General features: G+C 41.9%; 2 protein-coding genes and 2 long non-coding RNA genes across 5 annotated transcripts; 1 reads left to right on the top strand and 3 right to left on the bottom strand.

The window, feature by feature from the left end:
* Nucleotides 1-62,535: 62,535 nt before the first annotated feature.
* Nucleotides 62,536-92,224, top strand: IGFBP5 (insulin like growth factor binding protein 5). Its single transcript, XM_072617655.1, has 4 exons — nt 62,536-63,896; nt 84,791-85,020; nt 85,706-85,825; nt 86,949-92,224. Exons 1-4 carry the CDS (start codon nt 63,563-63,565, stop codon nt 87,078-87,080), a joined length of 816 nt encoding a protein of 271 aa, XP_072473756.1. The 5' UTR covers nt 62,536-63,562; the 3' UTR covers nt 87,081-92,224.
* On the bottom strand, nt 63,014-71,916 carry LOC140509769 (uncharacterized). The gene is made up of 2 exons (XR_011968910.1): nt 66,082-71,916; nt 63,014-65,590 (listed from the first exon to the last, which is right to left on the bottom strand). It is a non-coding gene; the product is annotated as an uncharacterized lncRNA (long non-coding RNA).
* A 7,138-nt stretch (nt 92,225-99,362) lies between the features above and the next one.
* Nucleotides 99,363-139,567, bottom strand: IGFBP2 (insulin like growth factor binding protein 2). Its single transcript, XM_072617654.1, has 4 exons — nt 139,017-139,567; nt 101,623-101,840; nt 100,292-100,432; nt 99,363-99,903 (listed from the first exon to the last, which is right to left on the bottom strand). Exons 1-4 carry the CDS (start codon nt 139,450-139,452, stop codon nt 99,742-99,744), a joined length of 957 nt encoding a protein of 318 aa, XP_072473755.1. The 5' UTR covers nt 139,453-139,567; the 3' UTR covers nt 99,363-99,741.
* LOC140509768 (uncharacterized) lies at nt 104,270-136,187 on the bottom strand. Of its 2 annotated transcripts, XR_011968909.1 has the most exons (3): nt 134,731-136,187; nt 134,026-134,429; nt 104,270-122,780 (listed from the first exon to the last, which is right to left on the bottom strand). It is a non-coding gene; the product is annotated as an uncharacterized lncRNA (long non-coding RNA). The 2 variants fall into 2 exon arrangements; XR_011968908.1 differs by lacking the exon at nt 104,270-122,780 and having other exon boundaries at nt 130,312-134,429.
* Nucleotides 139,568-144,179: the final 4,612 nt, after the last annotated feature.

The following is a 144,179-nucleotide window of genomic DNA, read 5'->3' as shown; positions in this document are numbered from 1 at the left end:
GTAAACATCACTTAGTCAAGGATCATAACAGGTACACACCATTAGATTTGTCAAAGGTGATAAAAAGTAGCTTCCTTTCTCATGCAGCCAGTAAAAGAGCTAAGGTCCAACAGTGGAATCAAAAAGCCTCATTTGATGATATCCACATGAACTTATTCAACAGTATGTTAAACAAATAGCTGAATCGTAGGATTTGTTTATAGCAACGGAGATATTTATGATGGCAATTCAGGACCAAGTCATTACCACCAGAAATTACAAAAGGATTATCCTTAAAGGGCCCAGGGAAAGTGGATAGAGCACTGGATTTGAAGTTAGGAAGACTGAATTCAGAAGACCTGCCTTAGAAACTTACTAGCTATGTGACCCTGGGCAAATCATTTAACTGTTCTGCGCCTCAGTTTCCTCATCTGTACAGTGGAAATAATAATAACACCTAACTCTCAGGGTTGTTGTGAGAATCAGAGAGGTAAATATACGTAAAGTGCTTTGCAAACCTTAAGGCACTATATAAATGCTAGCCATGATGATGCAAGAAATGGGGAGAAAATGCATCTTAAATTGCTGCAGTCTATAAAAATTTGGTATTTTATTGAATAGCTAGCAATATATGACTGGGTGGCTTGAATTAACACTAATAATAGCTAGTACTTTTGTAGTATTTTGAAGTTGGCAGAACACTTTACGAATATCTCATTTTATCCTCACAAGATGAGGTAAGTGCTTTTATTATCCCTGTTTTACAGGTCAAGAAAATAGAACTGATAGAGGTTAATTGACTTGCTCATCTGCTAAGTGTCTTGCCTGTAAACACCCAGCTATCAAGGACAAATACCCTTAGGGAACACAAGATCTATAAGTTTCATTCACAGTGATGTATGAATGATCAGTAAGTCTTAATGTGTTCTCATTTCCAAGGGAATTCTTACACTTTAATCCAGGTCAATGCCCCAAATCAGAAGAATGAACCACTAATGGTAGATTTCAGGTGTACTAGAGTCTAAGCGGCCTCACACCACATATTACAGCTCTCTTACAGATGAGAAAACTGAGGCATAAAGCAGTTGTCACTGGCCCAAGGTCACATAAGTATCAAGTGATAAAGGCAGAAATTAAAACCAAATCCTCTGATTCCAGGGTGAGTATTTTTGCCATTGAACCAGGTTACACATAGAGCAGGTGGAATATATATAGGGGGAAGCCTTCCTGACCCCCTAAAATCAGAGCACAGAGAACTAACTTCTCAGCCAACTCAAAAGGCCATTCCTGGGATTGTAAATTGCAAATGTGTTCCAGGAATGAAGACAGCTGAATCCTGGGAGCCTCTGGACACCCAGAGGCGTGACTAGAAGAAGGAGCCAAGAGAGAACTGGGAAGGGAGAAGGCCCCACTCCTCTTTCCCTTTCCTAACCTCTGCTCCCCCCAGACACCAAGGCAGTCTCTGAGAGGATCCAGGGAACCAGCAGAAGGAGGAGAAAGGGGCAAAGGGCAGGGCAGGAAAAGAATAGAGAAATAGGGAGGTCACTGCTGTGTGTGTGCTCTGCTGAGACAGAGCCAGTGTTGGCCTCTGCACAAACAGAGCTACCCAGAGCAAATATAATCACAGAAAAACCATGTGACAGGTTCAGTCATTTCAAGTAAACACCAAAGGAGGAATTTTTTTTTTTAAATCCAAGAGGGAGAGGGAGGGAACCATATAATTCTGTTGCTAGGGCAACATCCCAGAATCTTTTCAACTGAACATGATCCCTGGAGTACTGGGCAGGTGAAACCTCATCTTCCTTTCTTTCTGGGACAGGCTTTGGTTGGAGGTTGGAAGATCATCAGGGAGCTTTCACTGTCTCTGAGAAGAAAGGAAAGTTGCTTTCCTCTTTATCCATTGCAAATAAAACTAAAGAAACTACAGCAAGAAGGATGGAAGCTAGACTTTTAAAAGGGGCTTGCTGGATGTAGTATGAGATACAAAATGGGTCATACCCTTTAAACCAGCGATTCTACCACCAGGATTTGCTCTGGGGACACCATGAGAAGGAGAAAACAAAGACCCAGCTGTACAAAAATATAATAGCAGGAAAATTGGAAGCATCTGACCCATGATTAGGGAAAGGTTGAATAACTGGGGACATAGAGACATAATTCAATAGGATTGTATAATAACAAGGATGAAGAAGACAAAGAATTATGGAAGGACTTACATGATGCAATCAAAGTGAAGAAAGCAACACCAGAACAACACCACAAATGCTGACCCTGGAAAAAGCAACCCAAAAAGTAACTGACAAAATCTAATGAAGAAATGGGACACAGAAACAAATAACACATCACTGCTCTTATTTGCTAAAGTTAACATGGCACTTCTTAAATTTAAGGAGTTCATAGATAGGTGATTTTAATTTTTAATCTTGTTTACTGGAACGATTTTTCTGAAAGTAGTAGAGCTTTTCATGAAAATTATGGCTGGCGTCAGTCTACGGTTTATAGTTTTAAAAACATTTATTAAGCCATTAAGCAAAACAATTTTGTGTGAGATAGGCAGGTCAGACAGCATCATTCCTATTTTGTAGATAAGGAAACTGAGGCTCAGAGAAGTCAAATAGCTTCCTCTTGGTCACACAGCTAATTAATGGCAACACGAAGATGCACGCCTAAGTAACCAGCTGTTAAGGGGAACCCAACAGAGGAAGTCCCACAGGGGCTGGGGGTGGGGGTAGAGGATAGTAGGACCTTCCTGGAGGCAGGGGGATGGACTGGAGGAAGTTATCTCTGAAGCTGGCCATACTTCTTTCCAGTGGTTTTTGTTGGTAAACAAGATGCTCACTACATGGACTGGGTGTTATTTGCAAAAATGTAAGCAGAGTCATTTGCTTTCATAAATAATCCATTCTGGTTTCCATAATTTTTTTAGATATCTAGTTCTCCAGAGAATTTGGAAATAATATGCTTTCCTGGGCCAGGAAATGAACAAGTAATGACTTGAAAATCATTCTAGCTGGCCCTTCCAGCTCTGTTTCCAAATTACCTATCACCCGCAAGAAATCAAGGCCTTTCAGAAGGTTAGCAGCTGTTTCCCCTAAGGGTCCTACAGTAACAGTGCACTTCCAGTCTGAATTAGAACTCACAACCTGGAAGAACTGGAAAGAGTAGCTGCCCCCACTGCCTTTGCAAAGCCTAACAAAATTTCCTTCCTGGTTCCTGCCAGGGGTGAGAAGGGGAGGGGGAGAGGGAAGGGGAGGGTTACTTCTGTGTTTTGATTCCATGACTACCACAGTAGCTCCAAAAGGAGAGGCAAGAGCCCGTGAGAAAGTGGAATAGATCTCACATACAGAACCAAAGGCTAGAGGCTTGTGGGAACTGTTCCAGGTCTAACTGTTGAATCTGGTTAGCTTCAGGGCACATCACTGAACCTCCAGGCAGCTCAGTAGGGCACCAGGGAGACATACTGCTAGTAAGCCTGGCTATGATTGAAACAGTATTGAAAGCCAGACCAACTCAGAACAGATAGGGACAATGGGAAAGAGGGACTAAAGAAAGTTGAGAGCCTAGGGAAGGGACTGAGGGACACTGTGAGTAAAGGACAAAGACTCTGGTTTCACTGTAAAAGATGGGAAGAAGTTGGAGCCATACCCAAGGGAAAGAGTAGGGGAAAAAGGCAGGGAGCTAGTAAAGACCAGAAACAGAGGAAGGGGCTAGAGTGAGAAAGCAAGGGCTGTTGGGTCACTGAGGAAGCTAAGCAGGGAATAGGGGACACTGTGGGGAGAGGGACAGGGAAGGGGACAGTGGATACTGAAGTGATAGAGCAAGGGCTGAGGGGAACCCATGAGGGAGATGGGAGGAAGATATTGTGGGGAAACAGAGAGGTGCTAGGAGGAATAAAACAAGGTGAATGAGGTGCTAAGAACAGGTGGAGGGGAGAAAGGGAGAGAGAGGGAGAGGGAGGGAGAAGAGAGAGACAGAGAGAAAGAGAGACAGACAGAGACACAAAGAGAGAGACACAGAGAGAGAAAGCTGGGAGAATTTCTCTGTTTTTTAACAGCCAACTCAGTTCAGAGAATATTTTTTGCTTGCCATGTGCAAGGTTCTCCACTTAAGCCTTCTTCTAATACTTCACTGGGTCAAAGAGGAGCCCTAGATTGTCACAAACCATGCCAATGGAGAGCAAACTCTGGTAGGTCCATCATACTGGCAAGGCTGAGAATGCAGACCTGGCTGTGGAAGTTCTGTCATATCTGAAAGTTCATTTTTGTTTAGTTAATGGGGGTTCATCTACAGGAGGGCTTGAGAACGATAAATTTTTTGGCCATAGTCATTCTTGAAGATCAGCCATATAAATTAGGTTGGTCAGTGATGATTTGTGATCTGGGTGTGTGAAAGGATTATCCATTCCAAGGAAACTACATGTCCTTAAGGGTTTTGCCATCTCCTTTTCCGGACCCTGCTCTCCATCCATTTCCTTCCCACTGGAATCTTGGACTCCACCCCTGATAACATTTTTCCTTATTGTGTCAAGGTCCAGAATTCCACAACACTCTGGGTCTTCTCACCATGGTCCCCTGGGTAGATACACTACCTCTTCATCCTTACCCCCCCCTCTTTCACCTCCAACTTCCAACTCTATACAAATTCTAGAATCCCTTTATGTGTTTTTTTCTCCATTGAAATGTAAACTCCCCAAGAGCAAGATCTGACTTGCTTAGATTTATTATCCCTCTATCCTAGCTTTTAGTACAGTTCCTGGCACAGAAGTAAATGCTTTATCTACCTATCTATACAAGGTGAGTAAGACATTTGCTACTAACAAGAAGCTGATAGTCTAATGAGGGAAACTACAAATAATTATAAAACATGACAACATAGGATACATGCCCAGGAGAGGAACAAACTCAGTATTCTGGGGGTTCAGGGGAGTAAGACAGAGCACATCCTTGTGTAGGCGTTAGGGAAGGCTTCAGAAAGATGACATCTTAAATTTTTTAATTATTTATTTTTGCTTTTCAACATTCACTTTTATAGGTTTTTGAGTTCTAAATTTTCCCTCCCTCCTCTTCCCCGCCTCAAATGACATACAATCTGATATAGGTTATACATGTACAATCATATTAAACATAGGTCCACATTATTGTTGTGAAAGAAGAATCAGACCAAAAGGGAAAAAACAGGAGAAAGAAAAAAAAGAGAGAGAGAAAATAGTCTGCTTCGATCTGCATTCAGACTCCATAGTTCTTTCTCTGGATGTGGAGAGCATTATCCATCATGAGACTTTAGGAATTATCTTCAGTCATTGCATTGCTGGGAAGAGTAAAGTCTGTCAAAGTCAGTCATTGCATAATGTTGCTGTTACTGTGTACAATGTTCTCCTGGTTCTGCTCACTTCACTCAGCATCAGTTCATGTAAGTTTCAGAATGATGATATTTTAAATAGACCTTAAAGGACAGGTAAGATTTCAATATCTGAATCTCTAAAAAAGAATATCCTTATAAGAGGATGAACAAAGAGAGGGAGGTAGCAAAGTATGGGAATATTTAGGGAATGGAAAAAGATACTATTTGACTGGAGCATATAGGTAAGAGTGATGGGAAACTGAGGCTTAATGAGGTTAAGTGAAGTGCCCAAGGTCACAGCTAGTAAATGGAAATAAGGTGAGAAAAGACAAGTTGGGATCACCTCTTCAAGTACTTCCACACGTGTTGTTAAGTACCCTCAGTTACTTCTGCCTCTCAGATTGGAGGGAGGAAGGGAAGTAAAAAACACCTCAAATAAAAAACACCTGGCCATCTCTTCATTTGTTCTGTTTGGTTTAAGCTTATCACCAGGAAACTCCATCCCTCCAGATAAGTTCATTAGCTGGGAACTCACCATCGTGGAGATTGTTTCAGCTTCGGTACTTACCATGAGTAAGTGTACCTTTAGTCACTTCTACCCCTCTGAGTTTGGAACAAAAATCTCTTCCCATCATTCCCATGCCAGGTACCCTCTGGAGGTGCCTTCTCCATTTCAGCTTCCCTTTATGTATGATCTTCCCCAGTAGACTGTAAGCTCATTTAGGGCAAAGGCTGTCTTTTTTATTTGTATATCCAGGGTTTAACATAGTGCCTGATACATATGTATGTGCTTAATACATATTTATCATATTGTATCATATGACTATTATATCTATCACATATAATCATAGCTCCATGTATATAGAACTTTATAATTACAATTTGCTTTCCATACATCATCCCATTTAATCCTCCTAACATTCTGTGAGGTAAATGTTATTATCTTCCCCGCTTTACAGATGAGAAAACTGAGGCAAGCTGAAGTTAAATAATGTGTCCAAGATCACACAGCTAGGATCTGGGTCTGGATTTGAACTCAGGCCTTCCTGACTCTCACGTCCAGTGCTCAGTCTATACCACCTAGCTACAATCTACTGAAAGCTACTTGGGAGGATGGCTCATGTCTTCTTTCTGTTCTTTCATTCCTCCAATGTTTAGAATAGCATTCTGTGCCTGGTGGGAGCTCAGTAAACACAGCTGACTACCTGACTACCATAATCTTTCTAATTCATGATTCATGATCATCTGGAAAAGTACTGCAACTAGCTAATTTCCTAATTTAAATGTACTGCTAAATATCTTGAGGGCATAAAAATTAAGTAATATAAGTAAGAACAAGAATCCAAAGGAAATGCTTAAACTACTCAAGAAAAGAAACTTTCCTTTGCAAAGTGGGAGAACTTCAGTGATTGTTAGGTATCTGTTAAAGTCATTTCAAAAAGAATATGTATTATCCAGCAGTCAGTTTAATTCTAAGCTGTTCATTCTAACAGCAATGTCCTCAAATCATAGGTTCATTGGATCTCAGAACTGGAAAAGACCTCCAAATTCACTTAGTCCAACACATACCTAACCAGAACTCCCCCTATAATAACTGTGACAAATGGTCATCCAAGTAATGTTTGAAGACCTTCCTATCATCACCCTTCTCCTTCCCCAAGGCGGTTCATCCCACTTTGAAAACTTTGTCAAAGGTATTTTCCTTATTTTGAACCAATATTAGACTCTCTACAACTTCTGCCCACAGCTTCTATTTGTAGTCTCTGAGGCTAAGACAGAACCACTGCAATCCCTCTTCCATTTGATAGCTCCTTTAATACTTGAAGATAACTAGCCTGTGCCCCTATACCTTTTCTTTTCCAAGCCAAGCATCCCTTCAAGAATTCATTCTTGTTCCAGTCATCTAGTTTCTTCAAGCAATGCCTGTATGAAATTCCATCATGCAAATGAGGTATTTGATATGGGCTTGAATTGGCAATAGGTAGAAGTGAGGTATTGTGGTGCCATGGTAGCAATGCCAGATTTGGAACGTAGGACCTGGGTAAGAATCCAGGTTCAATTACTCTACTGTCTGTGTGACCTTTGTGGGCCTTAGTTTCTCATCTGTAAAATGAGGAGGTTAGATTAACTGATTTCCAAGTTTCCTTTAAGTTTGAAATTGATGAGCCTATGATCTCTTATTCTAAGTTACAGAATTTTGGCTCTTTGTAAGAAAAAATTTCCCAACCATTAGAATCTTTTCCAATAATGGAATGACTCCCTCAGGAGATAGGGGCTCTTCTTCATTGGAGGTCTTGGAACAGAGGCCAGATGGCCACTGGTCAGGATTGCTAGAACAGATGGAATAAGGTGACCTCTGAAGTCCCGTTCAGCTACGTGGTTCTGTTTCTCTGTGAGAGGGTTAGAGTTGGTAGCAACTAACTTAAATGTTGCTATGGCTAGAGTAGCAATGCAGCTGACTGCAGTTGTGTTGGGGCACACTAGCATTGATGGAATACATTTTTTGCTAGGAAGAAAATTTTATTAATTTTCAATAGTTTAAAAGAACAAAAATTTTTAGAAGTTTGAAATAAAGTCATCAAAGCATTCACCTAACTAGAGGAGCCAAGAGGAAAAAGAGCAGGAGGAAGAGGAAAATAGCTGCACATAGCTAAGAGATTTAAGGTGTTAGAAGAGCTGGTACTAACTGCCATTGATTAATTAGGCCAGTTCAATTTGGTGCTTTTGGAGCAAGGCTTCTTAGCCGAGTTTGTTATGGGACCCTTGGGTGGTCTGCCGAAGACTATGGACCCCTTTCTCACAATCAGCTAGTTCCTGATTAGTGTGAATAATAAATCTCCTGAAATCATCTGGTTATTGGAATTCATGCTGCATACTTGTACTAGACTGAATCCAACTACTATATTTTATATAATTATAACTTCAAATTCAAATCCATGGGACCACTTCCAGGAATTCACCTCTTGCACTTATTGGGACCTTGTATCCTGTATAAAGCTTGATTATATACAGTTATTTGCATGGTATCTCCCTTATTAGACCATGAGCTCCTCATGCGCTGAGAGTTATCTTTTACATTTCTTTGTATCCCCACCACTTAACACAGGGTCTGGTACATAATAGGAGCTCAATAGATGTTTATTGACTGACTAATCTAACTGTATTATTTCTCAGTGCACAAAATAAAATACATAGGATTACAAAGGAAACCAAAGTTTAGTGAAAAAAAAGTTGCAATTTTTTTCCCCACCCAAGTTCATGAACCTCGGGTTAAGAATCACTGTTTTAGACAGTCAGACTGTTTAAAGGGAGAAAATCCAACCCAGGTTAACTCTGTTTACCGCTGCATACTTGGGGTTTTCCAAAGAGGATTTTTCCTCCTATAGGTATCTGCCTGTGCTCTCCAATCTCTCTTCAATCTGTACATTGAAACCATGGTAGTCAGACCTGCCAAGTACGTATCTGATTTTCCTCCCCCTCGGGTACCTTGTGTTCTGTGGTGGCCCTTGGTAACTCCTATGAAGGCAAGTGGTTGGGCTCACTTTTCAGCTAATGGCTGAGTCTGTGATGATAGGGCTGTTTTGAGACATCCTCGGTTTCAATTTCTGGCGAGGCAATTATCTCAACTCCCATCTCCATCACCTTTTGTTGTGTCCAAGACCACCAATGTAGTATCATTTTCTATACCACTCATTTTACCATAGGATCTTACATTTAGAGTAGGAAGAGACTTTGGAGGTCATCTAGTCCAACTGCCTGATTTTACAAATAAGGAAACTGAGGCTCAGGGGGCTATAAAATCCATGGTTACATTGCTAATAAGAGTTAGGAGTCAGACTTTCTTATACCAAATCCAGTACTCTGCCCCCTATACACACTGCCTCTACAAAGATTGACTCATATGCTGTCATTATTATTACTGTCTTATGGATCATATTTAAATATTTCTCCTGTGATATCTTATCTCCTTAAATGAGGTTGTAAAGTTCCTGATAGTGTTTAATTTTGCACCCTGGACACTGAGGCACTTAGCACTAAATGAATCTTTGTTGAATTGAACTTAAATAAATAGTCCCTGTGCTGCTCTTATGGTACAATATTTCAAGGAAATATTAAAAATAAAATCATATTTTTTAAAAGTCTTTTATTCCAACTTTTCGAATATTAAGACAAACTTCGGAGTTGCTCCCATTCAAAGAAATCACAGGTTTTGGTGATGATGTTTAAAAATTCATATGGCTATAAAGCTTTCACTTTTTTAAAAAAATAGCCTATAGCTTAGACTTCATATTAATTCAGATATATGACTCCCCAAATAGTGTAAATTTGGGTTGGATGACATGTGCCTCAGTATGTCTAAATGTATAGCAATAAAAAGGTGAATTGTATATGGAGCAACTAGGCTCACATCCAAGGACTTTCTGTCAAGGAAAACATGGAGGAGATGAATGACAGATCATATTTTAAATGAAAATGTCCGCAATGGAGCATTCAATTACCAGTTTGGATCAGAAACAATGGGGCCTAACGCATTGTTTCCAAAGAAATGCTTATTAGTTGGAAAAATCTTCATACCAACGGTCTTTACTTATTAACACCTATAAACTTAAAAAACAAAATTCCCCCTTATCCCTTCCTTGATCTTGCTCCTTTTACCTAGAAATTTGCACTTCTCTCTAATTCCCCATCTTTGTCCTCATCTTTGTGAGTCTTCCTGACTCTAGGCCCAGAGCTCTATTGACTGTATCTCCTCGTATTTTACAAAAAATAACTATATTTTCCAAAATATAAAAAAACTAGTGACAAGAGTAGCATTGCTTTACATATTTTTGCAAATCTCTTTAATGGCTGTCTTGAGACAACTGGTTTCTCATACCTGCTTCTGCAGTCTTTTGGCAGTGATCTATTGTTTTGGTTGAATTTTGTGAAGAAAATCTTGCCTCAAGCAGATATGTAAGGAGGAGTATTTTATAGGCAAATAATATCTTAGTATTATGATGAAAATAGTTACAATCTTGTGGATCCCCCTGAATGGGTCCTCAGGACTTTCAGGGGTCTGACACTTGGAGAATCACAGCTCTAGAAACTTTCCTTCTGTGTACTATGGGTGCAACTTGGTTAAATAATCACAGCATCCAGCTCATTGGAACGCCTGGAAGTGAACAGGGACAAACAAGGAGACTTTCAGGATGACCCTCCCGGAGTGTTTGCACTATGCCAAGATCATCAGGGGTCCACAACTTGAACCTGAGCTTTACAGGTTCAGAAATCCAGTTTTGTCTGAGCAGCCAAGGATCATCCAGCTCTGGGGAACTGACTTTTGTTAACCAAATTCTAATGAGTCTGAGTAATAAATCAAAATGGCAATGTATTCACTTACAGGGAGACTCTGCCTTCTCCATGGCTAGAATATGAATGTTCATTGCTTCTGTCACCCACTGGTATGGTACTGAAGAAACAGAATGAAGTCATGAGAAGGTTGGGTGGTAAGCCTGGAATCAGAGCCACAGGAATTGGTTGGTTTGTGAGGTATTGTGAAAGACTGAAAACTTATTCCCTTTCCTCCATAGAAGACACTTTTCTAATGACCTAATACTCATGTCCTCTGTCTGTCTGTCTGTCTGCATGCCCCTCTCTCTCTGTTGCTACTCTATAAACACTAATATTCTCACTCTTTGATTTTTTCCCCAATATTCCTTAGAATTCACCAGACCTCACATCATTACAGACAGATATATGGCAATTTCCAAGATTATAGCTTATTTTACATTAAATACATTGTAAATTCATGCCTCCCATCTTAGGAAGGCACCCTAAGCCCCTAAAAAGATTTGAGTTTCACCCTAGGGTCACCGGCAACCTGTTCACAGGCCATCTCATGGGATAGTTTACAGCAGCTGGCTCATCTCACTCGCTGGATGTTGATTTGTTTCAGTTTCAGTATTAGAGGGCAACATTTTCTTATCTAATTACAAAATTCTGGAGGTTCTACAGTTGCATCCTACTTGATCCTCGAGATATACAGATCCTCTGAATCCCTGTCCAATGTGACTGTATTTGGGCTATTGTGATATTTCCTGTGTCTTCCCAAAGAAGTGGTTAACAGAGAAACAGAGAATAATAGCATGTTTTCTCACTTAATTGTGTTTTTATCGGAAATGCATTTATTAAAATAGATTTAAATGATGGCTTATTATTTCTAAAAGGATATTACATAATTTAAAGCAAGATTGAAAGAAATGTAGAGGATTAGGGACTTCACTCACAGATTTCTACTTGGTTTCAATTACTGCTTAATCTAACTCTGAATTTCTCCCAGTCTTGAACACATACAACACCCTAAGTCTCCTAACTCAGGGACAGAACCTCCCCAGGGCTTAGGTCATCTTAAATATGCTTTGGGCCCTTCAGGCAGCTTTTTGTCAAAACTCTTTATGTGCATCTGCTCTGTTTAGTCTCTGACCTCTCTGTAGTAGGAGAGATCTTCAGCTATCTGCTTACATTTTTAGCAGGGGGGAAAAATATACCTACTTACTTTTCTAAGTTTCCGTGCTCCCTTATTTCCTCTGTCATCTTGTGGAACAACTAAAAGACATTTTTTTAAAGTTTCACATTTTCTTTACTAACTCACTCTAAGTTTCTCCTTCCCATCCAGTATCTATAAATATAGGATGAGACTGTTCTGGATATACAATACTTTGTTTAAAGGCACCATGCCCCTTTCCAAAGAGGCAAAATATTAAAAGCACACTTAAGCAGAGCTTAATGATACAATGGGAGCTGAATGGTGCATGTATGAATCTAACGTTGCTTCTGTGTGCATGATTCAGCACTGAGGGGGGCGTGGTGCATTGAGGGTGACAAGCCCCTGGTTACATATTACCTTATGTGACTCAGTCCTGAATGAACTTGACACTTTGGTATGATACTGTAAATGGAGGATAGTTCTTTGTTCTTCCTCCCAGCCTGTCACAGTGTTGGGGAGAGGGGAAAGAAATGATGTCAGTTTAAAAGGAGAGATAGCTTCATGTTCATGTTCTTCCTTCAACTCTATCACATGATGAGCAGTATTCTGTCACTAAACTTTCTTTCCAGGGGCAAGGGGGTGGGCAACATTCTTTCTCCCCACTCCAACACTATTTCGATGTCAACTAGAGTAAGGGTAATTGAACTAGTTATATTTGTACACAAAAGCCAGCGGTCTGTACTGCTTCGTGTATTCTTTCATGAGTAGGTGAACAAGCATTATTCTCAAAATGTATAGGTCTAGGTCTTGTAGTCCTGTGAGCTGAAGGGGTCCTGGGTCCATTGTAGAAAGCTGACAGTAATAACAGAAGTTTTGTCTTCAAGGAAAATTAACAGTGGCAGAAGACATGGACAAATGATGAGGCTTAAGGATCAACCTCATAAGAGAACACAATAATAATTAGAAGTTACTAAATGCTGTTTTAAGTATATCAAAGAGAATTTAAAGTTTTTTGGTGTGTAGGAAATAATATCTGTCCCATACCTAACTTACTGTATACACTGAATACCTTTCTACTCCCCATGTGGCTAAGGCATTAGCCAAAACCTAAGCTTGAACTTTAGGGTGCTGGGGTACAAGACATAACAAACCAAAGAGTATGAGAAAAAGTAGTCTATACCATCCTTCATGGTGATCAATCCCCCTCAGGACTGCTAGTGATCCCATCACTCAGAACCCGGGTGGCTCACATGTGTGGATACAGAAAAGAGCCCCTCCACAGGAAGAGAAAGTAGGTGTAATGCCCCAGCTCCTTGGGCCCAATAATGGTACTTATTGTTAGAAAGACAAGATGAATTCTTCACTGTCTAACCCAAATTTCACATGCAAGGTGCTTTGAGATCTCCAGAGAAGAGCAGTAAAAAGAAAAAAATGACAAACCAGCATTGTTTTTTTAAATATCCAGGAAGAGTCACCTAATTCCTGACAGGTGGCTTCCACCCATCCTGATTCTGAATTCCAGGACAGTATTTGGTGGTGTGAATATTTGGATGCTGGAGTTCAGGGCCTCTCTCCTATCCTGGGGCTTTAAGACTTTAATCCCTCCCTTGTCAAGTGGCAGGATAAACTTACCCAGCTGTCACCGCAGGTCAGCTCTACTGGGACCCTGGGACGTGAGGACTTGACTTAACAAAGGAGAAGTTTGGAGTGAAGCACTGTGGGTGTATTGGGAGAGGGGAGGGGAAGGGACTGCAGAAAGTATATGTCTTTGGATTCTGAATCCCCAAAGACTCACTGGGTCTAAGTACTACACTGAAATGCAAGTTATTTAAAGTGAGCCATCTGTCTGTCCACTGGCACAGGAGCTCCAACATTTGCTGAGTCACTTGATATACAGGTCCCACCAAGATCAAAGCTATACCTGCCTTTACCTCCTACTATCTAATCCAATCCACCCACAGCATAAGGCACCACATTACCAACTTAGCTTGAAAAGTTCACACGAACACATTCTTCAAAGGTCCTGTCTTAGCTGTAATAGCAGTGTGACAAGAAGAGTATGACATCTTGCCTTTCTACTTAGAGAAGGCAGAAAGATTGGAGAGTCAGATTATCTCAGAAGCACTTGCCTTGTGTCTTGAGAGATAACTGGGTACATTCTGTCCTTTTGGAGGGGGTGAGGAGAAAGACAATGCAACAGAAGTGATTCACTCAACCCAGAAATTTGATCTAAATGGCTTCATGTTGCGGAGATATGAAGGCAAGACAAAGAAAATTTATTAATAATGTTCGAGTTAATAGCCAGTTTGAATTTGGGGTGGGGGAAGTTGAACAGAGTTCAATAGGAAAAGGAGAGTGAGAAGAATTGCCCTTAGGAAATTCCAAAGCTTATTAAAATCCCCAAGCTTCCCATGAAAGTCAAGGCCCATCTTGTTAATATCAACATTCTACCAGCATTGCAATGTGGCAGCAAGACATAGAATATAACAGTCTTAAAAGATGAATATCAAACAGATGGTAATGAGAAGGTGCAAGGTGGGTGAGAGTAGGCTGTAACCAATGAGGAATTCTGAAGAATAGGAAAAAAAATATCAAGGAATTACATGATGTATCAGAAGAGAAAGTGAGCTGGTCATACGTTGAGGGACTGTAGGTGGACAGCCCCAAGTCTCCATTGGTAGCCTCTAGATATAAGGCCCAATGAACTCTTTTGGGGCATATTAGAGAGGAAACTGAGTCTGAGTCTAGATGAGATTGGTCCAGCTGGCCTCTGAGCTCCTCTCTGAATATGAGTGTCTGTGTTTCTGAGTCTGACTCTTGGCAAACTGAGAGGAGTTATGGAAGAGGGAAAGGGCAGGTGGGGAACTGTGTGGGAGATGTACCTCTGCTCCAAATAGAAATAGCCTTGGCAGTCAGCAAAGGCTGAAAACGTGAAAGGTAAATGGATTCATGTTTATTGCTTGGATGGCAGCCAGTGGTATCAGGTTCAGCTTTTCTAGCTGCTGCTGTTGTTGCTCCCTGAGAACATACCTACCTGTGCTGAGAAGAGCCCACCTACCTGCTGAGTGGCTGTAGGGGACTGAGGAAGAGGGAGGGACTTTCCCATCCAACCACCTGCTTCTCTGCTGGCCATTTAGTGGTAACACACTTGCCCCACTCCCTTGAACCTGACCTGGGTGGACTTCATGGCCCATAGCATCATCCCAATGAATGCAAGAGGTGACTCATAGGTATGGGGGAGCCTGGGGGTTATGAAGGAGCTTGGGGGCCACTTTGGTCAGGAAGAGTGCATTTAAGCTGAGTCTATCTCAGGTGAAGCATTGCCCAGGCTTTGGGGATAAAAAGGAGAGGGGAGCAAATGCTAAAAGTATTGGGGGAAAGTATCAGGATTAAAAACACAGGGTTACCCCACAGGGGATTGGTAATAGAAACTTTATGGTCAAGATCTGCTCATAAGGCATAGAATTCCAAGGCTACTAAACAAATAATGTGAATCAAAGGTATTACATGATCTTAAAAATTATCTGGTCTAGGAGAACATTATACATATTAACAACCACAGTGTGTGAGGATATTTCTGATAAACTTAGCCCTTAACAACAATGCAAGGACCTAAAACATTTCCAAAGGCCTCTTGACACAAACTGCCATCTACATCCAAAGAAAGAAATATGGAATTGGAACACAGAATGAAGTAGACTATTTTCTCTTGCGTTATGTTTTGTATTGGTTTGGTTTTTCTCATAGTTTTTCCCATTTGTTTTAATTCTTCTATGCAACATGACTAATGTGAAAATGTGTTTAATAAGAATGTATGTGTAGAACTAGTATAAGATTGCATGCTGACTCAGGGAGAGAGGGGAAAGGGAAGGAAGGGAAAGAGAGGAGGAGAAAATTTAAAACTTATGGAAGTGATTTTGAAAACTGAAAACAAATAAATTAATTTTCAAAAAAAGAAAAAATAAGAAGGATAGAAATGTTATCTGATCTAAAGTCCACATTTTTATAAATGAGGACACTGAGGTCCAGAAGAACTAAGAGTTTGTCCAAGATCACATATGAAGTGACACAGTTAAGTTTGAGCCCAGGTCTTCTGAATCCCAAACATGTATTCTTCCAAGTGAAACACTAGGCAGGTGAGGAGAGGTCAAGCTCAGATGCCTCCATCCTTGGCCATCAGAACTTCAGAGGGATGGCATCCTCCAGTAGCAGGTTCTTGTCTTCTTACTTATCCAACCCCAATGCAAGAAGAGAGACTCGATCCAACCTAGACATTCTATGCAGAACCTGATTTAGTCTTGAGGAGTGTGGGGGTGAGAATGGAAAGGAAAGTTAAGAACTGATGATTGCAGTATCTTGGTCCCAAAATACAGAAGTTGAAATATACATCCCTTCTCTACTAAGAAGCAGCAGACTTTGGATATGGAATGTTATATACATTGCTAGACATAGTGGCTTTGTTTGTCAGTTCTGCTTAACTGTTAAAATATTTTTTAATGTTAAATAAAAGTTTTTTTCAAAAACCCAACCATCAAGAATCAAAATTTATAGAAAGAATACTCAGCTCTGTACCCCAAACTTAGAGTTGGTCCCACTGGCTACTGCTTGTTATCATGGGACTTATAGGGATATATGGGTTGTCACAGTCCAAGTCTTGTCCCTAGAATTATCTTCTGTCCTTTCTCTTGCTGCTTTATTTTCTCTGAGTCTAACCTGGGTCTATTGGATCATCCAATTAAAATGGGAGAATAAAAAGAAGACACCCCCAGCATTTTTGAGAAATCTGGCATTGGAGGTTGGGGAAGAGAGGGATAGAATAAGACAACCCCCCTTAAAACATATTGAACACATAATTGAAAATTGATAAGCAAATGCAAATAAAGATCAATACCTACATATAATGAGACACCTCAGGCAACCTCCCTGCTGGAGCACATCTGATCCCCTGGGAAGGTACCAAGATAAACTGTCCTAGACATTTGGTTGTTGCACTATTGTAAATATGTAAAGACAGAGCAAGCTAAAAGTCTCACCTAACTGAAGTCCTCCAAAACGTAACTTTAAAATGAATAATAGATAAGCTAATAAAAACGAATGAATGAATAAACAGATTTTAAAAATGAATGAATAAATAATTACAAGTAAGTTCAGACTAAAATTAGCTAACTGGGAAAGGCTTCAGAGAAAGATTTAATCATTTCTTTAGAACAAATGAATGTTTATTATATAAGTGACTTGTGAGGTCTGTTTACAGTAGAACGGGAAGCCCATGAACTTGAATTGCTGCAACAATTAGACACCAGCAAGACTTCATGGCCCAGGAACGTTGTCACGCCTTCTTCTTTGGAAATTTCTAAAAAAAAAAAAAAAAGAAAAGAAAGAAAAAAGTAACAAAAAGGAACCAGTGAAAATCTAATAGGACTTGAACAAATGCTCCTATGGGAACAGAGGAGCAGATGGTCTGTGCAACCATAAGTCATGGTTTCAAATTCAACTACCTAGATGACCTTGAGACATCACTGACACTCCCTAGGCCTCAGTTTCCTCACCTGTAAAGTGCGACAGTTGAACTAGATGGCCTCTGAGGAGCCTTCTTCATCTGTGATATTGTAGTTTTAAGGAAGTAAATGCTGCCTGAGCTGTTCTCTAACTTCCATTTTTAATGTTTCACCTTCTCCATGTACATCTAGAACTGCAAAATTCTAAGTGTTCTGGGGAATGGTAAATACCTTTGTGTCTAGTGGGTAATTGGTAATGTATCTGTATGTATATGTCTATATACACACATATATGTCTATATACACATAGATATGTATATATAGGGTGTACATGTGTGTGTTTATGCATGTATTATAGATGTATAAATGCATACATGTGTGTACATTTATATGTGCATGTGTGTGCACACATTCATGTATATGCATATGTGCACATATGTGTACATGCGCATATGCATTGTGCATATATATTTGTGTATACATATATGTATATGCATTGTGTGCAATGTACTTGTATGGCGTGTGCATGTCTACATGTGTACATGTACACATATGTGCTTGTGTGTGCATCCACAGATTGTAGAGGCAGAGGTCAAGATCAATATCGACATATTATGAGACACCTCAGGCAACCTGCCCTGCTGGAGCACATCGACCACCTAGGAAGGTACCAAGCTAAACTGTCCTAGACATTTGGTTATTGCATTATTGTATATTTTAATTTAGCTTTCTATACACATACAGAAAGAATCAGAATACAGCAAAAACACTGTCAAGTTCATGCTCTTTTCAATAATCCAAATAATAACCCATTAAAGCCTTCTGGTCTTATATAACTCTTATCCTTGTACCCCAGTTTAATCTGCTAAAGGATGTAACATGGTACAACAGGACAAAGCACAAGATATAGAGGCCAAAGATCTGGTTCTGAAATCCAGTTCTGCCACTTGTTACTTTTACCTTGGACAAAAATATTAAGCTCTCTGGGCCTCAGTTTTCAATCTGCAAAATAGACAATTCTCAAGGTCTCTTCTAGTTCTAAGCTTATGATGCAAGCGGGTCCACTCAACATTCTGAGGACCTTCCACTAACTCTTTGGATATTAGGTACTCCATAGAGAAAGCTTTTAAAAATCACTAAACCTTCATCTTGCTGTGGGAGTGACTCTGAGTTCTCAAATGCCAGGGAAGTACAAGTTTTGACAGGTCCTACTAAGCTGAAGAGACTTCAAGTACAGACCCAGATTGTATGTCTGCTATTGTGGAACAGCCAGGTCAAGTTCAGAGAGGTTCATTGCCAGGTTAGCTACAGGATGAGGAATTTCTTATCCACAGAAACTAATGAAAGACCCTCTCCTGAGACACAGAGGGGTCATGGTCTGTTCTAACACAGAAAGTACTCGAATCAATGAAATCAAAAATCTACTGAAGTATACAGGAATATAGAATTTTAAAACTGGCAGGGACCATACAGATTATCTAAACTCTCTGGTTTTACAGATAAGGAAATAAAGGTAAAGCACTATCTGGAGTTCTGCGCTCATTTCTGGACCATCTATTTTGGAGGGATATTCACAAAAAGAAATGCATAATAAGAACTGATAACAATAACAATGTGTCACGTTAAGGTTTGCAAAGTGCATTATAGGTAGTATCTCATTTAACTCACAAAACATTGTTGTGAGATAAATGCTATTATTATCCTCACTTTACCAGTTAGGAAACTGAGGCTGTACCCCGGGTCGTACAACTAGTAAGAATCTGATTTAAACTCAGGTCTTCCTGACCCCAAAGTTCAGGGTTGTTTTATCCATCATGCCATCTAGCTACAAAATAGTGGGTCACATAAAGATCAGTTTAAGGAATTAGGCTTATTCTGTCTGAAGAAGACAAGACTTGGGATGGGGTAGAAGAGAAAATATGTCCCATGGTATTTAAATCTAGGGTTGTTATATATAAAAGACTTTCTAACACAGGTCACTCCAACAATCTAGGTGTGAATGGAAGAACTGTTTCAGCAGAGGCAGGAGAGGTTAGAGGGCTGTTAGGGCTAAATCCTCATTCTTATCAGAACTGAGTTAAAGAGAGAATAACATTTTATATATAGATATATATGTATGTATATGTGTATGTATAAAAGTCTTCTTACCTTATAAAGAAATAGGAGGGGAAAGGGGAGAAAATAAGAGAGGGACTCTTGGAAGGGGTGTGCAGATCAAGAAATAAGAGGATAACGGGAAAGGATAAAGAGGAAACTCTTAGAAGGGTGAGTAGATTAAGGAATAGGAGGAGGTTAAGGAGGAAAGATAAGGAAGGGATTCTTGGAAGGGGTGCAGGTTAGCGGGGCAGTGGTTGGAGTAAATAAAATGTTTGAGGAGGCATGGGGAGGGGGAGAGAGGGAGAGAGAGAGAGACAGAGACAGAGACAGAGACAGAGACAGAGACAGAAGGATAAACAGTGAGAAAAAAATAGAATGATAGAATGAAAGGAAATGTTCAACTACAAATTACAACTTTGAATGTGAATGGGATGAACTCACCTATAAAATGGAAATGGATCGTAAAAAGAATTAGAAAACAGAATCCAGTAATAATATGTTGTTTACAAGAAACAGTTTAAAATGAGAGGAACACATAGAGTAAAAATAAAGGGCTGGAATAGAATTTATTATGCTTCAGCTGATGCACAAAAAAAAGGGTAGCAATGAGATCTCAGACAAAATTAAAGCTAAAATAGATTTAATTAAAAGAGATAAATGGGAAACTACATTTTGGAAAAGGTACCATAAATAATTATGTAACATCAATACTAAATCTATACACATCAAATGCTATAGCATCCAAATTTTTAAAGGAAAAGTTCAATGAATTACAAGTGGAAATAGAAAGCAAAACTATAATAGTCGGAGACTTCAATATTCCCCTCTTAGAACTGGATAAATTTAACCAAAAAATAAAAAAATAAGAAAGAAGTCAAGGAAATGAATAGAATCTTAGATAAGCCAGACATTATAGATATCTGGAAAGAATTGAATGGAAATGGAAAGGAATGACCTTTTTCTCAGTGGCACAAGACACCTTTATAAAAATTCACTATCTATTAGGGCATAAAACTTTATAGTTAAATATGGAAATGTCAAATGATGTCTTTCCAGATCATAATGCAATAAAATTAAATTTAATAAGGGACTATCAAAACAGATTAAAAGTTAGTTGGAGACTAAATAATCTAATCTTAAAGAATGAGTAAATTAAAAAACAAGTCATAGAAACAATAAATAAATTTATTCATGAGACAACATACCAAAATCTGCTGGATGCAGCAAAAGCAGTAATCAAAAGAAATTTATGTCTGTATCAATAAACTAGAGAAAGAGCAGACTAATGAACTGGGTATGCATTTTTAAAAATCTAGAAAAAATACAAATTAAAGATCCCCAATTAAACACTAAATTGGAAATCCCAAAAATCAAAGGTAAGATTAAATTGAACATAAGAAAATCATTGAACTAATAAATAAAACTAGGAGTTGGTTTTATGAAAAAAACCAATAAACTAGATAAACCATCGGTTAATATGATTTTTTAAAGAGAAAACCAAATCACTTGTATCAAAAATGAAAAGGATGAGTATACCAATAATGAAGATGAAATCAAAGCGCAATTATTAGGAGTTATTTTGCCCAATTATATGGCAATAAATTTAAGAATTTAAGTGAAATGGAAGAATTTTTATGAAAATATAAACTGCCAAGATTAACAGAAGGGGAAATAAAATATCTAAATAAACCAATTTTTAGAAAAAGAAATTGAACAGAACATTATGAGCTTCCTAAGAATAAAAGCACCAGGACCAGATAGATTTACAAATGAATTCTATCAAACATTTAAAGATCAACTGGTTCCAAAATAAAATAAATTATTTGAAATAATAGGCAAAGAAGGAGTTTTACCAAACTCCTTTTATGAAACAAATATGATGCTGTTACCTAAACAAAGAAGAACAAAAAGAAATAAAAAATTATAGAGCAATTTTATTAATATATATGGAAGCAAAACATCCTCCTAGCTAGGAAACTATAACAATATGTCACAAAGATTATGCATTGTTACTAAGTAGATTTCAGAAATGCAGGGATGGTTTAACATAAGGAAAACTATTAAAATAATTGATTATATCAATAACAAAAATATCAAAAATATTATGATTACAAGGTTTTAGACAAATGTATTGGATTTTTCCTTAACATAATAAAATCATAATTTTCCCTTAAAATAAAATACCTAAAAGTATCGCCAAGCATTATTTGTAGTGGGGATAAACCAAAAGCCTTCCCAATAAGATTGGGAGTGAAACAAGGCTATCCATTATCACCAGTATTATTCAACATTGTATTAAAAATGCTATAAATAGCAATTAGAGAAGAAAAATAAATTGAAGGAATTAGAATGGACAACAAGGCAAAAAACTCTCTTTTGCAGACAATATGATGACATACTTGGAAAATCCTAGAGATTCAACTAAAAAGTTAGTTCAAACAATAATTTTAGCAAAATAGCAGGATATAAAAATAAATCCATACACATTATCAGCATTTCTATATATGACCAACAATACCCTGCAACAAGAGATAGTGAGAGATATTCCATTTAAAATAACTGTAGATAGTATAAAGTACCTGAGAGTATATCTGCCAAGACAAACCTAGGAAGTACGTGAACATAATTATAAAACACTTTTTATAAAAAATAAAGTCAGATTTCAATAATTGGAGAAATATCAGTTGTTTATGGATAGGGGGAACTAACATAACAAAAATGACAATTCTAACTAAACTAACCTACTTATTCAATGCCATCCCAATTAAATTACCAAAATCATATATAATTGAGCTAGAAAAAATAATAACAAAATTCATTTGGAAGAACAAAATGTCAGGAATATCAAAGGAATTGATGAAAAAAATGTAAAAGAAGGAGGTTTAGCAGTACCAGATCTTAGACTTAAAGCAGTAATTAGCAGAACTATCTGATACTGGCTAAGAAACAAAAAAGTGGATCAGTGAAACACAGTCAACATACAACACACAGTTGTAAATAATTGCAGTTAACTTTATGTTTGGCAAATGTAAACATTTAAACTTTTGGGATAAGAATTTACAATTGGTAAAAAAAAAAAAAGTTGGGAAAACTGGAAAGCATTTTAGCAGAAATTAGGATAAGGTAAAAAAAAAATGGATACATGACCTAGATATAAAGGGAGATAGCATAAGAAAATTGGAAGAACATGGAGCATATCACCTATCAGACTTATGGATAGGAGAAAGATTTATAAATAATTAAGAGATAGCATTGTGAATTGTAAAATGGATAATTTTGATAGTATTAAATTAAAAAATTTTGTACAAATAAAACCAATATAGCCAAGATTATAAGGAAAGCACAAAATTGGGAAAGGGGGAGATTTTGTAGACGGCTTCTCAGATAAAGGTCTCATATCTCAAATATATAGAGAACTTTGTCAAATTTATAATAACATGAGATATTCCCCAATTGATAAATGGTCAAAAGATATAAAGACAGAGTTTTTCTATGAAAAATAAAAACTGTATATAGTCATATGAAAAAAATGCTCTAAATCATTATTGATTAGAGAGAAGTAAATTAAAACAACTTTGAGATGCCTTACCTCTATTAGATGGGCTAAAATGAAAGGAGAAAATGACAAATGTTGGAGGGGATGTAGAAAAATAGGGACACTGCTACACTGTTGGTGGAACTGTGAATTGATCCAACCATTTTAGAGAGCAATCTGGAGTTATGGCCAAACAGTTATAAAATAATGAGTAACCTTTGACCTAGCAAATACCAGTATTAGGTCTGGTTCCCAAGGTGATCAGGGAAAAAGGGAAGGAACGTATATGTTCTAAAATATTTATAGTAGCTTTCTTTGTGGTGTCAAAGAACTGAAAATTGAAGGGATCCCCATCAATGATGGAATGACTAAACAAATTGTAGTATATGATTATGATGGAATGCTACTATGTATAAAAAATGATGAGCTGTTTGATTTTAGAAAAACACAGAAAGACTTGAATGAAATAATAAAGAGCAAAATGAGCAAAACTAAGAAAATGTTGTATGTAGTAACAGTAATATTGTTCAAAGAACAACTGTGAGTGACTAAGTTATTTTAAGTATTATAGATATTCAAATCAACTACAAAGGATCTATGAAGGAAGATGCTATCTACCTCCAGAGAAAGAAGTGAAAAAATATAAATATGCATAGTATGGTATGTGCACACATGTATCATGTGTGTATATACATATATGTATGTATATATACATATAATATATATGATATGTGTGTGTTTGTGTGTGCCAAATGGTGGTCTTATCTAGTGCATTTTTTAAAATTTAATTTTTTATTTTAATTTTTAAATTAATTTTTATTTTTTAAAAATTTGAATTTCTTATTTTTAAATTAATATTTAATTTTTTAAAAAATTAAATTTTATAAAGGTTTTTTATTTTTTTTAAAAAAAGATTATTTGCTTCCCATCCTCAAATTTCCCAAATAGCAGGTACCTCTCAAAGGGATTGTAGAGCAAAGGAGAGATTTGGGATCCTCAGTCTCTGAGTTCTCCTGAGAAATCTTACTTATAGATCCCATCAGCAATATGGAAGCCATTACCATCCTACTTTACTTCCTTTCAAATGGTAGTGGGAGAGAACACAGGGGGAAAACAACAGTGAGTAAGTAAAAGGAAGCAGAGGAGATGGGGTTGCAACTTGAGCTCTTTATAGGAGAGGTGCAGTAAAAATATCACATCACAGATTTAGAGCTGGAAAGGACCTTAGAGGTCATCTGGTCCAACCCCCTCATTTTACAGAAAAGGAAACTGATGCCATCCAAATCCATCTACTTTTATTTTTAGCTTGCTACTATCCCCCTGCAGGGCTATCCTTTGGACACCTGTCCCACATTTTCAACACTTAAATGCATGGCTTGGAAAATCAGCCAACCAACAGATATGAATTAGGCAGCTGCTAAACTGAGCTGGGTCGGACAGGACGAAATGCATAAAACCGTACCTGTCCTGTAAGTCAGAAAGGCAGTAAATTGCTGAGGTCAAATCAGAACCAGGTTTTTTGTCTATAAATCCAAACCCTGCTAGGTATCATTGTTGATCAGAATCTCTCTATTAAAATTCCTTCTTCATTTTGATCTATCCTTAGGAAAAGAAAGTGCGTAGGATGGGAAGATAGGGAGAGTGGGGGAGTTCCAGTTGAGTAGTTTGTTGGGTCCTTTCAACCTCCTGGTTCTCAAATTCTTTCTTCCAAAAGTGAAATGAACTGACCAGATCCAATTCTATCTAAACAGGAAATTCCCCATCCCTGACCTGTGACCCTTTCCTCCTGGCTACCACCACACTCTACTTACTCTTTGACCTGTCCCTAATGTAAATATTTAATGTCACCTTTTTATGACCTGCATATTATCTATAATTATCCTCTGCTAATTCACTGTATCAATTGAAACTCCCCGCCCCGAAAAGACGGGGAATATTGTTTAGAGACAGTTCAGTCGTTTTCTTGATTTTCCACAGAACTAATCATTATTTTTTAACGAATTGATTTGGAGTAGAGGACTACGAGTGTGGCATATCGCATGTACTGTTAGACAAAGCTGATGTGTTGGTTAGTTTTGCTGAATTTCTTTTTCTCCTTTTTCTTTTCTATTTATTGTTACAAACATTAGTTTGCTGAGTAGAAAGGCAAAGAAGAGTGTACTCAGAAATTAAGACAATATAGAAATAAAGCATTTCAATAAAAACTACAACAATTTTGAAGAAATGAATTGATCCAATGATCCTGGGGGTTTTAACCTCAATGGTCAATATATTCTTAGGGGACAGAGTAAAAGAATGTAATGAGCACACCCCAATGGCTTGGAGTTAGAAGATCTGAGTTTATATACCTTTTACCATCTGTGTGATGCTGGGCAAATCTGTTTCTCTCAGTTGCTTCATTCATAAAAAGAAAGACTTTGAATAGATGGTATCTAAGTTCCCTTCCAACTTTAACTTATGTGGTCCAGATTGCTCCAAGTATACCTAAGCAGAGTCCTTGGGGACCACTAACAGGCAGAAGAAGAGGAAAGGGAGCTAAGGAATATGAAAGGAAAGAAAAAAATATAAGCAAAAAAAGAGATGGGGGGTTGTATTGGGTTAAAATGTATTGGGTTAAAATCCACCAACAGTGACCACAGGCCTCATTCATCCTTTGACATCCAGGTTAACATTTTCTTTACCATCCTGTCCTCTATCTCTCATTGTATCCTTCCAGATCACAGGAGCACAGACTTTAGGGCTTAAAGATCATTTGGTCTATTGCTCCTTATTTTACAAATGAGGAAACTGAGGCATAGAGAGGGAAGTAATTTGTTCAAGTTCTCATAGGAATTACATAGCAGTTTTTTGACTCCCAGTCATAAGGAATCCTTTCTGCTCTGTTCAGCTCTGGCCATCACAGACTTCTTAGACCACAAGGCCCTGGAGGGCAAGGGGACCACTCTTAGCATCAGGCCCTATTTGCTGGCGAGCAGTGAGGAAAGTGTCCACATCTGTGAATCCATCATGTGGAAATTCCTTCCTTTGATCCAGATGGACAACTCCTCTGTAACTTAGACATAGAGGGTTTTCCAGGGACATGAAAAGGTTAAGAGACTAGCCCATGGTCACACATTTAGTTTGTGTCAGGGGTCTTCCTGACTTTTCTATCCTCTCAAGAACAGGTAGGAGGAACACTCTGGTATCAGGTGTAAATAAATAAATCAATAATTAATATTAATAAATACTTTGTGGTAAGGACAATGATCTTTCCATATTTACTCCTGACTATTCCCTTCCCTTTGAACACATCACCTAAGGTTTTTATCCTGTAATTGAACTTCCGGAATGCTTCTCCTCCTTCACCTCTTCCACTTCAGGTTACTGTGGCATTTGAGTATGGTACGTTTCCAGATTGATTCCACAGTCTTTTCCCTCACACACTCTCCAAGCAGAGCTATTTGCTGTACATGACATCCCATCTCTCAGGACCATCTCATTGCATACGCTGTGTCCCGTGCATGCACTGCTCTCCTTCCTCACCCATGCCTCTTGGAACTCCTAGATCGTTTCAAAGCTCAGCTTCTTTGCTACCTCCTGCTTTTTCTATCCCCTACCTCACTTAAATCCAATTTGTGAGCAAGTCGAGACATCCTCTTCATGATATCATCAGTCCTCTTTAAGAAGGAAGGATAAGAAAAAGCAACGATTTCTTAGGGCTCTCCTCCTATGATGTAACATTACTATGCTTTATTTACATATTGTATCCCTCGGTATAATGAAAAGCCCCTGAGAGCTGGGACTGGCTAGGGTTTTTTTTCTTTTTAAACTTTGTATCTCTAGTGTCTTATACTTGGTGTTGTTGTTCAGTTGTTTCAGTCACGTCTAACTCTCCATGACCCCATGTTAGGTTTTCTTGTCAGAGATAATGGAGTGGTTTGCCATTTCCTGCTCCAGCTCACTTTACAGATGAGGAAACTGAGGCAAATAGAGTTAAGTGACTTGCCCAAGGTCACACAGCTAGCAAGTGTCTGAAACCAAATTTGAACTCAAGAAGATGAGTCTTCCCAGCATTCCATGCACTGTACAATCTAGCTACCCCTAGCTGCTTAGTAGCTGCTTAACAAATTCTTGTTGAATTAGATTGAATTGAATAAGAAAGAATGCTGGGCTGAGAGACAAGACAACCCAAGTTTGAGTCAGATACTAGCCATGTGACCATGAAGCACATACCTAAGTTCCCTGATCCTGTTTTCTCATCTGTAAAATAGGAAAGATGATGTTTATATTACTTGCCTAGCAATGTGAACAATTATGACAGAAGGGAATTTGTACTTAAAGGAGAAAGTACGAGGAAGCACCAAGTGACTTAGGAACTCTGCCTCATAGCTTAGGATCATGGAAAAGATCCACTTAGTAGAGGTGGCCTGATCCAGCCCTCACCACCTTTCTCTAGTCCTTCCTCAGTATAGACTCTGAAAAGCCCCAAGTCAAAGATATTGGACCCATCACAAGCAGAGAAATCAGATAAAGGGTGATTGATATGATGCACTCCAGGGTCCTTATCCTTAAATGTCAAATTCACAAGGGATCCCTCCATGCATTCATGGGGTTCTGTTACCCTGAAGATGACTGCCTGCTCTCTTCTCACCGCCTACCCCAAACAAATTCTGAATCTGAAAAGGAAAGGGAGCATGTGAAGGATGATTACACAACAGGGCATGCCCTTATCATTTTCTGTCTCCAGGGAGCCCAGAACAAGAGCGAAGTCATTTGCATTGTAGCAGAAGAAAATGAAGTTAAACATCAGAAGGAATTCCTGACTGGGAAGGCAGAGAGGCACTAGAACTTTGCCAGAGCGAAGCTGTCTAATCTACTTCTCTGGTGGTCCTGAAGAATCAGGTGAAAATCTCATTCATCTGAGGGGAGCTGAGGTTCAGACATGCCTGAAGGAAAAGATACAATGAGATGCTCTCTGGACCACCAGCCTAAAGAGTCAGTTCTCAGTGCTTGGATGCTCAATGCCTTTTCAGCAGCCTAATGATGCCAAAGTTAGGAATACCAATCAAAGAAATTGATCAAAACTCCCTACTGCTACCTGTTATGTCGATCCAGTTATTCTGGCGATAAAGGCAAGCATGCATCAGAATCCAGAAATCGGGTCAATTGAGCCCTTCGGGGTAGTTTTTTGCCTGTCCCCCTGCTTCTAGGAGTAAATAGCACTCTGCTTTGTGCAGCGAGGTGAGTTTTCCTTGAGAGATTCCTCAGGAAAGGAGATTCTTATAGCCTCTTATGCTTGAGTGTCTAACAGTCCTTTCTACCAAGAAATTCTTTGTGCCATCATCATCACTAACATTTCTATGGCGCCTGCTATGTGCTAAGCTAGGCATTGTACTAGGCACTTTACAATTATGTCATTTGATCCTCACAATGACCCTGAAAAGCAGATGCTATTATTATCCCCATTTTACAGATAAGGAAACTGAGGCAAGTGGAGGCTAAATGACTTGCCCAGGATCACACAGCTAATAACTATCTGAAGCTAAATTTGAACTCAGGTCTTCCTGATTTCAGATCTGGTGCTCTATCCACTGAACCACCTAGAGGCCATTTAAGACCACTTACCTAGGACAGTTCCCCTAACAAGACAAAGATGATGCCTGTCCCAATTTTGACAAGCTAAATGAATGATCCTGTAAAATCAATTAAGCAATAAACATAAACGTATTGACCATCTGTTGTCTGAAAGAAACCATGCAAAGCATTACAACAAAACAAAGGAGCATGAGAAAGCCTGTAATCTAAGTAGGTATACAAGACATTTATATATGAAAAGAAAACTAAGATAACTGCACTATCTAGCTGGAACAAGGGCAAAAATAATTGATTACCCTGCCACAGAATCACAGAAAATTGGGTTAAATGAGTAGAAAATGGCAAACGACTTCAGTATCTTTGCCAAGAAAATTCCAAATGGGATCATGAAGAGTCAGACAGGACTGAAAAACAACAATACGTGCCAAGCATTTTGCTATGCGCTAGAAATAAAAATACAAGCAGGAAGATAGCCCCTGCCCCCAAGATACTTATATTCTATTGGGGGAAGATGACATATAATAGAGAACTGAAAAGAGGGAAAGAAGGTATTCTCAGGGCATGGTAGAGAAGGCTCAGAGTATTAAGAATCAGGCTTTCATCCTGGAGAGGAATGAAGACATGGCGAACCAGGGTGTCCTCAGAATGGGGGTTCTGGGAGGGACCAGCATGATTATTCAACCTTCATTTTCTAAGATATCACAGAGTGTCAAGCCGTCAGCCTCACTCTCACTTCTAGTCACTGACAAAAGTCAAGAAGATGGGCAATGGCCCAGGATGCTGTGGATGACTCTGATGTCTTCCATGTCTGACCAAACTCCAAGTGCTCCACAGTACCTGCTTCAGCCCCTTTCATGGACGTTGGAAGAAATTGTTCTCATCAGCCCATTCCACCAAAGAAAGCCGTCGCATGCTTGTGGGGGACATCCGCCTAACTCACTGATAGGTTTCAAGCCTATCAGTTACCTTCTACCTGGTTTAGCTGGTCTGTTGAGGCAGTTTTACTGGGGCATGGCCTCAGAACATGCTCCCAATAGAAGAGATGTGTATGGTGTGTTCAAGGAAGACTAGCACCTCTGGTGTGAGGGATTGCTGAATCTTTACAGGGCTGCTCATCCACCTTTGGGGTCCACACCTGAAGGATATATAGGATTTGGGTGAAATGAAAGGAAATGGGTACTCCAGGCAAGAAGTGGCTTTAAAAATACAAAGCATGATTCAGGAGCAGCAAGTAAGCCAGTCTGACCATGACACAAAATGCACATCAAAAATCACACTTCTACAGTGCTCTAAGATTTATTCCTAACAACCTTCCAAGGTAAGGAGTACAATATTCATTTTGCATATTAGAAGTTTGAGGCTTCGAGAGAAAACTCTTGGATAGAGTTACCAAAATCAAAACTAAAAAACAGACTATATCACGAACACCATCCAAGTCCGTTATACAGCCCTAGTGGCACCAAGGGCTGGAAGTCTGGAAGGGCAGATTGAGATCCTTGGAAACCAATCGAAGGAATCTGAAATTAATGGGGGAGAGGGGAAGCGAAGGGAATAGGTATTATAAATATTTAAATAGTGAGCCAGGCACTGTGGCACTAAGCTTTTTATAAATGTTGTCTCATTTGATCCTGCAAGTGAAGTGCTGTTTTATCACCATTTTACAATTGAGGAAACTGAGGATAAGCGAATTGTCTAGGGTCACATGGCTAGTGAGTATCTGAGGACAGATATGAACTCAGATCTTTCTAACTCCAGACCCAGCACTCTATCCACTGCACCACTTAGCTGTTCTCAAAGGGAACTATTGATGTTGTTTGAGTGGAGAAATGACCTAAAAGGGTTGTTTCTGTTATTTAAAAATAAATGACTTCAGAATTCTTAGGTTCTTCTCTCCAATTATTGAGGGCCTTGACTACTGAGAGGGGAAATTGTCATCCACTTATCAAGTCCTCACTGAGACCTTGTACCCCACAAAGGAGAAACCCAAAGCTGAACCTACCCAGAGGCCTTGGATTTAAGTCTTGGCTACCTCTGGCTGACCTGGAAGAGGCTGGGGTGGCTATACCTCCCTCAAGAGGGGAAAGCCATGCCAGAAAGCATAAATCTTCCCCAGGGTGTGTCTGACTGGCTGTGGGCTGACTAGCTCCACTCCAATCCCTCCAAGTGGGGCTTATGATGAGGTGGCAGGGTGGAGAAGGGAAGGAAGGGGGGAGATTGCTCAATCTCCCACCCCCATCAGAGCCTTACACCTGCCAAAGCTGACTGTCTCCACCACTCCACCAAACGCTGGAGGATTCTGATCAAACTATGCAGAAAGAGGCCAAAGATGGCCCAAATTGGGGGTTGGGTGGGGAGGGGGGAGGAGAAGTGGGGTGGGGGAAAGTTTGTTGGTGGAGTCAGGGAGTGGTGAAAAGGGAATATAATGCTTCTGAACAACTGCCTTTCAATGTCTTGCTTTTTCAAAGAGCTGAATCTTTCAGTAAAAGGGGAGGAAAATCAGTGACTCCCAGTTATCCGTAGGGAATAGGGATAATGAGCCATTATGTGCATTATCCAAGTTCCTTTCTTATAGCTGCATGGAACAAATATTCATTGAGCAATGAAAGCAGAAGACACCATGACTGGATTCAAAGATGAACAAGATGTTGTCCTTATTCTCAAGAAGCTTCTAACCTACTAAGAGGTTAAGACCACTACACAGATATAAAGTGGAATGAGACAAGCAGGCTGGTTTGAGAATTCTCTGGGAGGATGAATATTTCACAATGGAGAAATCAAGAAAGGCTCCATGGAGGGGGTGATATCTGAGATGAACCCTGAAGAATGGCTAGCACTTGAATCAGGGGATTAAGAGCTTGAAAGAGACTCTGGAGAGATCTAGACCAATTGCTTTTTTTTCATTTTACAGATGAGATAACTGGAACTCAGAGGCCACAGATATTGTGGCATCATGATTCGAACACTTGACTTATCTGCAGTGTTCTTCCCTGTACAATCCACTAGGGGCAGAGGAAGAGAAAAGAAAGAGAGGCCAGAAATTGGGGAAAGGGAAAGGGATACACATACATAGGGTAGGTGGCAGAAAGAAACAGGGGAGAGAAAAGGAAAGGGGGGAGAAAAAGAAGAGAGGAGAGACATGCAAGTACATACATAAAAAAGATATACACATATATACATATATTAGATACATATACATACATAAGTATATATTAACACACCTATGTATATATGTATACATATACACACACAATGAAATTCTAGAGCATAAATGATTTGTTAGAATGTAAGATCCTTAAGACGAAGGATTCATTCATTTGTATTTGTATCCCTAACAACTAGTGGCAGAGTTTGGTACACAGTAGGTGCTTCATAAATGATGAAAGATAAAGTTCAATAGTATGCTGGAGACAATTGTGGAAGGCCTTGATTGCCAGGGAGCTTAGATTTCATTTGGTTGGCAGTGAAGAATTTCTAGACAGCAGAATCCTCACTCTGGTCACTTGGCATTTCTTTGCTCAATCATCCACTCCTAGAGAGGAGGTGGGAGAAGGGACAAAAAAAAAAAAAGAGGGGTGGGGGTGAGGGACCACAAACTCATGCATTTTGCTCTTGGGAGAGATGTATTCTCCTGAACCAGGGGTGGGGAACCTGTGGTCTTAAGGCCACATATGACCCTCTAGGTCCTCAAGTATGCCCCTTTGATTGTATCCAGACTTCACAGAACAAATCTCCTTAATAAGAGGATTTGTTCTATAAAACTTGAACTCATTCACAAAGCCATACCAAAGGACCTAGAAGGCCACATGCGGCCTCCAAGATGCAAGTTTCCCACACCTATTGAAACCATTGACAGACCACAGAAAACAAAGCTAATCCTATTTTTTGGTGGATGACAAGCAGCTACCCATTCATTGAAATTTAGAGAGCTTCAAATTATCTTTCTGTCAAAGTGCCTGTGAATCCCACCATTAGCATCCCTCCCATTGGATTAAAAGATTGGATCTCCAAAAGGCCCCTGTCAAAATACAAATGTGTTGATAAGAAAAATCTGGATGTGCAACACGTACACAATTGGAGAATGGTTGAACAAGTTGGGCTCTATAAATGTAATGGAACATTCCTGAGCCATAAGGAAAGAGGATTATGAAGAATTCACAGACACCCATGGGAGGCCTTTTGTGAAACCATGCAGAGGGAAAGGAGAAGAGCCAAAAGCCAATATACACAATGACTATAATGATGTAAACTAAGTCAACCCAACTCCGCTCCAATAGAAGGATTAATGACCTCCCCAGACTAAGCACCTTCAAGAACACATCCCTCCTTTGTGTTCGCAATTAGTCAACTAATCTTTTTCAGGGAATGTCCTTTGTAAAGAGGTGTCTTGATTGAGAAATACCTGTTGTATCCAAACTGTACTAATAACTTTTTAAAATAGCCAACACAAAACAGAATGCCAGCGTGTATCCAAGCAAGCAGGGCTCAAGGGGCTCTTTCTCTGTGTTGATAATAACAGGAGCATGAATGTCCAGTTCTGCCCTCTGAAAAAACAAGGCCTTGAGGAAATGGAAAAGGGCAGGCTCAGATAGGGAAAGGAGAGCAAGCAGCCTGAGATCTGGAATATGACGATGATTCTGTCAATGAGTCTATGCTCAAGGGACACTTGGGTAGGAGTTTCATTATTAGCTAGATGTATTGTATGTGTATGTATATGTATATTATATATGTATTTTTAGCTATATATATTATATGTATATGCATATATGTTATAAGGTTATGATATGCATGTGTATTATATCCATATTATATATTATATGTATATGTATTATGAGCTAGATGGCTAATTATATATTATATGAATATGTATTATTATATGTATGTGTATTATTAGCTATAAGGGCTTGAGCAATTGATTTAATCTCTTACATCCTCAGTTTCCTCTTCTAAAGCTGGAGGTAAAAATACCTGCCATTTCCTTCTCCAATGGACTGAGATAAACAGGATCAAGTGATTTCTCCAGGGTCACACAGCTAGTAAGTTTCTGAAACTGACCCTTCTGGTGCTCTATCCACTAAGCCACCCATCTGCCTCCTAAATATCTATCATACCTTCCTCAAAAACTTGTTTTGAGTTTCAAGTGAGATAGTATGAGTGAGACAACATAATATAAGTAAGCTGGAAGGAAATTATGATAGTCATCACCATTTAAGAACTACAAACCATTTTACAAATCTTATCTCATTTGATCCTCACAATAAAGCTTGGAAGGTAGGTGCTATTATTCAATCCATTTTACAGATGAGGAAACTTAGATGCACAAGGTGAATGATTTGTTACTCAGAGTCACATGGCTAGTAAATATCTGAGGCTGGATTTGAATTCAGGAAGCTAGGTGGTATGGTGGATAGAGTACCAGGCATGGAGTCAGGAAGAATCATCTTCCTGAACTCAAATTTGGCCTCAGATACTTACGAGCTATGTGATCCTGGGCAAGTCACTTAACCCCGCTTTCCTTAGATTCCTCATTTGTAAAATGAGCTAGAGAAGGAAATGACAAACCACTCCAGTATTCCTGCCAAGAAAATCCAAAATGGGATCATTAACAGTCCGACATGATGGAGGAGGAGGAGCAGGAAAAGGTGGTGGAGGAGATTTTCACAGGAGAGAAATTTGAACTCAGGTTGTCTGATTCCAAATCTATAACTCTTTCAACTATGATGTTTGTCCCAAGCTTCCACAACCCTATTAAGAATCATTAGATAAAAAAAGATCTCAGTGAGCATCCAGTCCAAGCTTCTCATGTTACAGGTAAGCAATCAAGGCAAACTGAGATGAAATGAGTTTCCCAAGACCACAGAGGTAGTTCATAGCAGAAGTGAGATAATACTCTAGCTCCTAGACCCCTCCCCCCTACTCCATCTCCCTCTATGGCTCTTTCTTTCCTCCTCTTCCTCTGGAACCTGAAAGGGAGGCATCAACTGCCAGCCAGTATCGACGAGCAAGAGCAAAGTGCCAGGTGTGGCGTTCTCTGGATGCCAGGCGGCTTCCCAGCCAGAGTGACTGGGAGATAGGCCCAGGTGGAAACAACCAGATAGAGCTTGCCTTTGCAAGGCTTTGGCCTACCCCAAGTCTATCCTCAGCATCTTTCCCACCCCCACAGCCCATTCGCCAGCCCCCATACCTACAGCCCAGGATCTGGCCCCAGGACAGCCCATGGATAGGTGCCATGTTTGGGCCAAGCCCCACACTGCATCAAGGCTGCCCCAGGGGAGAAGATTTCTTGGCGAGTAAACTAGAAAGCTTCAAACCATTTACAAGCCCCTTCCAGGCAAAGAATTAAAACAAAAAGAGAGAGAAAGCTGAGAACTGTGCTTTCTCCCTTAACCACCCTCTGCCAGTCCTATGCATCCTGTGGACTCAAAGCCCAACAAGTTTCAACTTACCGGGAGTAATTTCCCTCCAGCTGCTGCGACTAATTATAAGGAGAGAAGTTGAAAGGAAAGGTAGAAACTCAGCCTTTCATGACAGTGCGGTTTTCTCCTTCCCTTCTCCTTTCCATCCTTCTTCATACATCTTTGGTCTCATCTTCACTTCGGTTCTGTTCTCCATCTTCTTCTGATGCTACATCCCATAGGTAGAAGATACCAGGAGGCAGATTTTGACTCCATGGGAGCAAATACATCCTAATAAGTTCGAAGAAGCCCAAAACATCAGACAATGAACTGGACTGGCTTGCCTGGTAGCGGTTTTCCCATCATTGGAGGGGCCCAAGCCACAGCTAGCTGACCACTTGGGTTGGATATACTAGAGACAAACTAGTCATTAGCAGGAAATTGGGTTAGATGATGTAGGGGAATGGGGTTCCTAAATGTTTTCCCACAGATATCTGAAAACTTCCTCTCTATGTTAATCATATATTAGATTGTGATTAGCATAGGGAAGTCTTGAAAGCAGGAATTCTTTCATTTTTTCTGTTTGTACCCTCATGATTTGGCACATAGGAAGTACTCAATGAATACTCTTCATTTATCAGGACAGATCTTTCTAGTCCATCCTGCCCCCACTCAATCTCTGGACCTCATCTTCTGTGTATTAATTTGTGTTCTATGGTTTAAGGAATAGAAGGAATTTCTTCAAGGAACCATATCAATGGGTAAAACTGGAAGTTGCTAGGATATCCCTTCCAAGAGGATTCATGAGAGGACACAAAAGCCCTTCCTCCTCTGCAACTTAATCCATCAGCTTGTCTTCAGGGATAGAATGAACTACCCTGGTTGAAGATGTTGGACCTGGAATCAGGAAGACCTGAACTCAAATCTTGCCTGAGACACTTAAGACAAGTCTCTCTGTTCCTCAGTTTCCTTATCTGTAAATGAAGAGACTTAGCCTCTAAGATTCAAATTACTGATCCTGTGACTTGAGGGGCCTTTTCCAGTCAGGGAGATCATAGAATCTTACAATGGTAAAGCTGGACAAAATCATAAATGATCTGGTCTAATCTCCTCATTTTGTAACTTTTTACAAGGCTCCCCATCCTTGTTCAAGGACCTACTGCTGATGAATTTGGTGGTGGAGTGGATAGGTTCCCACCACTCCTCACTACGCTGAAACACTAAGCTCCCTGGCAGCCCTAGGGGAAAACATCACAAAGAAGTAAAACAAGACAGAGCAAAGGGAATTGGTCTTGCCCAGGCCAGACAGAGATTCAAGTAGAGCTGGCCCTAGTTGGCACATGGAAAGGAGGGAGGAAGCAGGAATCCTGCCCTGCCACTTGAGCCAATAGGCTGCCTTCAGGCTGGGGATCCCACAACCAGGAATGGGACACAAACTTATTGGGGTCCTGGGGCATACTCTACTATCTCAGTCTAAAAAGGCTAATAATGTTGCTGGAACCCAATATCACAAACTTATAGGGGAACATTGTGCTCCTAGGGGCTGGAGTTGGGCACACTGACATGAGGAACAGGCAGACAAGGAGGGTGGAAACTCATCTAACTGTGATGGCTACAGGAGGAATTGCCTTCTGAGTACAAGGTCTGCCCCCAGGGCTGAGACCTGAGACAACCTTACCCCTTCTCTATCCATAATTTCCCACTATCCCCAGCTATGACGCTCACCTGACACCATTCCAACCCTGTCAACTCAATTACAGCAAATAGAATGATTACCCAAATCTCTATATAACAAAAATATTCCCAAACCTCTGACTTAGAGCATGATCTATGTAATTAAAAATTCTATTACAACCAAAGAATTTTGGACAGCCCCTTAGAGTTGGTTGTGATGAAATGTGACCCCAGCTCTTTCCCCTCACCAACCCCAATACATACACACAGGGGATATAGCATGGTGGGAGAAGTCCACATCTGTTACACCCTCTGCATAGCCCGGGCTCAGGAGCATAGAGTAGTAAGTCTTCTTTTTCTAGACATACCATCCCTGCCAGATTCCCGTGAGCTACCATCTAGAATATATTCTCTCTGCTCATACAAAGGCCTGCCCTGGATTCCTCTCTTGCCTTGGCACTATAAGGGGAGCAAAAAAAGAGGGATAGGGGAGCAAAGGATATGGGTTAAAACCCAGTCCTCTTAAGATCAGTATGACTTTAGGCATTATTCCACCCCACTGAATCTTAGTGTCCTTGGTAAAATAAAGAGGTGGTACTATGTGATTTTTAGATCTTTTCCAGCAGAGTCCCACGATGCTAACACTGAACTTCTCTTCAGTCATGCCTTAAGTTTCTGATCTCCTTATGTCTCCTTCCTCTTACATGGGTACTAAGGAGGAAAAATATCAGAGTGTGATGAGAACAGCCCTAAATTATGATAAAAAGAAAAAGCTGTGTATTGCTCCAAGAATCCTGGGACTAGCTCATTCCCCCAAGTGACTTAACAGGGAAATTTAATTAAGAAGATAATTCATGGAGGCTTCAAGAGAGCTTTGGAAATGTTAGAGGAACAATCTTTTGGAATTATCCAAACATAGAAAAACATGTTCATTTTTCTTAAAACGAAGAGACAAACACAAATAAATGCTCATGTATTTTAGTACTTCTCATATCTGTATTTTCTTCAGGGTGGGACCATCATCCATTGCTGTAGATTAAAATCCCTCTAAAATGTAGTAAATGGTCTTTTAGAGTTGCTGTAGCTGTGAGAAAGTCATCACCCAAACACCAATCTTTGTCTCAAAACTTAACCAAGTTAGTTCTCATAGAGTCAATTGACGTATAGTCAGTTACTGTTGGGAAGGTTCATATCCCACAAAATATAAGCTTCCCCAAAGGAATGTATGTCTTGAGGTCAAGGAGTGTTTTTACTTCTGTGTATATCCCCAGTGCCTAGAACAGTGCCTGGTAGGTACTTAATAAATGCTTGCTGACTGACTGATTTTTAGCTTGGTAAAACCTACCAAGACTTGTGTCAGACACACACACACACACACACACACACACACACATGCCTTCATCAGTTAGGATGAGTTAGGATACTCTCTTGCTTTCTTCATGCATCTAATATCCAGGTATCTGAAGATAGGTGATGTGGTTACCTAGAATTATCCAGGCTCCTAAGATTTTCTCTGACCTTTCCTCCTACTTTCACCAGAGGAGTCATTTAAAAAGGAAGGGGAAATGGAAACTAATCAATGCTCATAGATACTTGGAATTATAAGGGATTTCAAGATCCCTTCAAGATCAAACGATCACAGAAGCATAGATTTAGAGCTGAAAAAGGATATTGAAGGCAATTTTGTCCAATTCCCCCATTTTACAGATGAAGAAACTGAGGCCCAGAGAAGGTTATGAGATTTGCCCAAGATCACATATGTAGTAAATAATAAAATAAAGAATCAAAGTCAGGTCCTCTGACTTCAAACCTGGTACCCTTTCCAGTATACCATGGTCATTCATTTATCCCCTCCTGCTTCCAGGGAGAGCCCTAATCCTTTCTGAAACCTCTACTAGGAGTAGGGAACCTGTGTCCTCGAAGTTACATGTGGCCTTCTAGGTTCTTAGGTGTGGCCTTTTGACTGAGTCCAAGTTTTACAGAACAAACGCTTTTATTAACAGAATTTGTTCTGTGAAGTTTGCATTCAAAGAGCCATATTTGAGGACCTAGAGGGCCACATGTGGCCTGGAGACCACAGATTCCTCACCCCTGCAGACACAAAGATTTGGTCAAGGAAGGGGCTAAAGGAATTGGTAAGGATGAAGATTAAGTGAACCCCAGATCCCAAGAATAAGTAAAGATGAAGAGTTTAAAGGGAACCCCTTCTCCCACCCTCCACCAGTACACACACACACACACACACACACACACACACACACACACACACACACACACACACACACACACACACACAGCCTAGGCTTTGCCTTTCTGGTTTCTCAGATGATGTCATTATGTCCAAGAACGGGGTCTTGGCAGGAAGGAGGAGCACCAAGTGTTTTAAGCATTCATTATTGGAGTTACAAGGTCTGCATCTTTTGCATGTTCAAGAAAGTTTTAAAAACATTAAAATATAGTCTTTTGGAATCATCTAAACACCGGAAAATACTTTTGTTTTGCTTGAAGGAACAAGACCGAAAAAACATGCAAATAAACCTTCACCTATTTCAATCCATCAATTCTTCTAGGACCTGTATTTTTATCAGTGTGGGCTCACCTTGCACTTCTGTAAATCACACCCCCTCTAAAACTTAGTAGACAGTCTTTAAGAGCTCCTAGCACTGAAAAAGTCATTACCCTGCATTCTATTGAAGAGGTTTTTGACAGAACAAGGTGGGGCAGATACTAAAAACTAAAAACTGTCCCAAGCACAGACTAGCCAGGGTCTAGGAGCTGGTAAGAATCTCCTTCTGAAAGGCAGTGAGCATCTACCTCTTTGGGAAACTTTTAGTGGAGAAAACCCTCCCTCTTCAGGTTTCCTTCACTGGGCACGTGTTGACAAGACTCCCTTGTGCCTCTGACTCACTCCCTCAGGTGAGCTTTACCCTGTAAGTGGGTCTCTAGCTATTGAGTAAGAGTTGGCAGAAGGTGGATGTGGGGGATGGAGAGGTTTCTGATATTACCTGCCTCAGACAGAAAGATCACCAATTATTACTGAGACAAACTGCAAAGTCTTGGGCCTTCTCTGTCTAATCCTTTCCTTCTATTCTACAACTATAAAAACAGATATTCTCAATGATCCAAGGTCTATATTTTCCAGAAATCTTAAAGAAGATCACAAGGATAATGTCTCTATGAAGGCACTGAGGCCTTTCAGGAGGGAAGGGATAGTAGATATTCAAGACATCAGTCTTCCTTAAGGAGTAAAATGGAATTTAAAGCTCACTACACGTTGAATGTCTCAGCCATTTTTCTCAGAGAAACTGAGGGGGAAAGGAATTGGAGAAAAAAGGATAGCTAGCATAGGCAAACAATGGAATAGAGTTTGCATGAAGCTAGCCTGGTTGAGATTAGATATGAATAAGAACTTCCCAGTGACGAGTAGTTAGGTGACATGGAAAATGGCCAAAAGTCAAGGGGAATTACATCCTACTGACAGCTTTTGGAATACGAGAAAAATGCTCTGTATACACACACACACACACACACACACACACACACACGTTTGTAAATCTCAAGAGACAAAAGGAGAGGGCCATTACTATTCTCCTGGAGATTCTAAGAAAGTTTTCAGCCTTAAAAATGAATGAGCTGGGAAAGGAAAGAGGGATCTACAGGAAAGGGAAGTCATGGACCCTTGAGAAATAACTAATATACTGCAGCCCCCCAAATAAGTGGAAGAATTTGAGATTAGTGGTCAGGTCCCAGGAAAGGAGGTTCACATTCAGCTAGGAAGCAGATCTCCCTAACCTGTCCAGGAGAGAGTCACATGCCAAGAATGTTTCTTTCCCTTTTACAAATAGAGGTCAGGACAAGCCACCCAAGAGTCACCTAAGGAAGGGAGAGCAGAAAGGGAACAAAAATAAGGAAAAAAGATCTGGATTATCTCAGGGTGACGAAAAGTATATTAGTAGAGAAGTGACCTGCAGTGAAACTGGGTCATCAGAATTTAGTCCAGTTGTGGTACTGGGGACAAGGTAGGCAATGGCAGAGAAAACGAAATCAAAGCTCAAATAAAACACTTCCTTTAAAAAAAAAATTATTTTTGTACCATAATCACCTACAAATATATATATGTGTGTATACGTATGTGTGTATATGTGTGCATACATGCATATGTATGTGTATATATGTGTGTGGGGATGTGTATACATGTATATGTGTACATATATGTATGCGTATATGTGTGTACATCTATGTATGTGTGTGTGTATTGTAAAATATGTATATGGGTATCTACTATATAATATAATAGGCTATACAATAATAATTATATATGCATGTGTATAGACATAAACATAGATACAGATATAGACATAGATCCCTGCTGCTTTTCAGACAGAGTGAGAGTCCATGGGGCTGTTACCAGGGCAAAAATTTTCCACCATTTCTCTACCCCCTCCCCATCAACGTTTCCATGACCAAAAGCAGGGTCTGAAGCCTGATGGGAAGCAAAATTCAAAATTCCTAGTCGGAGGCAACCCAGTTTTCACTTGAACTGGGAAGGTGGGAACAGCATGCCTCATTCTGGGGAGGAGGGGAAGGCTTGTGTGTGCCCAGGTAAGGAGAGGAGTTGTCAGTGCTATGAGGGCATTTCTGAAGAGAGCTGGGAGCCCAGGGAGAGCGGTAGAAGCCCACTCAGGAAGGCAAAGTTACAGAAAGGAGAAAGGAGCATAGAGACAAACTCACCAAGCTACAGGAAGATAGACGGAAAGATGGACAAAAATGAGCACACGCCAGATTCTGAAGTTGAGGCACAAACAGGGCGGCTTTCTCTTGTTTACCCCATGGAGCACATCTGGTTTACTCAGTGAAATTCAGACTTGGGTCTTCTACCCAATTTTCCATCTGAGCTGAATGAGATTCAAGGAGGTGGATGCCTGGCCTGAGACAGGAGCTGTGAGTCACAGGCAGATTTGGGCTCCTTCCCTCTGCCCCTCCGCTCGGCCCTCCACCAGACCACACAGCCTCCCCCGGTCCCTTCTGCCAAGTCTGGCTTAGCCCAGAGTCCAGGTAACCCACATCAAAGGGGCAGAGGAGAGTCAGGGCTGTCACAGGCCCAGTTTGGGAGTGGACCTCAGAAAGCCTCAGAACCAAACACTTCCCATCAATTTTCTTGATTTTTTTTCTCTTCTCACTTTACTAATACTTTGAATAACCTTTGGAAGATGGAGCTGGAAAACCTCATTCTTCACGGGGAATATTGACCTCTTCTTTAAGAAGCTCCAATAGTTTTCTTCTGATTTTTTTGCGGGAGTCCAGAATCTGGGAAGGATTTGTGATTTCTGTCAACTGTGTTAACTCCCTCCACCAAGGAGATCACAACTCATTTTACATTATAGTTACATTGTACAAGTCAGACAGGGACTACTTCATTCCTAACACCTAGAGCAATGTTTAGCAGAGTAGATGACCAGTAAACATTTGTTGATGGATCCATCTAGAAGATGGAAAATCATCCTGGCAGAGAAGCTAGCACATGTGACCTTGGGTTAGAAAGGTCTGGGTTCAAATCCCACCTCAGGCACTTACTGTCTATGTGACCATAGGGAGGTCATAACATCACTGAGTTTCCTTATTTATAAAATGGGAATAACGATAGCCGTAGAAGCTAACTCACTGTGTTTTATCAATATACACCTTAGCAGAGAAATCCTGGGGCATAAACAAATCATGGGGTGTTTGAATTGGGGCTTGAATAGACTTTTTAGCTCATCAAGGCTAACTGTTTCATTCACAAATTAAGATGATGCCCAGATATATTACTCAAGGTCAAACAGCTAGTGCACACCATAGGTGGAATCTGTACCCAGGTCCACAGTCCTGTTCACTATACCGCATGGTCCCTCATGGGTTAAATGTCTTACCAAGGTAACAAGTGAACATTAGGCCACATACCAATCAAAATGTGTTTATTATAGTTAGGAATGAGCCCAGGGATTGGCCTCCATTGGCTGGGTGTGGAATATGTTTTGGACCAAACTAATCTCTCTATATTTTCAGTGGGTATTCTAGTGCCCAGCATAACATCATAGGTACTCAATAAACGTTTGTTGAATTGAATTTTATGAAACAATAATGAGAAGCCTGGAGACAATACAGCTCTTGATTAACAATAACAAAAAAAGCAATTTGAAGAAATGAAGACTTTATGAAAGTTGGGGGAGGAGGAAGGAGACAGAGAATAAGTAATTGTTAGAAAGTCAACAAGCATTTATTAACTGCTTACTGCATGCCAGGCACCATGCTAAGCCCTGAGGAGACAAAAAGGCAGGAATTGTCTGCCTTCAAGGAACTCTCATTTCAATGGGGAAGGTAACATGTAAATAATTAGATGCATACAAAACATATCCAGAGTAGATGAGGAAAATCATCAGAGGGCAGGCACTGGCCACTGGAGGATAGAAAAGGTCTGCAGAAGGTCACATTTGAGATGAATCTTGGAAGAAGTCAGGGAAACTAAGAGGTGGAGGCTAGAGGACTCCAGGTATTTGTTATACTTATTTTATAAAACCTGGTGCTCTGCTGACAATTTTAAATTTGACAGTTTTTTAAGTGAGAGACCAACACAAAGGCATAAAGATGGGAGTATGTGAAAGTTAGCACTGGATGAGGTCATAAGAAAACAGAATTCAGGCCAGGAGGCTTCAATTATCTACCAAGGGCACCCAGATAGCAAATAGTCCAACTAAGATTGAAACTCAGGGGTGCTACTGTTCTCCGGGTGTAAAAGAAACCAGAGTAGACATAGAATAAGAAGCAACTTAAGAATCTTAGAGTCAGAAGGAATCTTAGAAACCACCCTGTTCAACTCCTTATTTTACAAAAGGAGGAACCTGAGGCTGAAAAAAGAGAAATAACTTTCACAGTTATGTGGCACTTAACAGCCCAGGAAGACTAGAATTCACATCTCCTTATTCCTAGCCCACTACGCTGAACAACAGTGGGTCCCTGCCCAAGCTCCACTCAGTGTCTGTTTTTGGATCCTCCTAGCTCAGAGTGAATTTCAGTAGCAACAGTTTCTCTTCTAAACAACAACCCTGAAACTCCTGCCTTTCCCAGTGTGATTTATTTATTTACTGATTTTTTCTTTTCATTTAAAGGGACCATCCCCCTGACTACTTTTTAAAGAGACCTATTCACTGAATGGGCATCACTTCACTTTAAATGGGTACCTGAAAAGGCCTTAGCCTGAAAGGCCAAGGTCTCCCATTGCATCCTGGGCTGTTTCCTATCCTCCTGATGAATATCTGGTCACTGGATCTAGATGGCTCAGGAGGAGAAAGTGAAGTTGGTGACTTTGTACAACCTGCCCTCACTCAAAACTAAGTCCAGTGCAAGTCATGTCATCATTTCTCTGATGTCATGGTCCTCTTGGAAAATGAAAGATGAACACAACAACAGCCCACTACAGCATAAGAGAAATCAAAGAGTTTATCTCTCCCTTTTCTTTATTTTGGAAATAAATCTGGAGAGAATTTAAGGAATGTTTGATGGAGACAGACTCAAGTTGTATGAGCCTAGCAAAAGGAGGTATTTGTCAGTGGCTAAGGCACAACTGAATAACAAAAGGCAGGAAGTAATTGGGTTGCCCAGTGGATAGCGTCAGGCCTGTTCAAATCCAACCTCAGATACTTATTAACCAGGTGACCCTAGGCAAGTCACTTACCCTCTCTGTTTGCCTCGATTTTCTCATCTGTAAAATGAGTTGGAAATAAGATGGAAATAGAAAACTACACTAGTATCTTTGCCAAGAAAACCCTATGGATAGTACTGTCAGTGTATGGGGTCAAGAAAGCTGCCTGAAAAACAAGACAGGAGGAAGAGTGAAGGAAGGGAAATAAAGATGTGGGTTAGAGAGGACAAAGCAAGGCACTTTCTTGGATCAGAAAGAATTTTTTTAACCAAATTATTTGACTTACATTTTTATAAGCACAGAAAGATCTCATTCATTCAGACTCCACTAATATGAAATCTTCTTGCTTATTTAGACTGGGACTGAGGCTACCTATCAAGAAAGGACTAGTTAGTTAATCAAATTAAAGTATAAACTGGGCTTCGGGAAGATTTTTTTACTGCTTTAGAGAACAAACTGTTTCCTAGCATCCTTCAAAAACTGAGATCCTAATTACAAACCCTTCGTATCTATTCATTAAAGCAAGCCACCTCTCTTCCCTCCCCCCCTTCTCTATGAGGCAACTCATTTAGCCAAATTCCGTTACTACATGTACTTGACATGCATTTCTTTCCAAAGATGTATTTCACAATTCAGGATTTAAACTAATCCAGCCTGGTCTTCTCAGTTAGGCAAATGTAGCGACACTTGACTCTTTCAACACTGATAGGCTTACAGTAGTCCTCAGGGAGCTGTTTACTAAAAATAATTAATATTTTTTATATTCTTTACTGGTGGTCACTGCGGGTGTGGTCACTGGTCATGGACTGTGGCCTTTTCATTTTTTTTTTTTTTTTTTGCTAATCCTAACCTGGGTCTTCAAGGACAGACACCAATGCCCACTGATCTCCCTTAAAATAAGAGACTTTTACTTCTGTCTTTTTATTCCCAGAAATTAGCAGAATGCCTGGCACTTATTAAGTGCTTAATGAATGCCTGCTAACTGAATGATATTCTGAACTTATCCTAGATAGGTAAAAGACAATCCAAAATACCTAGGCTATGAGTATGATTTACCTCCGAGGTTGGAATGTCCCCTTCTAGCTTCTTATATTTCATTTTGGATGGTGTCTCTCTATAGAAAATATCTCCTAAGGAGCTTCCTCCTGCTCACCAACTAGCCTTCTTTCCCTTGGGAAAGAAATCATAGAAAAAATTCTTTGTAAGCTCATTGGAACAGTGACCAAAGGTCAAAAGACTTCAGAAGGTGTTCAGCCTTGGGAAAGAATTGTACCTCCAAAGTTCTTAGTTTTCTCTTCTGCAAAATAAATATTTGGACAAAGGGATCTCTAAAGTTCTGTCTAGCTTTAAAACTTTTTAAATTTCCTTTAAGCGTCAACTTAATTTTGTACATATCTTAGAGTTATGTTCTGCTCAAGAAACTGCTGCTAGAGTCTACAGAATGGTTTCCACCTAGGTTATCTGATCATAAAATTCAAGCGTTAGAGTATTTGAAGACTTATCAACAGTGGTCAATAAAACAGTGGTCAATAAGATAAGTGATAGAAGATGGGTAATAATATGCTCTAGCCTCCAGCTAGGGGAAGGTTTCCAATTGATGCCCCCAGATCTAACTAGCATCTCTCTCCACTCTTCCTCGGTTTCTTTCCTATTACCCCTGATATTATTTCTTTCCCCTCTCCCTTTCTTTCTCTCTCATCCATCCTTTCTTTTCTTCCATCCTCAGCCCCATTTCTCCTCTCACCTTAACTAGGCATAAGGTGGAACTAAAGTATATTTTTTAGTATTTTTAGCATTTAGTAGATTTAGCATTTTTAGTATATAACACTTTTAGTATTTGCTATACTTATTTAAGAAGTTATGCTCTCTTGACAATTTCAGAAGGCAAAGTTCCTATTTTGCATTTCTAAGGAGAAGAAAAAACTAAATTAAAGGGTTTTTTTGTATACAGTTCTCAGTTTTTTTTCCCCATGGGCCAATGCTATTCTAAGGAGAGCAAGTGTCATACAGAGCAAAGAATATTGACTATTGGCATCCTGTGTGACCTTGGAAAAATCACCTCTCTGAGCTCCCCAGGCCTGTTGTGAGAGTTCAAATGAAATATACTGGTAAAGTGCTTAGTTCCATGTTTGGCACCTACTAGGCACGTAATAAATGTTTGCTTGCTTCCTTTCCTCAATTTTCTTATCTGTATACTGGGAGCTGAAGAGTGTGAGCTTAATTTCTAAGGCCCCTTCCAACTTTAAATCTTATGAAACCTAAATTTAGGCCTATGGCTTGTCTTTTTAAAGGCTTAGACACACTAAGCAGGGAGGCTCAGCAGGGAGGTTAAGCAGGGAGGCTCAGTGACAGGTGCTCTGCCCATCATAGCCCCCTGGGAGAGAATAAGAAATGAAGACGAAGACCAGGTGGTCCTCAAGTCTTCAAGGGTTGTTCCTCCATTCCCAGTTCCCACCTTTCCCTGAAAGCCTGGTTTGAGAGTTGGCTCTTGGAAGCATTCCTTTCTGGGAGGAGATTCCAAATCACCAGATTTTGCCTCCTCCCACCTGAGCCTCAGTCAGAGGCCAGACCCACAGGCTGGGGCAGCTCTTGTGGTGGTATTGGGAGGTGGAGGTGGGGCAGGGATCTCGGCTCCCTGCCTCCAGCTTCCAAACCACAGGTTCTCCTTTCCCACTGTGAGCTCCGGGGACTAGAGAGCTGGAAGAGGAAGAGAGGGAGAAAGGGACAGAAGGAAGAAGGGAGGATGAAGGAGGGAGAGAGAAAAGGAAGGAGGGAGGGAGGGAAGAGAACGGTGATTGAAGCAAGCAGTTTGATCTTACATGGTTTAGCTCCCCCACTACCACTGATCCCTGTTGCCCCCCCTTCCCTAACACACATGCATTTTCTGCCATGTTATTCCCCTACTGAGAAAGAAATCGAAAGGGATAGAGCTACATATGAGGCTGTATTCAGCAAACCACTCTCAGGCAACCGACTGTTTCTACCTCCTTAGCTTACAAACGATGCCAAGTGTTTCACATGTTCAGTTCTTTCCTGAAGCCCTTAATCTCTTTCCCACCCCCACTGTTGACAAGCTCGAAGTCTACTTCAGCAAAAAGAGATCAAATCCAACAGGTGCCAGCTTCCCCCACTGCCCTCCACCCCACCTTCCTCCTCCCCCATCCATCCTCTCCTCCTGCCCAACAAATGCAAAAGACTCCATGCCTCTCCCACTCTAGAAAATAAAACCTTCCACATGCAGCATGAATGTTTTTTATTTCCTCCCACTTTATGAACTCTTGCTCCTGCCTTCATCCCCTACCTCTCATTATCTCTGGATTTTAAGGAGTTTCAGGGTTTTTCAATAATGCCCCCATTCAGTGACAGTCCCATATTGTTCCCTTTGTGGTCAAACTCTTAGTATGCCTGATGCAGAACTACCAGCTCCATCCTCCCCCCTCCCCCAAGTGTCCTTGCCATTTCACTGAAAACTCTCCTGATAAGAACATGGCAGATCAATTGACCTTCTCTTAAACCAATGCAATAGTTTCTTCTCATTCCTTTGATCACCATTTTTATCATCATATCCATGCTCTTCTAGTCTTTAAAAACCCTGTCCTTACTTGATCCTTCTTTCTCATCCCTGCCAACTCCTTCTTCTTGGAAGTTCTTCCTCTTCTCATTAATTAAGATTCTCAGGTCCTCCTGACTCCTGCACTGGTGCTTTATCCACTGCACCACCCAACTGCCTCATCCAGGGTCATCTCCAGTCATCCTGATGAATATCTGGTCACTGGATTCAGATGGCTCTGGAGGAAAAGTGAGGCTGGTGACCTGCACAGCCCTTGCTCACTCAAAACAAAGTCAAGTGCAAGTCATGTCATTATTTCTCCGATGGCATGGTCTTCTTTGGCAACAAAGGACGAACGTGCACACACACACACACAATTAAGATTCAGTCCTAGGACCCCCTGCTCCACTTCTTCTGTCATTCACTTGGGGAGTTCAATTATTTCTTTGTCAGGAATACGTGAATGACTCCTAAATCTGTGTTTATTTCTGTCTATCTCTCTGTCTATCTCTATCTCTCTGACTCTCCAGTCTTCGTTTCTCTATCTCTCTCTCTATGTCTCTATGTCTCTGTCTCTCTCTGTATCTCTCTCTCTGTCTCTCTGTCTTTGTCTCTCTGTCTCTCTCTCTCTCGCTGTCTCTCTCTCTCTCACTGTCTGTCTCTGTCTCTCTGTCTCTGTCTCTCTGTCTCTCTCTCTGTGTCTCTCTCCCTTTCCCTGTGTTCTTTCTATATCTTGCCACTGAACCCAGATGACTCTGGAGGAGACAGTGAGGCTGGTGACTTTGAACAGCCCTCCCTCACTTAAATTCAATTCACTTGCAAGGCATGACATCACCTTCCTGGTGTCATTGTTCCTCTTTGAGAACAAAGGATAAACAATGTCTCTGTTTGTGCCTGTCTCTGCTTTCTTTGTCTCCATCTCTCTTTGCTTGCGCCTCATGTGAGCTACATTCCTCCAATCAACCATATCCAAAGTCTTATTTTCCCTGTACTCCTTTCTTGGATAATTTGTCCTTCCCATATTCTTTCACTCACCACCTGTATCCTCTCAGACTCCTAGACTCAAAAACCTTGAAATTACTTTTGGAATCTCTTTACCCTCCAACACCTACATCTAGTCAGACCCTTGAAGTTTATATATATACATACATACATATATATATATATATATATATATATATATACATATATACATACACATACATATATACACATATATAATGTATATATATGTATAACTTCTAGGCCATATATACATAAATGCATATATGTGTGTGTATAAAGCCCTACATATATGCCCTAGAAGTTCAATATTTTTATAACTGACAATTATTTTCATCATTGATTTGTTCTCACAGTGGTTTGGCCTGCCCCCAAACCACTTTTGGTGGTTTTTAAGACCTGTGAAATCACCAGTATAGGAAGCTCAAGACGAGGAATTTCTTCTACCAATGCAGATTGGTATCTGCCCAGCAACCTTTAGAATGTTGCCTGGGGCTCTGGGAAGTAAGAGGACACCCCAGGCTCTATGTGTCAGAAGCAGAACTAGAACTCAAGTCTTCCTGACTCCAAGGCTAGCCCTCTCTCCACTATCTGCTGCTTCTCATTTGCAGTCTATGTATTAATTTACACATATCAGGAGGGGAGGGATCATTCCCTTTTGTATCTGTGTAAGCACCTACCTCAGTCCACAGCATAATGTTTAATAAATGTGTTTAGAGTGAATACAGAAGGTTGAAACAATTATCACTCTAGATCAGAAATGCTTAATGTTTTTTGGGGGGGGGCAGTCATGAATCCCTTTGGCACACTAATGAATCCCCTTCTCAGGACAATGTTTCTGGCTGCATAAAATAAAATACAAAGGAAATTAAATTAATAAAATAAAATACAAAGGAAACCAACTATATTGAAATACAGTTATCCAAATTAAAAACACACACACACACACACACACACACACACAAATATACAGACCCTGGGTTAAGAATCCCTGCTCTAGAAAATCTCTAAGGTAGGTCCCCTCCATTCCCTAAATCCTATGAATCTATTCAGTGATCATATTGAAATACATTATTAAGCCTGAGGCTTTCTTAGTCCTAAAGTCACAGTCATCGTGGCTGAGCTTTTTAATATAACCTTAATTCCCCACTCTGGGTCCCTAGAAGAAAAGTATTGTCTTCATACCCTTCAGATTGAAACTCTGTCAGAGAACCTAAGATTCCCACACAGAATTAAGAGGCAATGACACAGAACCAGCCCTCTCCTGGTTAGGGACCACCTTCCCCATCTGGTAAGATTCCCAACTGGCTTTGTAGAGCAATGATAATGGAGAATTTAATTAATTGTAAACTAGAGAGATTACAATGGGTTGGGTTTTGTTTCTCTTGCCCCTCTCCCCTCCCCCTACTCCCTTTTGGCAACCCAGAAAAGGTAACCAGGGAGAAATCCTGGCCCCAGATTTTTTTTTAAATAGACAGATGAAAAGGAACTAAAAAGCCTGAAGTTGAAAGGGGGATAAACCAAGGCTTAGGAGACACAGAAGAGAGGGACACAGAATCCAAAGACTGGCTATAAAATGTTAAGGTGACGGGAGTGACGGGACCTTACCAGAATGGGTAGTAACTTCAGTTAATGATGACAACTGGACTCTGTAATCAGAATTCAGGGAAATTTCCCATCTGTGCCTATATGCATACATACAGGGGGATACATTTGTACATTCTCTATGTTATATAACTTACTGCTGCATCTTTGTTACTGCCCTTCTTTGGTAAGCTGTGAAATACGCTATTTGTTTGCCTAACTCTGCAAATATATCTGAGTGTGAAACCTGGTATGGTGTGGGGGGGGGGGGGGGAGAAGGGGGTGTGTGCGTGAATGCTGTTTCTTCTTCAAGAAAGTAATGTCATCTAAGAAGTCACTCAATAAGCAACACAACTTTCTGCCTCAATTTCCTTCTCCATAGGCTAGAAGGATGGCAACATGGTACATGGTAATATGTACTTGCCCTTCTGTCAGTACATAATGTTAACCATTTATTTTATACATTTGTTTTAGTCTTGTTCAATAGGCTACATCTTCTTTATCTCCAACTGTCACAGCTGAATGCCTCAGATAATAGACTCGTTTGAGCCATGGAACCAGTGGCATGCTTGTAAATGTTTAACTGACCCTCTCTAGAGAAAAAACATATACATGATACACTTCTAAATATACTCTGCACTGACATTTTATCTATGATTTTTCTCATCTAGAGAAGCAACAGAATAATAAATCTAGCCCTGATTTGTACTATTTACTGATTTCTAAGGTGTAAGTGCTCACACTGAACATCTAATAATTAGCTCTCAAGAGCCATTTCAAGTTGTCTCTGGCACATGCCTGCATGGGAAGGACAAAGAAGGAGGGAACAAGCCTGTTTCAGGTGAAGGGGATTGGAGATGGCTATGACCTTGTGAACTTCCAAAGGTCAGCAGTGTGCCACCAAAGTCTGATGGCTGAAGCCCATGTCAGGATTTAAAAAGAAATGTCTTTTATTTTAATTTACGGAATGAAACAAGCATTTCCATAACATAGTATAGTAATTTTAAAAGAGATTGCACATGAAACTGCAGATCTACTATGTACAACTTTGCTATTCTTTTTAAATATATAATAAAGTTATCATGTAATTTTTTTCCATTATTCCCTTCCCCTCCTATCCTAGAGATGTGTCTGTGCATATGTGTATGTGTGCGTGTGTGTATGTGTAAAATAATTCTATACATATTTCTATTTATCAGTTCTTTTCCTGAATGCAAATAGCATCTTTATTCATGTCCTTTGTAGTTAATTTAGATATTTATAATAGTTAAAATTACTTATTCACTCATAGTTGTTCTTAAAACCATATTGCTATTACTTTACACAAGTTTCTCTTATTTCTTCTCATTTCACTCTTGGCTATTTTGTGCAAAACTTCATTTTTTTCTAAGATCATCATTTCTTATAGCATATCATTTCTTATACCACAACTTGTTTAGTCATTTCCCAATTGACAGCCAGCCTAGAAATTTCCAATTCTTTGTCCATGTCAGGATTTGACAAAGACCAGATGATGGGGACCATAGACCTAAGTGGCCCACTGACTTGTTCATCCTAGCACAGCAGTAGCAGGATGCAGACCCATCCATTCATCAGCCATGACAAATAGGTAAGTGAATTTAGTGAGGCAAATGCCATATAGAAACTGCATTCTCTCCAGAGACTGAGGTGGTATGAGGGGGACTGTAGCCTCTAGGTCGGAGGAGAGGGAAGGATGTTTGTATTTCTGTTCTAGTTGGAGGAAAATGGTTATATTTCTGTTCTAGTATCTTCAAAGTTAATATTCCTTCATAAAAGCTAATTGAAGCTAGTTTCAATATAACTGTGGTGAATATAACAGATAGTCACTGGTTAGCAGTAGGAAGAACACTGGAATTTGGGCTTGAGCTGATAACATTAGAAAACAACACTCCCAAGTCCTCACTAGACCCCCACGGGGAAATGGAGCTGGCCTTCCTCTGGAAGAGTGGGTTCACCGTCATTACTACAACCACATATCATGGGAGGCTCGAAGGACCTTCAGAGGTTATCTAAGGCCATGCTATCATTTTAGAGATGAAGAAATGATGGCTAAAACAAGTTAAGTGATTTCTCCGAGATATACAGGAAGTAGCAGAGTCAAGGTTTGAACTAAAGCTCTCTGACTTCGAGTCATTCACTCATTACACCACACTGCTCAGAAGCATGTAAAAAGGGGAGGTGAGCATGGGTGGCAGTAACAAGAAATAAGGGTTTCCAAGTGCCAGGGAATTTGATGGGTGTCTTTGGTCTTTGTTGACAATAGCATTTCCATTCAGTAGATTTTCTTTTGCAAGTCAAGACAATCTTTGTGCTCAGGAAATGCTTGGTAAATAATTTTGGTTGGTTGCTACTGTCTATATTCATAGGAATTTCAGGTGCTCTCCTTTCCTCCAATCTTTCACTCCAAGGGATTTCCCTGTTATTCTTCTGAAAGATAGAAGTTGCAAGACCAAGGAAGAAGATGAAAATTAAAAAAAAAAAAAAAAGGAGGAGCAGCTAGGTGGCACAGTGGATAGAGCACTGGCCCTGAAGTCAGAAGGACCTGAGTTCAAATCTAGCCTTAGACACCAGCTGTGTGACCCTGGACAAGTCACTTAACCCTGATTGTCCCTCCCCCAATAATATGTCTTCTCATTTCCCAGATCAGAAAGTAAAAAAGACTCAACCTTTGAGATTAAGAAATAGAAATATGTAAACCTCAAGGGTCTTGACTCTAAGCTCATTTTTCTAAAGGGACTATTTTATCTAGGAAGTATGGGAAAGTAAAAGGAAGCTGGTTTTAGAAACAGAGAACATGGGTACAAATTCTGGCTCTGCCACTTACTCCTTGTCCAAAGCATTCAACTTCTCTGTACCTTAGTTTTCTCATTTGTAAAATGAAGGAATTGAATGAGCTGGTTTCTTGCTCTAATCTATGGTCCTTCAGAACATGGCTAATGTGGAAACATGTTTTGCCTAACTTTATAAGTATAATGGGTTTCATATTTCTTGTCTTCTCAAGGGGTGGAACAAAAGAGAGAATTTAGAACTGAAAATCAAAACTAAGTGAAGAAAGAAAGGGAGGGAGAGAGAGAGGAAACAAGGAAGGAAATGAGAAGAAAGGATGGAAGGAAGGAAAAAGGGAAGGAAGGGGGGAAAGAAGGGAGGACTATGGTCCTATGATCCTTTTCTTTTCATCATCCCACATAGCCAGCAAGTTGCCCTTGATTCAGTCTAAGAACCTCTTCTTTGATTCCAGGGATCAAAGAGTAATTGAGCACACAAGTAGCTTCTAAACCAAGAGGAAAAAAATAATCTATGGTAGAAGTTACTGGAGGCCATTGTTGGGGGTCCTCTTTCCCCAGCTAACAATAATAATAATAATAAATAGCAACAATAATAATAATTCATGGCACTTTATGCTTTAGAAAATGCTTTACATGTTATTTTATTTGATCTTCACCCATACATAAAAGGTACTTAAGGAAAGGCAGGCTGTAGTCATGAGTGTAGGATTTAATCAAGGAACCAGGTTTAAGTCCCCATTCTGCTACGCCTGTGTAGCCTTGGGTAAATGCTAGCCTCTCTAGTATACAGAGTCTGATAAAAGAGATTCCTCAGCTGTAAAATGAGGGTATTGGACCAAATAATCTTGAAGGTCTCTTTCAGCTCTAAGTACAATTAACAACTAATCTTGTACAGTAGGTGATAAAGGTAAATGTATGCATACATGTATACATACATGTGTGAAGGAATGTATATACATTGTGTATGTGTGTGTAATGGTAAGGGAATTTGAACATCTCCCCTGCTCCTTAATAGGCCCATGTGACCTACTTTGAGCTTTGGCCCAGCCCACAGCCTGAGTCACATGGAGCAGATGGTGGGAGGAGACTGCCAAACATGCAAGAAGGGCAGAGCTCAGAGTGAGGCAGAGCTGAGAGTGAGGCAGAGTGGAGCAGCTAGCATGAGTGAGAAAGGGAGTGATTTTGCCTAAGGGAGCTTGTTTGTGGAGAAGCCTGATAGAGAAAAGGTTTCGGGATGGCTGTGCTTCCCTCATTGATAATGTGTATAGATTCTTTGTTACTATGATGAATTTGGCCTTCTGGTGTTTGAATAAATGTCTTGGTTTTGTCTTTGAGGAAGAGAGTTTATATTTTGTGAATTTACCCTGGAAATACACATGCATATCCATAGAGGCTGCTGTGGGTATCACATTGGTGTTACAAGGGTGTGCTACCAAGGTTGTGCTAAGAGCCAGCTCCCAAGTACATAGCTATATTTTTAGTATGAATACTTACACTTCAGAAATCACCAAACCCTACAAATAATTGCTAAATTTATTGTTTTGTTGATTGTCAAAACTTCAGAAAGTCATGGGAAAAATGTTAATGCAGATTAAAATTAAAAGTATGCTAGTGTGGTACTTTTTTTCCCTCTAGAGATCCTGTTATTAAACATTTATCACCACACCACTGTATAACTAACTATATCTTTTTGCCTCCTGCCATTTTCCTCCCCTCCTTTCTTCTCTCTTTCTTCCTGCACTTGCCTATGCTATGCCTACAAATAATCCCATTAGTTCACACGTATACAGAGCTTGACAGATTACACAGTGGTTTCATAAGCATCCTTGTGAGATAAGTCATGTGAGTATGACTATCTCCATTTTACAGATGAGAAAACTGAGACAAATAACTTGTCCATACTCACACTACTAGTAAGTGATACGAGTATACTTGAGCCTTGAAGATCTTTCTGAATTCATGCCCATCCAATTGTTTCTACCTCACTATGTGTGGACTTGGGGAGCCACAGTCATTGTCACTGTCCCTCTGGTGCACTTGAAGCTGCTAATGAAGGTGTTCATCTCTAGCACTGGTCTGACATAGTTTGGGAATTTCCTTCCTCCCTCCAACTCCATTTGACTCCACTCTCTTTGACAATTCAGATGACCCAGAGGTGAGCATATACATGAGGGGCTAGATGAAAGGAACAAAATGAGAAAGAAAGAAGAGTCGTAACTACCAATTTTGACACTCAAGTCAGATAAAGGAGCATGAAAGATGCTTGGGGCAAGCAACAGAAAATGTTCCCTTAATTCAATTTGATATGAATACATACACAATAACTAGTGTTTATATAATGCTGTTAGGTTTACAAAGCTTTTAAAAAATATATCGCATTTGATCCTTACAACAACCCTAGGAGACAGGTGCTATTATAATTCCCACTTTACAGTTGAGGAAACCAAGGCAAAAAGGTGTTAAATGACTTGCTCAAGTATAACATAGCTAGAAAAAATCTGAGGTTGAATTTGAACTTCCAGATTTGATGTTATCTTCCTGATTCCATGACCAGCGATGAAGCCACCAGCCTGCCACACATATACAACCTTAGAGGAAAGAGGAAAAGAGGTCTGTTGGTGAAGAAATGCCTTCTACATTAGCAAATTGGCAGTTCATAGCCCTGGAAAATTGCCTGGGGCACTTCAAGGTTGAATAACTTGCTACTGGTCATATAGATTTTATTTTCAGAGATCCCACTTGAACCCAGGGCATTCTGACTCCAAAGTGAGGACTCTACTACATGATGCTGCCAAGTAGTAATTCAATTCATTTAAAGTTTATTATTCCTGCTATGTGAATGGCTGGGCACATGCCTGATAGTAGGACTACAAAAACAATATGAGAAAGTATCTGCCCTCAGTAAGCTTATATTCCAGCAAGAGGAAACAATGTATGTGCGAGTAAATAAATAGGAAATATACAAAAGCACTAAGAAAGAGACAGACAAACAGAGAAAGACAGAGACAGATAAAGACAGAGGCACACACAGAGAGAGACAGAGAAACAGAGACAGAGACAGAGAAAGCCAGAGACACACACACACAGAGACAGAGACAGAGAGACAGAGAGAGGGACAGAGAGAGAGAGAGACCAAAAAGGGGTAGGGGAAGAGGGCAGGAGAGGCTTTATTAAGCTGTTGAATGAGCTGTGTTTTGAAAGAAGCTAAGCGAAGAGGTGAAGAGCGACATTCATACAAGTGCATGGAGGCCTTCAAAAGAATTTGTTTACAGGAAACAAGAAGAAGTCCAGAGGAATTTCAGCTTAGAATGCTTGGTGAGGAATAATATGAATTAAGAACCAGAAAGCCAGACTGTGGGAGGCTTTGAATGACAGGTTGAGAGTTTTGCATTTTACTCTAGAGGTCATAGGGAGCCACTGAAGATTTTTGAGTGGAGGGTGATCTGATCAGATTTGTGTTTTAGGAATATCAATGTGTCAGCAGTTAGGAACAACTACAATCAGCCAAGTAAAAGGTGATTTAGTTCTGATCTAGGCTATGTGGAGTGTATAAGTGGAAAAAGGGGAATTCATGAGTGAGATATTAAGGAGGTGTGTTCCATAAGCCTTGGGAACTAATTCAACATGTAGAGTTATGGCAGAAGGAAAAGTCAAGTCACTTCTAAGATTATGAACCTCTACGATGGGATGATGATGGATATTATCAATAGACTCTGGAAGAAGAATTAGTTGGAGGAAAAAGAATATTTCCATTTTGAAATAGTGAGTTTGAGATGCCTAAGGGATATCCAGGTAAAAATGTCCAGGAGTTGGTAATATGGGACTACAGTTCAGGGAAAGATTGGGGCTTGACATATAGATATGGAGGTCATTTGGATAGAGATGATAATTAATCCACGAGAGCTTATGAAATCATGAAAAGAAACCGTGTGGAGAGAGGAGATGCCTCCCTTCTTAAGAGAACTGAGCAACAAACTTAAGTAGAAGAGATAATTAATTGACATAGTGTCATCTGTTCTGCTGAAGAAGCACATGTATTAAATTTCCACATCTTTGAGCAAAGCTCCATTGACCCTACCCTCGTTACAATTCTGTCAAGAAATGACAACTTTTAGAGAAAACAGTGTCACATGTTAACTTGCAAACATTCTAAGAATAGAATGCTCAGTCTGTGTAAGCCTAAACAAAGCACTGACAAACGTGCAAACTAGCACGAGAATTCTATAGGTTTTCTTCCTTTTTTATGGACCTGTGTACAACACCAGGAAAAATCCAAGTGAAGATCTCACCACCTCTAAGGTCAGCAGGGTCATTGCTTTCTAAAGGGTCATCCTGCCCACAATTTCATCAAACTGGCCTCCAAGAGATACTGCTTTCAGGGTTGACCCTTTCTTCTGGGCTAGTGCCCAACCTTTTCTTGCCCTGCCTGCCCCTCCCTGCCACACCCTTTCTTGACCTAAGAGGACTGGAACCATGATATCTCACTTCTTGGTCCCAGCAGATCACGGTTTTTTCATGCTCATAAAAGCCTTTAAAGCAATCTTTTTCCAGACCATCCCAGAGCCATGATTATAAAGCAGATAGGATCCTCTTAGCCCTGCAGGGCACCTTATTTGTGGTGCCTCTGAACTAGAAACTTTCCTCTGTCTTTTAACTCTTTCTTTTATATCTGAAACCATTCCAGAATCATCTTTTGGGTGAATCTAACTAGTAGTCAGTCACTCCAGAATAATAACAGACAAAATGACTTGCTGTCAGCCATATCCTTAACTCTTAGTGACTCTCTTTTTGGACATGAGAGCTTAGAAATATGAGCCAAGGTTATTTTAGACGCTGTCATTAAATCCACACTGAGATATATTGCTTTGATGGGTCTCTTTGTGAAACTAACTGAAATATTGTCACAGGAGGAAACCCATTCTATCTACATTTGGACTCACAATATACCTGTCCTTTGTTCTAACTTTGCCTGGGCCTTAGGCCAAAAACAACTAAATTCTGACCTGACCTAGCTTCTCTTTGGTTTTTGCAACCCCTTGCTTCACTGTCTATATAGCTATACCATACTATTAATGAGCAATGGTGCCAAATGGCCAAGTCCTATCCATGAATGGGATTAAATCCACTGGGCTTACTGGTATTCATTAATGCCATTATAACTCATTTCAAATGGACCAGACTCTACAAGGCCAGGGACTTGAAAAATGGAATACAGAATATTTGAATCTAGTCCTGTCCCCTAGCTTTCCAATGAGGAAATTGAAGCCAGGACAGGTGAGATGATTTGTTCTAGGTCATACAGCCAGAAAACAAGCACTAGAACTTAAGAAACCATGAAGATGAGAAGGGCAGGGAATAGACATTTAATTATACACCTTCCATGTATATAAGCACTTTATAAATATTCCCATTTGGTGTTCCTTGGTCCTACTGCCAAGGTGACCAAAGGCCATTATTGATCCATTGATGAAACAAAATGCCCAAGAAACATTTCAGGGCTCATCTGTAAGTAAGAGAGCTGATTCTAGTGAACTCCAAAGAGTCTACCTTCTAGTCTTGAAGACCAGTATCGAAGTCCTATCTAGTGATGACTGGGTGACTCTGGGCAAGTTCTTTAACTTATATTAAGCTTTCTAAGAACAGTTGTTGATACGCTCTGTGTTGGTGAAAGGAATTTCCTCACTGGGAGTTTTCCATGTGTGCGCGCACGCACACACACACACACACACACACACACACAAATAAAAGCTGATTTGGGTCCATATGAATTCCTACATTGATAGTATTGATATGGGTTTGGGGCAAGGGGAGATTTCAATTCACTTCTCAGTGGCATATATCCATAATATTTCAGTTTTCATCTGCAAGTAGAGATAAGGGCCAAAGAGTTCAATTCCTTCTTCTCATTCCCAGGAAGCCTGTGTTGAATAATGTATTCATTCTGCCACCTAGCCTCCAGTGACTTCACTACAGCCAGGCTGTGTTGAAAGGCTAAACAGAAAAGTTCAAGCTGTTCCGAATTTCTTTCTCAGTTTCTTTTAGAGCCTTGATGACTGCCACCTTATACATAATATTTCTTTTTTTTTAAAACAATCTTTTATCGATATTATGGACAAGCATGAGGCAAAAGAAGCAGAGTGTATTTCCTGTGTCCTGGCTTAGGGGAAAGTGCTCAATCTCCCTCTTCTGAGCTCTTTAGCAAGACCAAAGACTGAGTTATTTGGTGTGGTTTGGAAACAATCCTGTCTCAGAGAAAGGTGAAGGGGTTTGTAGAGAGAAGAAAGATAAGGATACATCCACAATACCATTGTAAATCACGAAATGCTGAGCCTTTCCAACTCATTTTAATGGATAGCTGCCATATTTTTTTCCAAAACCCTCACTTGGGATCATTAAGGGTTAGGGAGGGGTAACTGGGGACAGGGCCCACAGTGGATGCCTATCCCTTGAATAACTGAGTTCCACATTCTAAGAAAGGAGAGAACTTTTTCAAGGTAATCTCAAAAAAGGAATAGCTCTTGAAAGCCCATTCTTGTCCTAGAAGTCAGGATGAAAAAGAATTTATTTGCCCCACTGCTTCCCCCTAGCTTGAGAAGTTGGTGGATACAGATCAGACCTCTTCCCTCATCTCACTCTCTCTTTGGACCCTGTCTTCTCATCTGTTTCTCTAATTTCCTTCCTTTAGTTCAAGAAGACAGTGGCAGATACAATGGGGTTCAAGTGCTACTGACATTTTAAAAGATTAATCCACAAAGATCAATCTTTATATAATTACATTTGCTGAAATCTCCTTTCAATCTGCAGCTAAACTCTTAAGAACCCCAAAAGGAGGGACCCTGAACAAGAGAGCAGCATTTAATCTCTTTCCTCTATAGAGAAACTCTTGATTAAAGTATCTCAAAACTGTCTTATCCCAATCTGAAGGGAATTGAATGAAGAAAACCTCCATGGTGAATCTGACCCCTGAAATTATAATCGGTGAGGATAAAGTGAGCTCCTTCCAACCAAACTTGCTAAAATAGATGATTTTTTTTTCCTGAGGCTAGCATGATACACTCTTAAGAGAGGCTATGCCTGTACTTTATAGTGGTGGTAGAATGAAAAACCAAAGAACCTGAAAGATCAGTGAGGGGAGGAGAGAGAGGGAGTATAAACCTTTAAGTTGGGAGGAAGCCAAAAGTAGAACAGTTTGCTCCCCAGAATCATAGAATCTTAGGGTCAGAGATTGTCTAATCCATCCACTGACCTTTGGAGAAATCCATATCAGACCTAATCAAGAGAAATGATCTATTTTTCAAATACTTTGGGGAAGATGATTCTAGTTTTTATTGGGCAGCCTTTCCTTTGTCTTTAAAACTCCCAGAAAGCTGCCCTTCCTTGTAACCAACCTCAATTTCTCACTCCACCACAGTCCATTTCCCCTTACCTTCCCACCCTAGAGGTAGAGAACAGTGGTTTGCTAGATCTTATTTGTAGATCAGTACTCAAAATCCGAACCCCACACCCTCAGCATCTACCCCCCACCACCAAGTCTTCTCTCCTCCCGAGTGAATCATCCCCTCTTCTTTTCACCTTTCCTCAGAGGTGTTATTTTCCCTCCACTGGAAGTTTGCCAGACCAAAAGATACATCATCTATGGCACTCACCCCAGGAATATAGGATGGCTGAAACTAGGTAGCTCATATTTCTTTGGAAGAAAAAGACACACAACTTCTCCCTTCTGCCCAAATTCTGCCAGGGTCCCTGGATTCTGTTGAGATGATGTGGAAGTGGTACACAACAAAGTTTTTCTACTTTTCATCGAATCTGTGGGTGACCAAAAAGAAAGTGGAAAACACCGAATAGCCCTGGGGGGGAGAGGGGGAAGAATTCCTCCAAACTTCAGTTACAGAGGAGAAACAAAGAGGAAAAAGCTTGGAACCATTTAAAACTATAGAGGTACATAGATGTCTGTATTCTTCCCCTGCTCTGTTTGGTGAGAAGAGAGAAAAGTTCAATTTTAAATTTCAATGCCTTGTTCCTTAATACTCCCTATAGCAAACAGGTGAGAAAAGAGAACAGTCGTGGGAACTTAGCAACATAAAATGGTCATCTACTCAACATGGCCAGCCAGTTAAGTATCTTAAGCAAACTCTGCTGAAGTTTTTTTTTAATCATAGATAAGAGTGCAGTCTAGTGGCAAACTCTATGAAATACAGCCCCTGGTCTCAAGGAAATTTCATAAAGAACAGAGAAGGCAGAGGGGGATAGTTCCTATCCACTCCCAAATTTAAAAAAAAAAATGTCACCTAGAAATTACTGGACATTGTTCCTTTCCTGGGCCTCAGAAGTTCATTTCCTCAGTCAATTTCAGTTCAGCTCCAATTCATTACGTCTGCTCCAGTTTGAGGTTTCTGTGTATTTTAAGAAAAGTTTGGGAGGAGGAATTGGAATAAGCCAGCATGTGTCCTGATTGTGGTGGGTTTCAGCGGGTCTCATAACATTTCTGGTCATGGAAGAGGGACCCTAATTTACACAGTATATCTATAAGATGGTTATCTTTATTCTTAAAGGCAGGTTCTTTCTCTCTCTCTCTCTCTCTCTCTCTCTCTCTCTCTCTCTCTCTCTCTCTCTCTCTCTCTCACACACACACACACACACACACACACACACACACACACACACACACACACACACACACACATTATCTAGTTGAAGATCCTTAGAAACAAAGCTGAAGGAAACCCAAAGGAGGTAGCAGTATAAATCCAACAAACCTACCCACCCAAAAGAACATCCCGAGATTATGCTTTACTTTATGAGGTAGATTTAGAAATAGCTAGATTTTCTCACCAATGATCTTAATTGTTTGGCTTTTCTAAACAGTGAATGTTAGCATTAACTCTTTCCTCACTGCTGACAATATTAAATTTTGTGCTACCCGTTGCCTCAAAAAAAAAAAAAACCTGCCGGTTCATACACACTACCCTTACACAGAGAGGTAGAGGAAAGGAGAATTGGGGCTTACATAAGCATCCCTTTTCCAATAATGTAGCCCAAAGGGAATGAATGGTCACTTAAGAGAACCAGGTGAACAGAAATTTGCAAAGTTTCCAGAAACATTTTTTTCCTTTCGCCTTTTTAAAAAAAGTCAGCCCACCACTTCCAGCCATCGCCTCACACACACACCCCCATCCCCATCTTACCCAACCTTACATGGTAACTTAAATAGACATCAGCAAATAGCCGATTTGCAAGGCTTAGAAAAGATTTTCTTCGACTTTGTATATATAGAGTTGGCTAAAACTAAACTGCTTCTCCCTCCTGCTCCCTGAGCCCCGGGTGTATGAGTCTTGGGGTGGGGGTGGAGGCGACAGAGTTACATGGCTTATTGTGACCATCCCTGCAACAGAACTGGTTCTCCTTTCTGCTTGACCCGCTTTCCAGCAGCCCAACTTCTGCGCCCCTTCCTTACTTTCCGGGGGGAGGGGTGGTGTTCAAAACTAGAGGGGGAGCCGGCTCGGTGTCTCGAAGTCCTCGCCCCACCCCCCAGGCCGTGTGAGTGTGCGCTGCAATATTGCGCGAGTCGCTGGCATCTTTTCAGACTGGGTGTCGTGTGCTCTCGGGTTGCAGCGAACGGCTGGCCGGCAGCCAGGGGGACGTCTATTTAAAAAACACAGCCTGCCCGGCAATAATCAGTCTCTTTAGAAACTTCTCCAGGGGAAAAGTGTTGGGAGAGCTACAAAGTGGTGGTGCTTTTATATTTTCCCCCTTCCTCCTCCTTCTGCAGGATTCTTATTGGTGCTTTGCAGAGAACCTGACGATTTGGAAGAGGTAGTGGGCAGGAGAAACGAGGGGTTTTTATATAGTAAAAAAAAATTCTTGCTTATACTTTTTTTTTGGTCGGGCAGCCTTCTACCTGCTCCGTGTCAACCCCGATCCACTTGATGCATTCATAGAGAGGACGGAGAGTTCACACTTGAGTGTGAGCTTCAGGTTTTTTTCAACTTCTCTTCCTCAACCTTCCAGCAAATTTTTCGGTGGTTGCTTTGGGGTGAACTGTCTTGTGGGGCTTTTTTCACTTTTAAAAAAGCAGGTGAGAGGGGATTTGGGAGGGGTTATTTTGCCATTCCTCTTTCTCCTTTCACCCGGCGATTTTTTTCTTTGCCCCAAATTGTCGCAAGCCTTGATTCTTGCACCTGAGACCAGCTCTCCTATCACCTCCATTTTTTCTCCCCAACACTTTTTTTTAAAACCCCTGGTAGGGAAAGGAAAAGTCCTTGTCTTGCTTCCAAGACAATAGGTAGCTGGGCAGATATTCAGACTCAGCCCTCCACACGCACACCCTGCCCCCACAGTCTCCCCAGCCCTGCACCGTGCCCCAAGGTAAGGGGGAACTTTAGGAAGATGGTGCTGCCCACGGTGTTCCTGCTGCTGTCCGCCTGCATCGGAGCAACCCAAGGCCTGGGCTCTTTCGTGCACTGCGAAGCGTGCGACGAGAAAGCCCTGTCCATGTGCCCCCCGAGCCCCCTGGGCTGCGAGCTGGTCAAGGAGCCCGGCTGCGGCTGCTGCATGACCTGCGCGCTGAACGAGGGGCAGTCGTGCGGGGTGTACACGGAGCGTTGCGCCCAAGGGCTCCGCTGCCTCCCCCGACAGGACGAGGAGAAGCCCCTGCACGCCCTCCTGCACGGACGCGGGGTCTGCCTCAACGAGAAAAGCTACCGCGAGCAAGCCAAGATCGGTGAGGGAGCATGATTCTCGGGGTCATTCCCTGCGCGGCGGGAGGCTAGCGGGCAAGTGCTTGAAACCCACTCTCTCCCCTTCCTTTGCAAGTGGCTTGGAGCCAACCTGGACTTGGGTGTTGGGATTTTTTCCTCCAGGACGCTGGAGCCACCTGCCCAGTCCTGCCGCTCTAGGCTGCTTCGCAACCTCGCGGACCCCTCTTCCCCCATTTTCCCTCTGCTGTCCCCCTACCCCCTCCCAACTACTGATCTCAGCTGGGATTGTCCACTCCAACCCCTGACACCCCCTGAATCCAGGCTGGGTGGGGCTTTCAAATATCCCAGCGCATTAATTTCCCACCCCCTCCCCCTTTGCAATTTGTTCTAACTAAAAAACAAAAAGATCCGCCGAGAATCTTCTTTAATTGGGGGAGGGGGCTCTTTCTTTTCTTTGCTGCTGCATCCTTGGCCACCCATTCTCCCGCTCTCCGTCCGCTTATATAACGCTCAAGACCCCATCCTCATTACCAATGGCAAATTGCTTTGGAGAGGGCTGTTTTTATTTTATTTTTCTCATGTAAGATCAGCGCTTTTGCACTTGGGATGAATGATGGGCTTTAAAATTAAAAATTCCTTCTCTTTCCCATCCCCACCCCCACCTCCCTCTCGGCGCGCACCTTCCCGCCTGGGCTTGGCTAGCTGCCCAATCTCCATCCGCAAAAAGATGGGAAAGCTGGGTTGCTTCTCCCGGCATTTTCCTACCCGCTCTTCCCCACCAGCCCCAGAATTTTGAATTGTACCGCGGGGTAAAGGTGAGGGTGGGAAGGTGGCGGGAGAAAGATTGGCGACTCGGAAATCCAACCTCGTCCAGCTGCTCTTCACCCCACCCCTCCCTGTCTTCATCTATAATACTCCCAACCAAGCGATCGGCAGATCCCTACGCGTTGGGGTGTAAGTGTACTGGGGGCCAAGAACACATTACATTCATGAGAAGATGGGGTGGGGGGAGCGGCACATGCCAGAAGTGTTAGAGTTGTGCAGCTAAGAGTCCCAACCTGTAACTTCCGCCCCTCCTCCCCCCCAACCTCACCCGTCCCTTGCAGAGCATCCTGGAGTCCTTGGCCTGAGTGATTGACAGGGCTTGGAGCTCCTTCTTGGACCCATCCCCTTTCGACTTTACCTGATCCTTAAAAAGAGAGGGAGGGAGGGAAAGCAAGAAAGGAACTGGAGCCAGAGGTCCCAGATCAGAGCCATGGGCACGTCCCGCCTAGACTGACTGTAATTGACTCCTTTCAGAGGGGGTTAGAAAAACTGCGCTTAGAAATTCTGAACTTGGAGAAGTGTCCTGGCTCAGATCCCAGTGCGCTACCTCCCCGCCCCCCAGCCCCAGCCATTGTGCCCACCACTCCTCCCTCACCGCATGCCCATACATTCTGACCCCGCACACTCCTTTTCTTGGTGCAATGCAAAGGAGTTGTGGTGTCCGGGAGCCAAAGTCTTGAAGGCAGGATGACTTTCCCGGGTGACATCTTAGGGTTTGAGTGTCCAGTGGGTCGTCTTCCCTATTCTCTTCTTCCTACCCCGTCCACCCTTCTCAGTGGGCTTGAACCAGCAAGTAATTCCAGGGATCGCATTTTGAGAAAGGTGGTGGGGGTCGTGGAGAGGGCGGGGCTCAGGAAAGGTGGCCCAGAACCCAGTTATTTTGGTTAGGAGCCTAAAAAAAAAAAAAAAAAAAAAAAGGTCGCCCAACCAGCCTTGATCCTCAGAAAAAGGGATTTGAACTAGCTTAGCGCCGGGAAAAAAAGGTATGAGTTGATTTCCTGTCTTGGAACCTAGCACACTGTGTAATAACCTGGTCACACAGAAACTATGCAAAGTATCCGCAAACAGCGTCATGCTCCGCGTGTGTGTGTGTGTGTGTGTGTGTGTGTGTGTGTGTGTGTGTGTGTGTGTTAGCAGCCTGAAGGACCCTGGCGTCCCAGTGCTCCAAGAGCCTAGGTTGTTTCCTAAGCCTGATGCTACCAGAAACTGCTGCTCCCCTCCCCCATCCCCACGCCTTCGAGCAACTGGCTAGTGCCACCCGGTGAACATGGGGGCTGGTTTCCCCGTCTGGCCAGGCTTGCTTCCCCGCCCCCTCGCTCCGCCTTCTTATGGGCGCCCCTCCTGCCCCGCCCCCGTCGCCCCCAGAGCAGGTGTATGACCTACGTGAGCTGGTTGACTTTGCCTGAAGCTTTCTTTCTCCTGGGAATGGGGTCTGGCCACGTCTTGGAATCACAGAATGTTCAGACATTCTGGGAACATAGATATCCGTCGCCTCGCCCCAGCCCCCCCTGCGCCCCAACAATTGAAAAGGAGTCCGTGAAAGTTAGAGTTAGGGACAGAGCAGGGTGGTCTAGAATAGCTTCAATCATTTTATGACACAGGGAAGCTAAGCTGGCAGGGGAAGAAATAAAGAAAATTCCTCTTCTGCCGTCCCCGGCCTCTGCCGTCCTCTAGACCTCCACCCTTTAGAGAGATGGGAGCGTGAGTGAGGGGTGGAAGGAGAAATATCCAAGGGGATTGGGCTAGTCACCATAAAAGGAATCAGCATTTCTGAGGTCAGAACGGAGGAGGCAGAGCTGCCATGGCTTCTCCAACGTAAAGGGCGAGAGTGAAAAAGAAAGGAAGCTATACCTTCCTAGGCCTGCTGCTGCGCGGCTAGAGGGAGCTCAAGAGCGGGGCTGCCATCGCTCATTTGGCCACAAGTCCAAAGGCAGAGAAAGCCCGAGACGGAAGTGTGCTGAGTTAGCTAAACAGCCAAGATTTGAGAGGGAGAATTACAATCGCAGTATATTAACCTATACAGAGATATAAACAGTGATGGAAATCCATCTGTCAATCAGCAACAAACATTTATTAAGCACCTCCTGTGTGCTGTGCACTGTTAGACTCAGTGTGAAGTGATAGGTAACTGATGGGGACTGGGGAGAGTTGAGGGATATGTTTTTGAAGTATTCCACCTGACTTTTGGTCACAGTCCATCAAATGCGTCTATGTATTAAAGCAAGATTATGTTTGTGTGATATATAGAGATAGATATAAATGTGTGTGTGTGTATACATATACATATATATAAAAGATACAGAGGGAATTTGAAAGACAGGGATTTAAGCTAAAAAGAGAAGATATATACACAGAGACTAAATTTTATGATTGTTCTCTATTATAATAGCTGAAGCAGTTTCCATATGTACTTCCATTATTGAAATAGGGTGGGGGATGGTACTACATCTCAGTAGGATGTCCAGCATTACAGGAAGGGGAGAGACAGGATTGTCAGCCAGGGAAACAGCCAGGTATTGGCAGGGGAGGGGGAGTTCTAGGGGAGAGAGGTTATAAAGAGGAAGAGCAGGGCTGTTTTTTCTATATTTTAATAATTCAAGTTTCTGATCTATTCAGGAGTTGGAGCACAGAGAAATAGTTTATGTCTAATATCATTTTATGGTTCACAAATGGTTTTACATAAATTTGATCCTCAGAACAACTCTTTGAGAAAGGCAAGAGCAAGTGTTAATTTCTGTAATGTACAGGTGAGGAAACGACTCCAGTGAATCAACTTTATTCATTGTCACAGGTTAGCAAGTATCAGATAGGGGACTACACCACACTGATTTTTTTATATGCTCAGGGGATACAGGAAAAAATTATCACCTAGTCAAAAATGGGGACCTCATCATTAGGGATTTGGGGGTATGGAATTTACAGCCTTTTGGCCAGCAGGTGGGGAGGGTGGGGCAAGGTGTCTGTGATTCCCCTCACTTCCTGGCTTCCATGGTCAGCCTGGCCATAGTTCCCTGCCTAGTCCAAGAGCCATGTGGAAACTGAGTTCCAGAGCTGATTTTATTAGCCAAATTCATGTCCACTGAGTTGAACAAGCTCATGGAAAAGTGAGGGAGCCAGATTCCTTCCCGCTTTCCTTTCCTTTAAAAAAAAGCCTTTGAAAAGTTTCCTAGTGAGCCAACCACAGCTAGAACTGGAAGAGCAACAGACAGATTAAACTTTAACTGGATTTTTTTCTTTTTTTTTCCAATTTCCTCTTTTTTCCTTTCTTTTCCCCCTGCTGTGTCAGCTCAAACAAGAAAAGTATACAGTTCAACAAAAAAGCTACCTATCTTCCTTTTTCTTCTTTTTTTCTCCCCAATGCTTCTTTTTCCTTTCTCTATCTGCCCCACCCCCTTTTCTGTCTCCTCCCCTGGGTTTCTTCTTTGGCTTTGCCATATGGGCTCCAGCTTTCACAGACATAGGGAAACTGTAGATTGATAGACTGGAATGTGAGTTGGGGGGGAGGGGGGAGGAGGGGAGTCAGGTATACCCATAGCAGTAGCCTTGAAAATTATATTGACCTCAGGGTTAGGGGTCATAGCAAAGATCATGGGAGCAAAAAACACTTGCCTATGAGGAAGAGGAGAAAAGATCTCTCTTTCTCCATATATATATATAGATATATCTATATATATTATATAATATATATAGACATATCTGTATCTATATGTGTATATGTATGTGTGTATATGTACACACATACACATACATATACACACATACACATGTGTCTATATGTGTGTATGTATTTATACATATACATACATATGGAAAGGAATATATAGGGGAAAGTATATGTTATATACATACATATACATGCTATATTGTATATATAATCTTTATGTACATTTTATATATACATATACACTATACATATATACATGCATATGTACACATATAAACACATATATACATGTATGCATATATAGATATATATATATATAGTTTCTGGGACATACAGAGTCTAAGATTTGGCAATTCCTTTTCCAAAGTTGGATGGATCTCATCATAATTATATATATATATATATACATATATATATACACACGTACATATATAATATGGATATATAATCATTATATATCCTATAACATATATGTAGATAGACAGATGGATATAATGTGTGTATAATCTTTGCTCAAAGCCTGAGCATCCCACTGACCACTGAAATTCTTGATATAAATAATGATGAGACCCATCTAACTTTGGAGAAGTAATTGTAAACCCTAGACACCATATGTCCCAGAAACCAGGAACAGGCCATAAATCTAAATTTGAATCATTTTCCTCTAACATGAACTTTAAATGTGTAGATTAAAAATGTGCAGAGGTACCAGATGGGAGAAGGCAGGGATAGGAGGGAGGAGAAGAGGGCAGCTTCAGCTAGAGGAGAGGAAGGCTTTCAACAGTTTTGTTTTTGTCAAAGAGAATCTTGCTTCTTTGAGGTCACTGATTGTGTGATCTAAACAGTGCATCCAAGTTCATACTCAAACCCACGGAGCTGAGCAGATACTAGATGCTCACAGATAGAAACATACTTGCAAATGTGTCAGCATTGTTGCCTTATACACAGAATATATATACACAGAATCCAGGAAACTTAGTTTATATTTGCAAATACAAATAATGGAGAGATTTCCCATGAGCCTCTACTTTCCCCTCATAGTCAAAGGAAGTTTCTTCCCTCCACCTCCTCCACTTACTATAAACTCAGATTAACCATAATCCCTGTGGTGTAGTCACCTCTCTCTTCTGAAGTCACTGCTGGGGACATGATACTGGATTATGAGGAAAGAGAAAGAAAATCTGAGTAAGGATCCAGAAACATGATCCTCCAAGCCTGTCAGCAGGTACTTTGAGTGGCCCTGGATTCTCAATCTATAGGACTTAAATTATTTGAATTCACTTCTTTGGGGGGAAATCTTTTAGATGAATCTGCTACTGGTGAAACCAACCTTGGCACATCCTGTGTGCCCACCCATGCTCTTAGCAGTAAGGTCTCTATTTTATACTCTAGTTATTTTCCTTCCTTTTCTTCCATTCTCTGGGCTAATAAGGCTACCTCTTGTTAGCAGGAGAAAGAACTTTGTCCTCAGAAGCAGGGGGATGAGTGAAATGAACTTTGGAGGACCTTGCCTTCACCAGGAAACAGTTTTCAGCTAAGGTTTCCTAATTTTGATTGGATAAGAAGAGGAGAGTAGGTAATGGAGAAAGGAAATGGGTGGAGAAATAAAGAGCCTGAGCAAATTTTCTTTAATTGAATGTTCATTTTAAAGATCAGAAGAGTCTTTGATTGAGAGGCATTGATACTGTCCCTAAGCAGGAAAAGGAAGGGAATTCCTGCCAAGTTGATCTTGTGCTCCTCTTGGGAGAGGGGAAGATGCTGGATCTGCCAAAGGTACCACGAGGTCAAAGTCAAGTCAATGACATCAGAATTGCCCTACTCTCTCCTGGAAAAAAAGCAAGTATCCAGAGATAATCAGCCTGTGCTGTGAGCAGAGGTGTAGATAGATCCAGAGTTGCCACTGGAGGGCGTCTTATGGCAGTAGGAGCTATGAGATCCCAGAAGCTGGACTCTTTCCTTGGAGATGTTAAGGAATGAAGGAAGCCTGTTTATACAATGGCTTAGCACTACTGGATGAATCTTTAGAAAAGATCCCTCCCCTCAGTCTGAAAAAAAAAAAGAGTAGTTATAACCTATAACCTTATTACAACCAATAGTTCTAATTAGTCAGGGATCTTCCCATAAATATGGATCAATACCTGAGTGGGCTGTTTAGTCACAGCCCCACACTTGCCAAATTCTGAAACTCCAACAAATGGCTGCATTTACACTTCTATTAAGGGGCTAAGTAACCTCTGAAGTTTCCTTACACTTTGATAGTTCACTCTGGGAAAAGGTAGTATGATCTTAGGGAGATTGGCTGAAGGGGTTGAAGAGGGGTCCACTCTACCCCAAAAAGAAGTATATAATACAGGAGCTATCTCTTTCCAACTGCTCCTCTCTCTTCCCTCTCCCCATAATTTTTAGGCTATAATTTTCTCCTCCTTCATTTTCTGCCTCCACCAGTGGTGGAGAGTCCTATTGGAGTTTTCTGGGGGAGATCTCAACTTTCAGCCCCCTCCCTCACCTAGAACTGAAACGATTCGAGATCATCTTTGTCCAGCTCCTCCCTCACCCCACTTCCAACTTCCAGAAGAACATCTTAAGGCAGTTAGAGTCAAAGAGCTGGGCTCTAGCATCGGCTTCCTCATCCTCTGGTTTGGTTTTCAGACAAGACTCCCCTTGTTAGACCCAAAACAGGTACAACAGAAGAGAAGTGGAGGGGAGGGGAAGTGTCACAGAGCAAGAAAAGAGATCTATCTGATCCCTGCTCCTCCTGTCCTTCCACCGAGGACTGTTAAAGAGATACACTTACTTGCCTGAGTGTACAGTGCAAAAGGAGCAGCTCGAGTTCTGATGAGTCATGAGTGGAAATGTCCCCAAGGCCAGGTCAGAGAAATAAATAAATGTGTAACTAAGAACTCGACTGCTTCCTCCTCTTTCCTTTTCTCCTCCCCCTCCTCTTACTCCTCTTTTTTTTCTCAGAGTTCTTTACTAGGTTCCTGCTATCCAACCCTCCTAGTTTTCTGTGTATATGTACATACATATGTTTTATAAACATATACATATGTTATACACACATATGTATGGGGGATATATAATATATGAATATAAGGAGGGACTCCATTACAGCCAAAGAATGGGACATGCCAAGAGGCTGTTGCCTCAGCTCCTGAATTTAGGGATCAAACCTGACAAAATGAAGAGGAGACCTGCTTGGTTTATCATTGACCCCGCCTATATATCAGATCTCCAGTTAGTAAAGATGAGGCAGTAAAGGTAGTGGTAAGACAGTTGGAGGGGTAAGGGAGCATACCCAGGAGCATACTCAGCATACTGAGAAGAATAATTTAACCAGAAATTCAATAAGCATTTATTAGGTCCCTGTTATATGCCAGGAACTGAGAATATAGAGACAAAACCCCAAAGGGTCCCTGCCCTCAAGGAGTTTATATTCTACGAGGTGGAACATATGTATATATGTCAATATACATATATATGTGTCTGCCTGTCTATATAGATAGATAGACAGGCACATACATATACACATATATGATATATACACACATACACACACACACACACATATACATACACTTTGACCTCATGGTACCCTTGGTAGATCTGGCATCTTCTCTCCCAAGAGGCACAGAAGATCTTCTCCTCTCCCAAGAGGCATATATATGTGTGTCTGTATATATATATATATATATATATATATATATATATGTATGTATGTATGTATGTATATACATAGAGAGAAAAATCACTCCAAAATACAGTATTCCAAAAGTCATAGTGCAGTTGGCAGCTACCAGCTTCCAACTAGGGACACCCTAGTATAGACAAAGTAAAACTATTTGAAGGTAGGGAAGCACTAATGGGCTATTCTGAGAGGTCATATTTAGATTTAGGTCCTAAAATGCATGGGAATTTTCTACTTAAAGGATGCTAACTTGCCTTTCATCCTCTCTAAAGCCAGCAAGAAGTAAACAACAGCATAAGGAGGATATGGTTAGACATAAGAAAGAACTTCCCTGAGACGAAAGCTGTCCAGGTTTGAACTGGTCTCAAGAGAGAGTTGTACAGTCTTCCTTCTGTTGGCCTTCTTACCTATGATTGGGCATAGTGCTTGTTTAGAGCAGAAGTAGCTAGAGATGAAGAAATGAGGGGAATGGGGTAAACCCAGGGATTCTTCAGTTACTCCTGTGTCCCATTTGTCTCAGAGAGCCAGAGGAGCTTACCAAAAATCCAAAATTTGGGGCACGTTGGAACTTACAGAGGTGAGGATAAAAGAGGAAAGTGTCACTCAAAATAATTAAACTTGGAATATTCTCCAGTTGTTCTCCTCATTGGCCCTGGAAGTTAGTGTTTCATCTGAGAACTCTCAAAATTGTGCCAGTACTAAGGCTTCCCCCTTGGAAGTGTTGGAAAGAGGTGGCATGTTATTTCCATTTCCTAGACCCTCTTTACCTGAGCTGGCCATCCCCAAGATGCCTTCTGAACTATTCTGCCAATCATCTCCGTTCCTTTTCACCTGTACTTTTCAACAGACCTAGATTTTGTCTCTGGAAGGGAACAGCAGAGAGTCAGAAGCCCCACAGGGGAGAGAGGAAGGATAGGGAGGACAAGCCATTAGGAAGTACTTTCTCTCATCGTATTCTCATTTACACATATCTCCCATCTGAAGGACACCAGTGCACCTCCTAAGACAGTACTGTTAGCCAACAGCAGGGACCACCGAACACAGATGACTGAGTAGTAGAGAGGCCCAATGTGTCATTCCTGTTCATGGAGTCATAGATTTAGAGCTGGAATAGAACCCAGAAAGTCATCTAATCAAATTCCCCAGTTATTTAAGATGAGGAAAACAAGATCCAGACGGGTTAGGCCTACGGTCACAAAGGTAGTAAGTGGCAAAGCCAGGATTTAAACTGGGAACTTCTGAATTCAAACCCCATTCTCTTTCTCACTGCACCTTTGTTCATAGTGGTGAAACTGAGGCACAGGGAGGTCACAGCCTTGCCTGATGGCCCAGAGTACACCATCTCTCCTGCTGTTACAGAGAGGAAGGCACTCAGCTGCATTTACTGAGTTACAGAGGGAGTCAAGGCTCCCCAGCTCTGACAGGTCAGTACAGCTTTCTGAGCCTGCCCTCCCCAAGCCAGCATATTTTCCCCTTGCTTCTTCCTTTGGGCATGACAGTTGTCTAGGTTGGTTTTCCTCTTGGAAGGCTGGTGCCCATTTCCGTTCCAGCCTATAATTCAGGTTAAAAGAAGCCCAGAACATGTGCGTCTGACACTAACCACAAAGGAAAAGAAAACAGTCCCTTCCAGGAGTCTGGGGAAAGGCAGACTCTGGCCAGTGACAAAGTGGGTAGAAGGAGGAACCAGGGAGGGGCACTACAAACTTCCACCCAGTCCTCACCAGCTCTTCCCCCTCCCCCACATACACCTTCTCTTTTTCTTCAAATTACCATTGAGTCATTTGGCATGACAGGCTAGGAAACTGTCAGACCTCAGGAGAATGAGACGCTTTATATGTTATTTTCACAGTCATCATCCAGTCTTTCGGTCTCCCAAGTGGTGGCAATATTCCCAGGCCCAGGTCCTAGCAGGGGGCTGACTGGTTGGCTAGAATGCTAGGGGACAGAGGTGATGATTCACCATCTCATGCCTTACCATCTGCATCTAAACCCAGGTTTAGGTGGGCACCTTCTGTGTGGAAGAAGAACCTAAGAAAGCTTGGGAATTTCTTCCCTTCTTTCTAAGGCAGGTAGGTCAATAACATGACTTCAGTGTCCCATGGATCATTGAGGTTTAGTCCATTTTTCAGTCCTGTTGTGGATGCTGTGTAAGCTATCCTAGTTGCATTTCTAGGATCACAGAACCATGGACTGTTGAAACAGGAAGGTCTTTGCAATCATCTGATCACAATGATTGCTATGATAGAGGGTTCAGGGATGAGACTCAAGAAACTCAACTTATTTTCATGTTCCACATGCACTAGATACCCACTCAGTCCTTGGGTTGTGTCACTAAGGGTGGCTTTGGCAGAAGGTCAGGGACTTCCCAGCTCTGAATTCAAGGTCATTCTCAAGCTCCTTGCTTGCTTACTGTGAACCCATATCCACGCCATGAGCAATGACCCTGGAGGTCAGAGTTGCCATTTCCATTTGTAAAAAGGGTGGAAGTGGATGGGTTACCTCTGAGTGGCAGACATGTTCTCATGGTAGAGCACTTGGAAGAGCTTCAGGCAGCAGGAATGGACTTGGACCTCAGGGACTGGGCTTTTCAGAGACCGCTGACTGGGATTACCAAAAGTAGAACTGAAAAGCACAACTCTGTTTTCTTCTGTTTTTCTCTGAGGAAAGGCAGACCAAGCTTAGAGGTACATGTCTCCTGGAAGAGTCTCCCACCATGGTCCCACCAGAATTAATGGTGAGAGTGAATAAGCTATCTGCCAGTGGTTTTTCTATTTGTCAAAGGAATAAAATGGCAGGAATATCAGAGTAACTTCCAGTCTCTCTTCTCTCTCATCCATCATTGACATGGCTGCCAAAACAAGTCTTTCTAAGGCACAAGTCTGATCATGTTAACTCCTTTGTTCAAGGACGGTCAATGGCTCCCTGTTTCCTCCAGGATAAAATACAAACAGCTTAGCTTTAGAGATCTTCCACCTTTGAGCTCCAAAGCTACCTTTGCAGCTTTCTATCACATTAGTCATTCCTTCCCAGTCTTATCTCAGATTAATTCATGTACTTTGTGTTCCAGCCAAACTGGATTATGAGCTGCCCTCCCAACCCCCCATTCCATCTCCCTCTTCCATGCACTTACTATGAAGACACATAGGCTAGTGTCCCCACCCCCACCCCTTATCTGGAATTCACTCCCCTATTATCTCCTACTCTTAGACTCATCTTCTACCTTTAAGGCTTAGTTCTTGTGTCAGTCACCTCCTAGGGAAGCTTCCTTCATCTCTCCAATTATTAATGCTCTCAACCTCCTTGAATTACCTTGTAGTTAGGCATGTGATGTTGTAAGTGTCTTTGAGGGCAAGAGATCTGTTCGTTTCTCCGTCACCTAGCATAGTGCCCCTGGTGGTTGATAAATGCTTTTTGAATTGAGCAGTGTTCTCCCTGGAAAGGGGAGATGAACCTGTACAGGAATGACTCAAGGTGTGTTCATGCTGTATGCTGGTGTCTGGGACATCATGAGGGTTGGGGGTGATGTTGTACAGGAGGAGACCCATAACTATTGACTAAGCCTAGAGGTACACTCAGTTGGGTTACACAGGACTCAATCAGGCGTGGCCTAAGGAGGAGAATTAGAGTCACGTGTAGTCCAGGGGGATGGGAAGAGTCAGGGCAGGATAAAATTAAACATTGTTTCAACAGAGTCATTTTATCTCCAGGATTAGCTCTCAGGATTAGAGGGCATCTCCTAAAAGCTTAGGGACCAAAAATGAAGCCCCTGGTGACATCTTGACAGGGGTTTCCTGAGCTAGGAGCTAGACTCAGGACCAAGGACAAATGATGAGGGGCACGGGAGATATAGGAGGCTAACAAGCTACTTGGAGCCAGCTCTCTAGAGAAGATCCCACCAACTCTGGGGTATTCTAGAGAGAAGAACAGTATGGAGCCTATTCCTCCATTTTTCCTAGGGTCTCCTGGTACAGGTTCATATTATCATAGATTTAGAAAAGGAAGAGACTTTAGACCCAATCATGTCCATTTTACAGATGAGGGAACCAAGATACAGAGAAGAAATTTGCTTACAGCTAGTAAGTGTCCAGAGTAGGACACTGTTTCCCAAGTCCAGTGGCCTCCACACTACACCACTGCTTTCACAGGCCAGCTTTGAAAAACACCAAGTTTGTTCGTCCTGCAAAGAAAAATTGAGTTTGCTCACAAAGAGGTAACACTAGATTTACAATTTGGAAACCAGGGCTTGAATTTTGACTACAAATGAGTAACCACAGAAAAATTGCCTAAACTCCCTGAACCTTAGTTACTTTATCTATAAAAATGAAGATAATAATGTTTGTGTTTCCTACTTTACAGAGTTTTTTTGGTGGTTGTTTTTTGAGAAAATCACTTGCCTTAGAGTTGGAAGGGATGTCAGCCTTCTCATTTTATGATGAGATCCAAGAAGGTGGACTGTCTTGTCCAAGGTCACATGGATAAAAAATGGCACAAAATTCTTTCAGTCCCAAGCCAGCACACTTTCCTTTGTACCACTCCATTTCCCTCCAAACCTAAATAAATGGGAACTGCTATTGTTTTGTATGACGCACTGTTCTCTGGAGAATGGATTTGAACCTGAGTTGGAATTGTCAGTGAAGTTACTGAACCAACTCTTGTTCCTCATAGACACTTAAGACTTCTTCTGTATCCTAGATTCCAAGGGAATGGGAAATGGGAGATTTCTGGTGCTCACTCTCTCCTGGGCCTTAGGGTGCTGGTTATTTAGGATCATGCAGCCAATCAGATGTTGCTTTTTCTGAACCAAGACCTCTAGAGCTCTTTCTCTATATTCATTTCTCTCCCATTCACTTTATAGTTGGAGAAGTTGTGTCAAAAGTCACCTAACAGAGGTAGCAGGAGCAGAACATCTGAGAATGAGATAGAAAGGACATATCCTGTAGATGTGGGTGGGTACAAATGTTGGGGGATGAAGACCAGTTCCAATTCTCATCCAGCTCTAGACACCCTCCCCTAACACACATACCTCCAACTCACAGACAATAGGAGGTCCTAGGGCTTAATAAATATCTGTAGTCAACTTCTACCTGCTTCGGGTTTCAGTTTTTCTGACTGTACGTTGGGGTCTTGGCTTCCAAATGTCATGGCCGAGGGAAGAGGAAAACGAAGACTTAACCAGGGTTCTTGATGCAGAGTGGGGTGCTATGAATAAATTTAGCTCTTCTCTGGAGACATGGCTTTAGAGGTTGCCCTTTTCCTTAAAGAATCCCTCCTAGGGCCAGCTAGGTGGTAAAGTAAATAGAGCATGGGCCCTGGAGTCAGGAGGACCAGAGTTCAAATTCGACCTCAGACACTTGACACTTACTAGCTGTGTGACCTTGGGCAAGTCTCTTAACCCCAATTGCCTTACCTTTCCCCCTCCAAAAAAAAAAAAAAAGAATCCCTCCTGAAATCCCTTGTTCCCAAAGTTGTATTTGGTTCCAGAAGCATGGAATCTGAGCAACAACGAGTGGGGGAGAAGAGGAAGGGACAATGCAGGGACAAACTGGGAGAAAGGGCCGAGGAAGGTTTGCGAATTGTGCCCCATCCATTCAAATGCAGATATAGATGAACACCTGGGCATTCTGAGTTAACTGTCCTGGTGCTCTTGTGATTGGATGGTGCCCGAGGCTGAATTAGCTCTGCCCCCCCCCCCACCTTTGACTAGGAAAGGGTTAATGTTGCTTTTCTTCTCCAGAGGCCTAAATTGAATCACCAGACAGAGCAGTCTTGTGGGGTGAAGGGGAGCTGCTGACCAGCTGAGTGTTGACTGGAAGAGGAGAGGAGAGAACAGTGGGGAGGGGCAGGAGGACAAAGAAGGAAGAGGGGAAAGAGACAGAGTGGGATGGGGTTAGAGGGAAGGAGAAGACTCATGTAGAAACCTCCTTCCTAAGTATTGAACCAGTCTTTACCAGAAAACTCAAAGTCTAAGTTCTGCAGGAAGGGGAGAAAACAGAGAATTGTGGACTGTCACTTTTGCTGAGGGCTCAGGACTTGAATCATCTGTTTCCCCAAGTCCCCCAAGTACTTTGGACTTTGGAACAGAGGGAACAAATTGTCTGAGGCCCCCTGCCCTCCTCTCTTCAGACATGGGTGGCATCTCATTCCAGGGAGGCAGAGGAGTCTTGAAACTGGGTCAGGAAGCCAAAATTAAAGGGGCTGTGGTTGGAAATTTGGGGAGAGCAGAAGGCAGAAATGCTTATTGGACTCCTTTTCGGGCTCTCCTCCACCCCAAAGAGGGAAGTAATGTGAGAGAAGCTGACAGCCCAATCCACCACTCACCAGCCCTCAAAAAGATAAGGCCATGAGGACCCATTAAGTCTGTTGGACTGACATGAGTTTCCAAGGATGGAATAGTGACCATTCTGCATGTCCCCTCTCCCTCCTTCCCCCACCCCCATCTTGCCAAAGAATTTAGACTGGGGCAAGAGAGTTCTGGGCATGTATATATGTTTTCTGTTCTCCAAGACAATTTCTGTTCCAGGTGATCAGAAATAGCCTCGAGGTAGCACAGAGGCATTGCATCACTCTCGTCTTCACCCCCCCCTTCTGCTCCCTAGCTTCTAGCATTGCCCACCCACACCGAGCTGCTTTGAAGCAGTCCTCTCCAGTGCTCCCACATCTTCATGTCCTTTAATTACTGGAGAGAACCACAGCTAGCAGGAGAACTTTTGGATGGTGTGCGCAAGGCAGACCCACAAATTCCAGCTTGGAGAATTGTTTATGTTCATAATAATTTATAACTCAGCTCTGACCTGGGACAGCAGGCCATGGGCTGCCTCTGGTTTTCTCTGGCACGTGTCTCTGTCTCCCTCTGCTGTCCATCCTTGGGCACCATCCTTTCTTTAAGTAGATTGCCCTTTGAGCGTTCAACAGAATAGGCCCACTGTCAAGTTCTTTCCCTAATTTCTCACTTGAATTCCTCCCCCTCTAGCTTTGTTCCTAGTACTATAGAATTTAGAGATGGCAGGAAACTTTGAAATCCTTGGGGCTCTTCTATTTTTCTCTCTCACAGACCCCTTTAGCACCAGTCTGAAAAAGCCAATGGACCCCTTTGCAGAAAGGTTTTAAATGCAGAATATAAAAAATAACCACTATGATAAAGAAAATACGTATACCATGAAATGGTTAGAAGAATATTACTTAAAAACAACCCTGTAAGCCTCCGGGTAAGAACCCCAGGTCTAGTCTACCTACTCCCATTTTACAAAGGAGAAAATGGAGTCTCAGAGAGCAAGGTTTCAATCCCAGGTCTTTTCACTCCAAATCTAGGGCTTGTTCCTCTATAATTCTTGAATATCACCCACTGTTCTCTTCTCCAGGCTATATTACCAGTTGTTTGCTTCCATTCTAACCCTTTAAATCATGACTTTGCTTATTTTTTCCTTCTCTTAGTCCCAAGACCATCTCCAAGAGTCTGTTGTCCTTTGGTTAGTCCATAATTAGACAAAGGGCCTTTGTCTTTTATTAATGTCTATCTTATTCTATCTTCTTACTCCCCAAGGCCTGAGCCATGTGGAGTCAAGGTCAACAGGGATGTGCATCTAGAAGGATTTTTTTTTTAAAAAAGCATGAGATCTAAGGTAGACCCAGATCATAGATTTAGAGGTCATCTATGCTGACTCTTTCATTTTATAGATAAGGAAACTGACTTTCAGAAAGGTCATAGGCTCATAGATCTTGAACTGAATGGAATCTCAGAGGCTATCTACAATGAACAAATAAGGAAACAGAGGCCCATGTTGGTTGAGTGACTCACAGGTATAAGCATCAGGAACAGTTTTGGAACCCAGGTAATATCTAATTCCAAATCCAGTTACTCTCTCCACTTTAACCATGTGGATTTCACTCATAAACTCCACCTGACCCCAACAATCCTTGAAGTATTGACATTAGGACATGTGGAGACAGGAATGTTTAGATTCTGTATCATAGCTAGGTGTGTGCCATTACTGGAACCCCAAGTAGTAAAAGAAGTTAATGTAAGCTTTAGGGTTTATGCAATGAATCTTAAAACCCTCTTTTCCCAAGAAAGATATAAGTGAAAGTTAGGAGAATTCTAAGGGGATATTAGAAAACTTGGGATGGGTTAACTTGAAATTCCTGGGAAAGGATATTCATTCTAAGAAGACTGGTGAGTGACTGTGATCTCTTCTGTAGAAAAGCAAGGAGGAAAACCTTTCAAATTGCAGCATTAAGGTGGTATACCTCAGAGTTGAGGGGGTAAAGATACAATTTAGGTAGACAGAGGCACCCTGTGGCCTCTCTTTTGCAGGGAACACATTAAGAACAGGTGAGATCTGGAAGGAGGGCACTTCGTCAGATTGGGTGTACTGTACAGGAGTCTGGGCTCCTCAGAATAAATGACCTGTAGAGAAGATAGCCTGAGGCAATGAAATCAGTCAGCACCTTATGCCAGCTGGAGGTGGCACAGAAAAAGACTCACCCCTGGGCTCTCTTCTTACAGAGGTCAGCATTCTTGAGCTCCAGCTAAACAGGTGCCTCTGGGGAAAGAGAATCTGTCAGCTGCCTGGGCCAGGTGCTGGCCCAACCCCAGGGGAAGGAAGCCCATTCTTTTGTTTGACTTTCAGCCACCTATTCCCAGCCCTTTCTGCTTTTTATCCACTCTATTTTCAAACTGGTTTAGGGTAGGGGACTGGGAGTCATTCACCACCCCCTACTCTTTATAACCGAACTCCCAGAATATTTCTAAGTTCTTGTCTCAATCATTATCCATCTGCCTTCTAAGAACAAGAATGTTTAATAAAAACAGATAGAAGCTGTATGATGTTTCTCCTAGAGCAATAAAGAACATTAGAACCGTAAGGAACTTGAGGGATCCTTTATAGATAAGCTAACTGAAACCCAGAGAGATAAAGTGACTGGCCCCCAATTCTTATAAATTTTGAACCTTGGGATTCAAACCAAGGACTCTGCCTTTAAATCTATAGTTTTACCTTTATGGACAAAGAGATGTGAAATCACCAGGCTAAAAGGCCTCTTGAAAATAATCATTAGATGGTTAGAATTTTTGAATGGTCACTTAAAAATAATCATTATATGGTTAGACTTTCTATTGGACACTTGAAAATAAAGTGATCATTTGATGGTTACTGTTGATGTCTCTTTGGTTGCCCAGCTATAGAGTTCTTCAATGCTAGGTTCAAGTCTCATTCCCTACTCTCACTACCTATGAACTTCTACAAGACATTCAACTTCTTGAGTTTCAGTTTCCAACCCTTTAAAAAGAGTGAGTTGGTCCCACCTAGCTCTACATCTATACTTCTCTGATCCTATGTTCTCCACAGTGAGAGGGTCCACCTAAATGACCTCTCAGGTCCCTTTCAGCTGTAGACTGATGATTCTCTATTTTGTAAAATTTAAAAAAAAAGGTTGAGGTTGATGACCTCTCAGAAACAGAAAAAAAGAATGAGTTGGATTAGGTGGCCTTTCACTCCCTCTAGGATACTATGAAAGTCCCATGGTTCCACAAATTGGTTAGTTATGTTACAAAGAGTCCCACTTCTTAAGATCCAACTTCCTCTGGAAGGCCCACCTGCCTGAAAACAGGCTCCAACGATGGAATTACTTACTGATGCCTGACATTTCACAATCAGATTCATCCTACTGTACCTTTAAGCCTTGTTAGGCATTTAAACTGAAAATAGGTTACCAAATATTGTTTTCAGAGAAGGTGTGGGTTGTAGGAAGGGTAAAAAAAAAAGAAGAAAGAAAGAAAAAGAGATCTCAACTTCAAAATTTTAGTTGTGTAAAAGTTAACATTGCTCAGCTATAAAATCTTCCCATTCTTTTCATCTCATTCCCTCCCATCATCTTATACAATCACTACAAATTCTGGGGCAGAAGAAAGAGGGTGTTGTATGTAATGAACTATGGGTTCATGCTGCCATCTTCTGGCTTCTATAGTTATACTTGTCTCCCCATTATTAACTGACCCAGTCAGAAACATCAGTGACCTAGCAGAACTACCTTCCTTCTCTACAGCAGCACCTCCCTATTCTGTTCTGGGATCTCGTCCACTGGGGACAAGGTGGCCCCCAAGACAATGACAGGCCACCATTTGCTTGTCTCATGCCTCAGTTAGGGAGCAGGTTGTAGATGACCACTCCTGGTCCTTCCAGCTCCAAGAGATAGTGATTCTGTTTTGGAGAAGATTGTTGTTTTGTTTTGTTTTCAGGACTTCAGTGACTGAGCTACTCAGACAAAAGGAATGGGTATTCTTTGTTTCTTGGCTGTCAGCACACTCAGAACTCTCCCGCTAATAGTGCTTCCCTTGCCTCCAGTGTTGATTTCTGCCTTATTGTTCTGGTTGGTTTATGTCTATTTCCTATTCCACCAAACCCTTCCTTGTTCTTTAGTTTGGGGCTGGTAATAGCCTAGAGAACATGTATTTAAGCACCACTTGTGTTGCCCAGGCTAAACTGCAATGCTAACTATAGCATGTGTCCCAATGAACTGTATGTAGGGGTTTGGAATTACAGAGAAGATGGGAATGAATTGAAGGTGGGATTATTGGTCTTTACCTCCTATTGAGCCCTTAGGATCTTCTCCAAGAATGTTTCTTTCCCCCTCACTTTATAGATGAAAAAGGATGAAGTATGAAAAGAAGGGAGTGGCATGAATATATATGTGGGGGGCTTGTGCTGTCTGATTGTTTTCAGTGGTACCTGAGTCTTCATGACCCTATTTGGGGTTTTATTGGTGAAGATGCTGGAGTGGTTTACCATTTCCTTCTCCAGCTCATTCTATAGGCAAGCAGAGTTAAGTGACTTGCCCAAGATTACACAGCTAGTAAGTATCTGAGGCCAGTCAGAAGATGAGTCTTATCTAGTGCACCACTTAACTTCCCATAAAGGGGACAATGGAATGGTTTTGTAGAGAGATAGATTTAGACTTATAACATGGTATCATGAAACACACCTTGAACTTGAAGGCAGAAGTCTTGGGTGCTGTGCTCAGCCCTGCCACTTTGCTGGCTGGGTGGCACTGGATAAATCACTTAACCTCTTTTTTCCTCATTTTTTTTTATCTCTACAATGGGGTAATAACATCAGCCTTACCTATCTCACATGGTCCTAAGACTCAAAATGCAAAAATGAATGTGAAGCATTCTGTAAACTGTAGACAGATATGTAAATGAAAGGTGGAGAGAAAGGTGATGAATACGAGGGAGGGTGCTTGGGGAGATCAGAACTTAATCCAGATTGCCAATGCCATCTGAAAAAATTGGCAGTGGGGGAGAGGAAGAAAGAAAGAAGGAAAGAGAAAGGAAGAAAGAAAGGAAAAAAGGAAGGAAGGAAGGGAAAGAAAGAGAGAGAAAGAATACTAGAAAAAGAAAGAAAGCCCAGTTTTGTTAAAGGGCGTAAGTCAGCTAAATATAGACTTTCATCAGCCCTCTCCTATATATAACTGCTTTAGCCACAGTTCAGCTGTCAGACTTTCTTGGCCTACCAGGGAGCCCTAAGTAACACTCCAGCTTGGTTGGGACAGAGATCATAGAGCCAGGTTGGGAAAGGGAGACTAAGCGGGGTGGGGGAAAGAAGCCAAGACCTTCATTTCCTGTCTCTTTTTCCCTCTAGTTCCTACGTCTGGGGTCCTGCTCTCCTCCTTACCACTCTTCTGCAATTTGGTGTTTTTCCAACCCATCTCTTTGCCCTGTATATCCCCCAATCTCCTACTCCCCATGCCCAAATCTCACCTCAGACACTTGACACTCACTAGCTTGTGTGACCTTGGGCAAGTCACTTAACCCCAGTTGCTTCATCCTGGGTCATCTCCAGTCATCCTGATGAATATCTGGTCACTGGATTCAGATGGCTCTGGAGGAGAAGTGAGGCTGGTGACGTTGCACAGCCCTCCCTCACTACAAACAAAGTCAAGTGCAAGTCATGTCATCATTTCTCTGATGGCGTGGTCTTCTTTGGCAAAGAAGGATGGACACACACACTGGGACAAAAATGGACAGACTGTACACGAGGAAAAGGCCAACTAACCTGCTTTCCATGTTCTCTAGCCATCAAATAATAATTGCTGATATTGATTTAGTGCTTCACATACTGATGAAAGCAACAGCTATCATTTATAGAATGATTTAAGGTTTGCAAAGGGCTTTAGAAGTATTATCTTATTTTATCCTCCAGAATAGGGACTGGGTTGTTTTTTGTTTGTTTTGTTTATTTGCCTTTCTCTGTATCCTCAGTTCCATAGCACAGTGCTTGGCACATGGCTGACCCTTAATAAATGTTAGTTTACAGACCCTAGGAAGCAGGTGCGATTATTGTGCCCACTTTTACACATGAGGAGCCTGAAGCAGACAGAGGTTAGGTGACTTACCCAGGGTCACACACTAGCTAGTAAGTTCTGAAGCTGGATTTACACTAGGGGACTTCTTGACTCCAGTTCCAACATGCCATCCACTGAGAGTTTGATAGGGAGTTGGATACCATAGGTATTCTTAATCCTATTTTCCAAATGCAGAAACTGAGGCTCAGAAGTGACTTACCCAAGGATACAATTACAGTGCATTGCAATACCGTACAATAAAATACCATGCAATGCAGTGCAATACACTGTAAGAGCTGGAAACAAACCCAGATCTGCTTCCAAATTTACTATTTCTCCCTCTGTGATGCTCCACAGGCCCTAAGTTCCTAGTCGTTGACCTTCTTTCTGACTTCTCTTCCTAGAGAGGGAATCCCGAGAGCATGAGGAACCAACCACTTCAGAGATGGCTGAGGAGACCTACTCCCCAAAAGTTTTCCGACCCAAGCACGTTCACCTCTCTGAGATGAAGGCTGAGGCCCTGAAGAAAGACCGCCGGAAGAAGCTGACCCAGTCCAAATTTGTTGGCATTGCTGAGAACACTGCTCAGTCCCGAGTCATCTCTGTCCCTGAGATGAGACAAGAGTCTGAACAAGTGAGTCCTAATGGAGATAACTTCTGATTTACTCTACCACCCATGCCACATTCTTGGCATTTCTTTGGGATGGCTAAAGATCCCCAAATAGGTGTTATGGGGAAGACAGGGGAAGAATGACCTTGGAAAGACTCAAGTGAGCCCCAGTAAAAGTGGGGAGCTGTATTCTGGCTGGAATGGGGGACTAGCCTGAAGTCAGGGAGAAGATTCTGTGGACCTGCACAGGTTCCAATCAGTTCAAGAACATTTCAGAAGTCAGGATCACACCAGAGAGAATTAATCTTGGGTTGCCCCCATGGCTCACAGGATTGTGTGGCTTTCCCTGCAATGACACCCCTACCCAGTTCAGCATTGGAACCCTGTGCTTAAAGAATGTGGGCAGAGACTGTTCTGAGGAAGGAAATTCAGGAAAGGTAAAGAATACGTAGGGTGAGGAAAGGGGTACAAGGGCAAGAAGGGCACCCTCTTCAAACCCTGGTCTAACATGGCACCACATGGTAACATCTGGAATTAATGTGGGAAAAAAATCTTTAATAAAAACTAATCAGTCAGAAAGGAACTTGAATCTTATAAATGAATAATGTCTTTAGGACCATGCACCCATGCAGAAGTGGCCCTAGGTCTTACCCCTGTAGCAGTCACAAGTGATTACCCTAACTTTTCTAACTCTCACTTCTTGCCCTAGGGCCCCTGCCGCAGACACATGGAAGCTTCTCTGCAAGAGCTCAAAACCAGCCCCCGAATGGTTCCCCGGACTGTTTACCTGCCCAACTGTGACCGTAAAGGGTTTTACAAGAGGAAACAGGTAAGCATTGCCCCTTTCTTTTCTTCTCTCTATGAACTGGAGTCACGTAGTATAAACTTTGTGGCATCAGGGGTCAGAAAATTGGAATCTGAGATTGTAGCTATAATAGGTTGGGGAGACTAGGGGAATATGATTTATGGAGGACAAATTCCATTGAGAGGAAGATAGGAAGAAATCTCTTTCAAGCTGATGCTGGGATGGGAGGGCAGAGAACAAGGATTCAAAAAGTACTTGCTTAATGGACAATGGAATGTAAACTAGCATCCAAAAATAGGAGGGGGGGATGCCTTTTTTTCTGTGAGGAGGTAAAAATCAAAGGAATGCAGATTTCAGCCAATCCATGAGTCCTTATTGAATGTCCAACATTATGGGCCCAACATGATGCCATATACCACACACAGAAATAGTCTGTGGTGAAAGGTAGGGCATTAGTGGACCAAGTAAATTTCAGTTACTCTGGCTGCCTGTCAGGACCAGCTTGATGAATAGGTGAGGTCAGCATTGGAATTTGGGGACACACCCCAACCTGTCTTTCTAAAATCACCTCCCCCATCCAGGAGACCCAGTGCTTGGGATGTCATCATTCTGAAGAATGTATTCATTCCTTTGGGTTTATCATTGTTGTTCATTCACATACAGGTACACACACACGCCACACACACACACACACACACACACACACACACACACACACACACACACCCTAAGCTGTAGCTTTTCAAAATGGGAACATGCCAGGGGGTGGTACTAAAACTTAATTGAACTATCTTTGCCTGCATTTTTGTGAGCTCTTAGTTAAAGTGTTGACTTTAGGTGGGTTGGAGCAGTGAAGAGGGAGAGAATGATTGAAAAGGGGAGTGGAAGAAACCTAAGATAAACACATGGGCTTTTTCATCATTTTGTGAGGGATTAGCCCTCCCTTGAGACCAGAAAATCTTGATGGTGTATCTGCTGTGTATGACATAATCCTAACTTGGGGGAGTGAGACATGCCCAGCTGGAGAAGAGAAAAGACCAGGTTCCAGGATTTAGACATGAAATTTTTTTCACTCACCTATTCTCCCTCCATTTCACCTTGTGCCAACCCCAAGCCCATCTGTGTCTTTCTCACCTTCTTTCCCTAGTGCAAGCCATCTCGGGGCCGCAAACGTGGCATTTGCTGGTGCGTGGACAAGTATGGGATGAAGCTGCCAGGGATGGAATATGTTGATGGTGATTTCCAGTGTCACAGTTTTGACAGCAGCAATGTTGAGTGAGGCATCCTTCCCATCCCTCATCCCTTACCCCTTCACCTCCCCCACTCCCCAGCTTTTCCCCAGCTCCCTCTCTCCCATTCTAGCCAGTGCCCCTCTCCACCCCAAGGATGCCACTCATTTCATCTCATTTAAGGGAAAAAATATTTGAAGAAACTAAGGACCTCGGAATCTTTAGCAAGTTCTCAACCTTTTGTTTTTTAAGCAGCCACAGAGACAGAATAAGCCAAGAAGACACCCCCCTTTTTTGGTTGATGGGGTGAAGAATGGGGTGGTAAGGAGAATGAATGGAAAAGGGAAGAGAGGAAGAGGAAAACAGAGACATGTAACAGAAGAGCATCCCTGAGAAGGACATTAAAAAGTCAAGAAAGCCAGAAAGCCAAGAGGAGAAGTCATTAGTGACCCGTCCTGGCCCATGTCCTGCTGCCGAGACAGGCCCTTAGCCGGGAAGCAGCCTTGCCTGGGGAGGGTCTGGGCTGTTAGGTGGGATCCAACTGCTCCATGAAGGGTTTGGCAGAAAGAGGAGAGAGGTTTTGGTGGTAGAAAAAAGGGCAAACCAGAGCTCTGTTCTCCTGTGTCTCCTCCAGTCAGCTCCCAAAGCCTCTTCAGGCTTATCATTCCTCTCCCCTCACCCCCGATTCTTCCAAGGTTTGTCTAAAAATGAAAATGCATTCCATTACTGTTTTAGTTTTGAAACAATCCAAACTTCTGAATGATCCTAGCTTGGTAGGATTTTCTGGACAGACATATATTGACACATCATGTGCGTGTATGTCTGTGTGTAGCTTTCAGGCCACATACAGACATAACCAGTCATGACTACATACACAGCCTTGGAATTTCCTTTTCTTCCAAGGTGACTAAAATAATGCCAAGGGTGTGGATATGGATTTTTTTTTCAGTTCTTAGTGTAGCCTCCACAGGGGAGGATGGACTGGCAAAGCATTTGTGTGGGCTTGTATTTATCCACAAGGCTATATGTCTACATATAGAGATATATACTTTTTATCTTTTTTTCTTTCTCTCTGTCTTTTTCTCTCTAAATGGTTTGCATTGACTTTCCAAAAGTAGTTTCAATGGGCACTGAGGACTCTTTTCAGTCTGGCAAAGCCAAGAAAAGCCCAGATTTCCCCCTCAACACAAACTAAAATACCAGAATCATCTGCTTGGCACTTGGGGGTGCACTTGGCACTCTCCCAAACAGAAGACTCAGGCATGTGCTGCCTGTGAAGTTGTGAGGTAGACCCCTTGACATTTTGAATCAGCGCTTTCCCATGACCCTGTGGCTCTCCTGGCCTCAGTGTCTGGGCAGACATGTACCCAGGCAATTCTGTGCCTGTGTACACACAGACATGCCCTTCTGTCCCCCACACCTCCCTTTTTTATTTCTTGTAGCTCTCCAGAAATAACTCTGGCTTTTACACTAAACTGAGTTGGGTCCTGCTCACAACCATAACCCAAGCCACAGGTTATGAGACAGAAATTTGTGGTTTTCCAGCCTTTGGGTTTCAGCTGGATGGAGACTGCATTTTGAAACTCTCTTTCTTCACCTTGGGAAAGGGGATGAGAGGTTGAAATGAGAAGTAGCTAAGAGAGAGAAAAGTAGAGAGCCTAGATCAGAACTTTGGGTTAATTCTGTCCCTGTTGGGAAAACAATTAACAAGGGCCTTGCCCAGTGCCTTGGAGATGGATGCTTCCTTGCCTATCTCTTTCCAGCATCAGAGCACAGGGGAACAGGGCAGAAGTATGTTCCCCAGACTTCCCTCTCCAGCTTAGATGCAAGACTAAAGGGAGAGGAGAGAAAAGGACATGCATTGTTCCACTCTGAGAAACTTTGCTTCCCAGAGGAGAGCTGTGCTCTGGCTGTCCCAAGTCAGAAGTTTTGAACAATAAGGAGATACCAGAAGAGAAGAAAGGACAGGATATGGCTTAACTAGGTGCCAGAAATTGATGGAAACTTGGAAGAGAATTGGAGGGTCAGGAGAGGGAGGGTGCCACTATGGTAGAGCAGGTTTGGGGCCAAGGGTTCTTTCTCTGCCTCCGATTCCACTCTGGTCGGTTACTTCTTCCTTCCTCAGAAGGGAGGGACAGGATGATGCCAAGGACATTTTGGCTGGCATGGGTCATTTGTGCTGGTAATAACAAGAATTCTGACCCAAGCTCACCCTCCCTCCTTCCTCTTCTGCTACAGGAATGGGAAAAGACATTGCCGTTCCTTAGTGAATGGTGTAGCTTTTAGGCTAAATGTTGGTCAGAAGGAGACAAGGAAGCTGGCATGGACCTTTATGGATACATCCCTTCAAAACACATACCTTTTAAATAGTGTCACACTCCCAAGGAGACCAACCTCAAACTTGTCCCGCCTTAATCTGGAGAGTACGGTAGAGAAGCACTAGTGTCCAGTGAAGCTGGAATATTCAGAACTGTAGAGTGTAAGCAAATAATCCAGAGGAGTGGTCTTCACTCCTACTTCCAACCCCCCCACACCCCCCCACACCCCCCCCCCCCGGAAGAACATTTGGTCAGGGAGAGGAGAGGGAAATAATCATACTTGAGACAAAGGGCCAGAAGGGGAGAGTAGCAGTAGGGCCATACCTGGGCCTTGTGTGCCTCCCCCATCTCTCTGCACCAATCCTTATTCCCATCCCACCCCCACCCTGGACATTCCCCACATTTACATAGGCCAGTATCCTTAATCCTTTCTCACTTTGCTCTCTAATTTCTCTCTTTTATTTTTTTTTTCTCCCTGGATCTTGAGCAATCCGTTGGTCTGGGATTTGCTAAGCAGATGCTGGGGTGCCATTTCCCCTAAGATAAGACTGAGCCAGGAATCTCACTTCTTTCCTCTCATTTTCTACCCCTCTCCTACACTCCTGTATCTTCTGTTTCCTTAAAGAGTTTTCTCTCTTTTCTCTTTGACCCTCTTTTCCTTCCTTCTTTCTCCTATCCTTTCATTATCCCCATTTCTTGCTCCATTGGATGGAATACTTCCCGATCCTTGGCATCCTCTGCTCCATCCCTAGAGGTTGGACATAAGCTTATGCAGTTCTCATGAGTGAGCGCTAGAAGTGGCTAAACTAATGAGGATGCTGTGGGAAGAGGAAGTCAGTGCACTGTTACTTCAAAGTTCAGATAAAAGGGGGTCTTCCTTTAGCTCCAAAATAGAAGTCAAGTCCATCCTGATCTCCTTTTCCATCTTTCGCAACCCCCTCAGTCTACCTTTGTAGGTTGTCTTAAAAACCCGCCAAAACCTTGGGAATGGATCTCCATGGGTGGAGGCAGCCTGGTGATAAAGTTCAAGTCTACTGACCCAAACCCTAGTTATCCCTTTGAGGTACCTAGCTCTTAGAGACTGCATGAGGATGTTTCTGGGAAGTAAGCATCCAGAGGTGGCCACAACTTCTGGGACTACCTGAACTGAGTGTCCCAAACAGATAACTTGACCTGAGCCCGAGGAAGGTGGATTGAGAGATAATGATGATGAGACCAAAAGGACACTGCCTTTTCCCACTGGGCCCATGCCCTGAGAGAAGGTAATTTGGGAAGATAGGTCTGAAATGACACAGGAGTTCATAGCTCCTATGAAATCTTCATCCTTAGTTCTTGAGGTTGGCCATTGCCAAGCCTTTGCTCATCATTGATGCTCTAGGCTCTGGGTTATCAGGGTATCCTGCCAGCCTCCCTATATATAAGCCTTGCTTAGGAAGTTCCTAGTTCTCCTCCTTCTGCCTCACTCTTCTTGGAAGTAGAGGAACTGCCTCAGTATTCTTCCAGAGGGAGGATGGGCCTGAACTGACTTTTCATTTCCCCTACCCCATCCCCAAGGCAATGGAAAGAAATGAGATCTGATGCATATGCATAGTTTAAATTAACAGCCAGGTGTATAGAAGCCTGGAGACATTCATTCCTAAAAGGGAAGAGGGGTATAGGGAGAACCCATCAGGTCCTCTGTCCATACCCCAATTCTCCTTCACTATTAGTGCCCATGCAGTCTCCATGGTGACTCATAGGGTAAGGGAAGGAAACTAGGGATGTGGAGCTGACCCATTTCCATCTCAGGTAGGTCAATTATTATAACAAGCAGTCTCTACTGGTTACCACTGCTACCCCCAAGCCCTGAGGGGAAGGGGAGGAGGATCTTCTCCCCCAACCCCATTAACCCTGGAAGGTATACTTCAAAGGTTAGTAACTTGTGAGTGTAGTTGGCCACAGAGAAAAGACCTTTGGTCTCTCAGACAGATTTTTGGGTGTGCTAGGCATAATGTTGGGTTGGGGATGGGACAAGGAGAGAAGGGTTTCCACCAACCAACAACCTGGGCCTTATACTGCCCTTGTTTGTTTAAAAAAACCACTAGTGTGCAAGGCTTTATATTGCACTATCTCTCCTCTGCTTTCTTATTAATTTTTTTATTTCTTTAAAAAAAAAAACTTTCTTGATTTTCTAATAGAGTGTGTCCTTATGTCATTCTTCATAGACTCCAATCTCTCTCTTTTTCTCTCTCCAGACCTGCAGGGGGCAAGCAGAAGGGAATTGGGGGGATGATGGGGCAGAGGGAGGAGATGTGAGGGGAAAGGGGTTCCCCTATAGTCATGTGCCCCCCCTCACCTTCCCCAGTCCACTCCCAGCTCCTGATCATTAGCATGAGCCCTGTATCTCCTCCTAGCACCACCAACTAGGCGTCTATATGGATAGTACAGTTATCGGACAACATACCCTCAGATTCCGAGTCTTCAACCTGGTTCTTTTTTTTTAAGATAGCAATAACCACGACACATTTTACTTTAGTTCTTGATAGCTTTTTACATAAGTACCATAGCTCTATTCTCTTCTTTTTTTTCCAATTTTTTTAAATAAATACTCATAATCTTTACCAGTGAAAAGGATGGAAACGTGAAACAAACAAAAAAAAAACTCAATGTGTGGAAAATAAAACAAAACAAACAAAAAAAAACCTGAATGTGGAAGAGCTTAGCTCCTGTTTTAGCATTTTGTACTTAAGAAAATAAAAAAACAAAAGATCTCACATTTTATTAAAAAAGTGAAGGTTGCTGTATACTATTTATTCAACTTATAATTTATGTTACTCTTTGATCTTTGTCTTTTGTCATGACAAAGCATTTATTTAATAAAGTTATGCATTCAGTTAGCCTGCGTCAGCTTCCTCCAAGGACCTAGGAAAGATAGGGCAGGCAAAGGGGTGAGGGTCGAGCCAAGAGTAGATACAAAGTCAGATGAGAAGGATCAATGGCAAAGGTTACTACTTGAAATGGACCTAAGTTATTTCATCTGTGAGGGTTAGACTAGATGATTTCTGACTTCCCTTCCAACTCAGAGTCCAGTTATTCTAAATCAGAGCTAAGAAGGCCCCTTCCAAGAGCATCAGAATCCTGGGACAAGTCACTCAAATGGACCAATGTAATATGTCTTGTATCCCTGGACTTGGGCAGTGCCAATATGTTATGTCTGTTGTCCCAAGGAGGCAAGGAAAATTGCAAGTGGGATCTAATCTAACTCCCCATTCTTAGGAAGATCTGTATCTAAACCATTCAAGAGAGAGAGGAGATCTCACAGTCCCTCAGCCACCCATTCAGATTTCTAACACCTGAAATCATCATAGAACAGTCAAACTGAAAAGGACCCCAGGGGTCATTTCATCTCAAAGGGAAAAGGCTACTTAGTCTAACAGGTACTGGAACAGGAATCCCCAACACATCTCTCAAAATTGTGGATTCAGCCTCAGTTTGAGAGCATTCAGTGTTGCCTGATACTTGGGAACAGTATTGACTTTGAGGAAATTTTTCTTTGTGTTGAGCTCATAGCTGTTTTTCTGTGACTTTAACTATCTGCCTCTAATTCTTCCTTCCAAAACAAAAAAGTCACCTCTGTTTTAGGCAGAGGTAGGTAGCCTATCCCTATCCCCTCCTGAATTGGAGCTCAATGGGCAGTCTAGTCATCAAATGTTAAAACTGGAAGAAAGGAATACATATCGATTGATTGATTGATTGATTGACTGATTGGAAAGAAGTGACAATTGAGGCCAATCTCATTTTACAAAAGAAGCAATTTATCCAATGGTTTTATAACTAAATTAATGATGGAGGTGGGATTACAACTTCCATTACACCCCTAACTCTAACTGAAAAGGTAATGATAACTTTTAAACCAAGTTATCATTTTTGGCTCCTTGAAGACCTCTATGACATTCTCTCCTGAAAAAGTATTCTTGGCATCAATAGCAGGCAGATCAGGACTTTTTTCCTGAGTTATTTAACCTCCCTCCTCTCAAAGAAGTTAAGTGATTAGTCAAAGGTTACGTAGAGACACAGTCAGAATTTGAACCAAGGTCTTCTGACTGAATCTAAGCCATCCCACGACCTCTATCGCTTAATTGGGAAATTCTACCCATCCTAAATTCCCATTAGCCTGGAAGGATAATAATTACCCTCTTAATAGTTATAAGAGTTAGTGAACATTCATTCATAGGAAAGGTGGCATGGTGGATAGAGCCCTAGACATAGAATCAGGAAGACTCATCTTCATGAGTTCAAATCCAGTCTCAGACACTTATTAGACCCAAGGCAAGCCATTCAATCCTGTTGGCCTCTGTTTCCTCAATGAGCTGGAGAAGGAAATGGCAAACCACTCCAGTATCCTTGACAAGAGGTCATGAAGAGTCATGTGACTGAACAAGAAATTTAAGCATTCTCTGGATCCTATAAACTTCCCTCCTTCACATTAAATCATCCAAGCTTTTTTCTTCAGAGATCCCATGAACCATCTCCCCATGTTGTTTCCTTCATGGAGCCCAGAACCTGATATATTCAATGTGATGACTTCTTCTAGTCTGCCTCTGTGTATATTGTCATCATTCCCATCAAGAATGTTCAAAACGCTTGAGGAAAGCAAAACCCAGAAATGGGAGCCATTTGTCCAATCCATCTCTGTGGAGGAACGGAGAATATACTGTTACCCTACTATCCTAAACTGTGAAATTTTAATCCAATCACAAGGCTCACATCCTCAGAATGCTGAAGCAGATGTAGGAGAATTCTTGCATAATACAGTTTTCTAGTTATAAAGGTGAATGGGGCATGGAGATCACCTCATCATAGAATTACACCCTGTCAGAACGGAAAGGGGTCATCTGGTTCCACCTCCATTCAGGTTCCCAAACCCCTTTTTACCCCATTCTTGATATCTCTTAAATCTTTGAGAAAGACAGAGAGATCACTACTGAAAACAACTCATTCTTTGTTTTTTCAGATGATGAAACTGAGAGAAAAATTACAGGGTCCTGGATTTAGAGATATAAGGGTAGTAAGGAACCATCTGGTCTCATTTTACATATGAAGGAAACAAGGCCTAGAGAAATAATTAGAATCATGAAATTTAATCTAATATTAATCTAGTATGATATAGAAATTTAATAATCTATACACAAAAAGAATGCTCACCTGCTCATCACAACACATCCAATAAGTAACTGTCATAAGTCTTGAAAGATCATAAATTTAGCAGCTTGAGGATCCTGACAATCTAACCCAATCCCCCCTTATTTTATAGATGAAAAACTTGAGTCCCAGAGAAGAATTACAGAACCATAGTTTTAGAACTGCAAGGAACCTAAAAGGTCTATTATCTTAACTTTACAAATGAAGAAACTGAGACCCAGAAAATGACTTGCCTAAGGTGACTAAGTTACTAATGGTGGAGGCAGAATTGAAGACAGGTCTCCTGACTGTAGGATCACTATAATACTTAGGCAATCCCAAGTCACCTTGGGGATGTGAATTATTCACACAAAGATTAAATTAGCGTGAACCAGGAATCAAACCCAAGTTTAATTTAAGTCAATTGCCTTCATTCTTTCTAGTTTTCCCTGGTTGAACACAGGTCACTTGGAGCTTAAAATTCTATTGATCAGCCCATTAGTGCTGGTTCAAGAGATATGGTGGTATGAAAATGCAATTGGGGATAAGGGTGAGGAGGAGGAATCATGAAAATTTTGGTGGAAAAGCAAGGAGAGAAAACCTATTTTTATGCTTAACTTAAAACATTAACATTCTTGTCTTTTAAAAAATGGGGGGATGGGTCACACAGCTGTTAAGTATCTGAGGTCACATTTTAATTCAGGTCCTCCTGACTCTCAAGCAATGCTTTATCCACTGTGTCACCTAGATGCCTTGGGAACATTATTCTCTTACTGCACCTAAGAAGGATTTTGATAATAACATATTTAATTTTTCATGGGGAAAATGGAGCCAAGCACCCAAAGATTTTCATCAAACCTCTATTCCCATTGTGCAGAACACCACTATTTCGACAAAGCAATTTCAGCTTTCAGTTTCAGCACCATATAGTCTCTCAAACCCTATCTCTCTTCTGGAGGAGGGCTTGAGGCTGCCAGGAAACCAGAGATAGAAAAAAGAGCTCAAGATTAACTGAGAAGGTCTCCATTGGAGAGAAGTGGAGTGCCTCAGGAATCTCTTCTTGGTCCTACACTGTTTCACATTTTTATCAATTACTTAGATAAAGACATAGATGGAGTAGTCACCAAATTTACAGGTGACACAAATTGAGCTAACACACCCAAGACAATCTTAATGAGCTTGGACATTGGGCTGAATCTAATAAGATGAATGAAGGCAGTATTCCATTTCTATTCAAAACATCCACTTCACAAGCACAAAATGGTGGCAGCATGGTTGGACACCAATCAGTCAGGAAAAAAAGATCTGAGGGTTTTGGTGAACTAGAAACTCAATATGTATTAACAGTATGACTGTAGGAGGCTAAAGACTAAACTAATACAATGTGAATTAAGAAGCATAGCTTCCCAGAAAATGTACTTTGCCCTGACCAGAACACATCCGAAATATGCTTTCAGTTTGAGATGCTGCATGTTAGGAAGGAAATTCACAAGCTAGAGGGAGAGTAACTCCGGTCATTGTCACACAAGGATTAGTCAAAGGAACCAGGGATGATTAGCCTAGAAGAGAATTAGAAGAGACATGATAGTTTTCTTTACAAATCTGAGTGACTGTCAGGGAAATGAAGGGTTAGACTTGTTAGACCACAAGGGCTAGAACTAGGGGAAAAGTTGTAAAGAAACAAATTTAGATTTGATGTTGGGGGGAAAGCCTCTAATAATTAGAGCTGCCCAAAAGTGGAATATGTTTTTGCAGGATGTAGTAATAAGCTGGGTATCTTCAAATAAATGCTAGATGACCACTTGTTGGATGGATCATAGAAGAAATTAATTTGGCAAGATCGATTTGGTTGGACTTGATGGGATATATGGGGTGTTCAGGGACGACCTCTGGTATGAGTGCTGCTCTGAAAAGCTGTAGCATGCACAGCTGCCACAGCCCAGTAAACCATCTCAGCAGATGGGCTAAACCAGGTTGAGGGTAACCACAAATCCATTGGTGAGTTAGGTGAGGTGTTTAGCTCAAGCACATGAAAACTTCCCCTGGGAGAATGAGCAGATGAGAACAATTTGTTCCAATGGCTAGGAAAGCAGCTGAAACAGGTGCTACAGAGGCTTAGAGTTTGGTCAGACATCGAAGATACCAAGATCGTCCAATGCATCCTGGCCATCACCTGTCATCTTGACTTTTGTCTTGACACTGAACTTGAGAGTGAGACTAACAGTTTTGTGCAACTCTGCCTCACTTAAATCCAACTCACGCATGAGTCAAGACATCACCTTATTCTATGTTTTTAAGTGAAGGAGGACAAACAACCAGATGGTTGCTGAGGTCTTTTCCAAATGTGAAATTCAAGTCTGTGGTTCTGCCAGCAGGGAGAATCAATTATTCCATTTGTCCATCATAAAATAAAAATTTTTGAACTAGAAAGACCCTTAAAGCTCATCTAGTCTGCCTCCTTGTGAAGTTGAGGAAATAGAGAACCAGAGACTCTATGTTGCACAAGATCACATAGGAAGTAGATGGCAGAGGGAGAAACTGAATTCTAATTTCAAATCTATGTTCTACTCATTATTCTGCACCGCCCCATATCTTCTAGGTTTGGAGTTTTTAATCACCTTTTAGGGTAGAAGGAACACTTTTAACCCTACCAAAACTTCATATCTCCCCCCCATACACACACACACACACACACACACATAATAATAATAATAATAATAATAATAATAATAATAATGGTACTATTAGTATCTAATAGTGAAGAAAATATATTATTGAATATTGATCCCTTGAAATAACCTAGGTTGGGAACTAATGACTTAGATCATTCTCCACTACATCTCAGGGTCCTAACAAGGTCAAGGTAAGCATAGTGGATCTAAAAACCTCACACAGAACAATAAAAATAGATCTGAATGTCCCCTTCCCTTGTTTTTTTTTTTTTGCTCCCGTCCTCATTCTGAAAAGAAGATGAAGGAAATGAACCAAAGATGGAAAGCAAAAGTTCTCATGTCATCAATCTTTACACACTGCACCACTCCTTCCAATAAAGGAAAATAATCTGCAATTCCGAAGAACTGCAACTGGAGTTTCTGGCCCTGACACAAGATGGCAGCACAGCCCTACTTTGAGTATTCTGGAGCCTTGGCTATAGTTTTGAAGAAATGATTTTCAAGTATTTTCCCTTACGGACTTTGGGTTCTGTCCTAGTCTTGTCACTTTCTGGAACTTCTCCAATTTCAATCTACAATGGATGCATTGATACCTCTTTAACCAATGCACACTCAACCTCCCACCTTTCAACTCATTGCAAATGAGACTGGTGAAACTGGAAAGAGGTGGTGTTTTGTTTTTCAGGGTTAAATAACCTGCCCAACGAGGTAATGAGATGGGTCTAAGTGAACCAGTTTTCAGGAAGAGAAAGATTGGTACCTTCACAGGCCCTTAACAATGCCCTCTCTCTGTGGTTACTAGGAGGCAGCTAGGTGACTTAGAATCAGGAAGATAGGAGTTCAAATTCAGCCTCAGACTCTTAGCTGTGTGACTCTAGCCAAGTTATTTCAGTCTGTCTACTTTCAATTTCCTCATCTATAAAGTGAGGATAATAAGAGAACCTACCTCCAAGGGCTGTCATGCAGATAAAATGAAAGAGCATTGTAGAGTACTTTACAAATTTAAAAGTACGATGTAGGGTCCCTCAAGAGGGTTAGTGTTTTAAGCTTATTAATGAAATAAATGCTAGCTGTTATTGTTGTTATTCTATGAACATATAAATTCTCTTCAGCCTCAGTTTCTTCATCTGTAAAGTGAGTGGGATGGGCTCTAAGATTTCTTCCAGCTTTCTATGATTTAAGGAAACATTGGATTTGCTGAGATGGGGAAACAAAGCAATGGAGGGAGAAATAAAGAGAGAGAGGGTTAGCAACCCCCATATGGCTTCAAAAGAACGAAGATTTGGGCTAGGATAGACCAGTCCTGGATTTATAGTCAGAAGGTATCCAGGGTTTGAATCTTGGCTCTCCTACCTACTACCTATGCAATTTTGAGCAAGTCCATTGCCCTTTCTGGGCCAGTTTCTTCCTATATAAAACGACAGGAGTACATTAGAGGACCTCTAGGGGGTCCTTCCAGCATCCCTCTGATGCTAGGGTATGCTGGCTGATTGTCTTCAACAGCAGGGCTGGTGATACCACCTAGCTGCCTCCTGATGGCCATGGAGAGGGCACATGTAGCAGCCTGTGCAAATATCACAACTCTCTCATTGAAAATCGGCTCATTCAGTCCTACCATCCAATTTCATCAGCTCACAGGACAGGCTCCCTTAGCCACACTGCCTCTGGACCACTGACACCCCAGATTCCCAATCCTTGGACTTCTTGATGAGAGTGGAATAGTTTTGTTTGTTTGATCGATTCTCTGGCTCTTAAAGTAATAAAACAAGAATTTAACTCTAACTTCAGTGTTTGAGGATTCCCATTTCCCATGTTCCTCAACTATCTCTTAATTCCGCATTTTCCTTTCACAGACAACTTCTTGTTTTTTAAGTCCTTGAACTCTCTCTTCTCTTTTTGGCAAAGCAGGAAGAAAGCGAGAATTATGGGACCTTTATTTAGAGCAGAGAGTCATCTTTCCATAGGTCATAGGCAAAATGGGACTGGAGGTCAGTATCGAGTAGTCCACAGAAAAGGGAGGGAGATAAGTTTCTTGGAGCTGATATGGTTTGATCTCAACTGGAGAGGTTATACAATTTCAGAAAAATTCCTGCCCCAATCCTCCTCCTCAGAGATTGGTCCCACTTTGCCATGTTTACACACAGCCTCTGCTCTCCGCATCCCAGAAATGTTCAAGACACAGTTTGTTTGTGTTTTTTATTCCTTCCTTTAATCTTAGGTGAAAGAGACACAGGGTTCAAAAATAAAAACCTCCTCCCCTTCCCAGACCTTCACTGGCTTCCACACACCCAGCCACCTCCTTCTCTCCCCAACAAGGGAAGAGAGAAGGGGACAGGGAGTCGGCATTTCATGCAGGAAAGGGGGAAAGTAGGGTATATGCCAAGCAAGGTGCTGGTCTCTTTCCAAATATAAATACACGTGTCAAAACTTGTGGAAGAACCACCACCACCACCATCACCACCACCAGCACTCCCACCCTCCCAGCCACTCTCCTCTCTCTGCTGATGTTTGGGGAGGAAGGTTGAGGAGAAGGTGGCATCAGGGTACTAGTGGGCTCCAGATTACTGCATTCGCTGAGCATGTGCCCCCCGAGCCTCCTGCTCCGTGTAGAACAGATGGCACTCAGGATCTCCTCGGATAGTGGGAGCCCCCTGGATCAGCTTGCCAGTATGGGGATTCACACACCAGCATTCTCCACGCTGACCATTCAGAGACATCTTGCACTGGGGAGAGAAAAGAGGAGAGGGTGGGGTATAGAGGAGGTCATCACCCTCAGCATCATCCATTAAGAGTTAAGCCAGCTCTTGGATCACTAGCTCTCTGAGGCTTAGCCCAGTGGTCAATAAGTTCAGTCTCCTCCCCCGTTGATTCACCAAGTCTTTTCAACTGCATGTTGTTAACAAGGAACATCGTGAGCAGATATAACTTTGGGGTGAGGTTGAGAGGTAGGAGGAAGGCAGGCTAGGACAAGTCAGGATTACTGTATTTATAGATCTATATCTTCCCATCAAACGTCTTGGCTTTGAAAGTGTCCAGTTGGATGGAAAATGGTCACCTCTATCCTACTTTTCTATCCCACCTCAAATACCCTGAGGCCAGGTGCCCACTTGCCTGTTTGAGGTTGTAGAGACCTTGCTTGTCACAATTGGGGATGTGCAGGGAGTAGAGATGCTCCAAGGGACCACGCTCATCTGGGAGGCGCATGGTAGAAATCCGCTCCAGGACCTGGTCCAGCTCCTGCTGGCAGGGGGTCTATGCAGGGCCAAGAGGTAAAGAGAGGAAGTTCAGAGAAGAGACAGAAAAAGAAGGTTGGGGGTGGGATGTTGCCTGCTGACCGACAAGGAGGGGAGCTAACTCCCACACAGCAGAGGAGGGGACAAACTTGCTTTCTCTCTCTCCTCCCTGGCACTGCCACAGCTCTGGGGAAAGGCTTTGGTGGGCTTGAGAAGGGTTCAGTGGCTTGGAAAAAACCATTTGCAGGAAGAAAGTACAACTAAAGGGTGGGAATGGCTGACTAGCACGTCTACATCTGTTGCATCGAACAGTGGAAAGAAGGCTGGAGATGGAGTCAGAACTCAGTTCTTTGACCCCTGCCTTGGGCATGTGCTAGTTCATGTGACTCTAGACAAATCACTTACCCTAAGCCTCAGGTTCCACATCTGGGTATAACAACAGGAATATTGTGAGGATCAGATGAGATAACATATGTAAAGCTCTTTGCAAACTTTTAAGTACAATACCTATGTTTTTGTTGTTTTTCAGTCATCATCATCCAGGGCAGCCCAAGTTTCATTCCCCCTTACCCCGTAAGATCCCACCATATTCCTAGACTGGGAGCAACAGGGTTGTGGAGGTAGACCCTAAAGGAGGTTCAGATCTGAATTTATTTATACAAATATAGAAGTATGAATATATATACACGCACATATATGTGTATGTATGCATACATGTATATTTATCTATTTATCTTTCTCTGGTCTAATCTCAAAGTCTAATAAGAAATGGAAAGGAACATAGATTTAGAGCCAGAAAGAATGTCACAGGTATTCTGGTCCAACCTTCTCATTTTACATGCAAGAAAACTGAGAACCAGAGAGACTGAGACCCCAAATCACACAAGTAGCAAATAGCTGATACAGGATCTGAACGCAGTTTCTGATTCCTTTTCTTTGCATATAGCAATGGACTTTGGATGAGTACATTATCATCCTCATCATACAGAAAAGATAACTGAGGCTCAGAGAGTGATTTGCCCAAGGTCACACTGGTACTAAATGACAAAGAATTAGAACCTTAGGTCTCCTAGAACAACGCCATTGCCACAATTCTCTTGTCAGTTCCACCATCCATGTGCAAAGAAATTGAGTGTTGTCTACATATACAGATTCTCATCAATATGCGATTCACCTCTCCCACCCATCCCTCTCTCCCTCTCCTCTGACCCTGGTAGGAGGTGGGCGCAGTTTCTTTGTGTCTTCATGGATATGGTGATGCATGTTGACTTTGCCCAGCTGTCGATGCTGCCCTATGACCTTCTCCCGTATCACTGCTAACTCCTTCATGCCAGACTTGTGAGGCTTCCGGCCCCCACCACCTAGCATGCTCACTGTCCCATCCACGTGGTTCTCTGCCAGTCCACCATCTGAGTCATCAATGGTATCTAGAGGAAAGACAACAGAAAAATGTGACTGCCAGTTTTCCAAACTTGATTCCCAAAGTTCATATGTATGTAATTCTTTAAACGTTGTACAAGTCTCCATCCTCTAGTTTCTGGCATTTGATCTAGCCTTTCACTTGGAGCCTGCGAAGTTATTTTCATTTCACATTTTGATAATTGTATTTCAGTATAATTGGTCCTTTGTAATTTTATATATTTTAGTTTATGCATTTAAAAACAATATTATGCAAAGGAATCCATAGGCTTCACCAGACAGCCAAAAACTGTCCATGGCATTAAAAAAAGGTTAAGAACCCTGGTCTACGCAGATTAGGGGGAAAGGGAAAGAGAGGGTATCCTTTTCTTAAAGTTCTCTGGAGAAAGCCATTCCGGCGTTTTTCAAATGTCAAAATCAAAAAGTTTCACCTCGTGTCTCACTTAGATATACTTTTCTTGCTATAACCTAATTAGTTAAGCCCAGTCTATGTCTGTCCTGAAAAGTAAAGATAATCCATTTCTAGGTTCCCTTCTTCAAAGCCCTCAGTAGAATGCCAAATAATGGAATCATGATGTTTCTCCTAGTTATAGAATATGCAAGATGGAGAGGGGAAGGCTACGCCTGAGAGATGTGGGAACAGGTAAAGCTCACTGCCTCAACGGCAGCCACGGTGGTCTTCTCTGGATTTCAGAACACAAATAATGAGGGTGAAGAAGACAGAGACTCAAGGATGAAAGATTTCTAATGGGGGGATAACCAAGGACCAGAATTACTTGTTCTTGCTGGTAGAAGTCTCCTGGGGGGCTCTGGGAGAAGCAAAGAGGGGAGGAAACTCAAAACGATTAGAGTTGGCAAGGACCTCTAATGTCCTTTCCTCCACCACCCTGAGGGAAGGAGGACCCTACCATGAGTTCTGAGAGATGTTGTGATTTCCCCTCTTCTTAAAGAACTCCCTTACTGTACAATTTTCTAAACTCTTTCTCTCTTTTCCAGTGTCTCCTAACCTTTGAGATCAGCATTGATGCTTTTGTCTAACTGAAACACTTCCTGTTCCAATTCAGTCAGTAAATAACACAGATGGAGTACCCTCCCTATTCTCTGAGGTGCCATTAACTAATTAATCCAAGGGGAAGTAAGTTTTTTTATAGCAAAGGGGGTGACAATATAAAACAATTTCCTTTCATAGAATTCACTTTAAATATATTATCTCACTAGAACTTCCTAACAACCCTGCCAGGAAGTTACCAGAGTAATTCTAATTCCCAATTTTAAGGATGATCAAATGGAGGCTTAGAAAGGTGATTTTTGCCTACATTTGTCTTTGCCAAATGACTTGCCTACAGTCATGCAGCTAAAATGCACCAGAGATGGAACTTTAAGCCGGCACTTCCTAAATCCAAGACTCTAACCACTAGATCGCATTGTCTCTTTTTTTTCTGAGTAAGAATTGTAGATCAGTCTTTGGGGTAACAGCCATATAGTGACTTGGACTCTAAAAAACTCCCCAATCATTTTTTCTCCAGTCTTAGAATGATATAGTACAGTCAAGCTTAAATAGAAACAGGGGTCATCAAATCACACAAAGGGATCCCTAAAGACATACAGTGATTTAGAAAACTACACATGAACATTATCTATGTTCTACTGTATTTTTTTTTACTTTGTCAAATATTTCTCAACTACATCTTCATCTTATTCAAGCAAAATTTGGGAGTGTTTGACACCTCTGGTATAGTGAACAGAGAGCTAGATTTGCACTCAAGAAGACGTGGGTTCAAAAGCTGCCCCTGAAACGTACTATGTATATTACCCTGAACAAATCACTTTATCCAAGGTCACCCTGTATGATTCTAAATTACGGAAAGTTTGCTTCTCCTGTGAAGGATGTTTCCACACTGGAAGTTATCCACACTGAAGATATCACAAATATAGACTTCCTTCCCAAAAATGGGGTGGGGGAACTCAGTTTTTTTTCCTTCCCCTTTTATAGTTTCCCTACATCCCCATCTTTCTGTCACATCCATTGCTCTCTCCTACGATACCTAAGTCCCCCCTTAAATCCAAATTCAGACAGCAAAGGGGGAAAAGGATTGATAACTGTGTTTTTAACCCATGTTATCATATCACCCAGACCACTGAGCCTGATCGAACCCAAAGGAACATTCTGACATTGTAGCATAGTTGTTTTTTCTCATTCTTGAATGTCACCCACCAACTGGTCAAGAATTGTGTAAGGAAACATCTTGAGGCTGAAGGAAAACTCCAAGAGCTAGCCACAGGAGTCACAGAATAGAACAGATTCTCCAAAGCAGTGCTCAACACTGAGCGAAGGAAATAACTGTGTGTGACTGTGTGTTCTGAGCCCTATCCCTCACTGGCCATGTGACTGTTGTGAGTAAATTCATCCCCTCCCTGTGTCCACATGTCTGTGCCTGCCTCTTCTCCAGTTACAGGGAAGGGGAAGGATGTGAAGAGCAGGGGGAGAGAGGGAGGTATATAAGAATCAAGGCAGCAGAGCATGGTAGAAATGCAACTAATTATCTGGAGAACCAGGTTCTGGTCCTGACCATGCCACTAGTCAGCTCTATAACCTTGCTCAGTTATCTTACTTGTAAAAGGAGGGGCTTGAGCAATAAGAAAATCTTTGGTATTCCACCATTATACTTTATACACCGTAGATGCCTAATAAATGTTTGTTCATTGACTGGCTAACAACTGAGTGAATTAATGAAATAATATCTTTCTGGATGGGGATCTTGGGGGGAACAATAAGGAAAGGATGAAAAAGATGGGGGAATGGAGAGGTATAAGCCTCATAGAAAGAGTATTCCTCCATTACAGCCTTCATTTTTATATTATTATTATTTAAAATGCCAGAATAAATATTTAATATCAATAACCAATTAAACTTAATTTGTAAATTTATTATTGAATAAAACTACTTTCATAAAATACCCTTATGCATAAAAGCATTTCTTAAAGTTTCCATCAGAATTCTCTCTGTATATTCATTCCCTTTCATTTTTCCTCTTATAGGGTCATCATCAAGACTTTTCTTCGACCTCTGTCCCTCAGTGAGGACAGAAACCCTTCACTGCCTCTGTCTTCACCTCTGGGGAAGCAATGAAAGGACCCCTCTCCTCCTTCCCTCTTAGTGTGCACTCTGGCTCCAAACTCCCAAGGCAGTCTAGAGTGAGGCAGAGCAAGATTTGACAGCAAGATATCTGCCAGAAGTAACTTGGGGAGTACATGCCCGAGCACAGCCCGAAAGGCCTCCATGCAAAGTGTGAGGAATAGAAGAGCCTAGCCCAGCCCCCTCCCATAGTCCAAACAGCAGGATGGGGAGAGAGGGAGCAAGTCAGGACTTTCCACCCAGAGCTGCTCTCCTGACAGGTCCCAACAAGAAGCCAAGTTTGGAAAAGGAATCAGCAACTCTTTTGCCCTTCCAGATACATCTTCTCTTTAGCCTTGTCTTTCCTCCTCAATCATCTCTCTTTATTGTCCCCACTGTGTATCTGAAAAATCTCTAGGTTTTAGCTCTTGACAAAGAATTTCTGAGAAAAAGACCTGGAATACAATGTGATGTGTGTGAGAGAAAAACAAAACAAAACACTAGCTAGAGAGTCAAAAGACCTCAATTGGAGTCATCCAATCAGTCACTTCTTAGCCATGTAACAAGGTAAGTCTCAGTTTCCTCATCTGCAAAATTGGAATTACTAGAGTAGTACTTTCCTATAACCCAATGCTATGACAAAAAGTATTTCGTGGATTGTAAAGTGTTCAATAAGAATTTTTTTTTACGTTTGGATTGGTGTCTTCTATTTTTATACCACTTTCATTTTAGGACATATCCTCTCCTATGTCCCCTACCCATTCATGTACCATAATTTGTTTAGTCATCCCCTCATTCTCAGTTTTTTGCTACCACAAAAAGTCCCACTATAAATATTTTGCACTCCTTGAGATATGTGCCTCATAGTGATATATCTGGGTCAAAGAATATAGATATTTTAGAAAATTCCTTAATCTAATTCCAAAAGGTTTTCCAGAATGGTTAAACCAATTTACAATTTCACCAATAGCATACTAATGTGCCTGTCTTTCCATAGCTCTCCAACATTGACTATGCCCATCTATTCTCATCTTTGCCAATTGACTGGCTATAAAAGTGTCAGGATGACAAAGATGTTTTGATTTGGAGTTCCCATGGTTACTGATTGGGAGTGATTGTTTAAATGATTTGTAATTCTTCTAAGAACTATTTGTTCAAATCCTTTGGCCACATACCCATTCAGGGATATTTGATGCAAAGGTCCCATCCCATTTCCCCGTCCACCCTCTTTCTTCCTAGAAGTCCCCAGTGGACAGTTTCTCTTCTCATCCTTGTTTTACTGATCTAGTTTATTTTTATGTTAAAGTTTTTCAATTTCATGCAACATTATGATCACCTCTTCTCCCATGTTTGATTAATAATTCTCATCCTAGACAGAGCTATTAAAGTTATTTGATCTGATTCTCTTCTTAAAAAAATAACACAACCTTTACGTTCAATTCATATGTCCATTTTCACCTGACTGGGATACATTGTGTAAGCTCTTGGTCTAAATATAATTGCTGCCAAATTGCTTCCTATTTTTTTTCTTTTTCCTTTAATTTAAAGTTTTTTATTGTGAACTTAGTGATCATCTTGTCCAGTTTTCTCAGAAATTTTTATCAAATAAGGAATTCTCCAAGAATTTATAATCCTAGGTTTACTAAAAAACAATTACTGAGTTTGATTATTTGCATTTCTTCCTTCCCTAATCTGTTTGACAGATTCACTTTTCTATTTTTAAACCAATTTGGTATGAAATATTGTCATTACTGACATTGACCTTGGTATGTAAAATTCAGCCTTCGTGTACAGAATGACCTCAGCGGGTTCTTGGACATTGCTGACAGATAGTGGAGCCCCAGTATAAGTGATTCATTTAATAATAGTAAATAATAATAGGAATGCTAATACCTTGCATTTAAAGCATTTTTCCATTCATTATGCAATTTTTGGGATTTTGGGGGCAATTTTTATGGCAACTTCACCTACTTAGACCTCCAAGAACAAAGAACAGAATGAAAAATTCAGTCAAGACAGATATCACAAAGTTCGTTTCATGATGCTCCCATACTTTATTCCTTTACGATCCCCTCAGACTATATATGGTTCTAGTACATCCAGTTTTCACATAGTTCCAAAATATTTGGGGCTCTAATTTCCTGTTCCTCCACAGATTAGAAAGAAGAAAATTAAACAGGAGAATGAGCTTCTCGAAGGCAGGGGCTATCTCTTACCTCTCATTTAATGCCTGGCACCTAGCACTGAACCTATTGTTCGATGCTCTGTTGTTTCAGCTGTGTCTGACTCTCCATCACCCCATTTGGGGTTTTCTTGGCCAATATACCAGAGTGACTTGCCATTCCTTCTCCTGGTCATTTTGTAGATGAGGAAACTGAGGCAAACAGGGTTAAGTGATTTGTTCAGGGTCACACAGCTAATCAGTGTCTGAGTCCAGATTGGAACTCAGATCTTCCTGACTCCGGACTTGGCACTCTATTCACTGTACCACCTGCTAGGTACCTACAGCACAGTGCCTAGCATTTAATAAATATTGACTGACTGACTGCTCAAGGTAGGATCTCTAGTATAAAAATGAGAAGAAAAAAATGACAAAAGACAGTGTGCTTCAGTGCCAAGACCACTGGTTTGGGGAATGAAAAGATCTGGATTTGAGTCCCAGTTCTCTAATTTACTACCTTTGTTACATGCCTTTGACTCACCCTCACTTCTTGGGGCTGTAGAATATGCTGTATATGATCTGAGTGCTTATAATATGCTAAGGTCTTTAAAGTTCTGTCAAGTTCTAAACAGGTGATCCAGTGATTCTGAAGCCACATATGACAGAATCTTCTTATAGGGTGTTATTAATTCCCTTCCATTGTATGTAAACCAGATTACCAATTGCTGCTAGACCTAAGTATTTCTTTCTTTTTTCTCCCCTTAGAGGAGATGTATGGCAGAAAGATATGAACCCCTTAGGATATGTGCTGAGTCTGAAGGTGAAGACTGGGATTCTCCCGCATCCCTTTTGCATAGGTTTCTACAACACAGAAATGACAAGTCAAAATTTGGTTCACAGCTCTCTAAACTCTAACTTCCTATGCCAGGGAAGGCTATATCTAGTATTGTAGCCAAGTATCATAATCAATCATGAAGGGACAGTGAGGAACAAACATGGAAAAGGAAGTCCCCCTACCAAACCCCAGCCAGTTACCAATGGTAGAAAGATGACAAAAAGCAGGAAGAGGAAGGACTGAGATGAGTAACTTTGGGAACTTCTGGGAATGAAATGCATAATATTAACTGAGATCAGCACATGACCTCAAACTCTATGCTCTTAAAACACTCCACAGCATAACCACAGCCTCATATAGGGAAATTCTAACTTACATTATGGTAGAGGAAGAAAGATTCTTACTTCCTCTGGGTATCATCAAGAGATGATCTCTGGAGGGCCAGATGGGGAGAACCTCAGGCTTTAGCTACTCTCTGAAAATTTCCCACCAGTGGCACCTCAAACTCACCCTCTATTATCCCTGCAGCAAAGGAAACCAGAGAGAGATGGGGTTAAAAGAGAAGAAAGATGGGGCTCAGAAGGGAGAAGAGGCAATAGGGGCGTTTGCCCCATCCTAGAAACAGGTATCTTTGTTGTTGTTTTGTAGAAAGAGCCTTTTGTGGGAAGTCCAGACACCTAGGTGCATGCTATATATGATCTGAGTACTTATAAAGTACTAAGCACAGCCCAGAAACATTTACTGCCTTTTAAATATTATGTGCTTTTAAGACTTTCTATCATTTCTTTTTCCCCAGTTTTCTCCCTGTATAAGTGAATCTATTCTCCTCCAGAAAGTTGGGTAAGACAAGAGATCATTAATGGCAAAGTAATCTATAATCTTTGGGAGATTCCTAGAAACTATGCAATAACCTTCAGAGGTCTCCTCTTATCCACTGCAAGAATCCCCCTCCACAAAGGAAAGCCTCTAGGTCTTCATTTCCTCAGGCATAACCTCAAAAATTTGGAAGGGACTCCAAGGTTAGTGAGCCCAATCACCCATCCAATAAGTAGAAAAGCTCTTCCATAGCATCTCTGACATATACAATAACCAATCTACAAGCATTTATTAAATATCTACTGTATGTTAGTCTCTGGCAAAAACAAAAGAGAGGTAGTCCCCAATGCCCAAAAGCTTCTTTTCTACTAGGAAATAATTGATATTCTATATATTTAAGATCATGAGATACCAGAATCCTAGATCAATGGTACTCAGTTAAGTGGAATGGAAACTCCTTGAGATCAGGATCTAAATCTGTGAAAAGTCAATTATTTTCTAATAAAATGTAAAGTCCTTGAGAGTGGGAACTGGCTTAATTTTGTATTTGTGTCCCTCAAATCTAAAACAATGCCTGGTACATAGTAGGTGTTTCCTGAGCTCTTTTTGAGATTGTTTTATGTATATATGAATTGCTTAATGTATATATTCTCATTTGATCCCCTTAACACTACTGTGAGTTATCTGTTATAGGTACTATTATCCCCATTTTACAGATGAAAAAACAGTTTCAGAAAGGTTAAATGATTTGCCCATGATCACACAATTAGAAAATGTCAGAGGTTAGATTGGAACCCAACCTCTATTTTGATTTCGAAGCCAGTGTCCATTTCATTACCCCACACTACCTCTGAACATCACTGACCTATGTGTATTTATCTAGCCTCTACTAGACAGTTTCCAGTGACAGGGCATTTCTTGCCTAACAAGGCAAACCCATTTTATCTTTGGGTAGTTCTAACTGTTAGGTAATTCATTTGTTAATCTGAATTCTGCCTCCCTATGGCTTCAACCCAGTGGTCCTAGTTCTTCTACCTAGAGAAACACAAAATAATCCTGATTCCTATTCCACTGGTCAAAAATCTGAACTGGTCCTAGCTTTAACATTTTCATCCCTCCTCCTCAGCCCCTCACCTCTACCCCACACATACATATACTTCTTATCTTTTCCACTGTAGGGATCCCCCATTCTTTCAGCAGATGTCCAAGACGTAATGTCTAGCCCCTTTGTTCTCCAAATTACTATCTCCTTGAGAGCCAGGACTATCTTTTGACTCTTTTTGTATCTCCAGCACTTAGCACAATTCCTGGCACACCGAAGGCACTTAATAAATGTTTATTGATTGATTCTCACGATAGTTTGTCAACGTCCCTTCAAAAATATGGTACCTGGAATGCTACATAGTATTCCGGATATAGCCTAACCAATGGGCAATAACACTTCCCTTGGTATGGATGCTCTATTTATGTCAATACAAGCTTAGAGAACATTAAATCTTTGGGCAATGACTCCACACTCTAGCCTCACATGTAGCTTGCTCTTCACTAAAGTCTTCCTCATGTGCTATTGAGTTAGCATCCCTCACCCTATATTGGTCTAGTTGATGTTTCTTTAATCTAAGTTCAGGAATTGACATTTATGCCAATTAAATTCCATCCAACTCTGCCAAAGTCCTGTATCAATATTTATCTAGCCATGATGTGGAAATTATTTTGGGTTCTTGAAAGATCTTCTAATTAAACACAAACTCTGGAGACTTCTACACCAAAGCAGAAAACCTATGAAGAGCCACACAATTACCATCCAAGAAGTAGCTTAGCTAAAGTCATTGAAGTTTATCGCCAGATGATCACCACAGCTAGTCAGAAAACTGCCTACTAAGGTATAGGGTGGCTGCAATCATTTTGCAGAAGCACCCACATCTATGAAATCATTGATCCTTTTCCAGTGCAAGAATATAATTTTCATTGAGTTAGGTTGCATTGTGGATAGAGAGCCAGGTCTGGAGTGAAGAAAACCTCAGTTCAAATCCAGCCTCAGACATTTACTAGCTGTGTGACCCTGGGCAAGTCACTTAAACTCTGTCTCAGTGTCCATATCTGTAAAATGGGGATAATAATAGCACCCTACTTTCTAGGGTTGTTATGAGGATTGGATGAGGTAATATATGTAAGAAGTGCTTAGAACAGAGTCTGGCACATCATAGGCACTATATAAATGCTATACACACACACACACATACACACACACACACACACACACACACACACACACACACACATATATAGCTGTTAGCTTCTTCCCATTATTCTACCTTGCAATGGCTTTGTTGAGTCTTAATTTTGCCAGTCAACTTAAAAGTTCAAACACATCTTCCTACACTACCTCTAGAGCCCTGAACTGAAGTAATAACCCAGTCTGTCAATGCAAGTGAGTTACTGTCATCCCAGAGCATGGGCTACATTGTTGGGACTTAGAGAGGATAACTTTTGCGCCTTATGTACTGGGAGTGCTCCAATAGGACCTCTTCATCTTTGGTGCTGCTGTCTCTGTCCTGCTGCAGGAAGTTTTCAGATTTTCCTACTACAAATTACTTAAGAAGGTCCATGAGAGGTTAGCATCATGGAATGAGAACAGAAGATTTACCATCATATCATCCTCAGACAGATGGTCTATTTTTCTGGTCTAAATTTCCCAAGGGGCAGCTAGGTAGCACAGCGGATAGAGCACTGGCTCTGGAGTCACGAGGACCTGACTTCAAATCCAGCCTCTGATACTTACTGGCTCTGTGACCCAAGGCATGTCACTTAGCTCTGTTTGCCTCAAGTTCCCTATCTGGAGATGGAGATAGCTGGAGAAGGAAATGGCAAACCGCTATGGTATCCTTACCAAGAAAATCCAAAATGAGGTCATGGAGAGTCAGCTATAACTGAAACAACTGAAAAAAAAATGGAAAGTTTTCCTATATTCAAGATTTCCGGATTATTTTCCCTCTCTTTTGTTTTAGACTGCAACTGCACAGTAGTTTGTTTCATACTATCTTTCTTAAACATTGGACCAAGTTCTTTTTCATGACTTCTACATGTACTAATATCTGTGGTGTGCATATTACAACAAATATGTGAAGTATGGGGTCTACATCCTAGTTCATTTAGAACATTCTCTGACAGCTCACAAATGCCCCCCTTTTTTCTTCTTACTTTCAATCAGTCCTGAACTGCTTACCAATTTGCTAAATAAGTTCATCTAACTTGTTTGAGATCCTTTTGGACTACATACCCCCAGGTAACCAACCATAAGTGCTTGACCATTTTTAGAGGGGGCCTATATCTCTTCAGGGATTTTTTCTAAGCATGTTTTCTTTAGGTTAATCTGCTTGTTCTAGTGAGAGATGAGTTAGAAGTTCCATTGGATTTATCCTTGCAGTATCTGAGACCCACTGGGAAGAAATTTTAAGTCTTTTGGTATAGAGACTTCAAGGAAATTTGCTGGGAGCTCCAAGAGAATTGCCTATGGAGACATTTTGGTATGTCCTTGTAGAAAGGAACATCTAAGAATTTTGGCTGGAGCCCAGTTAAATGACTTCTTGCATTTGCCATCAAGGGAACCACCATCTTCTCAGTAACCCAAGCTCACAACCAAGGTAAACTCCTGTCCTCTTCCCTTTATCTCACCTTGTTCCCACCTCCCCATAACAAATCTGTCACCAAGTCCTGTATATTTTACCTTCAGAACATGCCTCATAGCATTTCTCCCCTGACTTGCCACCACTCTCATCACTTTACACCTAGAGTACAGAAATAGCCTGCTTGGGAAGGGGAGGCATCTCCTTGCCACAAGCTTCTCCCTTCTCCAGAACATCCTCCACTCAGTTGTCAAAGTAATCTTCTTAAAGCATATTCTGATCATGTCACACACACACACACACACACACACACACACACCTTAACAAACTCCATTGGTTCCCAGTTACCCCCAGGATCAAAAATAAAATCATCCTTTTGGCATTCAAAGCCCTTCATAACCTGTTCACCACCCCCTCCTTCTCTACCTTTCTAGTTTTATTACAACTGGACCACACACATACAATTCTTCCATCCAGTAATACTGGCTTCTCCTTGATGTTCCTCCTATAAGACACTCCCTCTCTCCCATCTCCAGACATTTTCATTGACTGTCCCACATGCCTGGAATGCTCTCCCTCCTCATCTCTGCCTCCTGGCTTCCTTCAAGTCCCAGCTAAAACCACACCTGCCCTAGGAAGCTTTTCCCAAACATTCCTATTTCTAGTGTCTTCCCTCCATCAATTATATCCAGTCTTCCCTTTACACAGCTTTTTTGGTACCTATTTGTTGACGTTTTCTCCTCCACTGGATGAGCTCCTAGATGTAGATGTCTTTTGCCTTTCTGTGCATCCCAGCACTTAGCACAGTGCCTGGCACTTGGTAGATGTTTAATAAATGTTTAGTCACTGACTGATTGATGGCCTCAGGTAAGAGTTCTCACCCAGGACAGTTTGACTTCTCACCTGAAAGATGAGGGAATGACTTCCAGCTGACTCTAGGTCATTGATACACTTCTCTTTTTGAACTAGGAAGCTTGATTTTTTTTTTCTTTTTAAGCTAGTCTGTGATTAAACCCAAACTCTGTTCATGGTTCCAGAGTAGAGAATTTCTTTAGTGTGGAGAGGCAGACGGTAAAGTACCCCAGTCCCCCTTAGACCTGGTGCCAGCTTTGTTGAAGCATTTGGCAGTTGACTGAACTCTGAGTAGAACGAAAGAGAAAGAATGAGGATCCCAGCCCCACTTGGAACCATGGAGCTAATTCTGCTATACCAGCTCCAAGCCAAATGTGTTTGGTTTCCCAAATGAAGGGTAAGAAATGAGGTCCAGTCAATCTCAGGTACCTAATCCCTGTGGGGAGAGCCCCCTGTCTTCAGGGATTGCTATAAGGGACCAGGCTTTCCTTTGAAAAGGGATGCTTGATTTTTTTTTCCTTTTTCTTTCCTTAATGGTGTTAGTTAAGGGAATACCTTTTTGCAAGCACTAACATAGGTATTAAGCTATTATGATGTTGTAAAAAGATATTAGCTTGTTAAATTATACCACCATATATTTGAAAAAATATAAGTGTTAATTACCAGATTTGATTATGAACTGTGCCCCACAGACTTGTCCTGAAGCACTGGTAAAGGCATTTGCAATAGGTGATTGAGAACCTTGCCAAGTCACTTAAGACCTCCACAAGATTTAGGACTATGGATTTTCCCAAACATATTCCAGTGGATTTGCTGGGGACAGCAAATATCAAAACTGAGGGGAGACTTTAATGGTCAACTGAGTAAGTCAATCAAATTATTTCACTCTCTCTAAGGTAAGTGATCAAATGCCACACCAGTACCTTAACCAGGTAGAAATGACTGAAGACATCCTAGCTAAGTATGAAAAGTCCTTGATCATGTAAAAGTCTCTGACAAACCACTATATAAAGAAGAAGTGACATTGTACAGGAAGAGTGTTCAGACTGGCTGAGGAAATTTAATCACATTCTAGGGGTTGTCTCTAAAATATCAAGCTGGTTCAGGCCTAAAGAATATTCAAGAGATCCTAGCAAGTCAGGATAGAACTTTCCAGAAAAGCCCCTGAGGGGAAACTGTTTAGGTGAGAAGAGTACGTTGCCCTAATCTTTGATACTAGGTCTCCTTTCTTCTCACCTGGACCAGAGAAGGATCTCATGAGCTTCACCCACCTGCACTGAGAGCCAAGAATGAGGCAGATTCAAAGATTTCCAAAGTGTCCATCAGAAAAAGACCAGTCCACATCTATGGGGAATATCTTGAGGACTTCTGCAAAAGGGCAGGACCTGTGAGTTACCTCTTTGGAACACGTGCTCCCTAAGCTTGAGCCTACTTTCCCCTAGACTCTACATGTACCATGAGAGGGTATGTCACAGACTTTGGGGGAAATGTTTCTGACAAACTATTCTTACATATAACCTTAATAAATACCTCTTTCTAAAAACCACTTAAGTCTTACTCGTTGATAATCAACTAATAATCAAGGTGGGATGCACATGAATGGGGGCTCAAAAACCAGATAGTACTTGAAACCCTTCAGGAATAACCCTGGAACTTGAGGAAAAAACCATTAACCATTGCTCTGGGGTCCCAACTCATCTATTCAAGTGAATTTGGGACCGTCTCCTCAGAACACATGCTACATAAGTTAAAATGTCATCTATGCAGAAACAACCCTCATGATCACCCCAAACCCCAGATATGACATCCTCAACTGACCTCACCCCATGCAGCTTCCACCACCACCCCTGTCCCAGACAGTTTCTAACACGATCTCACTTTGTGGTGGGAGAAGAGAACAATTTTGGGAGACCTCAACACCTTTCCCAGTACTCATAAGACCCTCCCAGACAAGCAACTATCAAATTAAGAGATGACATAATCAGAGATGAGGATGGCTGAAAATCTGCTCACTCAACATGTTTTTTTTTTCCTTCTTGTCCTCCTTCAAATTACTGACAACTCTGGATATTGCAGTTTTAAAATTTTTAAAGCGCACCTAGGTAATTCTCACCATGAGCCATTTATAAATTTAGCTTTGGTGCCCTGTCTTCTGTGGATAATGTCTACTAGTATTTTCTTGTGTGTATTTCCTACCTTCTCACTCCAAGTTGTATGGGCGAAGAAATGAAAGGCCCACTCAATCCTTACTATGGTACTAGGGATTTTTTAAAGGGTCCTTCTCACCTACACCACAAGTCTGAATTATCTGTCTTAAAGTGAACTGCATTTAGTGTCTGCCCCTCTCTAAAGGGACCCCCAACTCATCACTACAAGGCTCCCAGGGACTACTGGTCAGACAAGAATCATTTTTGCATGGTATAGTATATGGTACTGTATACATAATGCCCTTTGTTGCTGTTCAGTCATTTCAGTTGTGTCAGTTTGTGATCCCATTTGGGGTTTTCTTGACAGACACTGAAGTGGTTTGCCATTTACTTCTCCAGGTCATTTTATAGATGAGGAAACTGAAGAAAATATGATTAAGTGATTTGTCCAGGATCACACGGCTAATAAATGTCTGAGGCTGGATTTGAACTAGTGAAGATGAGTCCTCCTGATTACAAGACTAGTGCTCTAAAAACTATGGCGCCACCTAGCTGCCCCAGAAGAGATTATTTCTAAGTCATCTTCCAGTTCTCGAACTAAGGATCTATGAAGAGTGGGTTTTTGTTCACCTTAAAATATTTTTTACTTTCTTTTATTTTTCATATCTTCATTATCATGTTATTATATATTTGTATTTATTTATTATTTATATTTAATTTATTTAACTATATTTTATATTGTTATTATATATTTTTTAAAATTTTCCTTTTCTTAGCCTTCTCCAGCCTCAGTTCTTTAGCTTTTCTACACAGACATTCCTATTCTAAGGAGATGGGGAGGGAGAGACTTCTATGAGTCACTGTAAACACTGGAAAGACAAATCAACCTACAGTGGTCAGGTTGCATTGTTTTTTCTTAGGCCTTAGTCAACAAATGAGTTCCCCAGTAATGCCACTATGGCCTGAGTCTACACAAAATACTCAACCCAAGTTGGCCAGAGCAGCCAGGCGCTCTGTTTCTCCCAGACCCCAATCATCAAGATGGTAAACTGAAGGGATAAATTTGTTCTACCACCACCATAATCACTTGCCAGAACAATTTTGACCTTACAAATCTGGAGTGGTTGGGTGGAGAATTTTACCCACAGAGTACAAATGACCACCCCAAGGTCACGAAGCCAAGGCACCATTTTAGACATACTACTCTTCAAATGAGTGCCTGCTGAAAACCAGTGTCATGACCCCTTTCTACATAGGACTCTACATAAATCATTTCTGCATAGAATAAAAGATTTGGCAAGGCTATGTATTACAGTAGAGAGAGCACTGGATTTAGAATCAAAAGTCTGTATTTGAAACTTGGCTCCATTACTCACTATCTATATGACCTGGGGCAAGTCATTTTTCTCCTTGGCATCAATGTCCTGATTTGTAAAATGAGGAGACTGGACTAGGTGCCCTCTATGGCATCTGCGTTTATGATCTTTTCCCTCTCTTCTCCACTCCTGCAACCCTATCCAAAGCCACAAACATCCCCTTACCCAACATCCAGCTACTCATTTGAATAATAATCGTAATCTTCACGTCTCGCTTCTAGAACACTTTACTGTTTATTAGGTACTTTCTGCTTAACCCCAGGAGGGTTTGAATTGTTGTTGTTCAGTCATTTCAGGCATCCCTGACTCCCCATGACCCCTTTTGGGATTTTCTTGGCAAAGACACTTGAGTGTTTTGCCATTTCCTTCTCCAGTTCATTTCAAAGATGAGGAAACTGAGGTCAATTACGGGTAAGTGACTTGCCCGGGGTCACATAGCTAGTAAGTGTCTGAGGCTGGATTCAAACTCATGAATATGAGTCTTTCTGACTCCATCCATTGTTCTACATAGTGCCAAGCATCATTACCACTATTTTATAGATGAAGAAACAGGATCACAGGTAAGTCACTTATTCATAGGCACACATCCGCTACTAGGACTCAAATTCATATCTTGAGTTTCTAATTCTAATATTTTCGCTTGTGGCTTTGTGTGGTTTTGGCAACAGAGATACTAAGGGTCCTCCAAAGATGGCTTTTGTTTCCTGTGTCTTCCCCCTCCCTTTATCTCCCTAAGCATTCCTAAGAACCTTGGGGAACATCCAGTAAATCCTGTAGCCAGTGACCAGCCCAAATGACAAAAGGATGCTCACAGATGCTGGGAGGAATGTATGGAGTTTTAAGGAAGTTGAATTTAGAAAGGCTTGATCTGCCCTAAGGGTCAAGAGTCAGGTAAAGGGAAGATGAAGTAATCCAGTTATTTGAGTGTGCTGGTCACAGGGAACTTCTTATCGTTACCCCCAGAGTAGTATTTGCTTCCCACCTTTCACATGACAGACAGGTTGGTGGTATCCTATTCTGAGATTCCTCATTAACTCTGGGCTGGAGGACAAATTTGCTCCCAACCTCATGGAGGGCTCCTGTCCTCAAGAGCATGTTCTGTTCTATCATCCTTTACTGATTCCCTCTCCCACAGTCAACATGAATGCCAACAGAATCTGGGAATTTCTTGAAGTAAGGAGGACCAGTGTACAATCCGAGAAGCAGATGGCACAGTGCAGGAGTGATGGCCTTGGAGTTAGGGAACCTAGGTTCAGATCTCAACACTGCCACTGGCCCAAGCCAACTTAACAACTTGAGGCCTTGGTTTCCCTAACCGTCAAAGGAAGAGTTTGGAGAGATAACCTCTAAGGTCCCTTCTAGATCAAATTCTATGACCTAACTCCTCCTGGCACTGATAACTGAGGCATTTCTTTTTTGGATCAGACCCTAGTACCAAAGTCTAATGTCTAGCTCCAAACTCCATATTGTATCTAGACTGGTTAGATCAGATTCTTTCACTCAGAGAGTAGAAAGATAGGACATATGCAAAAAGATAACTAGAATGACTGATGAGTATCCATGAGTATTGCAGCCTCTGCTTCTGAAGACATTCGACCAATCCTAGGGTTTAGTTTTATCTGGCTTAACTCCTCAATCATGCATTCAAAGGTACTTGAGGTATACATAACCTGGGCTAGCCCATCAATAAGAGGTTCCAGCTCCCTTCCTCTGCTCTAATATAAAACATCAGAGCCCTTAACCTCTTTCCAACACCCAGGACAGGTGTGATGCTAAGATAAGTAGTCCCTGGATTCCAGTTACAAGCATCATTTCATATCTCTGAGCTGCTCCTTTTTTTATAAGGGATAAAGTCCACTAAGTTGACTAGTAAGCTATCAGTAAACCTTGTAGGGGGGCCAAAGAAGTGAAACTTGGTTTCTGTTCCTTGAAATTCCAGACCTGATTAACACAACATACCTGAACATATATGAAACTCTAGAGACTTAGAATTTGCTGTCTAGGAGAACTTGATTTGGCATCATATATATTAAATAACTACATGGTTTTTAACTTGACCTCAAGGCTGGTAAATGTCTGACAACTGGCTATTCACACTTCTCAGTTCAATTTGCATTATTAACATTTTTTCCCATAACTTTTTCAAGTCTAGGCCAAAGGTGTCAAAAGCAAATAAAAATTGGGTCACTTATACATAACAATAAGGATCCCTGTGAATATTGATTTAGTTTTTAAATGTCATGTTATCAATGTTTTATTGTATTTTTATTTATTTGAAATATTTCCCAATTATATTTTATTTTCTTCCAGCTTACACACTAGAGTGTTACTGGCCAGACCACATGTTCTGTTCAACACCTCTAGTCTTAGATGGTCAACAAAACCTTCAATTAAGCCCTGATTTGTAACATTTACCCAAATTCTGGTTCCAGCACAAGCCTGCATGCCTCCTATCTAGTTCCACTTACAGGAACCATAATTCCTTAACCTAAGAAAATGCAGGTATGGGGATTTTCATGAGTCTTCTGGTCACTTAAAAGATAACTATAATTGAGGATTTTTTTTTCTTTTCCTTTTTTCTTTTCACTAAGGAATGTTTGAGAAAATGTGGTCAAGGATAGACATAAAGTGTTACTTCCTGACCCAGAAAGAATCTGGAAGGAGATATTTAGTGAGACTATGAGACCTCTTCCGTTTACGAACAGAAGAGATGCCCACATGAGAAGAGTTTGTAATGACATCTGTACAACCCTAAGATCCAAAATATAGAGTAGAAGGTGATGTCTCCATATTCCTATAACATAAATAGGGGCAGGGGAAAATATTCCCATCTTCCAGATGCCAAAACTGAGGCCAGAAATCTGATTGAAATAAGGGAATAAAGGAGACAAAATAAATGTGAGGTTACAAAAAGCTCTCCACAAATTAGCCAAGATTGCCCTATGATAGATGTAATCTTACTCTTCCAGTCATTTTTATCCTGACGTATCGTCTAAAAGAAAGAATGGTGACTGGTAATTCAGAGGCCTGAGTTCTACTCTTAACCCTATTGATAACTAGTTGAACGACTTTAAACAAGGATTCAGTCTCTCCATTTATCACATAAAGCATTAATCTTTTCCCACTCCATGTTATAAGACTACTTGGAACCCAAGATCCCGAATATGGAAATTCTCAAAAAGGGTTGGTCTACCCAATCCCAGTTTCACAACACCCCAGGATGTCTCCAATTACCTCAAATTATCCAATCAAGATTAATTTTAATAATTCGCTTTAATTTGCAAAATAAATATACGCAATTCCGGAGGGGAGGTGAACAGAGCTGAAGAGCTAGTATGGTGAAATCAGACAAACAACAGGGTGTCGCAACTCTGAAAAGCTGGGAATCTCCAAATTAGAGAAAGGCAAGGCTCATTTTCACAGCATTTATTTTGGCTCCCTTTTTCTTTCTTGCCCCTCAGAGAGGTATCATTGCCGGAAACTCCAGCTCTCCCACCTGGGGGCTGGGACCTTGGACTCAGCTTCACAAATGGAGCATACAGGGGTTTGGAGAGAAACATCCTCCCTCCAAGGACCCATGCATACTTCAGGGAGGAGAGTGAGATTGGTTATTTGATGCCTTTGGAGGCAGCCAGAACTCATTTCATTGTCAAAGAATCCTTGCACCAGAAAGGTTCTCTGGAGGCCATCCAGTCCAGCCTACTAATGCAGCATAGGAACAATTCAAACTATCCACTCCTGACCCTCCATGGATTTTTCAACCTACCCATCATTCCCCAGGACCCTGGCAAGATGGCCTATTGCCTAATGCAAACAGATGAAGTTTCTCCTCTGTTCTGTTTTCTTCTCTCCAGACTTTTTCCTCTAATTCCTCCATTAATGCCTATTTACAAATTGGCATGTGTTAAATTTTTTTGGTAAATTTGTTTAAAAAAAATTCATACATGTCGATTGTATATTTTCAAGGGACTTATTAATTTCATTGTTACTATTGTTAATGTTAATGTGTCTTCCCAGCATTCAGGTAGAACAATAAGAAATAGGGACATAGTCCTCTCTTTTCTAAATGGACAAACTGGTGTCCTGGGCCATGAAGGGAAAGATCAAAGGGAAAATGAATAATAAGCAGAATTCAGTTTCTTGATTCTACACCCAGGTTCAAGGACATTCAGATAACATGGTCATCTTGGATTTTAACTTCTTGTGAATAATCAAGATGATGAAAGAGAAAGAGAGAGGGCAGGGCAAGGAGTAGCTTATAAATTGATTTGTACATGGGGTTGGAGACCATAGTTAAGCTCACCAGCCACTAGAAAAATGCTTTCCATGATTGAGAGAATTCAAAGACATGGTCACTTTGACCACCCCCAGTGGAACAGCTGGGGCAACCAGACTCTGGCTTGTGACTGATAACCTCAATAACATAGATTGTTGATTCAGGTCAATGGGCCGGGAGGCAATCCATAAAAAGTGGGGTGGAAAGGAGGAAAGAGATCTTTTTATTCATTGGCTAATGAAACCAGAGATACTCAGATTTACTGAGTGACTAACATTGCTTTTTTATCATTCCCCAACTTTAAAAAAAATACTCACCCAGTGACAGCAGATAAAACCCAGTCACCCTCAAATTCTAAATTGTGCATGTTAGAATGTGCAAGAGTGTGACTAGATATATGGTTAAGTTTGATCTGGCATCCAGGGCAAATTCCAAACTGGTTAATGACATTCTCCTAGCCCTTATCCCCCTTGCTGATACATACTCTATTCCGAACCACCCCCATCTCCTGCTATTCCCCCAGTGCTTTCTCTATAGAGTCTTGATGATACCCTTTAGTCTGTCCCCCTTAGAACTCAGCCCATATCTAGAAAATATTTCTGGAGTCATTCTCAATCATTTCCCTACTGTGTGGTAACCATACTTACAAGAGAGATGAGAAAGGGGAGGAAGGAAGGACAAATTAACTAGGAGGGACTGACTCTGGCTCCCCCCTTTTATCTTTCATTGCCTTCCATTTCCAAGGGTTGGACCCTCAAATATCTCCTTTTCCTCATCCCACGGAATTATTTCTGTCTTAGCTGGATCCTAGATTTCAATTCTGCAATGTACTGCAAATATTTTCAAGATCCATTTATCAAATCTAAGGAAAACCCTAATCTGCTGATAGGCCTCTTTTTCAGGCAGATATGGGACTGTACAGATATATACCTTTATTGCTAGCCTCAGGTTTCAAAGGAAGTTGTATAAGAGCTAACTGCAATTCATGACCATCAGCCCCTTTAGACATCAGATCATTAGTCACTAGACATTTATGGCAAGGCATCTTAAGATCCAGCATCTCCTTATGGTGTTTGATATGGGGCAAGTCATTTTACTTCTCCAGACCTCAGTTTCCTCATCTGGGAAATGTAGGGGTTGAGCTAAATGATACCTAAGCCCCCTCCCAGCTGTCAGTCTAAATCCTAAGTACAGGGCCTTGCACAAGTGCTGAACTGAAATGAATCCTATAATTCCTTTGCCTCATCAGTTAAGCTGCTGTTCAGTCTTTTCAGTCATGTCTGACTTTCTGTGACCCCATTTGGGGTTTTCTTGGCAAAGATAGTGGAGAAGTTTGCCGTTTCCTTCCCCAGCTCATTTTATAGATAAGGAACTGAGGCAAACAGGGTTAAGTGGCCTGCCCAAGGTTACACAGATACTAAGTGTCTGAAGTCAGATCTGAACTCATGAAGATGAGTCTTCCTGATTCTAAGCCTAGAGCTCTGTCCACTGTACCATCTGGTCTTATGGAAAGTACCTTTGGCTGAGGATCAGAAGGACCTGGTTTTTGTATTGGTTTTGCCACTGATACAAGGTATGACCCTAAACAAGGCAATGCATTTTCGGGTACCTATTGTCTCATCCAACAAATAAGGGGGTTAGAAGAGATGACCTCTAAAGACACTCTCTCAAGTAAAATTCTACAAAATCGATGTGTTCACTGTTGTCCACCGAGTCTAGCTGGATCATCTTCTGTCTTGGTTTCCTAGAAAGTAATTATCTGAAATTATACTTCAGCGTGTTCTTTGAAAGGGTCAAATACATACATTCACTCATATTATACATACGTATATGATTCACTTACACTCACTCATGGATATGCGCTCCAAGTTCAGACTTGCACAGTCAAACCTATACATTCATGTACAAACACCTAGAAAGAAGAAAGCCCTCGCTGGCCCATACTCTACTGAAGCTCTAAAGAGTCTATTTATCTCACTGTAATCCCAGTCACCCCCTTAGCAAGTTAAATATGCCAACCATCTCAGGAGCCTCCCTGCCTGGGTGCTCTCCAGATGACTGCTCTATAAACACCAGAGTCATTCCTGGAATTGGAAGGCACGGAGGTGGGGGTAGGGGGTGCTCGGGCAGGGGTTAGGAAAGGGGTGGAGATTGGGTCATTTGGGAAAACAAAAATAAGCTGGCTCTGCCAAGGTCTTGTCTAGCTTTGTGGGCCTCCTCTGCCCTTGAAATGCTAGGAGAGATTAATATTAAGATGGTAAATGGCGCTATCAGCTACAAAGCTTTTCAAAGAATGGGAAGGTAGGGCAGGGAGGGAGGGAGATTTTCCCTGACATTCAGCTCTTGTTAAAGTAAAGCTCTCCAGGAAAACTGGCAAGGTGACCTGTGTGCTAGAGCATTGAGCTGGTGGGCGGTTGGGACCTTTGGTGTCTTGACCCAACATGCTGCCCACGCTCTGTGTGTGACCTTGGGGAAGGCTTACTTGCCACCTCTATCCTACTCCCTCCACCCCCTTCATCCACCTCTCCATCTGTCAAATGGGCAAAGGGGGTGTGTCCCCTCTTGGCTAAAGAGGGTGATCCCTCTTGTGCCCTCACTTCCCGAACACCAAACCTTATGAGGTCCCTGGAAATTAAAGGATAAAACATCCAATCTCGCTGTTTTAAAAGGTGAATACTAAGCCTGAACTGGGCGAATCAGGACGGAGCAGGTTAAAGCAGACACGTCCTCCTTTCTTTATTCTAAGTCCCACATCAGGGTGATAGTTGTGAGGCTAGTCTTCTGTGACTTCCTAGGGGCTGGGGGAAACTGAGGAAATGAGATCAAAGTAAAGCCCCAGTTGGAACAGGAGGACTAAGTCATTGAACCTAGGAAGAAAAATGAGGAAAAGAGATTGTGATTTAGGGTGAGTGGAGAAGGGAAAGCTGTGGGATCGATCAATCTCTATGCATCACCAACTATCACTGAGTGCAGAGTGAATAGTCCGAAAGGGAGGATTTTACAGCAGTTCATGGCTAACTCTGCTCCAGTTCCACAGTAGGCAGGAGAGGAAATGGGTTTAAACACAAGCAAAGGAAATCCAGGTTAGACATGACAAAAGAATTTCATGCCAAGAATCAGAAACAGTATTGGAGAAAGAAGGGAAATCTTTCTCCAAGAGTCCTTGACAAGTAGGACTGACAATCTGCGTGGGATAGTATAGGAAGTACCCTTCATGAAAACCGACAGACCTTTGGTGGTACCTTATAGCCTCATGACACTATAAAAATGCAAATAAAATATTACATTCTAATTAATATACTAATAATTTCCAATGCTTTTTAGAGACAGTGTGGTGTAGTAGATGGAGGTCTGGACTTTAAGGCAGAAAAACCTGAGTTCTAATCCTAATCCTGATACTACCTGTGTGACTATACATTGCTCTAAGCCTCAATTTCTTCATCTGTAAAATCAGCATTATCAAATAATATTATAAAATAAATCAATATATATAGCCACTTTGCAAAATTTTAAATGTTATGAAATACATATGCATGCATGTATTGTACATGTGTAGATGCATACAAAATACTGTGCACACATATTCTATATACACATACGAATATTTATATACATTGAAAGGAAAAGGGAAACGAGACTTGGGATTTCAATTATATAGGGAACTGAGGCAACTCTCAGCCAGTGCAGGTAGGCACCTCTTCTGCAACTTGAGAGTCTTAATGCTATAAAACATTGCTTGTTATTATTCTGTGTTCATGGTATCAAACACTGCATCTTTTGTAGGTGCATGTCTATTCTTTCTAACTATTACAGGAATAGGGGGGGAAAGACCAAGGTCTCCCACTGCATCTAGGGCCATCTCCAGTCATTCTGATGAATATCTGGCCACTGGACCCAGATGGTTCTGGAGGAGAAAGTGAGGCTGGTAACTTTGCACAGCCCTTCCTCACTTAAATCCAAATTCACCTACAAGTCATGGCATCATCTTGCTGATGTCACGGTTCCCTTCAGGAATGAAGGATAAGTAACATCAGATGAACGGAAAATTCTTAAGGGGAAAAACTTTGTTTTAGCTTCCATAGAATATTTGTTAAAACACTGAATGTGAGCCCCTCCCCTGTTGAGTATCAAATCCTTACGAATGGATTTCAATAACAATTTTGGACATATATAAATAGTCCTTTCTGGGATACCCAGTGCTTTTATATCCATAATCTCAAGTGATCCTCACAATATGTGGGGTACATTTTACTATTCCCATTTCAAAGATGAGGAAATCAAGGAACTGCGCAATAGCACTAACATTAGAACTTGATGACAGAAGGAGGGAGATTATTTGGTCATAGACAAAGAGCTTGAAGGGATCTTAGAAGCACTTATTTTATAGACAAGGAAACTAAGACAAAGAGGGGTTAAGTGACTTGCCCAAGGTTACATGGGTATCAAGAAATGGGACCAGAACCCAAACCCAGACAGATCAACTCCAAACCCAACATACTTCCCACTACACAATGCTTCTCCCACAGAGCCAGGCTAAAGATGAGAACATGGAGTTGGCAGATACTTTAAGGAAACATCTTAATCATCACTCAACCTCCTCATTTTCTAGATGAGGAGACTGAGGCCCAGAGAAGGGAAGTCATTTCCCCAAGGTTACACAGGTATTTAAATAGTGGAAGTAGGACTCAAAACCTAGTCCTCTGGTTCCAATTCCAGCATTCTTTCCATTGCAGTGTCTTGTGGTTCATTAAGGCAACCCCCCAACATAGGCCATAAAGTCTTATTCTAATAGCACAACTCAACTATCAAGAATTTCAAAAACATTAAGGAAAAATTAGAGCCATCTTTCTGTCATCCACAGTTCCCTCAAACATTTTCCCCTCCCTCACCCAGGGAGCTTGCTTCATGACCACAAACAAAGCCGAAGGCTGCTCCTGGATGTCCTGGTCTAACTGAAATTGAATGGAGAGAATGCAAAGAATCAGAAAACTTGCAAAAATGTTCAGGGTTGCACCCTCTCTCTAACCAGCACAGGGAGCATCCTGAATATAAATAAGTGTCTTTAAATGGGTCACTACTCTTTTTCCTTTCTTCTTAGCTACTAAGAGTTCACTAATTTTCTCTAAAAATAATGAACGAGGCTAGTTGCCTCACCCATTTCTACCCTCTTGGCTGAAGAGCCAGGAGAGAAGAGACAACCAATATAACCTCTTAACTCTGGGGAGAACTCTGACCCAGTGGGACATAAATTAGAAACGACTTGCAATTAGCTGCTAAGAGGCTCATAATGAGAATCCCTAGTCAAGAGAGTGTCTCATATCTTGGTGTTCCATTGAATACACCACAGCTAAGGGCCTCTGGAAATTCTCCTCTGGAATCTTTAAGGATTAACTGGCATGGATAAAACAAAGACTCCAGAAGAAGGGTGCTGCTCATTCACTTGTACATTCGGCCCTAATCGGACTACATCTGAAGTGCTATGCTCTTCCAGGCACATTTGAGAAGGAACATTGGCAGTTTGTTGTACATTCAGGAGGCCACCAGGGTAGGAAAGCACTCAAAAGTATGCCATTACAAGGATCAGCTCAAGGAGCAACCATTTGCCTAGGTGGTTACACTAAACCAATTATCATGGAGTGAGGTAGTTCACTTATCTCCAGTACTTACCTGAAAAAAGAAATGTAATGTCACTTCACCTGTCTAAAACTCAATTTCTTCATTTGCAAGATGAAAGGGTTGGAGTCACTTACCCCAAAGGCCTCTTCTATTTCTAAATCTATGAACCCAAATGTGGATGATTAAACTGGAGAACAGAAACTTTAGAGGGTCCCCATAGCTATCTTCAACTATCTTAAGGGTTATCATATGGATAAGAGATTAGACATATTATGCATGACTTCAGAGGCAGAACCAGGACCAATGGGTGGATGAAAGTTACTGAGAAGCAAATACTGAGTCAATATTAAGGAGGAAAAACCTGCCTAAAAACTAATAATTAAGAGTTATCCAAAAATAAAACAGCCTTCCTCATGAAATATGACTTCTGGCACTGAAGGCCTTTTAAGCAGAGACTGGATGACTATTTGTTGTATATGTTTTTAAAGAGGATTTGTCTTTCGGTTTGGGTTTGGACCAAATGAACTCTGAGGTACTTTCCGATTTCACCATTCTCTTCAAATAGAATAGCCATAATGTCGTGTAGATCCCTCTTCCTTCCCATCCCCATCAAACCATGCAGATGTTGGAAGCAAATTCAATGGGCACCTCATTCTTTCAGAGAAGGTCAAAAATCTTCCATTAAATCTCAAACATCATGAGCCAGAGGGAAGAAACAAAGCATGTCAGGAATGGGAAATTTCATCATGCCATACACTGATAAATTGAGATGATATTTAGCATGGAAACAAACTAACAAAAACATGAAGTAGAAGGACTGATAGCTAGGTTCAAGCATTTGAAAAGTTAACACATGGAAGAAAGATCTTGCTTATCCTGCTTGAATTCTGAGGACTGAACTAAATCGTTGAGTAAAAGTTGCTGGAAGGAAGATTTTGCCTTAATATATGGAAAAATTTGCCAAAGATCACAACTGTCCCAAAGTGGGATGGGCTCCCAATTATTTGGGGTCATTCAGCAGAGTCTGGATGGCCACTTTCAGGCTGAGGGAGCAATGGATCATGGGACACTCCTTGTCCTTGTAGAGGCTAAATGCCCTCCATAAGGGTGTCTTCTACCTCTGAAATTCTGAGACTTCATGATCTCATAACTGAGTAAGGGAAAAAAATATGATCTCTTCTCCCTCCCCTCACAATGGATCCTTGATCTCCACACCTTGACCCTTTTCATTCTCCCAGCTCTTTTTCCCCACCCCTCTCCTCATGCCAATCACAACCTCAGCAGGACAAAGAACAAACACTCCAGTTATCCGTCCACCAGCTGGCCCCATCCAACTTCAAAAGCTTTTGTGATCCACAAGACCTTCTACTACTCTCCCCCCCTCCTGGTGTACCCCCACACCTCCTGCCACAGTTGCTATGGAGACTCTACAGAGTGATCTGGCTGCTGATGCTGCTGGGGAGTTGCTATTTTCACATTATCAGTCTCCAGCACTGAGAGAAAGAGCCCACCCTCCAAAGGCCACTTGGCTTCAACACTCAGACGTGACAGAAACGGACCCCACAGACACTTCCCAGAATTGAGCTCTACATGAGGAAATCTTCCTTGAAGTTTTGCCTCCTTCATTCTTCCTCAAACTTAAAAGGGTCCTTCCAGGAAAGGATATAGAAATCAAACATTTCTGCATATGTTTAAAGTCAGCGTGGGAATCAGAAACCTTAGCCTTGGTCACTGTTCTCCTAATTTACAGAAGGATACAGCCCTCTGCCCCCTCAGTTTTGAGAGAGAAAGAGAGAGAGAGAGAGAGAGAGAGAGAGAGAGAGAGAGAGAGAGAGAGAGAGAGAGAGAGAGAGAGAATAGGAGAATCACAAGAAAGATGGAAGAGGCATGAGCTCATTTATGCATGAACCACTATAATCCTCACTTGATCTTTGGAGATGCACATCTCACCAGCGCTAAACAAGGAGGAGCTGGAATCCATTCAAAATCCCCTTTCAGAGAGAAGCAGCACTATGTAATAGAGTTAGAATGTTGAGATCAAGGCCTAGTTTGGTGTTGATGTTCTAAGTTCCCTAACTCTCATGAGCAAGGTACATACATGTCTGTACCTGGGCCTCAGTTTCCTTCTCTGTAAAATGGGAATAAAAGTCTGGCCTCCAGTTTCCTCAAGAGTAATATGAGGAAATTGTTCTTAATGACCTCCGAGGTCTCTTAAAACTCATCATAAGTGACCTTCTATCCTCTGAAGACTTAAGAAACTTACCTGCCCCTCCCCAGAGATGTGATGTGGGAAAGTATTTTTCATACATTAAAGTCCTAGAGGGATCTTAGCTATTATTAAAGAAATTTTTGTTATTATAATAGCATAAATATAGGTAACTATAATAATAGGCTAGCAGTTTTAACATTTGATAATTTCATGATCCAGGAAAACATTTCCCCAAATTTGATGAAAACCTTTCCATTCAAAAAAAAAAAAAAAGATTTCTCTCTCATCTCTGGCCTGAGCCGAGACGAAACAGTGGTATCACTATAATGTCATTCAAAACTTCCAACCACAGTAGGGGTAGGGGTTATTATTATTATCTTCATTTTATGGACAAGGAAACTGAGACTCAGAGAACCCTCATAGCATTATCTTATGTATCACTCAAGAGCTCAGAAGAAAATCTGGGGTCTTAAATCCCCTTCCCCTCTTAAGATTCTATAAGCCTGGTAACTTGAATGAACACAGCCTGACACACCTACACCCATCCACTAATTAGAAACCTCCTCAGGCTTCTCCCAAGGAGAACTTAATGGGAGAGCCTGTGGGCCAGTTTTCCTTTCTCCCCCCTCCACCCACTCCCCCTTCAGAAACTTGGAAGGAGACCAACCCTGCCCCTTGTCTCCCATCTCCCACCCTTGCCCTACCTCACAACAGCCAGGAAGAGATGAGGCAGCTCTGAGCCAAGAGACAGATACGGGCTGCCAAATACCTCCCCCAAGGAAAAAAGAAGGGGGAAAAATTCCTGACTGCAGCCGACTCTGTATTCCTTTCCCGGGGAGAAGGCTTTCTGAGCGAGATCTCCCTCTGAGCTGTGACTGACATTCGGGATCAGAGCCAGAAGGGACCTTCTCTGGCTTTGTTAAAGAACCAGAGACCCAAGAGGAGGAAGAGGAGGAGGAGGAGAAGGAGGAGGAGAAGAAGGAGAAGAAGCAGGGTATGGGTATGTATGGGGGTGGGGGGGAAAGGAAAGAAAAAATGGAGAAAAAAAATCAGGTTGGAAGAGCAACGTCTATATCCTCATGACAGGGAAACAGAGGAGATATCAGCTCTATCCAGGTCCCAGTCAGGAGGTAGGGATGCTGTGAGGGACAGTAGGAGGTATCAGTCAAAAAAATGAGGTCAAACCCCTGAGATAGTCCACCCCTGACTTGGGCAAGCTCCCAAAGATCGGACAGTGTGGTTGAGTGGAGAGATCTTCTACTACTCACTCACAGTGTGACTGTGAACAAATCACTTTACACCTTGGAGCCTCAGTTTCCACATCAGTAGAAGAAGGTATTGGACAAGATGTTCTCATGGGTCTCTTCCAGCTCTAATAGTCTATGTTTCTACCACTCTCCTTCCCTACCCCAACTTCTGAAAGTATATGCCCCGATACAGACTTGTAGTCTTTTGCTGGGGGGGGGGGGGGGGGAGGGAGGAGGTGGAGAAATCAGAGTCAAATGACTTGCCCAGGGTCACACAGCCAGTAAGTGTTTGAGATATCTCCTGAGGAAAGCAGTCACACACCTCCACATTCTCTGCCACCCTGCCTTTTGCTCTCCACTAAATTTAGTCCTTGGCTTGCTCAGTCTCCTGAATCTCCCTCCAGGCAAATCTGATATCTGATGAGATGCTAAAAGCCCAAGTAGCCAGCACAGCATCCAGCATACCTCCCTGTCATGGAAGTGTTGGTGTTACCTGGGGGAGGGAGCTAGCTACCTAGGGTAGACTAGAAATTTCATCTGAAAAATAAGATGCTGGCACCCTAAATCATGGAGTAGCCCCTGAAACTACTTTAGGATAGAAACCTTATTTTACCCAGGAGTCAGCCTTATGATACAACCTGACTTTAGATAAAAGTTTATCAGTGGGTAAGTCTTATTATCCCTACTTTACAATTAAAGAAACTGAGATTCAGAGAATTTAAAGGATTTGCCCATGATCACAAAGCTAAGACGGATGGGAGTCAGGGGTCTTTTGACTTCAGTTCAGTGACCTCACCACCTAGATGGTGATGCAGTAGAATCTCTCTGTAGCATCCTGCTTCATCTGTACATAATGTTCCTCAAATCGGAGACCCAAGAGAAGGAGCTATTAGTTTCCATTTTCCTAGGATAGGAAATAGGGACACAAGGACCCTTTCCAAGATCAATCCTAGCTTAACCATCTCTACTCCATGACTCCAACATCCTCTTTCAGATGATCATGCTTTCATCCACTATTACCTCTATCCATGTGTCTATTGTCTGAGTTCTTGGGGACATATCCCTTTTGTGTGTCATGTCTCGCCATGCCAAACTAAAAGCTTTTCTGAGAGCAAAAAGTTCACCTCCTGTACTCAAATTCTATCTTTGAACATAATGGGCACTTAGTGTCATTTGGTCTGGGGGCAGGAAATTTTTTGAGGTCATTCAGTAAATTAGCTTACATCTGTATCTTGATTTATATGTGTGTATGTAGGTATATATATGTATGTATGTATTATGTATTATGTATCTATATATGTGTGTTGGGGCAGCTAAGTGGCACAGGAAATAGAGCACCAGGCATGGAGTCAGGAAGACTCATCTTCCTGAGTTCAAATCCAACCTCAGACACTTACTAGCTATATGACCGAGGACAAAAATCACTTAACCCTGCTGGCTTTAGTGGAAGAAGAAGTCAACTTACGTGGCTTGGTCCCAAAGGAAAGAAGTAAGACGAGACAGATTTCAGATCAATGTGCAGAAAAACTTCCTAATAAGTCCTTTTCCACCACTTACTAACTGTATATCCTTGCATAAGTCACTTCTCTTTGGGCCTCTGTCAAATGAGAGGATTGGACACAAGGGTCTCTAAGACTTCATGATGGTCTCTATGACTAATGATCACTAAGATTCCTTGTAATTCTCACACAGGCTAGCAATGGAGACCTGAATTCTCTCACTGAAGAATCTTCAAACAATGGTTAGATAACCACACTTTGGGAATATTGTAGAAAAAAAATTCCTGCACAGATAAAGATTAGACTAGCTAAGCTCTTGGGTCACATCCAATTCTCAAGATTCTATGATTCCATCCTATTATCTTTGGATGTGCTACTCAGTTCTAACAGTTTATTTCCTGAGTTCACAGGATCTAGGGCTAACAGGGACCATAAAGAACTTTTAGTCTCACTCTCATCCTTTTATAGATAAAGGATCTTAGTGTCCAGAGAGGGAAAGTGATTCGCCCAAAGTCAAACAGCTAAATATCAAAGCTAGAATTCAAACAAAGCCCCTATGACCTAGTGTTCTTTCCAAGACAGAAAAGCTATCATCAGACAGGCATTGACTTGGCTTCAGCAGAAGAGTACCTAGAACCAGACTCCACTAAGAGAAAAAAAAATTACCATATTCCAAGGGTCCCTAAAGCCCTTTCCCTGAAGCTAGCATATTGCTTCTTATAAAACTGTCATGCCTACCAGCCAACATCCATCTCATTTACGTATTAGGGGTATTATTAAACAAACAAATAAAATTCCAACCCCCCACCATCACCAAAATACACTTTTCTATTTGGATCTTTGAAGCAAGTTAGGATGGAAAAGAAGGGGTCAAAGGGCCCAGTCTACCTAGGCAAAACTCAACCAACTGCTCCCCAGGGAAACTGGCCACAGCAGTGGTCACTATGTATTTGGTATGGGTGCCAATGGAGAGAGGAATTAAGGAGGATGGGAACTAGGAGGGAGAGAAGCAGATTTCCATGCAGCCTGACACCCACTGTATCATTCAGAAATCATTCTTTCCTGTTTCCTTTTTTAAATATCAATGCTTGAATCCCAGAGTAATTTTTATGACCAACTTGGCATCATCCTTCTCCAATGGAGCAGGGAAAGACTGTCAGTCTGTAGTGCTACATATACCTTCAAAAGTGGGGGTACTGTGTTGGTGGGTTTTGCTTAATGGGTTGTCTTTGTTATAAGGTTGGGATCCCTGGGTGGGGATGGGGGTAGGTATATCTGAAAATGACAAAAGGCATCCCTAAAAATTAATCAAATAATGATAATAAAGTCAATGGAGAAGGCATTATGGAAGTCTATGTTACGTTCACTCCCCTTTTGGGGCATCATTAGCTCCCCATCCCAGGGCCCACATTCTTCCCCTTGCCCCCTACTCCAAGCAAATCCCTTCATTCTCACAACCTTTCGTGGCCTCTCACATATCAAAACTTACCTTTTCAATGGGTCTCTTTCTAATGGCATCTCTGCTAGATGCCAGTTAGCTAATCTGATAATTCAAGTACAAGAGCATCAAATGACTGTCAGAAGACCCAGGTTTTTTTAAAAAGCCTGGTTGGGCCAGATGGTCTCTGAAATCCAATCTAAATGTAGGTGATATATTAGGTGAAAATCTAAACTCAGAGCCAAGAAGAACCTGAGTCCAGATTTGGCCTCTGGCACTTGCCTGTTTGACAGAGGAGTAATCCCCTAACTGCTCTGAGCCTCAATTCCCTCAAATGTAAAAATGGGGGAAATAAATGTAACTACTCCACAGAGCTGTTATGAAAATCAAATAAAATAATATAATCACGATGTTTGCAAACCTTAAAATTCTATATAAATATTTTTTTATTATTATTACTTAACCTCTCTGAGAGTCTTCTGTAAAACTGGGGAAAGGGGAATGGATCAGCTCAGGTGCCATCCTTGGGGAATCCCCCAAGAGGTTAGTACTCTCTCCCTCTTTTGTGTATGTTTTCAGTTTATTTATCTGTATACATGCTGTATGAGTCTAGAAGAATATAAGCTCTTTGGAGGAAGGAATCATTTGATTTTTTATCTCCATGTCCTTAGATCTAGGACACCATGTTCTACATAGAAAGTAGTCAATAATAGTAATAATTTCATGATAATTAATAATTTCATAAGAATAATTAAGTACCCACTATGCGCCAGGAACTGCGTTTACTGAATTGGAAAATGAATGGAAATGAGAGGTTAAACTAGTTTACTTCTAAGGTCTCTTCCAACTCGGAATCTATGACTCTTTAATCTCACATGTCTTTCCAACAACCCCAGTAGTTAGTGTGTTACTATCCCCGTTTTACAGATGAGCCAAGTAAGGCTCAGAGTCCGTGCCAAATGAAATAACATGCATTTTACCTCCTGGAGCTGTCTCAGGCCCAAAGCACAGAATGTTCGATCATCCCAAGAGAAGACCTATGTGTTGAGCAGAAGGTGGACCAAACCTTGGGTCTCTCCTGCCATGATTCCCAGGTGACTTAATCTACCTACTCAAAAAAGAGATCGGAACACAAAATATCCTAAGTGGAAAAATCAGTAGGCAGGGATGCCCTCGCCAGCCCAAGCCGGCCCTCCAGGGCATCAAAGCCACACCCTGCCTGTCCTTTTAGCCAAGGAACTCCGTGTTTCTTCAGTGGGCAGCGGCCTTCAGCTCCGCCTTCTCTTCCAACCTGCAGTGGTGGGTCAGGGAGAGCAGCCAGAGAGAGTTCGGGGCGTCCTGTCTGGAAAACCCCGATGCGGAGGGGGAAGGGAGATGGTGGGGGCTGGGGGAGAGAAGAGCGGGGAGTCAGCGGCACTGAGTTCCATTCATTCACATCTTTGAAGTCCTACAGGCTCCAGAAGTCGGTATGCAAATTTATGCAAGATGGATGTAAAGGAGCATTCTAAGCCAAAAGTCCGGGTGCCTTTTTTTTTTTTTTTTAAAGAAAAGCAAGGCTGCAACCACTGTAAATCAGAACCCTTCCCTCCCGCCCCCGCCCCCTCGCCCCCCTTTATTCTCCCCCAGCAACGGCCGAAGCGAAGGCTGGCCAGCGGACTTTGAATTACTTAGCATTTCTATAGTACCTTTATGTCAGCACCGGGCCAGACTGCTACTTCGCTTGGCTCCTCCCCTCAGCATAATCCCCCTCATTGTACACAGAGGCTAGGGAGGGAAGGAGGGAGAGTGAAATCACCCAGCCAAGCCTGGGGCAAACCCAAGCCCCGAACTCCCCGGCTCTCCCCGACACTTCCTGCCCCACCCCTCCCCCACACCTAAAGGAGGTGACCCCCCCCCCTCACTCTCCCCAGTTTCCTTGGGGTGGTGCTTTACTTCCTGTCGCCCTCCAGCAAGGATTGCCTTTCCTTTTTCACTCCTTTCCTCCCCTTCACCCCTCATTCTTTTTTCCTTGTCTCTATCAATCCCCCCCAACCCAGTTCTTTCTTCTTGAAATCTCTCCCTTTTCACTATCTGCTCATCCTGTCCCATCTCATCGCATCCCATCCCATCCTGTCCCATCCAGCCCAGTCCTGTCCCAGCCCCGTCCCAGCCCCAGCCAGACCCATGCTGTCCCATTCTGCCCCCTTCTTTCAGCCTTGGGATCCGGAAGCCAGCGCCCGCAGCCCCCAGTCCTGGGAACAAAGACAAAAGAGCCCAGCACAGAGCCGGAACTGCTGAGTTTTTGCTGCCTGGAAATAAGAGGGTATTTTTAAAATTCCTGCAAGCAACCTGCTCAGAGAGGAATTTAAGCTCCCAGGGCTTGTTCTTCTGAGGGGGCAGGAGAAAGGATGAGCCGGCTGGGAGCTGACAAGTAGTATTCAGGGCTGAGCCTTGCAGTCTTCCGAAGCTCACAGGCGATCCTGAGTGAGGAAGTCTTTGGAGGCTTCCATGCAGCCCCCTGGGCCTTACCACCCCCCACTCCATCCTCCTCCTCTCCCAAATCCTTCTCTCCCCAGGATTCCCCATTCCCTGTTCTTCCCCTTAGTCCCAACCCCTCTATTCCAGTGTTCCTCCCAGCCCATCTCCCTCCAGTATTCCTCCTCCATCCCCAGACCCTGACCAGTGGCCCCACAGCCCCAGTCCTTTTCCCTCCAATGTTCATCTCCTTAACTGCTCCTCTGCTCCCAGGTCTCTCCTCAGATCCAACCCCTCTACCCTCAAATCCCAACCCCTATATCCCAGTATCCATTCCCCATCCTCTCTCTCCAATATTCCCTTTTTATTCAATATTGTCTTTCTCCACCCAGTGTCCCAATAGTCCCAAACCTCTAGCCATCTAGCACCACCAACAGCCCCAGCCCTTCTCCTAGTTTCACACTCTCTATCCCAGCCTTTTCCTCCCCATCCTGTTTCACCCCTAGTTGCTGCCTCTTTCTCCACATCCTCACCCCACCCTGGGACATGAACACCCAGCACCAAAAGGCAATCCCAGGTTGGGCCTCAGGGTTAGGAGATGGATGAGAAGGCAGCAGCTGGAGTTCTCTGGCAGAAGGGAGCCCCATAGCCCAGACAGAAAATCCAGAGCGACACTCTTCCCATGAACTCACCCCATTGTCCCTCCTTCCCCTTCCACCCCCATCCTCATCCCCTCCCCCTCCCTGCTGCAAGAGAGGGCTGAATAGAATTAGCCTACATCTGTTCTCTTCTCAACACCCTAACTTTTTACTGCATTTGCGGGCAGGGAGATCAATTTCAAAGATTAAGGTAAAGGCAATATATTCTATTTATTAATTAAACAGTTAAGAAGCAAAAACCAAAATACTGAGTACACATCATTAAAACACAATTAAATTCCAAATAATTCCTTTCATTCAGAGTCCTTAGTAAAGCTCAACCTGCCAATGAAAATGTTTCGTTTGTCCAAAAGTGCAATTCATAAACCACAGTGCCTCTACCCCAACTGCAGGGAGCCCGAGAAATGAATGAGTCTGGGGAAGGGGGAGGAGGAGGGGAGAGAAGGAAGGGCAGGTGTAAAATGTGTAGAAGGGTAGGCCTTTCTTTTTTCAAGAAATACTGTACTGTAAAGGGTATGTTTCAATTACTTGAAGGTTGAGGCAAAGAAAAGGAAGGGGGAGACTTTTTTTTTTTTTTTGCAAAGGATAGGGAGAGAAAGAAAAGGAGGCACTCTGCTTCCTCAACCAACATCAAAATGTGTTATAGAAGTAGGAGAAAGATTTCAACTCTGACCCGTAATTCCTCTGTAATTCCATTCAGAGAGGGAGCCGGGGAAAAAATATAAAACAATAGCAGGGGGAGGATGTGGGAGGGGGAGGGGTACTGCAAAGAAGGGGAGAGACTGACTGGAAGGAAAGTCTGGGAAAGTAAGCCTGCATGGTTTCATGCTCTTTAAAGTTTGAAACCCTGATCCCATTCTGTTTTAATGCAGCAGACATGCAGGCACTGCCTAATTTTCATCTACAAAAGGAAAGAAAAGGACTGCAATTTCCTAGACATCTTACTCCAGGCAACTAAAGCAGGTGGCAACATAATAAAATAAAATGAAATAAAGTAAAATAAAAAAGGAAGCCAACCTAACCTAAGCATGTTCTCTGGGCTTCATCATTTGGAATGGTTGAGAACTTTGTAAAAAATCACACTTAGAAATTGTTTAAATGAGCTTTTAATAATGAAATGCCTTTTCTGCCTAACGAAGGAAGATAAGGACTTTTAGAGAGTATGTTTCCCTCCCACTCCTTCACTAAAAAAAAGTTATGAGTTACTCTCATCTTTGAAAGAAGCTTTAAGGACTTTCCCATTTGAACAATAAATGGAAATTGTATGAGACTTAATTGCACTCCTCAAATTCCTGAAATGTGGGCAGAGACACAGTCCACCTAATGGAATGGATAAGAGTTAGTGGAGTCTTGGAACTACAGAATTAGAGAACTAGAAGATGACATCCTTCCTTTTTCACGATGAGGAAAGAGGGGCTCAGAAAGGTGAAGTCACTTTTTCCCAAGGTCATACATCAAATTAAGCAGAGTGAACTTTAGAACCCAAGTCTTCAGATTCACAGTCCAGAGATCTTTCCACTATGCCACATGGCCTTTCTGAAATATGCCTGAAAACTAATCAGCACCCTCCCCCACTCCCACAGAATAAAAATGCCATTTCTGCCATCTGGAAGGGGGGGGGGGGGGCTTTTATTTAAAAGTTAGATTGATCCTCCAAGATGCTATCCCTCTCCCATTAGAGTGTTCACCCAATTATCCATAACAGGAATGTTCTTTGACTTCCATAAGAGGAGCATTTCTCTTTCTCCCACTTAAATGTTTCCTCTTTTCTATGCTTCCAACATTGTAGGAAGTATCCTCCCTGTTCCTTCCCAAAATAGAAGTCTTGCCTTTTTTTTAAGCAATTCTCCCTCCAAAATAATAGCCCATGTCCTTTTTTTCCCTGCCTCTATCATCTAGGTTTATCATCTGATTTCAGCCCTTTCGTTTTGCCAAATAATGAAAATAAGGCCATGGGAAAGGGAAAGGACTTTCCCAAGGTCACACAGCTAGTAAATGGCCACAACCAGACACCAATTCCTTTGACTCCAAGCCCACTACAACAAAATGCCACTACAACAGAATGTGGTTAAGTGGCAAGAATCCTTGCCTTCCTTCATCTAGGCAGGACAATGAGCAAAGTGTACTTTGTGGTGGACAGAGCACCAGACTCTGAAAACCTTTAGAAGTGGGAAAAACCTTTGTCCCCTTTCAATACCCCTTCCAAAAGAGGTAGACAGGAATCTTTCCTCCACCCACACAAGCAATGTATTGAAGGTCCTCCCAGGATTCTTTCTTTCCAAATTGTACCCCAATTTCTCTCTGCACCAATCCCCACATGAGAAGGACTCTTCCTTGCCCTCCCCTCCCCCCATAGATATTTCCCTCAAATAGCAGATAAGTTCTTTCTTCATGGATCATTAGAGTTGAAAGGTACTTTTAAGAGTCCAGCACCCATATTGTACAGATAAGGGAACTAAGTATGAAACCGACTGATTTGTCTAAGAGTAAGGAATTAAATCCAGGGTAAGGTTATATTGCAAAAACCCTTACTCTTTCCATACTTCTACCAAAGAAGATGTTTGCAAAGCACTTAGTGCAGTTCCTGGCACGTAGTAGGTGCTACAGAAATACCAGTTCCCTCCCGATCCCTTCATCCTACCATCCTAACTTCCAACCACCATCCACCCTTCCATCCTAATAGGGGTTTTAAGTGCCCTCATCCTAAACAAAATTTCTCTTGTAAAATCGTGGCTTTTTTCCTCACACTTCCCCTCCCAATTCTCTCCACAAGAGCAGAAAGGCGGCCTCTCAGTCCCCTCGAGTTTCGCTTGTAAAGTAGTTGTCCAGGTTTCTGCACAGCCCCCTCCCTCTTTTACCTGCAACCTGCTCCTGGCTGGTGCCATATTCGGTGTCCCGTCGCTTGGCGCAAGTACCCTCGCCCTGGACCAGCGCTTGGAGGGGCAGCTCAGAGCCCGGGTTCGGGTAGCAGCGGAGCCCCTGGGCGCAGCGTGGGGTGTAGACACCGCACGCCTCGCCCTCCAGCCGGGCGCAGACCGGACAGCAGCCGCAGCCGGGCTCCCGGACCAGTTCGGTGCAGGGAAGGACTGCGGCGGCGGCGGCAGCTGGGGGCACCACTGGCGGCGCAGCTGGCCCTGCGGCCGGGGGAGCGCAGGCGGCCAGGCGCTCCGGGGTGCACGGGGGACAACGGAACAGCACCTCGGCTAGGGCCCCGTGGCTCCCTCCCCCAGCCAGCAGCGAAGGCAGCAGAGGTAGCAGCAGCAGCAGCGCGGGGCCACTCAGCCTCGCCAGCATGTTGGCAATTGTGACAACGAGGGCGGGGTGGAGGCAGGTGGCAACCTCCAGATCTCTGGAGCCGCCTCCTTCTGGTCCTTCTCCTCCCCACCCGGAGCTGCCGGGTCCTAAAGGGCCCCACTTCTCCCCGCCCCCCGGACGTCTCCCCTCCCCCTTTTGGAGACCACCCCCTCTCCAAAAGGGCTATGCGAACCGACCTAGAAGAGCACACGTACCTCTTGGTACGGTCAAGCCCCAGTCTCCTTCTGTTCTCTACCTATGCAGCTCCTTTGTCCACGTCTTTGTCCCTTTCATTCTCTGCCCTCGCCTTGTGTACTGCTCCCTCTGCCTTCCCTAGGGTTACTACCGAAAGAACCTAGATCAGGAAAGAGAAGGTGGAACGGACATAGATAGTCTTCCAGGAGACCCAAATCTGCCGATCCTTTTCGTTTCAAAAATTCCACTCCCAGCACAGCTCTCCACCCCAAATCTGGAAGCTGCCTCTAGTTTCCAAATAAACCCAAACTCACCCCTTTTGGGGGTTCCCTTCTCTGAGTCCCTAGAGCTGTATAGGCAGGATAGAGTTACTTTTGGACCCTACCCTAATCTTCAGTACGGGATGAACTAACTTCATCCCCCTAAGCCACCTCCATAGTGGCAGGCCACCTTCATAATGGTGCACCGCCCCTCACCCCCACCCCACAAGGACTGACTGACCATGAGTTTCAAACTCCTACAATCCATGCTTGCCCCAGAAGTGGAATGGAGTATCCTGGAGGGAAGAATGTTTCTTTCTTGTACTTCCAGCGCCAGACACAGAACCTGGCACATTGTAGGTACTTAATAAATACTCGTTGAATTCATATGAATTCTGTCAAGATCAGCATTCCAGATCTGACACACTCCTGTTCTCTGCCACACTCAAGAGGGGAAATTTCGTGGCGTTAAGTCCTGCTCCCTTTCTTTGAATAGTATTTCGTAGTCCCTCTGTTTAATTAAACAGTCATTCCTCGAGTCTAATCTCCCATCCCCTCTGCTCCTGGGCAGTTGTCCTCAGTGTTCCCAAATTCAGAAATGATTGGTGTAGGATTATAGACTCCAGAGACCACAAGACTGGAAGGGGTCCTTGAGAGGTCATCCCTGTCTACCAGGTGTGAGAGAAAGCCGAAGGGCTCTGTCGTTTACAACTCTTCCCTCCTACTCCCCCCACCCCCCATAGCAGATGGACAAGGGTTGTCTCCCTTCATTGTACACTTTGATTTATGGAATCATCCCTCCTACTCTCCTTCCAGGCAAGACTCCTGCTTAATTACTTCTCAGACTCCCTGGGAATGGCCTAAACAAAGACGCTTGTCAGGAAGAATTCCTGTTCCAAGCCCCAATATCCAGAGGCCCATTAAATTGTTCACTACCTAGGTTTAATATCCCAGTGCCCTACAACTTCTGCTCCTTTTCCCATTAAGATCTCTTGCCTCTGCAAGGCTGTGTGTCTCCAACCTCAATAACAGCACTCCTTCCCCCCACAAAGAAATTTGCAAGATCCAGCTCCAACTAGGGGATTAGAACAGTGCCCAATAGTCTGATTTGCTTTAGTGAAAGAATTTGAAAAAAAAATGAGAATCTTCACAGCTCTTCTCTTTACATGAATATAAAATCTTAGAGATGGATAGAAGGGACCTTAATGATCATTCAGTCCATTTTGTAGATGATCAAAATGAGACAAAGTCAGGATTTTGTCCTCTTACTCCAATTTCAGTTCAAACATTCTTTTTACATCATTCTACCCTCTTGACTGGACACCTTTCTGAATATTACTTTGCCCACCTTTTTAAAAGAGCTATTAATCTTGATCCCAGATTTCCAGAAGTTGGGGTGAGGAGATGAAACAAAGAGGTAAAGAATTAGTTCATGTTTGCACTAAGCTCAATCAGAAACCCTGGAAATCAGAGACTTGGGTACTGATCTCAGTTTATTTTTTAACAGCTATAAAATATTGGGGCAAACTCCTCATACCCTCAGCTTCATGATCTGCAAGTTGACAATAAGAATCTTTGGTCCTAACAACCTCACAGGGTTGTAGACATCACTATAATTATATGTGTAAGCTGCTTTGTAAACCCAAAACAGCCTATACACATTATTCTGATGGACCAAGGTAATTTTCCAGAATTCCTTCTTACTGTCTTTGTTCATATTCAACAAACTAACTTCAGTCCCTACTTTGTATTCTCACTTCAGAAAAGTACTAGGTTGGACTACATGTAAGGTTTTATAGCTGAGTTTTTAAAAAATCAGTTTCACAAGTACAAGATGAGGAACAAACAGACAATTTGGGAGGGGGTAATGGGGAATCTAAAGGGAGTGGGAGAGGATTAGTGAACTGAAAATTTGATGTGAGTCAATAGTGAGCTGTGATGACCAAAAGAGCTAAGAAAATCATGTATTAAATTAATAGAGGCAGAGTTTTTATTAATTAAATTCCAGTTTTCCATTAGTAAAGAGGTGATAGTCCATCGGTACTCTACCTACTTAGACAACATCTAGCACAATAAGTTTAATTCTGGGAATCCATTTAAGAAAGAGATTGTTAAACTGGAGGATATCCAGAGAAAGGCAACCACGATAATGAAGGGCCTGGCGTTTGTGCCAGATGAGGATTGGTTGAAAGAAATGTGTCTGTTTAGCCCAAAGAAGGAAAGACTTTGAAGAAATATGATAGTTGTCGTCAAGGATGTGTCATGGAGAAAAAAAGATCAAATTTGTGCTCTTTCACCCCAGAGGGCAGATCTCAGAACAACTGTTAGAAGTTGTAAAAAAGGCAGATTTAGGCTTGTTTTCAGGAAAACTAAAGCTCCCCAATAGTGGTAGGTTTGCTTTCAATGGTGAGATATTGGGGCAAAGGCAAGAAGATCACTTATGGAAGAATTTCTTTTTCAAGTGAGACATGAGACCATTGAGGTCCTTTCCACCTCTGAAGATTCCCTTTTAGCTCTTCTACTCTCTGCTCACAGAAGGATCTCTACATAAGAGATTCTTGTCTAAAGGATATTTTCCAGAATCAGACTGTGATCGAGGGTTCATTTTAAAGGAGAGCAGCTTGTTTAGACTGTCTCCTCCTTCCCATCCAGTCACTCTCTCTGCCTTAGAAAACAATGAAGGCAAAGTTCAGGATAGGGAGAGATAAAATGAGAGTAGGCTGAGGGTGAAGACATTTTCCTGCCTTTCGCTCCTCTCTCCTCTCCTACCTGGCACTTGAGACTTACCTTCATTGATTTCTTCCCCAACTCTTGGTGTCCAGAAAAGCATAAAGTTTAGGGGATCTCAGTGTTCTGAGCCAATGTCCTGATTGAAAACTTTTCTGCTGAGGACTGGGGGAGCATCACAGCATGAAGTCTAAGTTTAAAATAAAAATGCAGGCACATGCACATCCACATACCTGGGATGCTGGGATAGTAACGCTTTAAGGCCAGCTCTTGAATATACTCCAGGCATTTTGCCAGCATTTTTATCTCCTCCTCATCATCTTTGTTGTCAAAATGTTTTAACAAGCACCTATTTGCATGTGTACCAGTGCCAGGTTTTGTATGAAGTGATTTAGAAGGACATGGACCCTGCCTTCTAGGGGCTTGCTGGTTAAATCATGTGGGTGTGATGTGGCCAGACATGTAGAGGACACAAAGGCAAAAGAATATTCTGTGTACAACTGCATGAAAAGCATGTTTGACTAGTTATGGGCCTATTCAAACAGCCATCTTTACTGGAACACCTCCTTAAAAGTGTTGGTGTATTTTAGGAGCTGTGGAATGAAAACAGATGCAGTCTTAGAGGGCAGGAATAGGAGAATTAAAAGCTTGCATGGTGTAGTGGCAAGATTGAAGTTAACATCCCCGGGTTCAAACACTGGTCCTGGTGTCAAAAAGACCTAAGCTCAAATCCAGCCTTATAACTCCTAGCTGTATGATCCTGGGAGAGTCATTTAACCTCTTATTGCTTGACAAAAAAAAAAAAAAAAAAAAAAAGATCCACTGGATCCCCTGGAGAAGGAAATGGCAAACCATTTCAGCGTCTTTGCCAAGAAACCCACAAGTACAGTTGGTCTATAGGGTCATGAAGAGTTGGATATGACTGACTGATTGGATGACAACAACAATGATGCTTCTGAAACTGATCCATCTAGACAATGATGGGAAAGTCCTGGATGGGCATTAAGTAGGAGACAGAAGAGTCGAAATAATATAAAAGAGAGACAATGTTAGCAACAGAATTAGGAATTTATTTCTGCTTGAGGAAACAATAATTCTTCACTGATTTAGAAAGAGAAGGAAACTTAGAGGTCCAATCTCTTCATTTTACAGATGAAGGAAGAAACTGAGTTCCCCAAAATTAAGTAACTTGCTCCCCCACCATCAGGATGGGAGTAAATATCAGAAACAGGAGTTGAACCCTGGTCCTCTGACTTAACAATCAGTGCTCTTCCTATTATATCACGAATTTGTAAGGAAAATGTCAATCACACGTTCTATTATGGACTCCTTTGACAGCATAGAGAAGCCTATTGACCCCTACTCAGAATAGTGTTTTGTTATCTCCATTCATAATTAAAAGAAATGCTAATTTTCAGTTAGAGGCTAATGAAAATAAGGATGTATTTTTTTCCTATCCAAGTTCAGAGACTTCCTAAAAGTGATTCACAGACCTCGTGGGGTCCACAGACCCCAGGTTAAAGCCCCCTGCTCCAGCTACAGTTG

Source organism: Notamacropus eugenii, chromosome 6, assembly GCF_028372415.1.
Source record: "Notamacropus eugenii isolate mMacEug1 chromosome 6, mMacEug1.pri_v2, whole genome shotgun sequence".
Lineage (NCBI taxonomy): Eukaryota > Metazoa > Chordata > Mammalia > Diprotodontia > Macropodidae > Notamacropus > Notamacropus eugenii.
Note: the sequence above shows the minus strand (reverse complement) of the source record. Positions and strands in the feature narration are given on the sequence as shown.

Excerpts from the sequence above, each read along its gene's own strand:
- IGFBP2 (XM_072617654.1), bottom strand. The coding sequence starts at position 139,452 with ATGCTGGCGAGGCTGAGTGGCCCCGCGCTGCTGCTGCTGCTACCTCTG. Across the intron at positions 101,841-139,016 it reads CAGCCAGGAGCAGGTTGCAG|ATACCATTGATGACTCAGAT; the intron begins GTAAAAGAGGGA and ends TCTTTCCTCTAG. Across the intron at positions 99,904-100,291 it reads GTCTCTACAACCTCAAACAG|TGCAAGATGTCTCTGAATGG; the intron begins GCAAGTGGGCAC and ends TTCTCTCCCCAG.
- IGFBP5 (XM_072617655.1), top strand. The coding sequence starts at position 63,563 with ATGGTGCTGCCCACGGTGTTCCTGCTGCTGTCCGCCTGCATCGGAGCA. Across the intron at positions 85,021-85,705 it reads TGAGACAAGAGTCTGAACAA|GGCCCCTGCCGCAGACACAT; the intron begins GTGAGTCCTAAT and ends TTCTTGCCCTAG. Across the intron at positions 85,826-86,948 it reads GGTTTTACAAGAGGAAACAG|TGCAAGCCATCTCGGGGCCG; the intron begins GTAAGCATTGCC and ends TTCTTTCCCTAG.